The 141411-nt window shown below is 52.4% G+C and overlaps 6 protein-coding genes across 7 annotated transcripts; 4 read left to right on the top strand and 2 right to left on the bottom strand.

Annotated features, from left to right (window-relative positions):
- Positions 1 to 5371: 5371 nt before the first annotated feature.
- DHX32 (DEAH-box helicase 32 (putative)) lies at positions 5372 to 24874 on the top strand (the record flags this gene model as incomplete). Its single annotated transcript, XM_084245861.1, has 11 exons — positions 5372 to 5653; positions 8696 to 8889; positions 12096 to 12468; positions 14651 to 14896; positions 16021 to 16120; positions 16209 to 16367; positions 19859 to 20050; positions 20632 to 20781; positions 22536 to 22723; positions 23366 to 23547; positions 24449 to 24874. 11 exons carry the CDS (start codon positions 5372 to 5374, stop codon positions 24618 to 24620), a joined length of 2238 nt encoding a protein of 745 aa, XP_084101987.1. The 3' UTR covers positions 24621 to 24874.
- A 130-nt stretch (positions 24875 to 25004) lies between these two features.
- BCCIP (BRCA2 and CDKN1A interacting protein) lies at positions 25005 to 34553 on the bottom strand (the record flags this gene model as incomplete). Its single annotated transcript, XM_084244530.1, has 7 exons — positions 34365 to 34553; positions 30215 to 30289; positions 29500 to 29580; positions 28327 to 28416; positions 27430 to 27617; positions 26074 to 26245; positions 25005 to 25175 (listed from the first exon to the last, which is right to left on the bottom strand). Exons 1-7 carry the CDS (start codon positions 34533 to 34535, stop codon positions 25005 to 25007), a joined length of 948 nt encoding a protein of 315 aa, XP_084100656.1. The 5' UTR covers positions 34536 to 34553.
- A 6232-nt stretch (positions 34554 to 40785) lies between these two features.
- Positions 40786 to 50912, top strand: UROS (uroporphyrinogen III synthase; the record flags this gene model as incomplete). 2 transcript variants are annotated; one of them, XM_084244970.1, is made up of 9 exons in its annotated part: positions 40786 to 40848; positions 40942 to 41025; positions 42444 to 42540; positions 43548 to 43622; positions 45669 to 45743; positions 46548 to 46628; positions 48144 to 48229; positions 48993 to 49091; positions 50458 to 50912. In XM_084244970.1, 9 exons carry the CDS (start codon positions 40786 to 40788, stop codon positions 50593 to 50595), a joined length of 798 nt encoding a protein of 265 aa, XP_084101096.1. In that variant the 3' UTR covers positions 50596 to 50912. The 2 variants fall into 2 exon arrangements, with proteins under 2 accessions (XP_084101096.1, XP_084101097.1); XM_084244971.1 differs by lacking the exon at positions 46548 to 46628.
- A 4353-nt stretch (positions 50913 to 55265) lies between these two features.
- MMP21 (matrix metallopeptidase 21) lies at positions 55266 to 63098 on the top strand (the record flags this gene model as incomplete). The annotated part of the gene is made up of 7 exons (XM_084244531.1): positions 55266 to 55427; positions 57296 to 57857; positions 58533 to 58672; positions 58850 to 58991; positions 59697 to 59951; positions 62369 to 62541; positions 62799 to 63098. The coding sequence occupies 7 exons, from the start codon at positions 55266 to 55268 to the stop codon at positions 63096 to 63098; spliced, it is 1734 nt and encodes a 577-aa protein (XP_084100657.1).
- A 2501-nt stretch (positions 63099 to 65599) lies between these two features.
- On the bottom strand, positions 65600 to 98765 carry EDRF1 (erythroid differentiation regulatory factor 1; the record flags this gene model as incomplete). The annotated part of the gene is made up of 25 exons (XM_084245088.1): positions 65600 to 65756; positions 67794 to 67945; positions 68691 to 68806; positions 71650 to 71803; positions 73335 to 73484; positions 73640 to 73798; positions 75368 to 75591; positions 77279 to 77497; positions 79032 to 79232; positions 79572 to 79760; positions 81669 to 81819; positions 82130 to 82201; positions 84236 to 84496; positions 85780 to 85891; positions 86181 to 86289; positions 86365 to 86512; positions 88890 to 89001; positions 90026 to 90147; positions 90410 to 90511; positions 93579 to 93735; positions 93953 to 94077; positions 95350 to 95475; positions 96070 to 96136; positions 97761 to 97969; positions 98658 to 98765. 25 exons carry the CDS (start codon positions 98763 to 98765, stop codon positions 65600 to 65602), a joined length of 3702 nt encoding a protein of 1233 aa, XP_084101214.1.
- Positions 98766 to 124155: 25390 nt separating this feature from the next.
- Positions 124156 to 131739, top strand: TEX36 (testis expressed 36; the record flags this gene model as incomplete). Its single annotated transcript, XM_084244376.1, has 3 exons — positions 124156 to 124206; positions 130576 to 130707; positions 131422 to 131739. 3 exons carry the CDS (start codon positions 124156 to 124158, stop codon positions 131521 to 131523), a joined length of 285 nt encoding a protein of 94 aa, XP_084100502.1. The 3' UTR covers positions 131524 to 131739.
- Between the last annotated feature and the right edge of the window lie 9672 nt (positions 131740 to 141411).

Consider the following 141411-nt stretch of genomic DNA (forward strand, 5'->3'; position numbering starts at 1 on the left):
GCCCCGCGCGCTCACGCCGATGTCCGCACTGGCATGTGCCGGCACAGACCACGGAACGGCTTTGAAGGGCTCTGAGCAGGCCAGTCGGGGGGCGGGGGTGTTGAAATTTAACAACCCCTGACTTAGAAACTCCTTGTGGCCAGGGCTGTGTCATTACCCAAAAGCAGTGGGTGAGTGGGGAGTCTCTCCTCTGTCAACTCATTTTTTTGTAGTCATCCCTAGAAGGTAGGATTCTTTTAAAAACAAACAAACAAACAAACAAACAAAAACCAGAAAAAAACCCTGCAGGATTGGTTACTTAAGCTGTATTTGGAACCAGCCAATACTGAATTAAAAATGAATCATTCTGAGTGTTTTTTGAAAGCCAATTAGCTTGATTGGCTACTTAAAATCAAAGCAAAGTCAACTTCTTAGGGATCTAAAATCAGGAAATTCTGAAGTTTTGTCTTCTCTTGTACCACATTTAAAGTAGATGCTGGAAACCAAATAGGATGTGTTTGGGGAGCACCGATGAAAACAAAGGCAAACAAAGACGGACCCTCCGAGCGGCGCCGGGGAGGACCAGTTGGAGCAAAACGTGCCAGCGGGTAGAGTCTGCGTGCTAAACGTGGCTGTAATCCATACGAGCAGTTAGCACCATCCATACGAGCAGTTAGCACCACGTCTTTCGAAAATTTTCAATGTCTTGCTTCCATTAAGTAAGACATGCTCAGTCTCCTGGTATTCAGACCCCCGCCTGGCATCTCAAAGTGGCGGGAGCCTCTTGGGCCCGCAGGGCAGCGCCTGAGGCCTGTTCTGGGATGCAGGGAGGTTGAGGTGCCCGCCTGCCCGCGCGACCTCCAGGTGAGGCTGGAGGCGGCCTGCCTCACGCAGGTACCGGCTCTGCCCCAGCTGGGCCGCTGCAGGCTGCAGCAATGAGCAGAAACCCCGAAGGCTTAATTTCCTCATTTGAAAAATTGAAATAATAAAGTAAACTCTCAAGGGGTTCTTAAGAGTTTAAATGAAATAATCCGTGTATGAAGTACTTAAGTACTTACCACAGCATCTGGCACATAATAAGCACTCTATAAAGGCTAATTGGTGGAATTAGCATCCTTATCATTATTGCCATCATTATTATTATTAGGCCAATTCGAGCAGTGTGGAGAGCCCCAGCGCCGAGCGAGACTGCAGACCCGGCCAGGCCTTGCCACCCCTGTCTGGCAGCGGCGAGGAGCCCATGCTGGAGCCTCAGCAGGCCGCGGCACTGGCCACACCACTTAGTGCGGCTGGTCTTTCCTAGCAAGATAGAGGGGGCAGCGGTGGGGAGCGGAGAGTGAGCTTCTTGCCCTGCTGTGACACACACTTGGGTTAGAGCTGGCGTGGGATGTTGGACCCGTGCGTCTGGTCTCCAAAATTCAGTATCATTTTATCTACTCATCATTCCTCGCTAACCTCTTCTAAGTGTTGTCATCGCGGGTCTGGGTATAGTGATAGCTCAGTCTGTGCAAAGCCCTTCATCTTATTTGTGGCAGTTGTGGAGACGGCCTGGACGTGGGGCCTGGTGCTGGGGCATTACTGTGCCCCATCACGAGAGCAGCAATGAAATCAGAGCCAGGCCTTGAGGGTGAGCGGGCAGCATTCGCAGCCGCGGCCAGCTCGCTGGGAAGGAGGGCAGCGTATCGAATCTAGGAGGCTCACAGGGGCAAGCAAGAGGATTGAAAAGTGAGGCCTCTGGTCCAGTGCCAGGGCACCTCAGGCACACGACTCAGGCGCAGCCTCTGCCGCAGCACGGGCAGCGGGACCACTCTGTCCCAGAGTCCTTTGCTCTCTCCTGTTCCGAACCAGCTTTTGTTCTTTTAGTTACTAGACTGCAAGACAGAGAACCTCGCGTCACACCCCCTTGGCCTCAACTGGCCTGTAAACGCTGTGAGGGCAGGAGCTGACCCACGTCACACTGTCACTGGGGCGCTCACAGTGCACCCAGGAGGTGCTCAGGTGTCGAATGAACGATGATCTCCCAGAGTGCTCCCCGGTGCCTGTGAGCGTCTGGTGGGTGTGAGGGCACAGTGAGATGGAGCCGCCGGACACCCTCGCGGGAGAGACACAGACAACAGGAGCAGCAGTGGAGCCCGAGGCAGGCTTGGCGGTGGTGTTTCACTTAGTCCCTTGCAGACGTCGCCCTCCTGTTTCTACGAACTGTGTTTCTAGAATTACTGGGCCAGAGCTACATGCGCATCACTGACAGGAGGCGGGTCTGGGCTACGGGTCTGTCGGTCTGTCGCGAGGTGGTCTCGTGCTGCGGGCCTGTGTCCCATGAATGCCGTCTGTGCCACGGAGTAGCTTCGCCTGAAGGGCAGTCCTGGCGCTTACGCAATCCGCGGGAGGCCTGGAGGTAACTCAGGGAGCAAAGGGCCATCTTTCAGGCTTGAAATTCTCGTAGTGGAATGTTGTTTATACTGATACGGAACAGTTCTTGTTCAGTTTTATTTAATGACAGGTAACCTGCCATGTCATTTGTTTTCCCTTATTCAAATCAGTGCTGTTGCCTGATTTGCGGGAAGTGGGTCCCTTGCACGTTCCGCTCCACGTTGGCGCAAACAGGGATCGGCTGAGCGTGGTGGCAGGTGGACGAGCAGAGGCATGTGGCCCCCCAGTCCCCCAGCCCCGGGTCCTGCGGTCAGATGGGGCATGTGGCTCTGCATCCCCCCAGACTTGGGTTCTTACAGAACCGAGGTGGGCTGGGTCCTGGCGGGTTCTCGTTGGACGTGCCTGACTGGTTTCTGCAGGCCAGAGCAGGTGACCAGCGAGTCCCGGCAGCATCCAGCCTCTGACCCTGGTTACTTGGGGGAAACCTGAGGACCTGTTCCGGGATGGGAACTGATGTCGCAGTGACTGTGAGTGGACTGTCCTACTAGACATAGGTTTGGTCATCACCCATCGCTGCCACATGAGTCACCTTGGGATTTGGAGGCTCAGCACCCAGGTCCACACACTCCACACACTGTGGGCTCCTGGCCTCTGCCCTGGCTGTGCTGACCAGACTGCAGTCGTCAGGAGGGACGCCTCCTCCATGGCCCGTCCTCAGGGCTGACAGCCCATGTCGATGGCCCAGCCTTGGCCTCTCCCCGGCGGCCTGTCTGTACAGCCAAGCCCAGGAGGTGCTTGGGCATCGGTCACCAGTGTTTTGCTCAGAGCAGGTTGCAGGGTCAGCTCAGACTCCAGTGGGGAGAGACGCCCCTCTCAGGGAGCAGCGGGGGAGTCTGGGCATGTCTAATCTTGTGACGGGCGTGGCAAGGGAACTGCTCACAGGGTGCAGAGGCGGCAAGGGGAGGCTGGGGCCTCCTTGATCGCTGCTTCATGCGCTGGACTGCCCTCTGGGGGCTCAAGGTGGCCAGTCCTCCGTCGGTAAAACTTGACTCAAAAGGTTATTGTGCCTTTAGGGAGGATTATAGAATTAAGAGAAACATTTCAAGGGCATCTGTTTGGTAGGAACAATAGCTGTGTTTTTCTCCTTAAGGTAAAACTGTCCAGAAATAGAACGTCAGGCAGTCATTGCCTGTAGTGACAGCTGACCCCTCGGAAGGGATTCTGACCAGCCCAGAACAAAGACTGCATTCCTCCTAAGCACTCGAGCTTCCTAGCTCTCGGAGGCTCCTCCAGGCCAGCAGCCGCCCGCGGGCTCCGGCCGCCTGTTTCCCTGCCGCACAGCTCCCGTCAGGCTGCGGGAGGAACGTGGCGCGTCTGTGTCACACCACGGCCACGCCTCTAGCTCGCAGACCCGCGCTCAGAATGATGGAGAACTGCCCCTGCAAGGGTCTCTCTCCCCTGCTTGTCAGTCTCCCCCTCCGTCCTCCCGGCCTGGTGTCTGGGGGGGCTGGTTCCTGTGGCCCGAGAGGCCCTCGCTCAGCACGTGGTCTCGGGGCTGTTCCTGAGGGATGGGCTAGACCCCGTGGCAGCTAGTGAGGAGCCCACCAGTCCTGACGCCCTGAGACACTAGTGTGGTGAATGGGGTGCGGTGAGAAGTAATTTATGGGACAAGAGATCGCGAACTGCATTTAGGGTTTCTTCTTTTTTGCTTGAGTTTTCCTGCCTTTTTCATTTTCACCTGCTCAGCGGAAGGGCTTACTTCCAGCCCTAGTGGTTGGATTCCTTCTAAATCACCAGGGGTTGGGAGAGGAGGGGCCTCTTACCTGACATGTGGGGAATCAGTTGCTGGTGTAAGTCTGGCCTTTTCTTGGGTGATTTCTCGTGATCCTTGAAACTGGATGTCCTTGATTGCCTCTTAAATCTGCCATGCTGGGCTCAGGACCCGGAGCTTCAAGACAGTGTGGGAGCTCAGGTTTAATTCAACAAACAAACAAAAGACCTTATTAATAAAGTTAGCAATGGCCTCAGATGGGAGGAACAGTAGTTTGCGCCTCTCACTTGACTCTGAAATGTTCTCCTTCAAATACTGGGTTCCTCAGTAGTGAGGTGGACTCCTTGTAGCCAGGGGGGGGCGCGCGCTGCAGCCTGCTGGATTTCCCCTTTTGTGGGGGCCCACATGTCTTTTTTTTTTTTTTTTAAAGATTTATTTATTCATTTACACAAGCACTGGGTATAGTCAGAAGCACGGGAGGGTGAGAGGATTCACCAGAGCCAGAGCGGGGAGCAGAGCAGGCAGAAGGACCGAAGTACACTGCTGAGGGGAGCAGCGGGGGTGGCAGGAGAGGTCTGCGCGCCATGTGGGACCCTCGCCGGCGGTCGGGGATCGAACTGGCGCTGCAGAGGCTGTGGGCAGCTTTGCAGCCCAGCACTCAACCGCTGCGCCATCAGGGGAGGCCCCCACATGTCTTTTATAATGGAATTAGTGGTCGGGTGATTGACCTCTCAGCCACAGCGGCCCATCCCCTGTTGCTTTCTGTCCATTGTCAGTCACAACTGCAGGGTCCCGTGACTGAGGTCAGCCAGAGAGCACCGGGTCCGGTGCAGAGTCATTTCCCAGGTCAGCCAGGGAAACACTGCAGCAGCCCGGCTCGGCGACCCGCGGGTCTTTTAAACGGGCCGCAGAAAGGGAGGACACCAGCCAGTGAGAAAAAATACTGCTTTTGTTTTGGTCATCTGGGCTTTGTGTTTTTAACATCTTCTAGTCTGGGGACCTGATTTTCCTGTTGTTTGTCTTTCAGTGTGGTTGAGTCACTGAACGTCGGGAGGTGCCAGGTGAGCCCGCAGGGCAGAGAAGCACAGATGCAGGTTTGAGGAGTGGCACCGCCTGAGACCGCGCACTTCGCACTTCCGAAGCCTGCGCCTCCACGCTGGTGCAGGGGCTGCGTGACGCTGCGTGCAGGGGTTACCAGGACGACACACCCGGTAGGCCCACGTCAGATGCATCCATTCGCTGCCGGACAAGATGGAAGAGGCAGCACTGGGGTGTTCTAACGCTTCCCCTGAGAAACGCTATTTTCCTGAGTCCCTGGACTCCAGTGATGGGGAAGAGGAGGGGGTCCTGGCCTGCGAGGACCTGGAGCTCAACCCCTTTGACGGTTTGCCGTATTCATCACGCTACTATAAACTTCTGAAAGAGAGGGAGGAGCTTCCAATATGGAAAGAAAAGTACTCCTTTATGGAGAACCTGCTGCAAAACCAAGTTGTCATCATTTCTGGAGATGCTAAATGCGGCAAGAGCTCTCAGGTGAGTGGCCTCCATGGCAAGACTTGCTGCCACCTTGGCTTTGTTGATCCTTAATCATTATGTGTCACCAGCAGCTTTCTGTTTGAATAATGATGTTATCTGAACCAAACCAAACCAAACCAAAGAGCGTTAGCAATTCAGATCTGACAATTTAGTTACCTAATTTATTCAAATCAGTGGAGTCACAGTTAATAACACTCATGTGGATAGTAATTGTATTTCCTGTAGCACTAAATTCTCTCTGGGATAGCAGAATAAAATCACTCACATTATCTCGATGCACATATTCTATTTTAAGAGGCGTGCTAGCAGATCCGGGTCTGAGGGCCGTGTCCACCGAGAGGCGCTTGCTGGCTGGTGCAGCTGGGGAAACTGCAGGAATTCAAAAGCACAAGGAAATTTTGACCAAACAGGATTGAGGCGCAGGGCCAAACATTCTGAGATCTTCTATGAGGGAAAGACTTAAGGCGGCCCACAAATACTTATTGTCCAGATACCACATAGTTCTTGTATATGCACTATGAATTTTGCTTTTAGTGAGCGCTGCATTTTGGTCTTAAATTACAAAGTTAACAATAAGTGTTTTTATTATGAAATTCATTTATGGATTCTTATGATTTAAGAGTTAGAATAGACCACGTGGGTGATGTAACAAACCTGTTCCTTTTTCAGATGACGAAAACGGTGACGATTTGTCGTTAGGTCACTGATTTGTCAGTGTCAGGTCACTGAGCTGGGGTGATAGAACACTCTTCATTCTGTGTTGCTCTTTCCAAGTTGTCTATGCCTCATGCACTCACTTGTTTTAAATGTAGCTTGAGGGAAGTGGGGCTGAACAGGAGGTATTTTTCATATTTTTCACTCTGCAGATAGCGAGGGCTTATTATGACTTGATGACAAAAGATTTCAGTTTGTCACAAGAAGCAAATGATGAAAGCCGAATGAGTATAATTTCCTGATTTCTGTGGACAAATGGCAAATTTAAAAAGTAATATTTTTATTTTGCAGTAATTCCAGGTTTACAAGCAAGTTGCAAAAAAAAAGTACAAGGATTTTCATTATGTTGTTCGTCCACATTCCCTAAACACTAAGAAAGTATCACATCTGTTTTACCATTCTCTGTCCACGCACACACTCACCCACTCACACACATGCAAGTTTGTTCTAAACCTCTCGAGAATGAGCTGAGGGCGTGATGCCAGTTGCTTCCAAATACCACCGTGAGCATTCACTGGAAACAAGGCACAGCCAGCGTGGTGGTCAACACCAGGCGTGTGTTGGTGGCGTCTCGTCTGCTAAGCTGCAGACGTCCAGATTTCATTAACTGTCCACTAATGGCCTTCACCATAAAAAAAAAAAAAAAAAAAGTTAATTTTTTTCTAGTCCAGATCCAACCCAAAATGATTACATTTCATTGTCATTTCTCGTTGGTCACCTTTAACCCATGATGGCCTCTCGGCCTTTCCTCGTCCTCCGTGAAGAGCACTTGTCAGGCATCTGGTGCCCCGCGGTCGGCGCAGGAGGTGGTGGTTTCTCCCGGGACTGGTGACGGGACAGGGGCGTCGGTCCTGTGCTTTGCTGCAGCCACTGCCCCGGTCACTGCATGTCGTGAGGAGACCCAGGCCACGCCAGACCTGGCTCTCGTCAGGATGCCCCTCCCGGTCAGGATCCTTTGATGGCTCTTCCCTTGATGTCACTACACCGGTGGTGACGAAATCCTGACACTCCCGCCGTCAGCATGTGCAGTTCTTCTGTACGGCTGAGCTTTCTTGTCTCTATTATCTAAACGAGGACTCGTGGATTCTGTTTCTGCATCCCTTGCTCCTCGTGGCCCACGGGGTCCCTTCAGAGGGGCCCATGTCCCTCCGACAGGCCTCACCACCCTGAGCACTTCTCCACTCTCAGGTGTTACCTGCCCCCTCCCCCAGCACATTTTCTCTCCTAGTCTCGGAAATGCCATTTTTCTCAAGGCGCCCTGGCCCCTTTTAGTGGAAAATGATCTCTGAGTTGAGATCTGGCAGCGAGCGTGCCTGTGGACATGGATTGGTCACTGCCCCGGGCCCCCTCCGCGGACAGAGCAAGGAACGCACACCTGAGTGTGTATGCACGTCTGCTGTGTGCCCAGCAGTGTCTGGGGTGTACAATCCCCCGTCCATGGTGTCTGGGCATCCCCACCCCACAGAGAAACTGCCGCTAGCGCCCTCCTGTGTGCACTCCATGGGGGGCATGTCGGGACACACACAGGCTGCCCGCTGGCCTCAGCAGGCGGCTCTCCTGACGTGTCACGCCATGCACACCAGGCAGCCCTGGACACAGGTGCTGTGCTGGGGAGGGAGCTGACACGGGATGGGTGAATGGACGGTCCTTAGGGTTCTGTTCAGGTTCTAGACTCCATGACTCTGGGCTGAAGTCAAAGTGCCAGGACCCGGGACGTGAAGCGGGCCGCCCTGTGCACAGGAGGGCAAGAACCTTTCAAACATTCTAGATGTATTTAAAAACACTCCTGGGGTGATTTGTTTTAAAGACACATATAACAAAGTGGGCTCACCTGGCGGGTCACTGCCAGCACACTGCAGTGTTTACAGCCAGGGAAATGGTAGCAGACTTACCTGGGTATGTTCTTATGATCACTGACACGTCGCTGTAAAAATTTTAATTGTGAGTCGCTATCTTCCGTCTAAATGGAAAATCCATTGCCTAACACACGGGGCTGATGACAGAAGCTATGTTTTGATGGCACTTTCTTGTAGCCAGGATGACAATAAGAGTCTCTAAAGACATTAGTCTTTGGAGAAACACAGTAAAAGGTTTCCATTTTTTTTTTAAGTTTTTATCAGCCTTTTTTTCATCTGGGAGTTCAACGGGGATGGTCCCTGCTAACTGCTGTTTATTCTCCTCTTGAGTTTCGGGCAACAGCCCTGCTCCCAGGCACAGCTTACCCAGTGTCGCTGAGCGGAGTAGCCGGGTGTGCACTGGCGTGAGAAGAGCCTTCCTTTAGCTGCCGGCTTCCTCGCCCGCTGACCGCCTCGTCTCTCCCGCCAGGTGCCTCAGTGGTGCGCCGAGTACTGCCTCTCCGTCCACTACCAGCACGGGGGCGTGGTGTGCACGCAGGTCCACAAGCAGACTGCGGTCCAGCTCGCCCTGCGGGTCGCAGATGAGATGGACGTTAACATTGGCCACGAGGTTGGCTACGTGATCCCCTTTGAGAACTGCTGTACCAGCGAGACCATCCTGAGGTTGGTTCTGGGGTTTCAGCCGCTCCCCAATGCCTGCTGCTCTTCTCTGACCCTCGAAGAGCCTTACTCTTGCCTTCCACGTTTTAAGCATCTTTGGTGAAATAATGGCCTCTCACCAGCCTGACCCACGCAGTGGTGCCCCCTCACCAGCCCCCCGGCACTGGGATTCCTTGTCCGAACTTCCTCAGGATGCCCCAGAGTCTCCAGAAGTTGGGACCTGTTAGGTCGGCCCCCAGAGACCCACTGACTGGTGCTTCTCCAGCTCCCCACCATGGGGGTCCATCGGTGCCCGGCTGCCTCGTCAGCCTGGTGCCCCTCACTGTTTTCAGACTGTCCTTCCCGAGCCCCGCAGGTGCCAGGGCCTCCTCAGGAGGTACCGCAAGTTGTGGGGAAGCAATGTCCTTTTGAATTTAGCTTCTTTGTAAGATTTGCTTTCCACAAAGGATCCCAAACATTTAACACTAGGAAAGGACAGAAAGCGGAAGAAGTGCAGCCGGGCAGAGCACGGTGTGAGCCTGGGCTCCTTGAGCAGGTTTACCTCGTAGGCCCACGCTGTGCACAGGACTCAGGAGGTGGGGGCACTGTCAGAGCTGCCTGCAGCCAGAGGGACCAGCCCCATGGCCTCAGCCACCCTGGGCACTGGCGGTCACAGGACGGCCCAGCAGGGGACCTTGAAAGCGGCGCGTCTGCACACCCATCACTCTGCGTGGCACATGTGAGCCTGCTCTGGGCGGGGACGTGGGCACTTCCCCCCAATTCTGGGTCCTCATGGGCTGGTGCTCAGGCCTGCTCGGGGTGCCGGGGGCCCTCGGGCTCCTGGGCTCCTGGCCCTGCGTGCTGGGCACACGGTGGCTGCCTGCATGATTCTGACGTGTCGGGAGACAGGTGCTCCTCCCCGGGATGTAGGCGTTCCTGCCTTTCCTAATGAGCTCAAACTGAGACTGAAATGAAAGGATTTAAGGTCGACTTGACTGTGAAAGACAATGTTGTATGTTTGCGTTGTCTTTCCTGTTCTTTGTAGGATCTTCATGCCTAGTTGATTAGGTGTGTAATTGGCACTTACTAACCTGATGCAAAGCCGCTGACCGTTCTCAGGGCTGTATTTAGCAGCTTAGTTCATTGGGCTTCCCTGTGGCTGCTCCTCACCAGTGGACAGCTGACAGCACAGCTCACAGTCTTGCTAAACCGGCTGCTGTGATGACGTGTGGCCCTGACTCAAGAGTTTCAGGCCTGACCCCCTGGGATACAGATTTTAAAAGAATTACTCAGATTTGATGTATATAACTTCAGGGGGAAAATTTCTGCATTCTGTTTTTCACACATTTAGTTGTAGGAATTTAAAGCATAAACTGCTTCTTCCACCTCGGGACGTGCGCGCACACAGGAACGGCACCTTTGTCAACACTGCACGTGCTGGGTTATCGACATGAGGGTAACAGCTAGATCTGTCTTAGGTAGAAAATGAAAGGTTTGCACAGCCCGTTCCCTTTTGTTACATAATCAGTGGGAAGGCCTAAGGCCTGGCCTTGCTTGCCTGGCCGGGTGAGGTCCTGAGTCACTGTCTCCTCCCTTTTTAATGGAGCCCAGGTCTATTTACAAACACCTGCCTCCACCTGGCAGGGTGCGTTTCTTCCTGCAGGATCACGTGTAGATGAGTCTTGCTGAGAAGGGAATGAAGATTTAATTTAACATGAAGGAAGTAGCGTAGACTGGCTTGTTTTTAGACAAGAGGCAAACCGTGACTACGTCATTGTAGCAAACTAACAGCATCAGCGAGAGGGGGCCGAGAGCAAGGGTTCAGAGGTATCTGTTTGCCTTTTATACAAAGTGTAAGTGTAGTCAGTACATTTTCTTCTCCAAGTTTGAGAAAAGGAGGAAAAAGCGGCAAAGCTGCAGGGAGTGGGAACAGCGATGTGGACGTGGCCGCTGGCCACACAAGGGCCGAGCACGGCCACCTGTATCACTTGATATTGGCGTCAGTGTCACAGACACTCAGGTTTAAGCCTCCCTCGGTTGCAAATATGTAGCTCAGAGGCTTGTTCTGAAGGTTAAATGAGAAACGTAATCCCAACGCAGCGTCTGGCACATGCCAGGGGCTTCCTTGCTGGTTTGAAGGACTTAACGTGAAGACTGTGTCGGGGTCCCCAAGGCCACCTCCAGGTTAGACGACTTGCCGGGAGGACTTGCATGTAGCTGCTCACAACTCAGATTTCCGCAGTGACGGCAGGCACAGTCCTTGGCAGGGAGGAGTGGCGCTGGGGGAAGGCCAGAGGAAGCCCGGGAGGGCCAGGCGTCCGGGAGCCTAACCCCCACCCGGGACACGCGGTCCTGCGTGGCTGCTGGGGTGTGCGTGGCAGGCCGGTCATGTTGTGTCCTCCGCTGCTGTGTTCCGATGTTTCAGAAGGAGGCGGGCGGCCTGCTGTGTGCGTGAGCCCCGGGAGCCACTCCTCCTTCTGGAAAGGCAGCACCCGCCCAGGCCAAGTTCCGAGTGTCCGGCCCAGGCCTCTAAAAATAGCAGCTCAGGCCCGTCACTCGTGAGGGCAGACACAGACTAGGTAGAAGCCTCACACTTGGTGTCTTCAAGGAATAACAGAGAAGTGACTATGGCAGGTGTTTGCACGCGCTGGATGACAAAAAAAAAAAATTCTAAGAATCGGTGGAAAATTCCAATAAATCAGCCCCTTCCTCCTCCAGGTGCCGCCAGTCTGCATGCCGCCCTCACGCAGGCTCACCTCTCAGACGCTCTGCTTAGTGGTTATTTCAGGGGCATTTCAGACGTGCTGACACTGACGTCTCAGGGACGGTCACCCGCAGATCCTTCCGGGGCACCCGCTGGGCCATGGTCTGCGCCTCAATGGCCATCCCGCACCTGCCTCTCGCACCACGTGTGCCAGCACCCAGAATCCCCCCATGAGGGGCTCGCTGACCTGACCGGGAGCTGGATGGGATGCCCCCCTTGTGGTCCTGTTCACTTCTGAGGGACACGTGGCACAGAGGCTGGTCCTGAGAGCCAGCCGGGCCTGGCACGCAGCATTTAGACCTGGTGGTGGGCGTCTTCAGCTCGCAAGGTCTCTGCATTTCATGGGCATAGAGGAATCTCGGCCCTGGAGAAGATGGCGGCTTCTGAGCTCGGAGGCCGCAGGGACAGCTTCCCGGTGTGGGCGGGAGCCTTGCACGCGCGCTGACTGGAGTGCCGCTCCCCACAGGTACTGCACCGACGACATGCTGCAGCGGGAGATGATGTCCAACCCCTTCCTGGGCAGCTACGGGGTGGTCATCCTGGACGACGTGCAGGAGCGGAGCATGGCCACCGACGTCCTGCTGGGGCTCCTCAAGGACGTGCTGCTCGCCAGGCCAGAGCTGAAGCTCATCATCAGCTCCTCCCCTCACCTGGTCGGCAAGCTCAGCTCTTACTATGGAAATGTGCCTCTCATTGAGGTGCGGCACGGGCACCCCGTGGAGGTGGTACACCTCAGCGGGGCCCAGAAGGAGCCCCTGGAGTCCGTTCCGCGCCTCATCCTTGAAATCCACCGCTCGGGGGAGCCAGGCGACATAGTCATCTTTCTGGCCTGCGAACAAGTAAGTAAGTAATGTCCTGCGGTGGCCCCGGTGAGGCTGCTCACAGGGGCCTCTCTAGCCCGTCGGGAAGCTCTTGCTAACCAACACAGGGGTTTCTGTTTGCTGACGAGCTGTTTAAACATTTAGTTCCATCACAGCTCGGGTTTTTGTTTTTTTTTTTTATGCCTTAGAAGAAACACAGGTTGGGTAAATAAAGCCTGTGCTAAAAGGAGAACAAGGAAGTGTTTCTGAAATCATACACTGCTCTAGAAACCAAGGCGGGGGGGTGGGGGGGGGGCGGGGCAGCAGCATGAGGGCGCAGCGGCCATCTCTGGGCTGGCTTCTCTCCAGGGCACAGACCACACCTGCTGGGACGGGCTGGGAGTCCATGCTCCCCCCGGCCAGGAGCCTCTGGGAGAGGAGCAACTTCACCGTGGCCTTGGGGGGAACATTGTGACACTGGGACGGTCCCCCGGTGTCCCTTGTGCATCGGCCAAGGACGAGGGCTAGAAGGGCTGCTGGTCACTGCCCAGCGGGCTCTCCGTCCTGGGCTGCTCCTGCGGGGAGCAGGAGTGGGGAGTCTTCACATGGATTCTGGAGAATGCTCCTTCTAAAGAGCCAGCAGCCCCTGGCTCGTGCCGCCCTGTGTGCCCTGGGCTGCAGGCGCCTTCCTTGGCGCCACCCAGCCCCGCTTCCCTCCTGCTCCGGCTGAGCCTGAGCGCCCCCAGGATCTGAAGAATCCGACGATCCTTCTCAGTGCCGTCACCTCCTAGGGCTTCCGCACACGCCATCCCAGCCAGGGTGTAAACTGCTAGTGTTCAGACCTTGATCCAAATATGCTGTGATTCTTGTGATTAAACAGAAAACAAAAAAGAAAGTGTGGGATGTTGACTGAGCTGCCGGCCGCGCAGACGAGCACGCCCGCCTGTCCCAGCTTTCCCTTGGCTCCAGAGCCTCAGATACTCCCTGAAGATCTGCTCTGCTCTGCATTCCGAGCACAGAGGACGAAAGCCTCCGGCTCCGGGAGCTTGAGATGATTTTCTCACAACTTAGATTTTATCCATTTCCATGAAGAAAGTAATTTAGAACCTCAAATATGATAACTACGGTGCATTTATCAATTTTTTGTGTATAGCTTATACACATTTCCTTGAATAGTAAATCTTCTACCTATTATAGTGATTTATTCTATTACATTCCTTAATCCTGCATGATTCAAGATATTCAATTTAGGCCTGAGGAAAGTAATAAAACCGTGAAGGAGACAGGCAGAAAGATGTATGGGAACAATTAGAGATTCTCAGGGTGACTAGGTCAAGCCGTAGGGCAAGAGTGGTGGAATTAGACATCCCGACCATCTGAGGAATCGCCAGCTGAAAGAGAAGACATCCGTTTCTGGAAGAAAAAATGCTGTAATTATGAGACAGGTAGCGCGAGTGGTCGTCCTTCAGATGGAGTCAGCAAAAAGTTCCAAAAGGGTTTTTGAAGAACAAAGCCTGTAACAGAACTGGGGGGACTGCATGGTCTTTTTATCCATTCTCACTCGCTCAGCCTCAGCTGCAGCTCATGGCACTGTGGCCCCAGTTATCTGAGTTTGGAAGAGGCAACTTGCCGAGGCTGGTAACGGAACTGGGCTTGCCAGCGCCCGCCCTCCCGGAAGGCAGACGGCAAAGGCCTTTCCTGCGAAGCCAGCTGCGCACATCTTGACACTGACGGTCCCCGTCCCCGAGGCTGCAGGTAGACCCTGCGGTTCCCAGGACGCGTGCTGGGGTTTACTGCCATGGCCCAGGTGCCCTCTGGCCCTGGGGACACCCCTCCGTCCAGAGGGCACAGCGCATGATGGCAGCGCCCGAGTGCAGGCTCCGTCGCACCTTCTCCGGGAGAGACGCGTGACAGCAAAGACATGGTACGTTCCGCAAGAGACCGTGGACTGAAAGCGGTGAAATTGTGTAAAACTACATTTAACGTCCCTGGAGAAATGTCTCCGCCCGGCCGCCCCTCCTCTTGATTGAGGGCACACAGGCCTCCCCGCGGGCGTCCCGTCCCTGCGACACCGCTGACGCAAACGCTCCTGCCTGTGCCTGTGTTCTCATCAGACTGTTACTGGGCCAAACTTTTACTGGCTAACGTTTCAAGTAGTGAAGTAATCTGGGACATGCTTATTCTCTGATCTGTTTCTTCTTCTTTCATTTCTTTGCTGTAGGACATTGAGAAGGCCTATGAAGTTGTCTGCCAGGAGGGCGCTCACATAAACCCAGATGCTGGGGAGCTGGTGGTGATCCCCCTGTACCCCAGAGAGAAGTGCACCCTGTTCAGGACCCAGGATGACACGGAGAAGCAGTGGCAGGCTGCCCCGCGGAGGGTGGTGCTGACGGCCAGCTCCGGGGAGGCGCTGATCTGGAGCAAGACGGTCAGATTCGTCATCGACGTGGGCGTGGAGAGAAGAAAGGTGACCTGACCGCTGCCAGGGCCCACGCAGGCTGCTGAGCTCCTCCACCGCCGGGTTCTTGAGTTCTTGAGTTCCAACCATTTTATTGGCAGGAAGGGAGGGTGAGCAGTACGATCTGGGGCTTCTCTCTGTGCCCCGGGCGCAAAGGAGACTCTGGTAGCCAGGAATGCGAGGCCCGAGCACACGCCCCGGTCTGGGGAGTGAGGGAGTGCCGGAGGAAAACACGTTGAGGAAAGACACACCTGCTGCAGAATAAGGCAGTCATGTCTGCCTCAGCTTCCTCCGTTGCTGAGACACTGGGGTTACAGGGCATCCTCATCTATGTGCTCCCCTCCTCGTGGGCACTTCTTGGCGCCCCATCTTCAAGGCACTTAGCATCTCCTCCAGCTTCAACTACACTGACTTAAATATATGATAAAAATTCTACCCTGAATTTTAAAGATAAATGTAGAGAGATAGCTATATGGATATATATTTTATCACAGGCAAAAAAAACCCCAGGGAACGTCCAGCTTTAAAGCAATCCTGGCCTTGAAGGCCCAAGAGAATGCACTTACCACTGTCAGGTGCGGCGTGGCTTTTATCCCCCTGGAGATCTGGTCCTTGTCTTCCGGTGACACAGCCGCCCTGGTGGTTATGGAGGGTCCCTCGGAAGCGGGGAGGGTTGGTCTTGGTGCATTAGCGTGCCCCTCGGAGGCCTGGGATGCCCGCAGGGAAAGCCCTGGGAGCCGCACATGCAGCTTCTGTGTTCGCAGAGGTGGCTGGGAAAGCTGACTGTGACAGGCGGGGGCCTCTGCGGGCACAGCTGGGACAGACCCCGAGGAGCCGCAGTGCTGCCTTCTCCACGGGGCTGTGCGTAGCCACCGTCATTCTCGGGAGCTCACAGAGGAGACCTGGGGTTTCAGCAGGTGACTCCGACGCCCCATTTATTGAAAGCCGACCCCCATGAGCCCACTTAGCACAGCACGACCGTTCCGATATTAGGGCAGGAGAAACAATAATATTATGCCAAGAAAACGAGTCCTCAGCAGAGCGTCTCACGAGGCGCAGACAGTCTCTCCGGGCCAGGGAGGTGCTTTATGGGGAGTGGCTGGTCTGGTGCTGAACAGCTTCTCTCCCTCCAGGTGTACAACCCGCGGATCAGAGCCAACTCCTTGGTCCTGCAGCCCATCAGCCAGAGCCAAGCGGAGACCCGCAAGCAGATTCTCGGGTCCTCGGCTTCAGGTAGCAGCTCGGACACGAGACTCGCTGATTCTCGTCTGGGGTGAAGGCCACACAGGGGCACAAAAACCTGTCCCTTGGTTCTTTTCAGGAAAACTCTTCTGCCTGTATTCTGAGGAATTTGCCTCCAAAGACATGCAGCCCCTTAAGCCGGCGGAAGTGCAGGAAGCCAACCTCACCAGCATGGTGCTGTTCATGAAGAGGATTGACATCGCAGGCCTCGGCCACTGTGACTTCATGAACAGGCCAGGTAGCGGGGCTGGGGGGGTGGGCGGGGCTGCCTGGTCTGCACGCCCTGGGCCTCAGCGCTGGTGTCCCCAGCAGCACCCACAAGTATGGGCTCTGCTTTGCCCCGAGCCTCCTCCCTCAGAGGGAGACACACCCTGGGGGCGCTGATAAAATACCCTGGGGTCGTGGGCTCTCACCTGCAGGACTGTCTGCTGCTGGCCCCTGGACACAGGTGATGGGCCCTGTGAGTAGAAATAAGGGGTGTGGAGGTGAGCTGCAGCCACAGGAGAGCAGAGGACTGTGGGTCGTCGGTGTCTCTGGGTGGGGCACAGCCCAGCCACCTCATTAATCAGACTGCCCCTGGGAAAGCCAGTCCAAGATCACGCCTTTGTCATTTAGGTCAAACTTAAAATGGCCAGTAGAACTTGGAGTGGAGTAGGCCCTTTTCTAAGTGACAGGGAGGTCCCCTGAGGATGCCAGCCCCTGAAATAAAAGAGAAAAGGGAAGTAGACCTTGGGGACAGCTCATCACTGTCGGGGGAGCCAAGCAGAGTAGACACCCCCTCCCCACCAGGACGGACGCCTGCCACGCCTTCCTCCTCCCGGGCCCAGCAGGAGGGCCATGCTCCTCACAAAGCTCAGTCCTTCCTGGAAAGTTTGGGTATTTTACCTGAAATGACCCCCAAAACACTGACAAATCAGTTACTTCTGGGAACCCTGTGGAATCTTGGTTTCCTGCAGGAGCAGTGGAATGGCTGAGAGGGAGGGGCCAGGTGAGCTCCTGTCTCCCCACCCTTCCTCAGGGGCAGCTCCCTCCTCCACAGCAGCTTCCTCCCCTGGTGCAGGCTGCCAGGGTCCAGACGCACTTCTGGCACTTCCGCAGGAAGGACCCTGCCCCGCCCCTTTTGCTGCCTGCTGTGCTAAATCTGCTGGGCCCTGAAGCCACAGGAAACTAGAGCTTGGAGCCCTGGGGGCAGCTGTTCCTGGGCTGACCACCAGCTTCCAGAGGGTTTCGGAGACCATGGTCTCAGCACAGTGTGAACTGGGAAGTTCTCCAGGGTGAGGGGAGGAGGAGAGCGGGCAAGGCAGGGCGGCAGGGCAGCAGTGCTCAGAGAGCGCAGGAAAGTCTATGCAGAGTACGGAGCCTGGACACTGAGGTTCCTGGGAGAAGGAGGCCTCTCCTGGACAGCTGGCAAGGGGCCCCATCCCTGTGCCTGCCACCGAGGGCATCAGCCCGCTTTGCCTGCTCATCCTCTCGTCCAGCTGAAAAGCGGGGTCACTAGGCCTGGCCCCCAACTACCTTAAGCCATGGGTAGGGTTTTGTGGTAAATGCCTAAGAGGAGTCGTCCTGAGGAGGGACAGTCACACAAGATGTTGTCGAGTTGTGAAGTGTGCGTGGCAGGGTCAGAGCCAGCACACTTTGCACATGGAGACCTCCAGGGCGACGACTATGGCCAGTTACCATGGCGCCAGTGGGGCCCAGGGCGCTGCGTGGCCCAGACAGGCCAGGACATGCTGGGACAGTGTTTCTGAAGCCATGACCCTGTAACTTTGGAATATCGAGGCCCTCCTTGTCTTGGCACTTTCTCCTGGTCCCCAAGGAAGAAGGAATCTGAGCCATGAGGGTCTCTGCCACCTGCTTCTCACCTTCCTCACTGGGGACCCCAGCACGGGCAGCGGCTGGCTTTTATGGTCAGCATGCCAGCCACAGCCACATCCCGCGCCCACCCTGTGGAGACTGCTCTTGGTGCCCGGGCCGCACCACGGTTGACTCACCAGGTGGCTGCTCACTCAGCCAGCAGGCGTGTGGCCGGCTGGTCGTGGGGGAGAAGGAAGCCCACGCATGCCAGGGCAGGCGGTCCACGCAGGGGACGGGGCAGCAGGCCAGGGTGGAGGTCTGGCTTTGTCTCCTCGTGACACGCGTGTAACTGTCTGCTGTGCTTGGAGAAAACGTAACTGGATTAACTGACTCATCGTTTCAGAAGCCAAATTAAAAAAAAAAAAGCTCAGCTCTTGCAGCTGTTGTATAACTGAAATTCTCAAATGCAGCAAAGCTGTCACCCCTTCTGGATTCGTGAACCATGTAAGATGAACTTGAAATACCCGGGCCACACAGTACTAACTGAATTCCCTTGATACGGGTCTTTTGTTATCGGTTCTTGTCGCTGGCACCACATTGACCTGGGTCGGGAACCTCACCCAGTACCAGTGGACTCGATGGTGGTTCTGGCTGGCCTTCCATCCTGGGAGGTGGTGGTGCCCACAGAGAAGTGGAGACAAGTGCCCAGGATGGCCCAGCCCTGACGGCATCTTTGTGTTCAGTGCCCAGGCCACTGGCCTTAGAATGATCTTTGATCCCTTGGGTGATGCAAAGTAACATGAGCTGAGCAGACTTGCCAGACAGGGGTGCAGGACAAGATGGGCCAAGTGAGTGGGAGGGAATGCCAGGCCAGCAAGGCATGAGGGCACATGGTGGGGTCAGCCAGATGGTCTTGCATCGGCAGATCGGGGTCTTCTGGGATTGTCCGCCATGCTGGAGGCCTCACTGGTGCACGTGCTAGAAACATGGGACTTTGAAGTTCACTGAAAGGGCTGAACGTGTCACGGTCTATGCTAAGAGGAGGCTGGAGCCCGCTGGGGAGTGGGCTGTGAGGATAGCAGTCACTCTGCAGCCCCCTGGCAGCCAGCAGTAGGTGCAGGCCAGCAGCAGGGTCTGTGTGGCCCAGAGGACCCCAGAGGTTAGCAAAGCAGCTAGCCCTGCCCTGTGTGTGTGTGTGTGGGGGGGGGGGGGGCTTTTTAATGAACAAAGCTGTCATGGAAGGCAGTGGGTTCTGGAAATGACACAGCAGGGCCTTGGACCCTCCAGGCTCCAGCTCTTGCTCTGAAACAGCTCTGGGTCTGCTTTCTTGGGCTGGTGGACTGACCCCCCCGTTTCATATCAACCACCCTCTTGTTCTGGAAGCTGATGCCCTGGAAGGAAAACGCAGACATGTGCTGGAGCTCGGCCAGTCGGGTTCTGTGGGGAAGGACACCTGGGTGGGGAGTGCTGTTCCCTGGCGGTTCCCTAGCCAGTGCCTGTGAAGCATGAGGTTTCCAGTTTGGTGGGACAGGGCAGTGTCCTGTATCCTGTGCCAGCGCCTGGCACTGTTCCTTCCCAGCCTCTGTTGCACTGCCAAGGAATCGAGGGCCTCTCTCCCCCAGCTCTCTCCCTGGGCACTCCCACCAGCTCTGGCCCCTCACTCCCCTGGGCCCTAGCACGGTCTTCCTGACTCCGAGGTCTTCCTGACTCCGGTCTGAAGGCCCCACTAGGCTCCCCTCCAGCACCATAGCTGGAAACTCCCTCGAGGCATGGAGCTCAGCCCTCCTGTTCCCCCCACCCCCAGGAATCACTGTCCCTCAGATTCTGGCCCGGTGTGTGGTGGTTTTGTGTAGGAGGGAAACTCGAGTACCTGTTTCTCCACCTTGGTTTAGATTTTCTGATTATCTCACTTCTTTTTATCTCGGCCCTGCTCAGCCCCAGAAAGCTTGATGCAGGCTTTGGAAGACCTGGATTACCTGGCAGCACTGGACAACGATGGGAATCTCTCTGAGTTTGGAATCATCATGTCAGAGTTTCCTCTTGATCCACAACTCTCAAAGTCCATCTTAGCATCCTGTGAATTTGACTGTGTGGACGAAATGCTGACGATCGCCGCCATGGTGACAGGTACGCCGCCCTCGCTGTGGGCCAAGTGCAAGCAGGCGAGACACACGCTGCTGGGAATATCCAGGAGTGACGTGACTGTGAGCGATTCATTAACCTTTTGAAATGATAATGAAGAATTTTAATAGATTAAAAGGAGAAAATTATTTAAAAAGAAATAGTATAAGAATTACTTTAATCTAAATCAAACTCGAGCGCCCTTCTCAGGAGTGTGGCGGCGCCACGTCCATGGCCGCGCCCCTGTGGACCCAGGTCCTGTGAGAGGTGGGCTTACATCCTAGCACCTGCACACCTCTTGTGTCCGTCTGTTTTCAGGGGCAGAGCAGACCAGAGCTGCGCTGTTAGGACCCAGAGTCCCAGTCCTGGTCCTACATCCGGGCCCCTCACCCCTCACTGCTCATGAGGCAGCTGGTGCTCAGGCCCAGCGGGGAAAGCGGACGCAGCTAAGGAGAACATGTGACCGCTCGGCCTGCAAGGTCCATTGGACCCAGGATGAGCCAGGGCTCGTCTGGGATACACAGCCCCCGCGTGCGGTGCTCCCGGCTGCCCCGGCGCTGCTGACCTGTTGCTTTTACATCTTAAAGCGCCAAGCTGCTTTCTGCGCCTGCCGCCGGGCGCCGAGGAGGCTGCCTTGACTTGCTGGAAGACGTTCTTACATCCTGAAGGAGACCACTTCACCCTTATCAACATTTACAAGGCCTACCAAGACACAACGCTGAACTCCACCAGTGAGCGTAAGTGCAGGCGTTGATGGACAGCAGCCTCCCCTACAACGCTGTTGCTCGTGAAGCTCCCTTCTCTAGCCCCGCTGTCTCCTGTGTGGGATGCACGTGGGCCCTGGCCACGCATGAGCTTTCAGCTGAGCGGCGGTAGCCTGCTCCTTCCCTCCTAGGTCTCAGGCACCACAGGGGCGTGCCCTGCGCCATGTTCACAGTACTCCAGCCCCCGGTGTGCTGACTTGGGCGCAGTGATTCAGGGTGACAGAGACTGCCCGGCCCGGCTCTCACCCTCTCGGCCCTGGGGAGGAGGCAGCTGGGGTGTGCTGCCCCTGGCCAGAGCTGTGCTCTGCTCTCACAGGGCTGCTTGCCCGCCACTAGCTGGAGGGGCAGCAGCGATAAGACAGAACAAGCCCAGCTCCAGACACAGGAAAGAACAGGTGGGTGTGCCAGGGGAGCACCGGCTGGGAGAAACAGTGGAGGGTGTCCATATCAGAATGGTAAACTGAGGCAGAGATCCTGGATGTGCCCATGCAGTAGTGGGCATACTGACTTTCACAGGAGGGTCCCTACCCAGTGACAGGAACATGAAGCTTCTCTGTGTGGCACCCGTGCTAGGAGTAGGAGACCTTGGGGGCCCAGCCAGGAGCACCTTTTCCACAGGGAGGCTTAGTCTCAGCTGTTCTCACAAAGCATCTTTTACGTCCTCTGCTCCAGTAGGTAGAGTGGAATATATTTGAAGGGAAGCAAAAAACTGTCACAGGGCCTCCCTGGTGGCACAGCGGTTGAGCGCTGGGTTGCGAAGCTGCCCGCAGCCTCTGCAGCGCTGGTTCGATCCCCAGCTGCTCCCCGGCCACCGGAGGAGGGTCCCACATGGCGCGCAGACCTCTCCTGCCGCCCGCTGCTCCCCTCAGCAGTGTACTTCGGTCCTTCTGCCTGCTCTGCTCCCCGCTCTGGCTCTGGTGAATTCTCTCACCCTCCCGTGCTTCTGACTATACCCAGTGCTTGTATAAATAAATCAATAAATCTTAAAAAAAAAAAAAAAAGAATTAAAAAAAATAAAAATGTTTGGAAAAAAAAAAACTATGACAGCAATTTGAATGGCAGTAGAAAGATATAAAGTGTAAGACATTTTCAAAGCTAAGAGATAAAGTTGTCAGCAGGGTCGGAAAGGAGGTGATGGCACCTTCTAGAACAAGCAGGATGGGCTCATGGCTCCGAGCAAGGCTGAGCGGGCAGGACAGGGCCTGCTCTCTGCCAGGTGCACCAGCACATGAGCCTCCCGGGTGGAGCACAGCGCCAGGCCCGGCCTGCACGGGTGGCGGTCACACTGGGCCAGGTGGCTGAGTCGGAATAAAATCTGCAGCCAGGGTCGGAAGATGAGCAGACTCCCAACACCCCAGGTAGCCTGGAAGTAACCCTTTCCGTGCAGTTAAATGTGAGGCCTTTCCGGTCTGAGCAGCCAATACCGTAGGCCCCCTTGTGTGAAGTGCTGTGGCCATGCCTGTCCTCGAAGCTGCCTCCACTGCCCCCCAGGAGCCGAGAGTAAGGGTCCTAGCAGTACTGGGAACACGCTGTCTCTGCAGTTAGGGGACCGGGGCCCCCCACAGGCGCGGCAGGTCCAGGAGCAGCACTGACTCGCTGGCAGTGCCACCCAGCCAGAGCCCAGTCCTTTGCATGATGTCCTTTTCAGGAGAGAGAGGCAGTGCCTGCCCAGCCTGGGCCCTGTCAGCTATGCCCTTTCTAAACAGCCTTTGTTCTCTCCTTCCCAGACTGTGTGGAAAAGTGGTGCCACGACTGCTTCCTCAGCTGCTCTGCCCTCAGGATGGCAGACACTATCCGAGCAGAACTCCTAGAAATCATCAGGCGGATCGAGCTTCCCTATGCAGAACCCGCTTTCGGCTCGGAGGAGAACACCCTGAACGTCAAGAAGGCGCTGCTGTCGGGCCACTTCCTACAGGTGAGACGGGAGGCCTCGGTGAGCCCAGGACCTGCTGAGAGGTAGGCTAGGGTGATCTGACCGATGGTGACTTCGAAATAAAACAAAAAACCTGTGCTATCAGAGAGTTAGCATTTAAATACACTCCCTTCCACCGAACATCTGTCTCAACACCGGGGGAAAGTCCCTCACTCTCTGGCCGAGTGTCACCCTCATCCCGCCTGCCTACAGGTGAGCTCAAGACTAACCCCAGATTGGCTCCTCAAGAAGGCTCATGGAGAAAGATAACATTATAGCATGAATTTCCTCAGCTGTAGTGAAAACCTAAGGCAGCTTCTCACAGGAGTAGGGTAAGGGTTAAGCTACATCAAAGGCAAAGCGCTTGACATCTGACGTGGGCTTGACATCTGACATGGGCCAGACCCCCTGCCGGCAGCTGTGCTGCTGCCTCAGCCCACACCAGCCCTGAAGGGCCTCCAGTGTTCAACAGCATCGCTGTCACAGGGTTCAGGAAAAACATTCCTGGCTCATTTTCTCGGTCTGAAAATGGAAATGTGTGACAAATTTGTAGTTTCAGCTATTCTGTATGAAATGCTCTATTAATATTTTTGTGTCCTTATCGCCACATAAGCATGCTTTTTCTGCATCACAACTCCCCTTCAGATCGCTCGGGATGTTGACGGCTCGGGGAACTACCTGATGCTGACACACAAGCAGGTGGCCCAGCTGCACCCTCTATCCGGCTACTCCCTCGCCAAGAAGATGCCCGAGTGGGTGCTCTTCCACAGATTCAGCATATCTGAGAACAACTACATCAGGGTCACCTCAGAAATCTCTCCTGAACTGTAAGTGAAGAGAAAGCAGTTTCCTTTGAATTCATGCTTGAGAAATGGCGAATGTGATTTCTGTTGTACTTCCAGTTGTCAGTTTGCACTGGCACCAGCCTATGTGCGGGGTGCACGGGCAGGTCTCTGTGGATGACTGTCTAAGAAACGCAGTGGCAGAGAACACAGGGCGGAAGCAGACGCCGCGGAGCAGGCAGCAGTGGTGGGCGCAGGTGTGGAGTGAGCACAGCCGTCTCAGAACAGACCCGCCCAAGGCTGGACCTCTTGGGGAGAGGCGCCCACAGAGGACAGGCAGGGCCAGGGGGCTGGGGCTGCTGGGTCACAGAGCTGTTTATTCCAAGTGCAGTCTGAAAGTGTTAAGCAAGGGTAACGTCTTGTCCATAGTCTGTGAAGTGGCTCTGCCAGCTAAATGAGGAGACTGCAGTGTGGAAGTGGCCTTGGTCAGGCCCTGGGAGGGTTCTGCGGTGGCTCGACCCTCCCAAGGGCTCACCGCCACTTGGGCTGTGAGGTTCTGGACAGGAACCAAGAGTCACTCGTGGGTGTCTGACCGCAGCAGCTGGTGTAAGCGGGATTTGTTAACAAGAGGGAAAGGCCCTTCCTCCTCTCTTACCCACCAGCATGTGCGCTGACACCCCGCTTTCTGTGAGAGGCCTCAGGGAAGTAACGGTTTCCCCCAGGAGTCAAAGGGGTGGCATCATTTCCAGGTGTGGCATAACACCAGAGGAGCCACGTGTTCTAGAAACATAACTGGACGGGCTCCATGAAAGCCACAGAGAGCGTTTATTCGACAGAGGCAGGCCGGGACACCGAGGGCTTCGCACTCAACACCAAGTTCTACGGGCAGGTTCGTGCCCAAACATTGACTCTCGCCAAAATCTATCCCTTTTTTTCTTTTAAACAGATTCATACAGCTGGCACCACAGTACTATTTCAGCAACCTGCCTCCCAGTGAAAGTAAGGACATCCTCCAGCAGGCCATGGATCACCTCTCAGCCCTCTCAGCCATGAGCACAGAGCAGAAGGCAGGCGAGCAGGGCCCCGAAGCCGCCGAGCAGAGATGCGTCCTCCAGTGACCGCGCCCTCCGCGGGTCCATGTGCAATAAGCACCCGGGCCGCCTCGCGAGGGGTCCTGGAGTGACGCGCAGGCACCGTGGAGGGGGGCGGCAACCCTTAGGGGTCTCTGAAAAATAACGCTTGTATAGTATTTAAAGATAAGAAATAGAAGTTTTTATTGAGTTCTTTAAATTACTATTCATGTTTTTCTTTTTATTGGAAAAGTTTTTAAACATTCATAATTCGAACAAAATGAAAATATTTTGTACTGTGTCACAGACACGGATGACAGATCCTACATTTTGTAGAGGACCTTAATCTGAATAAAGTCATGAGTTTTTCAGTAAGATCTTCAGTCTTCCGGTTACTTCACAAATGCAAGCTCCCCACCCAGCAGGAAACGGTCAGACAGACAGGTAGTCCCTCAGCTTCTCCATGACCGCACCCATCCTGTCGCTGGGGACCAGCATCACTGTCCGCAAGGGCTTCATCGGCACGTCGTCAAAGGACCACCGGCCTCCCAGGCGCGTGTCGCTCTCCTCTTGCACCGAGTAGCTGAACTTCAGGGCTGCCTTCTAAACCCAACCGAGAGCCATGAATTAAAGACCAAACTCATTTCTTCTGTAACAAAGAACACTAAGTTGCTTAAAGAATGACGGCTAAAGGAAGCAAAACGCAGTATGTGCTCAAATGGGACATTTAGGCAGAAATTCTAAAACCCACCAAGTAGAAATTACAATTTTGAGCTACAGGAATGGCGAGAAGTGGCCTGTTCCTAAAAGGGGCTCGAGAGCCAAGTGCCGCTCCCCAGCTCACGTGCTGACGCACTAAGGCTGCACAGCCACTCCTAGCCTGCTCTCACCCGATTCCCCACGTAATCTTGTGACAGACAAGTTAAGGCTTGGCGCATCTGACAATAAAAAGCATGGTCTGTGTCCACTGTCCCGGCTGCTTCCTTGGCATAAAGCTCCTTGGTGAGACAGGAAAGCCTGCAGAGCCAGGCCGTCTTAACTCCCTCGTACACGCTCCTGAAATGGTCCCTGACAAGCTGAGGCGTAAGCTGTAAAAATTTGATTTTCACTCTTTGCTTCCTGAAAGACTCCAGCAGAGGTCTTGAAAGTAGTAGGTGATATCATCCAATCCAAGAAAATAGCTTCCCTCCTCAGATGTAAGATCGCGAGAGAAAGGCAGTATGAGAAAGAATATCCTGGTGTTTGGCCATCACAGCACAAGCACCTTTCTAGGAGGAGTCACCACAGGCAACACCCAGAACTAAAGGCATGAAGTGGTGCTGGCAGCAGCATGGGGACCACACGTGGGACACCCGGGGGTGGGGGGGAGTGACGAACCCACCAAGAACCTACTATGTGAAGGCGCTGTGGGAGGATTTTGACACTAATGGAAGAGCAATAATTCCTGATTATTGCCCAAAAAATTCCTTGTTATAGCTGACAGAGGAAGCGGAGGGCTCACCTCGTAGAAGAATTCTTCCTCCGCGTTTGCAAACATCAGTCCTTCTTTGTCCTGGCTGTTCCCCTTCTGTTTGGAGTTTTTTCCCGCTTCCACAAAGGTCTTGCTAATCAGCAGGTAGAAGTGGCACTTCCCACAGGGCTTGTTGGTCTTCTGTGCCTCTGCTATTTCTTTTCTACAAAGCAAGCGTAGGGGGTTTACCCAGTGGCCAGGCGAATCCATCCAAACCAGAGCCCGGAGCAAACCAGACCCGCGAGGCCACAGGGGTCACAACACAGCTTAAGGCACAGACTTCAGGGCGGACACGCGGAACGAGGAGTCTGGTTTATGCGGTCTCAGCACCTTCCGCTGCGTTTTAATAGTAAACACTATGATGAACCAGACACGTGCCGAGTGTGGACTCCTGCAACTAAGAGATGCGTCTCAGTCTCACTCAGGACCCTGGCCCAGAAGTTAACAACTGGTGCAAGAACCTGCATTCTGAAAGCAAGGAACACTGAAGTGAAACACACAAAGGCACGTGGCCACAGCCAAATGGCATTAGGGCGCAGGCCTGCTACAGGTCACAGCCACTGGAGTCGGGGCCACTGGTGACTACTGAGAAACAGCAGGGCAAGACAGGGACACCTCAAATTCCCCAACAGTCCTGGGGACGGCAACGAAGCCTTAGTTTTCTTACTAGAAATCATACATGACTTGTGCAGCTGAACAAAGACATAAGGAGCCCAGAACACCCCAATTCAGCAGATCTCTTTCCTGGGAATCCAAATAAGCTCCAGCTGGCCAGGAACAAGACAAGGCAAGACCAAAAACACCGACGGCACTGCCAGCACAGTACGCGGAGCAGCCGGGGGCTGCGGGAGAATGACAGTAAAACTAAAAGGCAGTGAATCCATAAAAGAAACGTGGAAAACCTAGCAGAGCGCAGGGACGGGCCCACACACCATCTCAGGGGCACCCACACTAAACACATGTTGCAATCCTCAAGGAACGACGTTCTGTAAGCCCAGGGGACCCGTCTTTATTTTCTTCCTCTACTTCAAAGCACAGGCAGTGCCAGTCCTCAACGCTTCTTGCACCTCACATTTAAGGCTATACCTGCGGCAGCAACTTCTCAAAGGGTGAAAACCTTTGTCCTAATGAGGGATTAAGAAATGTCTATGAAGCGTCTCTTTTTATACCAGTTAATCTTTAAGACTGCAGCTGTGGGCACAACGCCCCTAACAAGCTGATCATTAAGGATGGGCGCACCCAGGATGCCGCTGAGGCCACGGGAACGCTGTCCACACTAGCATTTCATTTAAACCACACTCTACATCCACTTGGGGACGGTGCTGAAAGGCGACCCCGGCCCCTTACTGCAGCTGCTGGTGCATGGGCAGGGCGACCTGCGGGGGCACGTTGATGAACCGCTCGCTCAGCAGGAAGCCCACAGGCTTGGTGGTGTCCTTTAAAAGCTTCTCCAGCTGCTCAACCATGCTCTTCCCACAGTTCTTCTCACAGCAGCTCAGAATCAACTCTTTAATCTGCTCCGCACACTGGGTACCCTAGCAAGCAGAGAGGAGGCTTTTTATCACAGGCCATCACTTCGGGGAGAGCACCTGAACGCGAGGGCAGGCACTTTCATCTTACAGGTAAGGGCAGTTTCCTGCCAGAGCCTTTAAAATCTCAGCTGTCTTCAGCGGCGTGGGCTTCAGCAGCTCTCGAAAGCAGCTCAGCGGTCATTGGCTGCCCATGCCCATGCCCAGCACGCGAGGGTTATAGCAAACACTCAGACACACCAATATAAGTGGTCAAGTCCATCATAAAGATGGAGGGAAGTAAATGGAAAGTTCTCTGAGGTCAAAGGGCAGCCCACCTTGTGTTTTGAGGAGGATTCACAGCTGCTTTTTATTTTTTATTAGAACTCGTCAGTGAGACAACAAAGACGAAAACACTATTCAAAGTCAGGAAGCGCCCTCAGCTTCAGGAGACAACAAAGCCTCAGAGCCCCCACGTGGTCAGAGGCAGGGGCCTGCACACTGGGCCTGGCGCCCACCCAGCTGCAGCCCCTGGAAGCCGGCACCGGCTGTCAGTGCCGTGGGCTGCACAGCCCACTCACCGCCTCTGACACCTTCATCTGGCTGGGACGCCCACACAACTTCACAGGGCACACGTCCCCACGACGAACATCACCGCGAGAAGCAGTCTCATCCGATGAGACACACGGGTGTGGGCTAAGGAACAAGCACCCAGAGGCCGCCCAGCGAGACCCACCTTTCTCTCCGTTAAATTGAAGAGACTGATAAAGCCAAAAATCTCGTCTTCGTCCATCTCGTCATCACTGTCTTCTGAAACACTCGTTTGCTATTTTTAAAAATAAAAGAAGTTCAACTTTATATTTGGTTGGGAAGAAGCGTAACACCAAGTCTGGTCATCTAAGCCTCATTTTTCGTCTTACTTTTCAAAACCCAGCTTTCTGTCTCATCACCTCAGGGAACATCCCACAGGACACCGCGCGGCCTTGCTCTCACCCGGCCTCCCTCTGACCTGCTCCCGTGCACAGGCTGGACAGCTCGTGTTGTCCTACATTTCTTAACGCAAGACCCGTGGACGCTTTTCCTACGCAGAGCGGCCCACGTGGGGAGGAGCCGGGCAGCACTGACGTACTCACTGGCCAGTCACAGGAGCGAGCTGGCTTGAAGCGGCACCCCAGCCCGCCCACCTCCCCGACTCCTGGGACACGGGGAGAGCGAGCCGCCCTCCCTGCACGCCGTGCACACGCACGACCGCCGACCGGAGACGGCCGCTGCTCTCCTAAGAATCTATGACGCGGGGCGGCGAGGGGCGCAGCGACAACAGCCAAGAGCTCCAGCTGACGGCCTAGGATCCCCTCTTCCCCTGTCTGCAGGGCGCCACCCACTGCACGGCCTCGGCCCTCTCTACTTGCTCCGCCGAGTCTCCTTTGCAAGCTCCACCATTCACCTTCCCCGTCCAGGTCATGCGGTTACCACAGTGTCGGGCCCTGCCCTGCCCGGGCGCCTTCAGTCCTGCCTATGAGTCCTGCCTATGCCTAATCCGGGAACACACCCACTCCCTGCGGGGTCTCGCTGGCCGCGTCACAGGCAAGGCTGCCATCCTGGTTGCCCACGTCAGGTAGCGGGAGTCACCTGACCTCTTTTCCCTCTCCCGCAGACCCAACCCCTCGCCAGGCACTACCCCATTTCAGCCTCCAGATGACTCTGATTTTGCCACTTCTCTCCTCGCCCACCGCCACTCCTGGGGCCACGACCCCCAGCACCTGGAGAACTGCAGTGGTTTTCGAGCCAGTCTCCCGTTCCCAGCAATACTTCCTTCCAATTTTAGCTCCTGACCTGCTTGCTAAAAACCAGGAGCAACTCAGTAGGACAAAGAACTAATTTAATCCGGATAAACACCCGTCGCCCTCACCTTAATCACACTCCCAATGTGGTTCTGCTGAATTAAGAGATCTGTTAGCTCTGCAGTGTTCACAGGAGCCTTTAGGAAAAGCTAAGAGAAGGAAGAAAATATTTCAAATTCAAATCAAAGCATGATAAAAAAAAAAAAAATTTCCACATTCAAATAAAAACAAGGCGATAGCAATGACCTGACCGGGAAAATGCCCGACTAGTACAACCCCCAGGCGAAAGGAAAGGCCCAGGAGAGCCAGAGAAGCTGAAGGCACCGAGGCCGAGAGGCGGCGCTCAGTGGGGAGACAGGAGGGCAGGGAGGGGAAGCAGACGGACTCGAGGCCAGAGGATCTGGGGACGAGAGCACTGGAGGCTGGTGAGGGTGGGGCACCAGGAGCCCTACTTGGTTCTATAAAGGAATAAGCAGAAGCAAAGCATGGATTTTATAGCACCAAATGCGACTTACACGTAAGAATAATTCAACCCTAAAAAGTGTAGCTGAGAGTTAGAGAAAGCCAGACACACAGCTCAAGTTGTCAGCAGATGAAAAGGGTGGGGTTCAGCACCCCAGCAAAGGTCTGGGAGTGGAGGCACAGAGCAGGGCTAGCCCTGGAGGGGAGCAGCAATGCCTGGAGGGAGCGGGTGGGAGGGGTGCTTCTGAATCGCAAGGACGATCTTCCACAGCTTGTGGGGAAGGCCCCGGGCAGTCTCGGGGCTCAGAGTTAAGGCTGTACCTGCTGCAGCAACTTCTTAATTCCGTCATAATCGCTGGCCGAGATGGCGTACGCTTCAAAATCAACATTCACTTCCTGTCAATAAACACAAGACCGGCCATCACGTACAAATGTCTCCGTAACGCAGCGTCATCTCCCACTTGGAAGACTCCCCTGACCGCCACGCTTGACCCTCCCTACGAGCTCAGCACAGAACACGCCGGGGAAAGGCCTAGAAGAAAACAGGGCCCAAGAACTGTCACGGTCCTGCTGCCCAGAGACCCCTGCCCACAGGCGCGGGGCCTCCACCTGCCCTCGCAGACGCGGGGGCCGCGGCAGCCACAAGCAGAGCAGACGCACTTCCAAAGTGGCCGGCACGGCCCTTGATGAGACGACACTGCGCTCACCTGGCAAAGCTCCGGGGGGTGCCGCCATGTACCTGGCACAGCACCGGGCGCTCGAGCTGGAGAAGCAGCTAAAGCAACATGAACAGCCTGGCTCGTGGCGTCACCGTTCAGGCCGGACACCAAGAAACAAGTGTCACCAAGAGACACCAAAAAACAAGTGTCAAGAAACAAGTGACACCAAGAAACAAGTGTGTGCACGCTGCGAGCCCACCTTGAAACACAGGAGGTCAGAGGTCAGGCAAGCCTTCCCTCAGGGAACTGACACTTGAAGTGGGAACTGAGGGACGAATAGCACAGACGGAGTCCAGGGCCTCCTGACCCGTTTCCTCGAGCCATGAAGACAGGCCCTCAGAGACGACGCCCCTGAACGAGCCCACAGTAAGCAAAGGGTTACTTCACACCCAAGACAAGTGTTAGATGCTTTTCAATGATGAGAATCAGTCCTTGGGGTCCAAAATCATGGCCCAGGAAGTGACACTGGACTCGGGGCGCTGATGAAACAGTCTGTTCACAGACGTGAAGCTCCGCAGGTTCTGGAATGTGGGTCTCAGCTGAAGGCGGTCACAGAGGGCGGTCAGTCCAACCTCAGCCTTTGACCCCTGACCTGCATGTGGGGCACGAGGGCCTGCGGGGTTGGGGTGAGTCTCTGAATTGGTGAGCGTGGGGGAGGGTGCTCCAGACAGGCGTTAACTACAGCAAGTTACAACTTCCCGTTGTCTGGGCCTTCGAGGTAGGCCCTGAAAGTAAGTGGTTAATAAATAATGCTGTTCTAGCATTTTTTCTTGTCCAGCTAGAAATTACAAACCTCTTTCCTGGCTATTATGGCACCACCACTGCAAGAGACACCAGACTATCTGGCCCGCAGTCACTCCCGGGGCTCGGCTCCCCATCCACAAGGTTTCAGGTGCAACAGTCATCTCTGTGACACTGAGCCCCACCACCCACACTCAGGTGGTACAGAATTTAGAATAAAGACTAAATGCGGTGTGTGATCTGCCTGTTCACAGGAGTGGAACATCTCAAAGGCACTGGCATTTTCTATTTTCTGCTATATGAAGCAGAAATGGAGAGAAAACAAAATATTTGAAGAGAGAGAAACACAAAGCAGAGATGAAAAATTCCAGCTCAGTGACTGAGGCCATCCCTGAGGCCCAGCTGCTTTCTTGCCCCCGCAGGCCTCTAGGAGACCCTCGTATCTTTACCACCAATTCCCCTTTCGGTGACGCTAACCTCTGAGGGACTCAACTGAACACAGAGTCCAAAGAACAGGACTCGAGAAGCTCACCTGGCCCGTTCCCCACCCAGGCACTGTTCCCAGAGTCCTCACGAGCACTGTCCACTGCAGCTCAGCACACTGCCTCCAACCAGGGGCTTAAGGCTTTAAATGGCCGGGCACGTTTCCTGCCCACCTTCTACACCATCTTGTTTCTTTTAAAGATTGATTTATGAGTCAAAAAACCGGGGTACAGATCAGAGATGTTGGGGGGGGGAGAGTGGGGGGTGGAGAGGATTCCACAGAGACAGAGTGGGAAGCAAACAGGCAGATCCACTGATATACACTGCTGAGGGGAGACAGGAGAGGTCTGCTGCACCGTGTGTGTGGGTCAGCTCCATGTCTAGGGATCACACTTAGGCCACAGCAGTGTTAGCACGGAGACTTGACCCCTAGGCCACCAGCGAGGCCCTATTACCACCTTGTTTCAAAACAGATCTGAATTTCCACAGTAATTCTCATTGATTTCTACATCAAAGAAATGAGTTGGGAATAAACGAAACTCTCAGGAAAGCCTTCCTCAAATAAAGCAATCAACATCTACTAAGTGTCCTAGTCTAAGGACTGCCCCAATAACCTCAGAACTGCTTTCTTCGAAAAAGGAATGGAGCCAGCGGAAGATAATATAGAGAGAGCAGAGGTTATTAGCCCCCCACTCCCGCCCCTCCAGGCCGCATGGTCATAACAGTAAACTGTCAACAGTAAATTAACCTTTCAAAAAATATGCACAAAATCGGCCTCCCTGGTGGCGCAAGGGGTTAAGCACAGCACTATGAAGCAATCCATGGCCTCTGCAGCCCGAGTTCGATCCCCGGCTGGCCAGGGAGCAACCCACATGGCACAGCAGACCTCTCCAGTCTTGCCCTCAGCAGTGTCTGCTGCTCCCCTCAGTCGGTCTGCCTGTTTTGTTCCCCACTCTGTCTTTGGTGAATCCTCTCACCCCCCCAACCCCCACACCTCTGGCCTGTACCCCAGTTCTGGTATGCATAAATAAATCTTAAAAAAAAAAAAAACACACAAAATTAAATTTATTTTCTTTTCCCTCTTCCCCCCAAGACTGCACGACATGTGCCGCCTTCCTGGCTGTGTCCTGGCTGTAAGTAGCAGTGACCCCAGGCAGAGGCGCTGACAAGGCCACACAGAGCAGAGCCTGGATGAGCAGCTGTCCCTGGCGCTGGAGAACAGACCCCTGGAGCCGCACTGCCGAGTCTGGGCATGTGCGCATCTAAACAGCAGTTTAGCCAAGTGTCCTCCAAGGGACCGCGCAGTTTACCCACCAAGCACTAACACAAGCGCCACCCCCTCAGCTACCACAGACCCTATTACAAAGTCTTCTCTTTGGCAGCCTGATGGATGCCACGTTCAGCCGGCACCGGTTCTGTGACCAACGTTGGCAAATGAGCAGGTTAAAGGCTCTTCTAAGAGGAAAATGGTGAGGCTGCCTTCAAGTCAAGGGGCCAAAGCTGAAGTGTCCCCACAAGCGCTTCTCACTGGAGATGTACCCTCGCCAGTCTGCCCTCTCCCCAACCATGTTGGGGCGCCCCTCCCAGCTCATTCTGCCTCATGTCTGCCTCCACGACCTACTTCCCATCACTCCCTCCAGTTCATAGTGATCCAGTAGTACTGGCTGCCCTTCTGTCCCTCAGACGTGAGAACTGTGGATTTTCTCATAACTCAAATGGAAACCACTGGGCCTTCGGAGCCGCGGAGACCAGGGCCACGTGTGACAGGGCCAGCTGACAGGTGGAGGGCAGCGTCTCTGGCACAGGCATGGAAGGCGGCAGCCAGCGGGCGGCCCTGGAGCTGCGGCTGCAGAATCAAAGCTCTGCGGCCTGACAGGCTGGGTGTGAGCTGACAAAAAAGGGGGAAATTAAATTTAACGTCCACATCTGCGATTTGAGCAACTGGTGAACTGGGGACCCGGTCACACGAGTGGCAGAGCCGAGAGGCGGCCGCAGGAGGCACAGGCCTACCCTGGCTGGCTTTGGTGTGTGGGGCCAGTTAGACCCTCAGGGGTCCCAGAGGGTCACGCGGCCCATCTACTCCTCAGCCAAGGCCCGGACGCTGCGGCGGGCGCCGGGGCAGGACAGCGCCCACCTCGGAGGCCATCCCCGAGGAGCCTGGGCAGGGTCGGCGGCCCAGGAGACCGAAAGGGCGGCTCAGCTGGCAGCCCAGCAGACGAGAGGAGTCGGCGCGGGGGGCACACGGGCGTCTGGAAGGGCCGTGGCCGAGGGGGCAGGGCCTTGCAGGCACCGAGGGGCCGCCGGGGCGGGCAGGCCCGGGGCCCCGGCCCAAGGCCATCAGGGCCGGTGAAGGCAGCTGTGGCGGGTCCGGTCCGGGGCTGGAGGCGGCCCGCGCGGCTCCACAGGAGACCGAAGCCAGAGGGGAGGAGGCGCCCGCACCCCCCGCCCCCCGCGGCCGCTCGGACCCGCCCCCCGGAAGCGGCCGCCGCGTCCCCGGCTGGACGCCCGAGGGTCGCGCGCGCTCCCACCTCGTCCACCACCTCGTCGTCCTCCTCCTCGTCGCTGTCTTCATCCTCGTCGTCCTCGGTCGCGTCCTCAATTTCGTCTTCGTCCACCTCGTGCTCATCGCGCCGCTCCGGGGCGCCCGGAGGTCGGGGGGCCCCACCGCCCAGCGCGCGGCGCTTGGGCCTGGACGCCATGCTGCCGCCCCCGCGCCTGCGCCTAGCTGTGCGCCTGCGCCGGGCCCGCTCTGCGCCTGCGCGCCCGAGGCCTCGTCCGCCTTCCGGGCCAACCACGCCGGGGGGCGTCGAGTCCCAAGGGCCTCGGCCTCGGCGCTGAGTCGGCGTCCACGCCAGCGTCCCTGCGGGCCCACAGCCTTAATACCTCAGAGCCATGTTCAGCCTGTTTTCCCATCTTGGTCCTTTTCACCTTCCCGCCATCCTCCCTCACGCCCCAAGGCGCGACCTCCCCCGGGCGCTGTGGTTCGACCCTCCGCCGCGCGTGCGCCTCGACGCCGGCTGGCGGTGCGCATGCGCGAGCTCCGGCGGTGCGCATGCGCGAGCCCCCGCCGTGCGCGCCGGCTGAGCGCCCCTCCGCGGAGCCCCGCGTGGGCCGTCGCCATGGCAGCGCAGGCCACGTGGTGAGGGGGCGGCCCGCCCGGGCCCCGGCCCCGCGAGGTAGGTGCCGCCGCGCTCCGGCGAGGGTGGGCGCGGCCGGCCGCCGCTGGGGGTGCGGGCGGCGCTCGCCACACGCGGCAGGTCGCGGGGTCCGCGCGGGGCCCCCCGCTGCGGGGTCCGCTCCCGCCCTGGAAGCGCCTCTCCTGACCGGCGTCCGCCAAAGCGGGGGCGCCCCGGGGTGCAGGGCGCGCGCGAAGGTGGAAATGACGCCCCGGAGCGCCCCGGAGAGAACAGGGGACGCAGGTGGCGGGGTGCCGGCCTCGGACCCCCGCATTCCAAGACGGCCCGGACTTCTGGGTCTTTCCAAGAAATATCTGGATGTGAAAACCGGCGCCAGGTGACAATCACCTGCCGCCCAGGTGCGGCCCCCGATGCCAGCTCGCGGCCGGGGGAAGGTCGCTCGCTCGGGACGGCGCTTTCCCGGGGGAGGCCTGAGCGGCCCGCGCGCTCCCCTGTCCGGCGGGACGCGTGGGCCGCAGCCGTGACTCTGCGGTCGGCGCGAGCTGCCCCCGCCGCGAGGCGGCCGCCGCTGGAGAGGTTGACCCCTCCAGCCGCAGGGAGCCACCGGGACACCCCGGATCCCCGGGCCCCGCTGTGTTCTGTGAGGTCGCCCCTGCCTGCCTGGCCACAGCGTGGATGTCTCCAGGCTCCACACCTGATGGGGCAGTTTGAAAATGGTCTCTTTGGGCCCGGCGACTGCAAAGTCATCTTCCTGTCGTTACAAGAAGGAGAGCGAGAAAAAAAACATCAGAAGGTTAAGATGGGGGGAGAGATCAGGAAGACAGTGCCGGCTTATCTTTAGAGTTGCACTGACACTTAGACCATTTTTTTTCCTGTCTGTTGTCTTTTTTTCCCCCGTTGGGGGGTTTTTCTTCTTTGTTTTCTCCCCATTTCTTTATATATATTGTTTACAGTCAAATACGCACAGCATGAAAGTCACCATTTTCATCCTTTGAAGCGTACAGCCCACTGGCACCAAGTGCACTGAGAGTGTTGTGCAGACATCACCACTGTCCGTGCCCAGAGCTCTTTGCGTCTTGTAAAAGTGAAACTGTGCCCTTGAAACCCTAGGTCCCCATTCCTACCCCCTCCCCAGCCCCCTGGAAACCACTCTACTTTATGTCTCTATGAGTTTGGCATTCTAGGTACAGAGGTCCCCTCTTTCCAGAGAGGATGCATTTCAAGACCTCCCAGCAGATGCCCGAGACTGGATGGCAACAGCTGGTTTTTCCTGTACCTGCAAACCTACACTAAAGCTTCATGTGTAAATTAGGCACCGTAAGAGATTAACATTAATGAATAATAATAAAATGGAGCAATTGTAACAACATACTCTAGTAAAAGTTATTCTGATGTGGTCTCTCTTTCAGTATCTTACCGCACGTATTTTCAAACTGGTTGACCACAGGTAACTAAAGAACATGAAAAGTGGACAAAGAGGCATAGCTGCACCTCATTTAGGAGAATCATATGTGTGTCCTTTCATGGCGGAATTATTTCGCTCAGCATAATATCTTCCATCCGATTCCATGTTGTAGCATATGTCAGGATTTACTTTCTTTTTAAGGCTGAGTGATATTCCACTGTTTGTAGAGACCACATTTTCCTTATCCATTCATCCACCAGACCCTTAGGTGACCGCCACCTCTTGGCACCTGGGAGTAATGGTGCTGCGGACCTGGTGTACAAATAATCCTCTCTTCCTGCTTTTAATTCTTTGGGGTTAAATACTCAGAAGTGGAATGGTTGCATCCACTTTCACACTTTATTGTTGTTTGCAAAGTTTCCAAAATGAGCATATTTTGCTTTGATCACAGAAGGGGGGAAGCCTTACTTTGTGTCCTCAGATTAGTTTTGGGTGTTGGGCACTTAGCAGATGCACTGGAGTAGCAGAAGTGACTACATGGACTCCCTGGGGTTTTGTCACCCGGGAAAACAGCGCTACCTCCGGCAACGAGTGTCCTCACTGGGCCTGCTGACCCGCTGGCTCAGAATTTACCTTTAGCTCAGATTTCATCCTCCAGCAGCAGAGAGGGTTGCAGGTAGGAGAAGAGCATGGCTGCAGACCTGGAGTGAATTCCCGCCCCGCCTCTGCCTGGGCTGTGTGGCCCTGATGCTGCTCAGACCTAGAGCTTTGGTTCCCTCTTTTATGCTGAGATCCCCCCAGACCTGGCTGAGGGCCAGTGCTGCCTGGACGCCGTGTGAGCTCAGGCAGGGCCTCTTAACCCCCCACCCGAAGTTGGACTTCCTCAGCTAAAAAAGAAAAGGCTTGTCTGTGCTGGGAGCACACCCAGTGCTCTCCTAGGGGACAGCGCCCCAAGGCGTCCACCTTCTGTGTCATCTCCTAGGGCTGCTGAAACCAACACCACAGGCCTCATGCTCAGAACAGGGGACGTTCATTCTCTCAATTCTACCGGGGTCCGGAAGCAAGGCATGAGCAGGGGCGCTCCCTCCGGAGGCCCTAGGGAGGGTCCTTCCTTGCCTCTTCCGGTGGGCGCATCCTTGATACGGATTCCAGGCGTGCTGGGTCGGCTGTGGGTCTGTAGGACTGGCCCACCTTAACCTAATGGCATCTGCAGAAGCCCTATTTCCAGGTCGCATCCCTGGTATCTGCGGATAGGACTTCTTTTTGGAGACCACGGTTCAGTCCATTGTATCTCCTCATACCTTGTGTGAGACTTGGGGTGAGACTGTGCTGGCATCTTCTCCTTGGGGCTGTTTTCTCTGTGGTCCTGTGGCTCAGAGACCTGCTGAGGAAAAAGTAGCAAAGAGGAGGCTGTTTATCTGGCCAGCGACAAGAGCACTGGGCATGTGGGGGTCCTCGAGGTAGGAGCGGCCACCTGCGCTGACGCTGGAATCGCTCTGTCCTCCCCCGGGCCTGCGGGGCAGCTCCCATCTCAGCAACCCGCAGGAATGTGAGAAGAAGGCGTCTGGACAGTCAGGTGCTGGCCGGCAGGACAGCCAGCACCCTTAGCTGAGGGGGTGCCCCTCGGCTGCCCCATGGCCAGTGCCCCTGGGAGTATGTCCCCTGCTAAGGGCAGTTTCTGTCACCAAGTCCCTGTGCGATTGCTGTGACCCTTTGACTCTGCAGGGCCTTTTGAAAACACCCCCCACCCCAATTTGAGGAGCCTAAAGGTACCCAGAAGTTCAATTATGGGGCATCAACTCTCAAAACACCTTCAACTTAAATGACCGTGTGGCTGTGGCTGTCGCGTGCCCGCGTTCTCAGCAAACTGCACCCCGAGCAGTCTGAACACAGGTGGGGACAGGTTCTGTTTGTCAGCCCCGTGGCAGGACTCCCAGCGGCCCTGGCCTGCCGCGAGGCATCAGGTTGCTCGCAGGAGGGAGCGGGTGGGAGAGGGCTGCTCTGTTTGCCTGGGTCGGTTGGTTCTGCTTTCACGGGTCTGCGTCACCCGCTGAAGCCCTGTGTCCCAGACGGACCCTTGGCTCTTTGATCTCCGCTGCCCGCGCTGGGTGGGCTCGCGGAAGGGATGAGAGGCAGCGCCCCGCTGGGCGGCCCCCGCCTTTGGCACCACCCTGTCAGGCATGAGCATCAGCTCTGCCACTTGCTGCGACCCCGGAGAGTTTTGTCCTCTGTGCGCCTCAGTTTCCTTATGCACAAAACGGGATAAACCCCACAGATGTCATGCCTGGAAGCTATGGCAGAGTCTCGGCCTTGGCACGGCCCGGCGAGCTGCCCCTGCCCCGCAACGCCTGTGGGGCCCTCGCAGCCCTGGGGCTTGGCAACACCGGCAGCTGTTACTCCTGTTTACAGGTGACAACGCCGCGGCCAGCACCCAGCTCCTGGGCCCTAGGCCTGGCCGGTTCTGATCCCCCCACGGGGAGGGAAGAGAAAAGGGCAAGCAGAAATGAGAGAGGGGGGGAGTAGCCCCCACTCGCTCCCCTGCGCACCCCGCACGCCCTCGGCCCTGCCCCCTCCAGTGCCGCCGAGCTGTGTCCCTCAGGCTCCCCCCTCCGTGGGCGCGGCTGCCACACGGTTTTATTTTGGGCCACCGTGTGCCCCGTCAGTAACGAGGGGCTCCACCTCTGAGAGGGGGGAGGCTCGACGTGGGGACAGCAATGACACGCCACATCCCCGCCCATAAGTTACGACTCCACGGCCGCCCGGGATGTCCTCCCGCCTGCTGCGTGCGCTGACGGCCGCGGCTTTTCTTACTTGTAAGTCGCCACGCGTCCTCCCGCACACGCGGGCGGGCCGTGCCAGGGCCTGGGCTGCGGGCATACGCGCCCCACGCGAGGCTGACGCCGGGCGCCCTGGAGTTTCAGAGAAGAGAGACCCTTACCCTGGCCCCGACCCTTTGAAACACGGTGTGGGCAGGTGGTTTCGCCCAGACCCCCTCGCGCGGCCTCGCTGGGGGTCCCGACCGGCCCTGAGCCTCTTCCTCCGACCTGCACTCCTGCGGCGGGGCGCGTCGCCACCGCGGCCCGTTTGTTCCCCCACATTTGGCTGCTTCGACACAAGCAGTTCGTTCTTACAATGCTCCGGAAGAGACTCAGCAGCAACGGGTAAGCAGGGCCTGGGGGCTGTCGTCAGCCGCTTCGTGGCCAGTGAGTCCTGACTAGGCCGAATGACACTCGCCGGCGGGCCGAGGCTGCATGTCCGCCAGCTTCTCCTGCAGCTCCTCGGGCCATTTGTTTTTAGGCCTTTGGGGTGGGTGTAAGGCGTAGTCCCTCCCCCGTGATACCAAAGGAATTTAATGTTTATCATAAAAAAATTGGGGGTAATGCAGAAAGAGGTAAAAAAGAAGATGACCCCCGTCATCTACCATCCGAAAAAGTGTTTTGCTAGTGTTTGGGGCCATGTTCTTGCACACGTGTGCTCTGCCCGGTTCTCAGTCCTGCTTTTGGAATTTTGCATTCTTTTGCAATTAAATTACCTTTGTAGTAAAGTTATCTGGGGTGATGTTACGACGTCATGGGCCTGCCCTGTTAGCCGTCTCGCTCACGTCAGGCGTCACGGCGTCTCCTGCTGTAATCAGGGAGGTCAGTACACAAACGTGGAGTCCTGGGCCAGCAAAGCCAGGAAGCGAGAGACCGGCGCGGCCACCTGGGCAGCAGCGAGCGCCTCCCAGTTGCTGCCGGAGGAGAGCTTCGCTGTCTCCGCGAGCAAAGGATTAATAGGCGCCTCGGCTGTATCGTCGTGGGTGCTCGCGCCGGGCGAGCTCGGCCTCCCCTCTCACAGCGCGCCCAGTCCGGGACCTCTCGGTAAATGCAGAGAATAACCTGGACGTTTCCTGCACGTTCGAGCGCTGCCTTCGTGTTTATCCCTAGACGTGACACTTCAGGAAGAAAGGTTAGGAGAGAAGTAAAGCTCTTGAGACATTTGATACAAATCGTTTTCCAGGCTGTTGGAAATTTTTTCAAAGATTACCTGGTGACGCTTGACAACATTTATGAAACAGCCTCCAGGAGAGGGATATAGCTATTTCCTAAAAAGCTTAGAAGCTACTTAGTGTATTTCTTGAAACAGAAGTAATTCTGTCCTTCCAACGCCAGGAGCCCGGCTGTCCTCGGTGGACACCACCCAGATTCGCGCTGCCCCGAGGCCTTCCACCGCCCCCGGCGCTATCAGGTGCGCCCAAGCGGGCCTGGCCTTATCAGCGACGGGGCCTCCGCGGATTTCTGCCAAGTCATGCTCGGCAGGGCACAGTCCCGCAGCCAGCACCCCATTACCTTCTCCCCTCGCTTAGGGGAGCCTCGTCTCCTGGGAGCCGTGCCTGCTCTGCGCAGCTGGAGCGCCGGCCAGGCCGCCATGAAGGTCCTGCTACTGAAAGACCCTAAGGAGGACAGCGGCGGCCAGGACCCCTACATCCGGGTGGGTGCCGCGTCAGGGCGGGCTGCCGAGGCTGTGGGGTGGGGGCTCCCCACACGGCCCTGGCTGACCCGGGACTGCTCTCTCTCTCGGCAGGACCTGGGGCTGCTCGGGATGGAAGCCACTCTGATCCCTGTGTTATCATTTGAGTTCTTGTCTCTGCCTGGGCTCTCCGAGAAGGTACGTCCTGCGGGGGAGGGCTCCCCTCCAGCTCCTGGAGCCCCCGTGTCACCAGCCACCTCAAAGCCAGGGCCGCACAAGCTGCCCCCCTCCAGCCCATAGTTAGGGACGTCTCAGCTCCTCCAGGGAGCTGCTGGGGAGCAGGCCGGGTGGGACCCACACCCCACTGTTCCCAGCAATTGACCCCTTCCCCAACTCTGTAGCTGTGCCCAGCAGCACACCCAAGGTGGGGGGCCAGGGGAGTCCCACATGAGAGATGGAGGCCTCGAGTCAGCTGGGAGACTGGGGACCAGGATTGGTCCCTGCAGGCTCATTTCTGCGGCTAGGTGTGGGAGTGATAGATACTTGCCAGAGACAGATCCAGAAGGGCCTTCCAGAAGTTTCTGAGGAAGGATTCAGGGGAACGTGAGGGTGGCTGGTGAGACTGGGGCTCAGCCCCCATCGCCTGGCCCCACGCCCGGGTGGGCGCCAGGTCACCGCACCCCCACCGCTGACATTAAATGCAACCTCACACCCCTCGGGGTAGCCTTCTGGGTTCTGTTGTCGGTCTGAGGGGAACACGCCCTGGGCTACTGCACTGGGTTTGCGTGCTGAGGGAACCTATGAGAGTGGACAAATGGGCAGACTTTTCCAGAAGCGGCTTTAAAAAGCGAGGAAAGAGCTCACCACTGGAGATCATTTCCAAGCCTAATGGTCATAAAGGTCCCAGCCTCTCCCATCGCCCCCATCCAGTGTGCTCCAGGAGGGGCTCTGAACACTCCAGAAAGCTCTGGGTGTGCAGCGAATACGTGGCGGCCTTGGGACTCAGAGACACAGGCCAGAGTCCTGCCTCCGCTTCACCTGACTAGCTCCTGGACCTCTCCACGCCTGTGTTAACCTGTGAGGTGGGAAGAACGTCCCACTCCACAGGGTCCGCACAGCCAGACGGAGCACGTGTAAATAGCCCGGGGCCTGGCTGGGGAAAAACGCTCAGTACATTGTATCACTGTTCTTGCCTTTGAAAATCAGGCCTGCATTCAGCCAGGCTGTCACCCCTTGAGTACTCCTGCGTCACCGATGCAGGTGACGCGTCTCCTTCCTGCTGCGCCCACCCCCAGCCCAGCACGAGTCACAGTGCTCTGCTCTGTTGCTCCTGCCAGCCAGCGTTGTGCTCGCCCTTCCCCTCCCTTCCTGCTCGAGGGTCGTGCCATGAGTCATGAATTCACCTGTATGTGCCAAAAGGCCTAGAATAGTTTCAGGCGCAGAGTCAGTGTCCAGTAAGGGTTGAGTGAGTGCGTGGAGGAGCGCACGGGTGCATGGGCGGGAGCGTGCGTGGGTAGGTGGATGGATGATGGGTGGACGGGTGGATTTATGAAGCATTCGGGATTGTGGGACACATTCTCTCAGCCTTCACAGAAAGTACCTTTGTTTGGGTGCAGCTGTCTCGCCCGGAAGATTACGGGGGGCTCATTTTCACCAGCCCCCGAGCGGTGGAAGCAGTGGAACTGTGCTTGGAGAAAGACAGTAAAATTGAAGGTAAGGTTGGCGCTGCTGTGACTTCCACTGGATTCTTCTTGACTCTGATTCCTCCCATTGGGAATACAGGATTCCAGAAATTACTGTGCTTCAGGTTTGAAGGATTGTGACGATTTTTAGTTGAAAAACTGTGTCGGTACCAAGTCTCTTCGTGTTTTTGTCCTCTTGGGAGGGCACAGAAAATGACCCTTTGCAAGCTGTTTCTTCGTGTCCAACACAGAACCGCTGTTAGCCTGCCAGCCCTGCTGGGGGCTGGAGGCGTGGCAGACAGGGCCGGGGTCTTTGCTGTCCCCTCAGTTCGGGGGCTCCTGTCCCTCCTCAAAAGGATGATGATAGGACCCAACAAAGGCGACAGCCCCTGCCGGGCCAGGCTTGCGGGCGCCCTTCCTCCCGGCTCCTTCCCTCCCCGTCAGAGCGGATGCGCAGAGCCCAGGTTCAGACTGGACACCGCCTTCTAGTCTGTCTGGTGGAGCCGCCGCATAGCTGGCATGTGTGGAGCGCCTGCTGTGTGCCAAGCCCTGTTGCATACCTTGTGCTCGTTGTGTCCTGGAATCCGAGGCGACCAGCTCATGGGCTTGATGAGGAGACCGAGACTCGGGGACAGTGGGCACCTGCCAGACTGTAGGCCCAGCTCAGAGGCTTCAGACCCAGGCCTGCCCAGCTGAGGGGGGCGGAGAGCTTGAGGGAGGGTGAGCAGCAGGTCGAGCCCAGAGGCCTTTGCTTCAGGTTAGGCCCGCGAGCATATTTCTCTCTGACCATGGACCTCACTGACCCTCCATCGCCTTGTCTGCCGCGGCACACCTGCAGGGGACGCGCCAGGGGCACTCTCGAGGTAGGGCCAGAGCCCTGAAGCCTCGCTTTCTGGTTCCTGCAGCTGTTTGCTGCGAGAGCGGCCGCGCCTAAGAATTTGCCGCACCCACGAGTCTCCCGGGATCAGCCCGCGGCCCGGGCAGCGGCCAGACGGCCACTTTGGTCTTGCGACTCACACGTCATTTCATGCTTTGCAGCCTGGACGGCGTCTCTGAAAGAAAAATGGAATGCCAAGCCGGCGTACGTGGTGGGAAAGGCGACCGCGTCTCTGGGTAAGCGGCCAAGTGCCACTGCAGCTCTGGTGCGTGCCCGTGACGTGCGCTTCACACACGAGATTCCCGGTCTCGTCCCCGCTCCTGGCATTCCGCTCCTCAGACCTGGGCGTTTCCTCAGGGCCGGGGAAAAGTGTCTGTGTAATGACATTCTTCTCACTCCACCTGGGCGTGTGCTAGTGAGGTGACTTTTGGAGAGCCCCTCGGGTTGAGGGCCGGTTGTCGGGGGAACGCGCCCTGGGATTAGAGGTTCAGGACTTCAGGAAGCAGAGATGGGCTCGAGGGTCCCCGGTGACCGGTGGCCTGTGATCTCATTAATGGCGCCTCTGTCGCAAAGCCCCCATAAAAAGCCCAAAGGGTGGGGCCGCCGGGAGGTGCTGGGAGGGTGTCTGCCTGCCTGGAGAGGCCGTGGGAGCGCCACGACAGCCCCCCACCCCCCCGCCTCACGTCCGCCGAGTCCTGTCCTCAACCTCTCCATCTGGCTGATCATTTGTGTCCTTGGCGCCACCCTGGGGTTCCGCCGCACGCCGAGCAGCCCCTCTGTGGCGGGGCCGGTCGCCATTCCAGCAGGTGACCGGGAGGAGGCTTGTGAGGACCGTGGGTCTGTAGCTGCACTGAAGCACGCGGGCGACCCGGCCTCTGACTGGCATCTGAAAGGGGGCCCACCCCACGGGACCAAACCCTTTGCCGTAGGGGCCAGTGCCGTCTGCCGGCGGCCGGGGTCAGAACGGAGTTAAATTGCTGAGACTGGAGGCTGCTGGGTGTGGGGAAACGCCTGTGTGGGGCCTGCGGAGAGCAGCCCCGGTGGCTGGTCCCCCTGCACGCTCTTGCCTTGGTTTTTCGATACTTTCATTCCATTTGAAGATGTGATGATTTTTTTGCTTATGAAGTAGATAAAAATAGCCAGTGTGTTCCGTAAGGCTGCCGATAAGGTGCCAGGAAACACACTGAAATATTGCTGAGTGGCATTAAAAATGGGTTCGCATCTGTTGAGAAATACTTGGTCAGTTTGTGTTTAAAAGCTCTATGGAAATCCGCGCCTGGGCCCGCTGGTTCCCTGCCTGATGATCTGTACATGTTGCTTGGCCTCGTCAACAGACCGGCTGCCCCACAGAGGGTAACTTAGGAATTAACTCAGACCCGAGACAGACCCTAGGCGGTTGCTTCATTACGAGCTGTCTGTTTGCTCTGTTGGAACAAATTGCCAGCTGCCCTCCGGCTCCCGACAGCTGCTGCTTTGGCGCCCCTGTGGCAGAGCAGCCTCTTGCTGCGTGCTTGCTGTAAGCACCACCTCGTCTTCCCCGGCAAGGCCTGAGCGAGCCCATTTTCCTTTGGGAGCAGCAGCAGCCGGGGACGGAGGCCATGGGGTGCCAGGGCCCGACCTGGGCCGCGTTCCTTTGCCCCGTCCCCTGCACACAGGTATTTGGCCACTTTATAAACGATGTTTCTGGTTTTCGTCACCACGTCGTAAACTCTGGGAAACCTTGGCCCAGCGCCTCTTCTGCCAGACCTCGCCGGCGCCCCACTGTCTGCTCCTTGATTCTTCCCGATTTGCTCGGGGCTGGGATGTCCTTTGCTTCCACATCACCAGTGTCCGCTGCATTCAGGGGTGAGGCCTTTCCTCCCCTTCCGAGCAGCCTGACGGTGCCAACCCACGACACTTTTCTGGCGGGGCTGGTCTTGTCTCCCTGAGAAAATGAGGGTCTCTCGGGCCCCGTGACGGTGCGTCAGGCCCCACTCCTGAGACAGGAGCCAGTCTGTGCTGAGCTTCCCCCCGACGGCAGGCAGTTCGCGCTCGTCACCTCGGGACATCCTGAAACAGGCCGTGGTGCTTGTCTTCCCTCTCGTGGACCAGCTTGGGGGCTCTGAGACACGGTGTGTCACTGCCCCCCCCCCCCGCCAGTTTGGCCTGGGTCCATGGCCTTCCTGCCCCGGCTTCCAGAGGAGACTTTCCCTGTTGATTCTTGAAGCCCGAGCCTTTGGGTTCGCACATTAAAAAGGACTTTAATAAACCGTGTGAAGAAATGTCTCTCTGTTGCGTTCCAGTGAGTAAAGTTGGCCTGGACGCGGAAGGGGAGGGCTGCGGCAATGCAGAGAGGCTTGCAGAATATATTTGCTCCAGTAAGTAGAAAAAGGTGACCCCCATTTCTTGTGTCTGGTCTCACCCCCACCACCCCTTGGGGGGCAGGAATATTCCCTGGGCCCTCCCAGGAGGAGGCCCCCGCTCCTGTCTCTGTGTCTGTCTGTGCGGGCGGAGATTCAGCCCAGCTCCCTCCTCCCCCTGTACCAAAGGGCTTGCGGCCACTTGACCCCTCCACACAGACCATTTGGGGAGCAGCCCAGAAGCCAGAGCGCCTGCACTGGTTCTCAGTGGGGATGCGCGGAGGCCCAGGACCATCCTGTGACTGTGGCCTTCTCTTGCCCTCCAAAGCTGCCTCCTCTGGCCCCTCTCCCCGCGGACCGTGGCTCGGCAGGGCCGGGCGTGGGTGTGGGGAGGAGGGCTTGTGAGGACCCAGGGTTTAGAGCTGCGCTGAAGCACCCGGCTTTTGTTTGCTGCTGAGGCTGCTGCCACTTCCCGGCTTCCTCAGCAGCTGGCGCCCCACATCTCCATCAACCCGGGGCTCCCCCAGAGCTAGGAAATGCTTGCTCAGTGCCAGCGGCCAGCGCCAGGCCTGACCTCTAATTTCTGACTCTGATTTGGATGCAAAACCCCCTTCCAAACAGTGACTACTGCCCCGGAGCCCCTCCAGTGACAGCACCCCCGCTTGTGTGGGCGCACAGATTTCTCGGCACCTTCGCCCACAAGAGCAGCCAGGGAGCAGCTGTTCTTCCCACCCGGGCGCTGGACCCGGACCTTCCCAGGCCCCCGTGTGTCTCCCCAGAGTCGCTACCAAGCTGCTGCAGCGTCTGTTTGTCTGCCCTCAGGGGAGCCACCGGCACTGCCGCTGCTGTTTCCCTGTGGGGCCCTCAAAAGAGAAGTCCTGCCGAGAATGCTCAAGGACCAAGGTAACTGGGGTGCCCGCCCGGAGCCCCGCCTTCCCCCTGGGTGGGGCGCCAGGAGCCCCGGCATGGCGGAGCGGTCAGTCTGCCAGACTACCGGGACAGCCGGCTGGCCCAGCAGGCGGGGGATGACCAGCAGGCCTTAAGGCGGCAGCAGGGTGGGCGCCTGCTTTCCTGACCTCAGATCTGCCCCCACAGCCCGCTGGGCCCTGACTGGAAGCCCACGGGGGTCACTGCGCCTCCCCAGGGAGGCTGAATGCAGAGAGGCTTGTGTCTGCATGGGGGAGACTGGGCAGCTCCCACATGCTGAGAAGGTGCCTAACTGCCGGCAGTGCCCTCCGGCCCAGCCGCTCCGGCGCCAGCCCCCAGAGCCCCGGATTGCCCCTCCCAGAAACTGGCCTGACCTTGGAGCAAGTACGTGGCCCCACAGCGAGGTGCGCCGGCTCCCATCTCCTGGCACGCAGCTCGCGGGGCCTTGGCGTCCGAACCCCAGCAGCTGCGCCTTCTCCCGCTGCTGCCCATTGGCTGTGTGAGCCAAGGCCCGCCCATCCCCCCCGCGCCTCAGGGGCCCAGCTGCGAGGGGCTGCCGTGCCTTTGGGCCTCGCAAAGCCGTGGTGAGGTGATGCCACTGGATGCCAGGCCCCCAAGGGCAGGCAGCTGGGGGACTGCAGCCGCGGCAGCCTCCCCTGTTGTAAAGCTCCGGGCACCCGGGGAGCGCCCAGGGCATCCGAGACCCTCAGCTTTCTCCCGTGTTAATAGCGTAGAGCTCAGCTGTCCGTCTGCCCCGGCCTCGCTGCCCTCCAGCCCCCAGGAGCACGGCAGAGGCTGGTGACAGGACGCCGGGCGATGCGGGAAGCAGCTGGCCTTGCACCGGGAGCACCGGGGCAAGTGGGGTGGGCCGGGTGTCCTCGGGCTCGGCCTCCGTCAGAGGCCTGGCGCTGGTTGCTGTTCTACGCGAGCGCCATCTCCATTTCTTCGCGGGGTTTTCTTTCCTACTCCGTTTTATTGCACAAGCCCGGGGGTCACCCGGGTCATGACCGTGTCTGTGGGACGGACATTTGTGCCGGGCGCGCTGCCTCTCCCTCGCTGCCAGCCCTCAAGGCCGGGAATGTTTGGAGCCGCTGCCCAGTCAGGGAGCCCTCCCGTGAGGCCAGGGCTAGTCCCCGGGAGGCGCGGCCGAGCCGGCGCCCCGGCTGCTCGCCTGGGCTGCCCTGGCCCCGCTTCCTGGCTTCAGCTTGCTGAGACCCAAGCATCCAGGCCCTAGAAGGCCCTCGGCTGCCTGCTTCACCCCAGAATTTGAAGGCCCCTCAGGCTCTGTGCAACCCCCGCCCCCCAGAGTGGGATTCCTCACAGCATCCATGGCGGCGTGACCAGGGACAGCCTGTGGGCCGCCCTTTGATGGAGGGTCAAAGGGCAGGCCCCGTCTGCTGTAGCTTGGGAGCGCGTTCCTGCAGGGTGCAGGGTGAGGCCCAGGCATGGCCGGCGCAGTAAAGGCTGTTTCCTGCTTTTGGTTACGCCCAGGGATCCCCCTGGAAAGCCTGACCGTGTACCAGACGATTCCACACCCGGGGATACAGGGGAACCTGAGCAGCTACTACTGCAAGCAGGTGCGTGCTGATTCCAGGGGCGCTCAGGCCGGAGGGCGGGCAGCCGCGCGCGTCCACTGCCCCCAGCGCGTGACACTGGACGTGACCTGCAGGTCTGGTCTCCGTATCTGAGGCAACCTAGGAGTGAGATTTTCATGTCTAACCGCACGCAAAGCCCTTGGTGCTCTTTGCAGACCTCTGAGCCCGTGGCCAGCGGGGACCTGGAGGTCGTCGCTGTTCCTTGCTGTGGGGGCATTGAGGGAGCCGCGGGGCAGAGCCTGGGGAGGGAGGCAGGCCGCACTGGGAAGCTGCAGGCCCAGCGAGGAGTGTGACTGGGAGGCTTCAGGCAGCAGCGGGCACAGCCTGCTCTGAGCTGATCAAAGCCTGCCCCACCTCACTCAGCAGGACGCCTTCCCTTCGGGCATCTCCCGAGACCGCTTCTCTGCCTCCCCCGGTGCTGGCGGTTCTGGGAGGACAGCCCCGGGTAACCAGGCCACTCGGGCCCACCCATCTGCACTGTGCCCGGAAGGAGGCGGGTTTGCCAGAGAACAGGCTCGGCTACCGCCTCCTCCACTGGTGCCCCTGTGGTCGTGGCGGGAGGCCTGTCCGGCCAGTCTTCCTGACCTGCCTCTGCCCGGGAGGACTGCAGGAGGCTGCCGGGGCCAGGGCCCCTCCCGTTGGCATCCGGGCTGGGGCCCTTCCTGTGGCTCTGGCACCAGGGTGTGGGGCCTCAAGCCTCATCCTGCCCCTGGGCCGGGTGAGGACCACTTGCTGTCCCCTGCAGGGCATCCCAGCCAGCATCGCGTTTTTCAGCCCCTCTGGCCTCACACACAGCCTCAAGTACATTCAAGAGCTTTCAGGCGACAGCATCGACCAGATTAAGGTGAGCTGTTCAGTGGGCTTGGATCCTTTCTAGATTCTTCTTTTTCACCTTCACCTCTGACCTGATGGTCTCCACAGAAACTCAAAGCACGCCTGACCAGCACACGCCCGACTGGTGGCCGTCCCGGGACGTGCCACGGCAGGGGCTCCAGAGCCCCCAGCCCTGTGCTCAGAGCTCTTAGACTCAGGGAAGTGGTGTGCTGCCCGGTCACACAGGAGCAAGGGCGGGATGCGAGCTCGGGATGGCCACGGTGGCCACTCAGTGAGCCACGGGCCGAGGTCGGTCATGGTCAGTGGACAGCTTGTTTCTGAGGTGACTCCCATGCCAAGCCAGGCAGAGGAAGCCAGCACAACCGGGACAGCTTCCTCGTGGCAAGGAAGGAGGAAACTGAAGCCCAGCGTGTGGGCAGCTTGGCAAAGTCACAGGGTCACCGGGGAAGGGAGCTGTTACCCGACTCCCCCGCGTTGAAGGGGAGCGGCGGGGGTGAAGCCAGCTCGGTCGTGGGTGGCTGGTGGGCGCTGGTGGAGGGGATGTTGGGAACCAGGCTGGCCCCCCCTCCTGTCTCTCCGTGCCCACACCTCTCCTGGCCCTGTGGCCTCAGCCCACCCGGGCCCATGATGGGCCTGGGCCACCCGGTCACCCGAGCTCCTCCGTGCGCGTCCGCCTAGAGGGAGAGAAAACGGCCACTGGGTTCTGCTCCAGCATCTCTCAGGAAGCAGCGCTCCTGCTGCGCGCCCGGGGGACTTTGGGAGTCTGCGTGCGCTTGAAAACCACCAGGCTGCGCCACAGGGGCCTCGGATCTGGGGTGACCGTGATCCTCCCAGCGGTGGCCACAGCGGCCCCTGAGCCTTTGTCAGGCGTTTCACCCACTGCCTCCGCGAGTCCCCAAGCTGCCCGGTGAGGAACCCCGCGGCTCTGTGGATGGGGGACAGGCCAGAGCGGCGCTCCCTTGCAGAGGCCACATCCCGGGCAGCTGGGAGTTGCACCCCAGCCTCTGGCTCCAGGCCCAGGTCTTGACCGCTCTGCTTTCCCAAGGGGTCCAGCCACCACTCTCCTCACCCAGGCCCCTTTCAGATGGTCGTGTGCTCCCCCCGACCCTGCCCTCTTCCCCCACCCCAGGCCCCGAGATACCAAACAGAAGTGTCACAGCCAGCGGGTCCCCCTGTCCAGGCCCCGGAGCCAGACCCAGGGACAGGCCCACCGGGGCTGGGTAAGAGTGTGAAGGTGAAGGCTTCACGGCTCTTAGGCCAGGGCACGCCGGGAGGTGTGACTGCACCTAGGTTCCTGTGAGGCGCAACGGGCCCGACCCGTCAGCACCCTTCTTCCCGGCCCTGCTGCCGTGCTGACTCCGCTCTCCTCTCTACAGTTCGCCGCCATCGGCCCCACCACCGCCCGAGCCCTGGCCGCCCAGGGCCTGCCCGTGAGCTGCACCGCAGAGAGCCCCACGCCGGGCGCCCTGGCCGCCTGCATCCGGGGGGTGCTTCAGTCCCAAGGCCACTGCTGAGAAGGCCGCCCCAGGCCCTCGCTGGGAGCTGCCCCCCGTGGGCCCGGCCTGAGCATGAACAAGGGGGCCTGCCGCAGCCTCGAGGGGAGCCAGGCCCTCTGTGTAGCCCGGGATCCAGGGGCCTGCACACGCCGCCTTGTACCGCGTGGAATCATCTGGACGCTGGGGATCAGACCCGAGGCCGGCAGCCGACCCACGAGCATTCGCCCTCCCTCCATGGAGACTATCTGGGACCCCTGAGTGGAGGCCGCCTGGACCCTTGCCTGGAGCATGTCAGCTCCCAGGTCGTGAGGCTTCCGGCAGTGGAAGGAAACCAAATAAACCACCCTGGCATGTGTGCGGTCACGTGCTTCGTGCAGCATGGCCGCGCCGGCGCCCGCCTGCCAAGGGCGAGCCAGCCCCCCTGGCCGGGGGTGGGGGGGGCTCCTGCAAAGCCAGCCTGCGGTCACTGCCAGGACGGTGTAGACCAGATGCAGCTGGTGCCACGAGAGGCTTTCGTGGGGGTGACCCTGCGCCGCCACCGGGCGCTTGGAGGTCAGTGTCAAATTGCTGTGCAAAGTCCTCGGCTTTCGCCTCCCCCCGCTGTGTTGGCTGAGGCGGGACCCCAGGTCTGGCCCACAGTTCAGGCTGGGCAGAGCGCGAGCCGGCCAGCAGGCCACTGGGCCGCGAGTCCGCTTCCCGCGCTGGGGCGGCCTCCTCCCTGCGCGCTTTCTCCTCCCGGCGCTGTGCTGTGAGCCTTGGCGGCTCCTGCGAGGGGCGGCGGGGGGGGGGGGGGGGGGGTGTCCGTGCGGGGCTGCTGGCTGGGCCCGCACAGGCTCCCCCGCAGCAGACGGGGTGGAACCGGACGAAACCGCTACGACCAGCCGACCCGGCCTGGAGCCTGACCCGTGGGGCACGAATCGTTTCTCCCTAGAAACCTCCCCAGGGCCCTGGGCTTTGCTCCCCGGTGCTGCTGGTGAGGCAGGGCGGTGCAGCCCCGGGGCCATTTCAGGGGGAGGAAGCGATGGGGGCCTGCGGGTCTGAGGGCGCCCGGCTGGGGCGAGCGGCCCACCAGCGGCAGCGTGACGGGGCTGGCGCGCGCGCCTGGACGAGGCGGGAGAGCGGCCCCAGCAGGTCTCCGTGCCCGGGTCCTGTCCTTGCCGTCCTGTGGCCTGGGGAAGGCGAGCGTCTCTGAAACGAGGTGGTGTGTAAAGGGGGCAGAGCAGACCCCGAGGCCCTGCCAAGCCGCAGACGGTGTAGACGGCACCACCTGCCACTTACTGGGGCTCCCGGGCGCGGGCGGTCCGCGACCACCCGGGACCTGCATGTCCAGAGGCCGGCGGGGGGCAGGGCTGTCTGCCCGCAGAGTCCCTGCTGGGCATCTGGCCAGGTGCTCCCCAGCTCGGCTGCCCCCTCTGCTGCCAGAGATGCAGTTTTTGTAAATGTGGGGTGTTTGGACAGGGAGGTGGGAGTGAACGCCCTTCTGCCCCACAGTCTCCAAGGCAGCCCCAGGACAGACACTCGGATAACTGAACCTGGTGCCCGGCCCGGGTGCGTGAGGCCAGGCAGGACCCCCAGCTCGGGCGGGAAGGTTCACGAAGCTGGGGGAGGGGAGGGGGCATCAGACTCCCCGGCACCCTTGCTGGTTGACCCCGAGAAGGCTCTGCCCTCCCAGCGGCCTTGGCCTACCTGTCAGGGGAGGTCGGGGCTGTCGCCTCTGGAGATTTCTGTTGTGGCTCCAAAGCGCTTCTACCCACACAGGTGGGCTCCCTGCCCGCTGCTGCCAACCAGAGCCCCGTGCCCGATGCCAGGGAGCCGCAGGGCGAGCGCAGGCGAACCGCGAGTCTGGGTTCCAAGATGGAGCTGCCCCGAGCTCCCTCCTGGCAAAGGCGGCACCAGCAGCCACTTGACGCCCCCAGATGCCCGGCCTCCGTGGGGTTCCCTGGGGGTGAGGGGCAGCCCAGCTTCTGACCTTGAGGCCTGCAAACACCCCAAAAGAATGAAGTCAGGAGGCCCACACTCAACATAGCCAGTCTATATTTCACACCACAACCGTGGCCAGGAGACAGGGGCGCCCCCCTCTCTGGGGGGGCAGGCGCCACGGGGCCGCTCTCCGAGGTCTGGTGCTTGGGCACCTGGCGGTGGAGCACGAGGGCACGGCCCAGCGTGGGGACGGCCTTCCAGGCCGCGCTGCCCGCCCTGTGTGCCGACGCCATGGGCGGTCATAGGTTCCTGCGGAGATTTAGGGCAAGTGTTAGATTCTTGCTTTAAAGGCCATTCTCGGGGTTGTCTGGAGGTTCTCGGCGGGCAGGTGACGCCCAGACCCAGCCCGTGACTGCCCGCAGAGCAGAGGCGCCCCGCCCCCAGCCGCAGCCCCGCCGCTCCTCCCCACACCGCCCGGGAAGTGTCAACAAGGACAAGCTGAAGCAAGGGGTGCGAGATGCAGAGTCAGCAGGCGTGGCCCCCGACCTGGTGGGTGACCCCCACACCGGGACTCGGGGTTCCCCATGCTGCTCGCCGCTTTGACTTCCCCAAACCTTGACCATTCCCATCCCCTCACGAAAACGCCCCTCTGCTCCAGATAAAGGGCGACGCATTTCACAAAGAGCTTCCTGGTAATGCACCCCTCGCCGGGGGACCCCGGGCCTTCACTCAGCTTCCCCAGAGACCTCGAGGCCACCTCGCTGTGCCCAAGGCCCCGGGCGTGGAGGTGGGACACCCCGAGAGCTCCCCACCCAGGCAGGAGGAGGCGGGCTCAGCCTGACCTTTGGGTGAATGTGAGGCTGGGACCTGTTCATGGAGCCCCCAAGTGTCCAGCCTGCAGGGCCTGGGACAGCAGGGCCCAGCCCGGGCCCCTGGGGGAGGTGAAGTGATGGCAGAGCCGCCAGCTGCGAACTCCTACCTGAGAGCTCACAGCCCCAGGCCCGGAGGGGAGAAGCCGGGAGTCCACACTCACCTGCCTTTGCTTTTCCAGCCAGCCCGCCCGCCATTCTGGCCCACCCGGGGGCGGCCACCCTGCAGCAGCAGAGCACCCGGGGTCCCGTTCAAGGGGGGCGAGTCCCTCTACCCCACGCTACTCACTTTAGCGCGTTGCTCACTCTGCAGTAGAGGCAGATGACGGCACACAGCAGCACGAAGGCGGCTACCAGCAGGCCGCCCCCGATGGCCACCATGATCTCAAAGTCCAGCATCTTCAGCATCGTGACACCCCTGGGCAGAGAGGTGTCTGCTGGTGGGACCCCCCGGCCCCCACCTGGCAACCGCGTGCTGCCCACCGCGGGGCAGAGTCCAGGGAGGAGGTCAGTTCGGGGGGTGGGAAGTGCCAGCCCCGCTCAGAAGTGTGCTCGAGCACACAGCTGCCCCCCCCCCAACACCAGGCCCCCCAAAAGATGCCCGCTTTCCGAGTCAGCATTGACCCCCCCACTGGACATCACTCTAAAGGACACCCGGGGGAGTAGCTAAGAGGGCGTCTTACGCCAGGCTGAGAAGGGGGAAACCCATTTTGTACGTGTTTTAGGAAAAACAGTGTTTTAATTCTCCTGTGGACGACTGGATCGTGCCGTCTTGGCATCTGAGGAGCGTCTAGAAGCTTCTGGCCAAGCCCCTCCAGGTTCAGAGACGGGGCATGTCCTGCACAGACCAGCTTCTCTCTCGTTCTCACTTATGATCACACCCTCCCCGCCTCCTGCACCCTGTCGACTTCCTCCAATCCAGCTCACCTGAAGAAACGATGCAAACACCCCGAGGAAGCCAACGGCCCAAAAGGCGTCCTGTGGCCCCGCACGGCACGGCCCGGCCGCACAGGCAAAAAACAGTTAAATAAAAATCTCAGGAACAAGCCCCTTGGGCAGCCACCCCACGCCCAGCGCCCGGGGACCTGTGGCCCCGCAGGGTTGGGAGACCTGACGCAGCAGCACAGCGCCAGCCCCCCGCGGAGGCCGCCTAGGAGCGGGCTGTGTGACATCAGCCCCGACGCCGCCCTCCGAGTTCTCAATTCTGTTCCGGGCCTGCTGCAGCCTCCCGGGAAAAACAATGTCCGGGGGTGCCTGGACGTGCTTGCTCGGTCACCCCTCCGCAGGGTCCTGTTCCTCCCAGGAGGAAGCATTTGGGGCTCTGCATAGGGGTGTCTCCTGAGCAAACCCCACCTGGACTTCAATTTAAAAAGGGGAAGCAAAGCCCACGGGTGGAGAGGCCAGCAGGTCCTCCGCCCAGGCCCCGGCAGCCGCTTGCCCTGGTCCTCGTGTCCACCACCATGGCCTGCCGGGCCGCCCGCTGACGCCTGCCGTGTACACAGCTGCCGTGTACCCAGCCGTGCCGCCGCACACGTCGCTGTCTCTGGGTCGGACAGGCCGCTGCTGTGCTGTGCGTGGACTGACGTCCACGGGAAGGTGCAGGGAGAGGGCACGGGAGCCCACAGGCCTATCTCCATGGAGATGGCGCCCCAGGGTGCCTGCAAGTTCCCTGGCGCGGTGGCAAACCCAGGAGGTGAGAGGGCCGGCCCTCCGCCCGCAGCCGGGGCGTGCTCCTGGGGTCTTCAAAGAGGAGGCTTGCTGTGGGCACACTTCAGGCCTGGGTGAGAAAGGCTTGCCGCGGGGCAGCTCCCTCATGGCTGCTGATAAAAGCGGCCCACCCAGCCGCTCCCTGAGGACAGAGACAGACAGCAGAGGAGGGGACGCGGGGCTCGAGGGGCCATGCGCGCTGCCGCCATCTTCCGCCCGGCCCTGCTGCTTTGCTGGCTCCTGGCCCCACGGCCTGCCCGGCCCGAGACCCTCTTCCACAGCCGGGACCGCTCGGACCTGGCACCGTCCCCCCTGCGCAGGGCCAGGCCCATCACCGACCTCCACGCCGCGCAGGTAGGAGAAGCCCAGAGGCCAGCACCCCCACGCTAGTGCACGCACACACACATGCACGCAGACACACATGTATGCACGGAGACTCACGTGTGCAAACTCACACTGGCAAAGACATGCACATAGACACACACATGCACACAGACACGCGTGCAGAGCAGGCGCAGGCAGGCGCAGGCACACCCCTGCAGACTGGCACCCTGGTGAGAAACATCTCTCACGTAACCCTGAGCAGAGCTGCTGTGGCAAACGGCCCTCTTGTCCCTTCACCAAGTGCTGCCTGCGCCCGTGGGTGGGGGCTGCGCTTCTGCACGCGCTGACAGGGGCCCCGCTCGCAGCCGCCAATGCGGGCGGCAAGGACGGTGGAGAAGAGCCCGCCACGGGCAGGAGGGCGCTCTGCTCGGGGCTCGTGGGGCTGGAGGCTCCGTGGGGCTCTCAGGAAGCGGGAGTCTCTGACGCTCAGCCCCCCGCTAACCAGCCGCCCTCTAGTCAGCCCCACGCCCCGACCCCTCGACGCGGCTGTCCGCCCGCCGTGCTGCCCACGCCCTGCCACGGCAGAGGAGGGGCCCTGGGGGCAGTTCCTTCCCCGGGGAAGTCAGCAGGGCCGGGCGGCGCGTGGCCCGGGGGAGGCTGGCCCCGGCCTGGCCGCTCTAGGTCCCGGCGGCCACCACACACCACAGCAGCTCTCTGGCCTGCCTTTCCAAGGTGCAGCCCAAGCCTGGCCAGGGTGGAGGCCAGTGAGGAAGGAGTGGCCCCGGGTGGCTCGGCTGCCGTGGCCGCGGGGTCGTACCAGGCTGTGAGCAGCCTGGGCCCTGCCACCCCCCAACCCCTGCATGACTGCAGAGACCCAGCCCCCGGGCCCTGGTCCCGGCCCCCAGGGCCCGGCCAGGCCTCACTGAGCCTCCGCCAAGGTTTGAGACACAGCCTGGCCTTCCTTGCACTCAGCATGTCCACCTCCAACCTGACCTCTGACCTCAAGCCTTGGCCCTCCGCCCCCCAGTCCTACCATGCCTGGGATGCCTGCTGGCCCAGCCAGACCCTGTGCTAATGCCCCCGCTGGGTGAGCACCCCACTGTGCAGGCAAGCACCTCACTCATGATGCTGGGGCTCCACAGGGTCCCCCAGCAAGTGCCCAGATCCTCTGCTGCTCGCAAGCCCTGCTCACCCCAGCCTCCGCCCTCTCGGCTCCTGGAGAACCCAGTAATGTCACTGTCAGCCCCGTCCTGCTCTCATCTCCTCCCTCTGAGGGCTGCACTAGGGCTCCCCAGACAAGCCCAGCTCCTGCTGCTGCCCATGGTGACCTGTGCCCCATCCACCTGCCTCCTCCTGGAACTTTCTCCCCCGCTGGGCTGGAGGCCCCTCTGAGTGCCCCTTCCCCCCACTTTCTGGGGTGGAGCGTGTGTTCAGGCTGTCGGGCTCTTCTGGCCTTGGCCTGCTGTTCTCCCTCCTCTCAGAGGCGTCCCCACTCCATAGGCCCTGCTCATGCTCCGGTGCTTAGGGCATGTCCACTGCGGCATGGGCGGGACTCCCCACACAGTGGCCTCCTGCGTGACCACAGGCACTCAGCGAAGGAACAGGCGGTGCTGGCCAAGGCCCCTTAAGCCGTCCCCGGCACTCGCCCCTGTGGCCACTCGCTGCACACGCAGGCTCGTGTGTTGCAGGCCGGCAGGAGCTGAGGCCCCTCCCAGCGTGCTCGGACCCGGCTGCTCCTGGTCCCGCAACTCTGAGCTGGGATCTCAGGGTGGACTCACCCTGGGGCGGGGGCCTCACACACACACACACACACACGAGTGCAGCAGCCCACAGCCGCAAAAAACACACCCCCAGAGACACACAGCGGCGGGGTGTGACCGGTGCTTTCTCTGCTGCAGCGGTTCCTGTCCAAATACGGCTGGGCGCAGGGGCCCCTGAGGACAGAGGTGGCGTCACAGGGTCCCAGCCCTGAGGGGCCGCCCCAGAGCCCCCGGGGTGCGGCCCTGGCTGAAGCCATGCGAAGGTTCCAGAAGGTCAACGCACTGCCAGCGAGCGGGAAGCTGGACTCGGCCACACTGGCCGCCATGAACAGGCCTCGCTGCGGCGTCCCGGACACACGGCCCCTGCCACAGGCTGCGGCCACCTCGCCAGGGACCCCGCCGAGCGCGCCTGGCCCGCTCCCCCGGGCCCGCCCAAAGCGCTCCCTGCACATGCTGCGGCCCAGGCCCCCCCAGCAGCCCGAGGATGCCCCGCGTGGTGGGGGCAGCCGAGCCTTCTCCAAGAAGACACTGACCTGGAGGCTGGTGGGGGAGGCCTACAGCAGCCAGCTGTCAGTGGACGAGCAGAGGTTCATCTTCAGGCTGGCCTTCAGGATGTGGAGCGAGGTGACGCCCCTGAACTTCCGGGAGGACCTCCGTGCCCCCGGGACCGCAGTGGACATAAAGCTGGGCTTTGGTCGAGGTGAGGAGCGCAGATTTTGGGCCCACCCTTGCTCTATGTGGGCTCCCCCGGGCCTGAGGTCAGCCCGGCCAGCATCGCAGCCACATCCAGGGAGCTTCAGGGATCAGCCCAACGGGCCCACCCTCTGCTGGCCCTGCCCTGCCCGCGGGATGCTTTGCGGTGGCCGCACTGGGGGGCGGGGTGGGGGGCTGAGGCCTCTGTGCCTGGGACCTTGTTAGGCCTCGCTGGGAGAGATGAGCCAGGGCCGTCCCCAGGGACGCGGCTGTGGCTCCTGCTTGGCCAAGGGCAGGTCAGTCTGCTCACCCGGCCCCCCCCAGGCTCGGCCCCCACTCCTGGGAAGGTGCCGGGGGACCTAGGGGCCCACCACAGACAAGTTTCCAGGCAGGTCCACATGCCTCTCAGAGCATGCGGGCTTACATGGCCTGTCCGCAGCCCGACGCGGGAGCCAGGGCCACAGCGGCCGCCCTGCTGGTTTCAGGGGACAACTCCCCAGCATGAGACGTGTGGGCACGGCGGGCAGGACCCAGCTCTCCTGTTCCTCTCGCAGCCCCCGGTGCTCCCTGCCTGGCGCAGCACACTGGTCACGCACAGCACCCTGAGGTCCCGGGGGCTGGGCCCCTGGTGTCTGTGCCCCCGGCGTGGCTGAGGCACCTGCGGCCTCCCTCTCCCCACCAGGTCGGCACTTGGGCTGCCCACGGGTCTTCGACGGCAGCGGGCAGGAGTTTGCCCACGCCTGGCGCCTGGGCGACATCCACTTTGACGACGACGAGCACTTCACAGCCCCCACCAGCGACGCGGGCATCAGCCTCCTCAAGGTGAGCGCCAGGGGCGGCTGCCGGGGCTGGGCGGCACGCGGCCGGGGTCCAGAACAGAGCCGCCTCGCTGGGAAGCACCCTGGCTGCCAAGAGGCCCCCTCTCCTGCCCTCCACACCGGCAGGGTCCTGGGGTGCTCGGACGCCAGGGGCACCCACCCAAGCCTGCTTCCCTTCTAGGTGGCCGTCCATGAAATTGGCCATGTCCTCGGCTTGCCCCACACCTACAGGACAGGGTCCATCATGCAGCCCAATTACACCCCCCGGGAGCCTGCCTTTGAGCTGGACTGGGCGGACAGGAAGGCGATCCAGAAGCTCTATGGTGAGGCGGTGCTGGGAGGCCCTTCCTGGAGCCCAGGGTCCCCGCTTACCCCTCCTGGGGAGCACGGTCCCCGAGCACCCGAGGGCCTGCCTCCTAGCAGGGGATGCAGTTCTTGGAGGAAGGTGCTGTGCCCCGACGGTGTCCCCGCCGTGCGGGCTCCTGGAGGGAGGGGCACACGTGGTTCTCTAAAGCAGGCGGTGTCTGGGCAGGCCTGGGCGCAGGTGAAGTTCGCCACCCTGGGCACAGCGCGGTGCCCCGGGCCCGGCCGGGCTTCTGCGTCCATGTGCGGGCCTGGCCCGAGCAGGCGGGATTCGCTCACGAAGTGGGAGGCGAGCAGAGCACCTGCAGACCTGCAGCGTGGGTGGGTGGCTTGGACAGCTCAACAGATTTAGGGGGAAAAGTCGAGATGATCACTCTAGCACAGAGGCGGGGGCGGGCTCCCCGCTTTCCCGTTGGAAACAGCCGTTTCTGTTCTCACATGAAGACAGTCAGAGACGCTGCCCGATGGAGGCTGGCCCCTAGCTCGGCGCCCAGTGGACGCCTGTCGAGAGCGACCCGGAGGCCCACAGCAGCGAGGGCGGGCGGGGGCCTCGGCCAGGGCAGGCCGCCCGGTCTCCCGGGTCCCGCTTCACGAAGGTCTCCTGAAGGGGCGCAGGGCCGCGGGTGGGCTGTGCCGGTGGCGAGCGGCTGGGCTTCCTCCTCAAGGTGCGTGCGAGGGCTCCTTCGACGCCGCCTTCGACTGGGTCCGCAAGGCCAGAAGCCGCCGCGGGGAGGTGACGGTCAGCTTCAGCACCTACTTCTTCCGCGACAGCTGGTACTGGCTGTACGAGAACCGCAACAACAGGACACGCTACGGGGACCCGATCCACATCCTCACGGGCTGGCGCGGGGTCCCCGCACACGTCGACGCGTTCGTCCACATCTGGACGTGGCGGAGAGACGAGCGCTACTTTTTCAAAGGTAGGGGTGACGGGCTCGATGACCGGGAAGCAAAGGCGCTTCCAGTGCCTTTGAGCCCGTCGGGCCTCGGGCGGGTGCTGGTGCCGCTGCCGTCTGCCCCTCCGACCTCGCTCCGTGCGCCCTGCACGCCGGGGTCTGCGCCTTCTCGCCGGGACCGCGGCCGGTGGCCACAGGGCGGGAAGCAGGGCCTTCCCCAGGGGCCCTCTGCTCTGCGGCGCGCAGCCTCGGACGCCACCCGGAGAAGTCCAGCCCGTCCTCTCCTCGCCCGGGCGACACGACCCCTGTAGGTTCCAGGCGCAGTTTCTCCCTCGGCAGTTGTAGGGGTCACCCCGCGCCCATCACCAAATCGCCCCCACCAAATTGCCCCTTTCTTTTCCCCTTTAAATTCCACACACGAGTGAAATTACCTGGTATTTCTCCTGCTCACTCCCCCCCTCCCTGTCTCCCCACGTTGTCGCCCACGGCACCGTCCCATCTTTCTACGGGGATCTTGACCACACCTTCCCCCATCGTCCATCGCTGGGCGCGGGCTTTGCTTCCGTGCCTTGGCTGCTGTGAGAGGCCGTGCTGAGCGCGGGCGTGCATGTGTCTCTCTGAACGCGTTTTCAAGCCCGGAAGTCTGCTGTGGGGGGGAGAGTGAGCAGACAGGAGACGAGGGCCGCCTGGAATCCCACGCTGGGGCCACGCAGGAGGGGGAGGCCCCGGGGCGTCTAGAAAGGGACACAGGGATGACGTGTGAGGCGTGGGTGGGAGGAGGGGACTTGGGAAGCAGCAGCAGAGCCTTAGAGCCGAGTGGAAGGGGTGTGCAGGAGACAGCTGCCCCGGCGGGGGCTGGTCCCTCAGCTGGTGAGACAGGCTCCCCGGCCTGAGCGCCTTGAACGCCAAGCCAGGCTCCCTCCAGGAGGGGGCTGGGATGGGGGCGCTGCTGGCAGGGAGGGTCAGTGCTGGGCCAGGAAGCAGAAGCCTGGTGGTAGCGGCGAACCACCCCCCAGCAGGAGACTGGGGGGCTTCTAGCTGCTGTGTCCCCAGCATACCCACAGCCTTGCTCGGAGCCTCTGTGCCAGGGCCCGGCCAGCCTTGCCAACCACACTCCCGCAGCTTAACCGCAAAGGGGATTTGCTGGCGCTCTCTTCCCCTTGCCTCTTCCGGGGAAGCAGAATCCCAGAGACAGAACCACGTTGCTCTGAGTTGCAGTTAATGAGGCAAGAGCCGCACTGGAGGAATTTCATGCGCGAACTTCACCCTGTGAGTCCTGCTGTAAGTTTGGTCCTCATTGTCCTTCGCATGGTGAGAGGAAGGATGATGATCATTCAGTAACCTGCACGGTGCACTCAACAGTTCTGATTACGCTGGGCCGGCAGCACACCCTTCAGAGCGCCCAGCCAGACGTTTCGTTGGAGACAGACTCCGCTGCTGAGTTAGGGCACCACGGGGGCGCGGCGCCGCACCTGTCTTATTCTTAGAGCTTTAAAAACACCTTGAATCGAACGTGCCTTAATACTTCACACTCAGAAGCCATCCCAGTGAGTCAACAGCACCCCCGGTGGACGGGTCACTGTTGTCCATGGTGTTGTCCATGGTGGGCCTCTGTAGAGGAGAGGCCTCCTGCCTCTTCACAGAAATATCTGGCTTCTCAGGAATGCAACTGCATGTGAGGGCTTGTGCGTTACAACACGCAAGCACGAGTGGGTTCATGTCCTCTGATGACAATACCCGGTACGCAGGAAGGGGACTAGCCAGGGAGCCTAGAATGAAGGCATGACGACAGCACGCAGCCCTTGACGCCCCACAGCAGCATGACAAGGTACTATTTCCTGGAACCGTGAGTCACTGCGCACATTTTGGGGCACAGGTGCCTGGTTAGACCGGGTCATCTGAGCTTCGCGTCAACTCTCCTTGTGTCCCCTTTTGTAAAATGGTGGCGCTGATGGAACGAGATGCTTTTGGAGGCCTGGGGAAAGGTAGAATTCGAAAATAAAACTCATGGTTTTTTTCTGTAAAAGCAGAGTATATGTTAAGACCAAAAAAATGATCCAGGATAAACTTCGGACCCTAACAAATAGGCGGAGGATCTTTGGACTGTCTGGCAGAAAAACAAGATGCCGGGGAGAGCAGACCCGACCTCCTGTTGTGTCTGCTTCGATGCCCGCCAGTGGGCAGGGCACCTAGCGGCAGCAGTGGCCCTCCAGGATAATGGATTTCAGGGACCAAACCTAGAAGTAATTCAAGACCTGGAGAAAGCAACCACTCGTTGGAGGGGAGGCTTCACTCAGGCGCTCCCCGTCCGGCTCGCCCCTGGGCCCCTGGGTTCGGGGCAGAGCGGCAGGCAGCTGGCCCCTCTTGAAAAGCCGTCCTTTGTCACACTTCTGTGGTCGAGTATTAATAAATCGCACTAACATTTTTGGCTTGGCCCTCAGGAAATCAATACTGGAGGTACGACAGTGACAAGGACCAAGCCCACACGGAAGACGAACAAGGAAAACGCTATCCCAGGCTGATTTCAGAAGGATTTCCAGGCATCCCAAGTCCCCTAGACACCGCCTTTTATGACCGAAGGAAGCAGCTCATCTACTTCTTCAAGGAGGCCTTTGTAAGTAGGCGGCGCGCCAGCCTGGGGTTGCTTCTGCCCCTCCCCGAGCGGTAGCAGATCTTCCTTGAAGGCTGTGCTCAATTACGCAGACCCACGTGGCAGTGGCGGCTCACCCCCTCAGATGGAGAACCCCCAAGGTCAAGGCCAGAGAACGCGGTGTGCGTGGCGCCCCAGTTTCCTGACCTCCTCGCTGTGCGTGAACCTGACAACCAGAGGCCTTCCGAGGAGCCCGTCTCACGCTCCTGTTTGGTTTGCAGGTGTTCGCATTTGATGTCAACAGGAACCGAGTGCTGGATTCTTACCCGAAGAAGATGACCGAGGTCTTTCCAGGAGTAGAGCCGCAGAACCACCCTTTCCGAAGCCTCGACTCGGCTTACTACTCCTACGCGCACAAGTCCCTTTTCTTCTTCAAAGGCAACGCCTACTGGAGAGTGGTTAGCGACAAGGACAAGCAGCACCGCTCCTGGCTGCCTCCCAACGGCTTACTTCCCAAGCAGCCTATCTCAGAGAAGTGGTTTGACGTCTGTGACGTCCACACCTCCACCTTGAGCGTGTGACGAGAAAAACGGGCAAGCGGAGACAGAGGATTCCTTCTACAAAGAGCACCGACTAGATTTCACCAGTCGTAGGCCATACTGTTCCCTCGGCTGAAGCCCAGTGGAAAGCGCATCACAGGAGCTTTTACAATACTTGCTCTAAAGATACTTCTCAGCCAAAAAAACCCAAAAATCCAAAAAAACAAAGAATTATCACATGAACCTAAGAAGCCTTTCAGGAAGGGCCACCAGAGTACCCCGTGCAACCTGTTTGCTCTGCACGTCCTCCTGCCTCTTCCCAGCACGGACCGCCCCCTGCTCCGCTTCTGACTTCCTGGGTAGAGGGAAGATAGCCAGGGACGCCCACATGACCAGGCGAGGCCACCGCCTAGGGACAGACACTCCAGGAATTCTACCTTCCAGCACCTGACCACGTGTAACTCTCCACAGGCACCTCCCTCTGCTGTCGCTGCAGCCAGCCAGCAGACACGCTGCTGTGCACCTTTCTAGTTGAGGGTCCAAAGCCCACTAGCTGTCCTGCCCCTCCCTGCAGCCCAGGGCCTGGCTTTCCTCTTGGCTTGGGTTTCAACATCCAGGACTGCATCCCAAGTGGCCCTCAACAGAACAGCTCCCTGGCTCACTTCAGTCATGGCAGCAGACACGTGGAGTTACATTTTAGGACCAGTAAGACTCCTGAAGCTAGTTTTTATTTTCCTCCATCAATCACCCCTGGATGTATGTCCTTTAGCTTTCACAGAATACGGGTCAAGCCTCTGCTGAACACAAAGCCCTGATGTCACGTGTGAAGACATGGACAAAATTGGGGCAGTAAAATCACCTGACAAAGATTCAGTTGTCTGGATGACCAGGCCACACACCAGTTCCTCTAAAGGAACAACTAAACAAAGCAACTTTAAAATCAGCAAATTACGCATTTGAAAAGGACCTATTTTCCCCTGGTAGGAACTCTGTATTACTGTTTTCACAAGGGAAGACAGCTGGAATTTCTATCTTCCTGCTTCAAAACAAATGTTCCTCTTGCCTGAAAGGCTGCCAGCAGCGAGGCTAGATCAAGACCGTAACTCTGAACACCCCTGACTCCAGCCTGTTTCTACGTGAACAGAACATCCTTTCTGATTTAGCAATGCAGACTCGGGGCTAGTCAGCGCGCGTGTCCAGGCTTAACCAGGAGGGCAGAGCCAGTTTCGTCCCCCGTGTGTCTGCCGCGTGGGCAGCAGCGGGCGCCACTCCGACGGGAGAGACCGGCGACTGTGTACAACAACCGTACATCTTAGGTACAATTTTAAAAGCTTTAATGATTAATTTCTGAAAATTGAGGCAAGTCTGTCCCAAGGATAATGCAAACTATGAGTTAGACAACCGGTAAGAGGTATTTCGCCAAGCTGTGACAGATGTGACGACACGTCAGAAAACCTTGGTACATGAGAAAGCAGTGTGTAAAAATTCAGTGTAAAACAAGCTTATTGCAGACAATTCCTAGTGCAGTTCAGACTCCTTCAGAGGCGTGGCTGTGAGAGGAGCGCTGCAGCCACGCCTGGGGAGGGAGGGAGGGACAGGAGGAGCCGGTTCTCTTCAAACGCCCCAGTCACCCCGCAGAAACCCGAGACTCAATTCACTTCACGTCAGCCTTTCTGGAACTGAGCGCATTGGCCAGGTCAGGCCAAGGGCAGCCTCCGAACACCACAGGTGGTGGAAGCCACATCTGTGAGCAACCAGACAAGAACAGGTGCGGAGTGGGCTGTCCAGTGGGGATTCAGGGAATGGCAAAGTTGTACTTTTTCTGCTTTAATTTTTATTGTGTAAAATTTATTAAGCCAGTTCAAATCAAAACTGAATATGACGAATGTAAAATAGAAAAATACAAAGACATCTTAAATAAATAATTTATTTATTCAAAATAGTTTTCTTACCTTATTCACAGTTTCAAGTTTAAAATGAAAAAGGGGGGGGGGAAGTACCTATTCCTGATCAATTGCCATACAAGGTCAGAGGGTGGCCCTTGTGCACACGCGGAGAACACACAGGCTGCCCCAGGGGCTCACGCCCCGAAGCTTAAAGGACAGAGACCTCTTTGTGCGATTCAGAAGGAACAATGTTGATGTACGGGACGTTTCTTGAACCCATGTGAACCAATAAATCATGTGGATAGAAGTTCCCTTGACCAAAGTAACATTTATACAAAATAGTCATATCTTAAGCCCAAGGAGCTTACCGTACTTAAAAAATACGTGAGTGTAACTGCGTCCCCGCAGGTCTAGAACACTGGGCACCGTATGCTTCGAGAGACACCAACGCTGGGAGCTTAGGTTGGCTCTGATTTTAGCACTTCAAGTAAGAGGCCAAAGATCGCCTCCCTGGCGGCACAGGAAATGGGACTCTGCTTCCACTGCTGCGCCCGCGTAGTGGACACGCCTCTCATGTTTAATGACACGAAGCACCGATGGACAAAGCAGCCCCGAGTGCAGAAGGCACTGACAGCATCCCTGCGTGCGGCATGGCCATCACTGCCCAGCGGCGCCGGGAGCCAGCAGGTCCAGCAAACGCACCAGGACGTCGATCCTCTCCGGCAGAGTTGTGTTTCTGTTAGCCGTCGCTCGCAAAAGCTGGGAGTAAATTTGCTTGTTGGTTTTGAGGACTACATCCTCTTCGATGTTGCTACTGGGTTGAAAAAAAAAAAAAAAAGGACAGGTGACGCGAACAACAATGTCACCGACAGTTGGAAGAGATGCAGAGGATGACCCCGCATCACATCCTGATTCGTCACACCTGCTGCAGCCTATGGGCCTGTGTTCGGATATTTATTAAAATGCATCAATTAAAACCAATCTTACAGTAATCAAGGCAACAGCAGTTAACAACTAACACGGTGTTTGAAATATGAACTGTTCTCCAGGGACGGGTGGCCACAGTGTCATCTTGGCTGCCCGCCTCAAGACAATCAGTGGCTGCTGGGATCGCAAAGTTAAAGAACCTTCCTGTAAAAATTTTACTTAGGTCAGACACAAGACACGCCTTAGCTATGTTCCAGACATGATTCTGAATCTTCAATCTTCATCTCAACTCTTGCAAATCATTCCAACAATGACCTTGAACACTATTCAGTACGGTCCCATCGTTTCACAGGGTTATCTTTTTTCCCAAAGGAAGGAGCTTATATTCTTTCACTTTCCTTTTTATAACCTTCACCAAATATGAAATGCACATGGCTGGCAGGGAGCCCAGAGCGCTGAAGGCCCTGCTCCTGCACTAAGGCCACGCCCGCAGATTCCCTCAACTTTTTACTGGTTTTCACAATATTAAACCCCAAGGTCATCAAAAGGTCAAGAGGCTCCAATCTACTAAAGCATGAATAGTGAAACACAGCACAAGAGCACATACACTTGTAGCCCAGAAGAAAAGCAAGACCTGACCGGCAGTGCTGTGCTGCCGTGGCTGCGGCCACTGGGTGAGGACGCACCTGCTCATTGAGAATGGGAAAGACTTGCTTTAAAATAAACACATCTTCCCTTTCCTGGATTCCATTGTAATTATTCAGCTTTCTTAGAAAACAAAGACTTTGATTATTATGGTTTTGGGTGGTGATGAAGGAAAGAAGATAGTCAAAATAAAACAATATTCTTTTTAAAGTCTAGTCTTCATCTCCCTTTTCTCCAAGAAGGAATGCTCTTTAATTCCTGGTAGACTCGCTGGCCTGGCAGCCCCGAGCATCCTGGCCACAGGAAAGCAAGAGGCTGTTCTCTCGGCAGGTCAGCGGACAGGAGACTAGCACCACTGACTCAGTGATGGAAAATTCCTCTAGGTTTTGAAGTCTACCAACATGTTAATTGTACTGACACAAGGATCACTTTAAGCTGTATCTCCAGAATAGCACTTTAGTCTTTCTAGAACAAATCTTAAAAAAAAAACCACACAAATTATTTTAAAATAAATCATGTGTGAGAACTTTCATAAAGTGTATTATAGCATATTAACCTGAATAAACAAGTTAAAGAACCTTCCTGTAAAATATTTACTTAGGTCAGACACAAGACTCACATGACTGTTAAAGATATTAAGACTGAACTATTACCTCTTAGTCGACAACTCAACTGTGAACCTCAATGAACTCCCACTCTCACGCATCCTATGCTTATATCGCCCCCTTGTGGAAACCAGTAAAATTAAAAAGTGGCCATGAAAAGGCAGAGTCAAAAGCTGGGTTCCTTTCGCTGTGCCCACCCGCACCGCCTCCTCTGCCTTTCAGCTAAACTGTGGCCCGGTCACCAACATGGCCTGCTGGGGGCGGGACGCGGAGCAGACACGAGCAGAGGGTGCAACGCCGAGAGCCCCTCCCCAGACACAAGCTCTCGGTGCCCCGCCGCCCCCCAGGCTGGTTTCAAAGCAGTGATGGCGGGGCGCTCTTGGGATGTGGACAGCTGGAAAGTCCCCCACACTCACGGCAACGACAAAAGCAGGACACATTACAAGTTCATGACTGGCTGACTTCATCAGAGAACTGGGGTCACGGGGCAAGGAACCACCCTGAGAACTAAGGAGGTGATTCTCACCTTTTAACCAGCCAAGAGCAACCAGTTAAAACCCAGTTCACCCACAGGAGACAGGACAGGCGACACTCCAGCCGCGCAGTAGGAAAGGCTGCGCTGCTTCTGCAGGAAAGGCGCGAGTAAAGAAACGCACACAAATAACTGAATTTACCTGGTTTTCTTTTTAGCTGCAGACAGCAGTTTGATGGACTGAAGGAGAAGGAATGACAACCGAGATTCAAATATACTGAGGAGTTTTATTACTTCTTCTCGATTAAGACTCGGAGAAGACTCAGCAGCTGGAGAGGTCTCCTCACTTTCACGCTGAAAACAACACAAGGTTATCTCACCTCAGAAAGCAAATCTGAAATCTTTTTTCCCCCAGGGACAGCCCTGGTGGAGGCTGCAGTGAGGCCTTGGCCTTTTCATCCTCTTCGTCCCCTGAAGTCATTTTGATGAACTAAAACACAGTAACAGAAAGCCTCACACCTAATAGGTGCTGTTGTAGATGAAATTAATCCTGAACAAAAACCTCCTGGCATTCCAACATCAGGTGCAGAAGAGGGACACCACACAGGTTTGATGCACCAAGGTCAAGGGTGAAAGGCACCAGGCTGCTGTCCCTTGGTGACACAGAGAAGCTTCCGGCAGCAGCAGAAGCACGAACACAGGAATGCCTGGCAACCCAGAAAGACCTTCAAAGAGCCGGCCCAAGCCCACCTGCCCTTGAACTGCTCCCAGACAGTTTAGGGGAAGCTGGTAGGCCTTTTTTCTCTTAAAAACAAAAGCTAAACTTAGCAGACTTTCTATGTCCAGGGCCTTACTGGCCAGTCCATGGGCCTCATCAGAGCAGATGTAAAAAATTAAATATGAGAGATACTTGTAAACAGAAGAGTTTAATAATTCCACCAAGGAAATAGGAGTCCTAGTGAAGTGTTTTTATGCAGCCATAGGTATGTGTTATACACACACAACGTACACATACACACTTACAAACACCCCACTACACACTTTCACCATTTAGCTTAAGACACATAAGAAAATAAAGACAGGTATCTTTTCCATTTACCTGGTCAAATTCTTCTACAAGCTCCTTCCGGAGGAGCTGGAATGCATGCTTGGTTCTCACCATTATGTCAAGAGCCCCAGACAGTGTCTTTAATTTTCCAACATTGCTATTCTGACCTAGGATAGTAAACACAAAATGATCCTTCCTTTAAATATAAATCTAGAGCCCGCTCATTATCAGTGTATTAATGAAAATTCTGATTTTCAAATGCTATACAGGCAGTTCATGAGAATCCTAACACACCTTCTATTTTTTTTTTAAAGATTTATTCATTTATGCATACAAGAGCTGGGGCACAGGCCAGAGATGCGGGAGGTGAGAGCATTCACCAGAGACAGAGTGGGGAACGGAACAGGCAGACTGACTGAAATACACTGCTGAGGGGAGCGGCAGGTGAAACAGGAGAGGTCTGCTTCGCCATGTGGGTTTCTCTCTGGCCGGCCGGGGATAGAACTCATGTTGCGGAGGCTGTGGATTGCTTATAGTGTGGTGCTTAACCTCTTGCGCCACCAGGGAGGCCCCCTAACACACCTTCTAAATCCAACTCATGCTTAGCAATTTTCACCAAAGAAAGATATTAAGTCTAGGGCCTCCCCGGTGGTGCAGTGGTTGAGCGCTTGGTTGTGAAGCTGCCCGCGGCCTCTGCGGCGCTGGTTCGATTCGATCCCCGGCTGCTCCCCGGCCACCGGAGGAGGGTCCCACATGGCGCACAGACCTCTCCTGCTGCCCGCTGCTCCCCTCAGCAGTGTACTTCGGTCCTTCTGCCTGCGGTGAATTCTCTCACCCTCTCATGCTTCTGACTGCACCCGGTGCGTGTATAAACAAACAAACAAATAAATAAATAAAACATGCCCCTATATTAAAAAAAAAGAAAGAAAGAAAGAAAGAAAAATATTAAGTCTACACAAATTAGTAAGAGTTGTTTCCCTGCCTCACTATTTCATTCTGCTGGGGAGAGAGCTAGGCCAATGTGGAATAAGAGCTAATATTCTATTGGTGCATCAAAGGGAACAGCCCAGACTAGGCCACCCCACTGGAGCAGCTATGCATCGCTGGCCATGTCACTGCTGAGCATTGGTCCTACCTGCAAAATAAGCATATTCTGTTACTGCTCAAACCCAGGAAGCCATTATTCTAGAGCCTCTGAATACACCTTCCATCGCCATTAGAGACTACACAGCACCTCTGTGCCTGCCCTGGGAGCAGCTGCATGTGGTGGGGACTGCAGGAGATGAACATTCTCTAGACAAATCTGGCCTTGGCTTTACCTCTTTGCCCCTGGAATGTCCTTTCTGCTAAGAGCATCTCCGCTGACCTAGGAGGCCCTGGGTCACAGCCTAATGATGTGCTATTTGATTGGTGTTGGGTCTCAGGACCTCAACAAGTCAGTCATGAGGCAGTTAACTGTGTCTATTGGTGTCCCGATAGTAAAAACTCTGGACACACAGGTATGAGTGAGCTTCCCTGTAGGTGATGCTTTGTGACCAGTGGAGAGGACGGCTGGAAGCTTCTCTGAGCATGCTGCCAGGTGCTCTCCCGGCCTCTGCCCTGTGTGCTGCCTTCTGTGGACGATTTTCACCCATGGCCTTTCTCTGTCGTGAATAGAGGCCATGACAGGAGATCTGAGTCCAAGTGAACTGTCAAATTGGAGAGTGACTTCGGAACCCCACTCCCAACCTGCTGACACAGAGGTGGAGTGGTTGGGGGACCTGCCGCCTGAGGATGCAGAAGGAATGACCGCTGCCTTCCTCCTTTACAGCATAATCTATATATTAAATGAAAAAGTCAACAGATGAATGTGGTACTGGTGTAGACTTGGCATTTGGAAGGCAAGTGTTAGGTGTAGGGGGCAGATAATCAAGACCAGGAAGGTAAATCTGAGTCCTGTGTACTAGAGAAAAAAATACTGGGTATAATGAAATATAACAGAAGGTGCTGTAAACTAGAGCATTTATTAACCTGGTCAACAGAAGCCTCAAACCAATTACATTATTATTCTAAGGTACTCAAAATATTTTTTAAAGGAATGAAATGCAATGTCATCTTAGCAAATCTATATCTGTCCTTTTTTTATGAAAATGATGCTTGCTCATTCTCAGGAATTCAAACATGGTGGAAAATCCAAAGACGCAAATGAAAACAGACCACCCCAAATCCACCCCGAGAAAGAGCTATCAATTCTGGTCACTGCTCCACTCACTCAGCGAGGCTGTACACTGTAAAAAGTCATCAAAAACACTTTCACAAAAAACCACTTCTAGAAACTATTTTGAATAGATAATACACACTGAACTAAGAATGTATTATCCCCCAGTCCCCCCCACAAGTGATAATGGCACCACGTCCTTCGCATCCTTCCAAGGACACTGGACAGAGTCACATACATGTTAAATATTAAATTTACTTTAAGTTTATAGATGAAAGCAACTGAAATGAAACCAAACAAATGACGATTCAAATTATTGTCTCTGTTTTCTTTACCACAGAAGAGATATTTCTCAACTACCCCTCTGTAGAAGGGGAACCTGGCGACTAGCACTTAGAAAAACACACTCCCACCTTGTCTTTGCCTTGTTTGGGATTTACACATGGCCTTTTCTAGAAACAGAACCCAAAGCTGCCAGCTTCAGGTCTATGCAAAAGGGATTCAGTGAGGCCCAGTCCCTAAATGTTCTTAAGGATTGAATCTTCGTCTCATCTGACTTGCCACAATTATAAAAAGGCTCCTGAGTTAATTTCAGTATACCTAGCTACTGAAAATAATCTATTTCTCTAAATTTCAAAAAGCACTTTGAAATCAGAGACTTCTCCTGGCCCCTAGCCAAAGACATTTAATGGGCAGATTCCAAAGCAAACAACATGACATACCCAGGAGAGGCCCCCGGGTCTGCCTCACTCTAAGACAATCCAGCACGAAGCCAATGCATGCAAATCTGAGAAGTGAAAGGGTAAGACTTACTGGTCATCTGGAACTCGGCAAATGCTACTCTCTCTAACTGTACTCTAAGCAGTTCGCACGGAGCATCTTTCAGAAGCTGAAAAAGCTTCACAGCTTTGCTGTAATGAAGATCTGCCAGCACGCGGTGCTGCTTCCTAAGATGTTCATCACCAACCTAGAGCCAAAAACACAGTAAGAAACACAAATCCTAAAGCTTGGGTTTCACAATAACTTTAGTCAAGTCTCTGAGCATATCAGTAAATGCTTTTCAAGTTTCTGCTCTTTCTGTAAGTCTTATAGTTTCAGCTCTCTCACATTTCTGCATTTAATCCATTTTCAACTTTTGTCTGTATCTGACGTGAGGGAGGAGTGTGACTCCATTCTTTGAATCTGGATATCCAGCTGGCTCAGCATTATTTCCTGAAAACACCATCCTTCCCTGACAAACCGTCTTCAAACGCCTCAGTTTGTACTTCCCTTGAGAATATTATACCATCTGGTCAAAGCTGAATTTTGGTTGAAAATTGTCTCCTGTGGCAGACAAGGGAAAGTGCCTAGGGCCGGCTAAAAGTAGGGGGAAAATCCTCTTGAGATTAAGCTGGACCTCAAAGGGCAATATTCTCAGGTTAAGGACAACCCAGAAGTAAGCCCACAGCCAAGGGACTGCGATGTTTGCCATTCTGCAAGTGGCTAACAAGGAAGGGAAGCTGTAAAACAAGACAGCCCTCAGAAGCTGTAAAGACCAGACTGATGGCAGAAGCAGGGCAGCCCCGCAGAAGGCAGGCAACAGCCATGGAAGAATACATTACACCCCCACGCCCCACCATGTATTCCTGATATTCCTGATACTGTCTTTATAAAGTTCATAACCTGGTAAAATACAAACACATTAAGTGCCAGAACACAAAAGATGGACATAACAGAATATCCGGGCCAGCAGTTGATCTAGGTGGGTTCTGAGGGAGACTACAGGGGGCTCAGGAGAGTTCCAAGTGCTCTTCGATTCTTTAACCTCGAAGCGATGGGCAAAGGGGCTTCTTTTTGTCATTCTTGAAAACTACACGCAGGCTTTCCAAACATTCTCTATATGCTTTTAGGGGCCTGCTCTAGTCCACAAAAAAAATGTGAAAGATGGAAGATGGGTACTACAAAATTTGCAGAGAACCATTACTATAAAACTTAACTACATTTTAAAAAACCTAAAAAACACAACCAGGCAAATGTATAATTTTGCAAAGTAAGACCCAATCAGTCACGGTAGAGAAAAACATATGGCATACGTGAGTAGAGCACACCCCTACACCGCCTGTTTCCTGAAACAGCCAGGAGACTAAGGGCGCTCCCCCTGTAGGGCACACCATGCTGTGCTATGCTTTGCAGACACGGTGCTTTTCATGGTGCTCCTCTCCCCGCCAGAAAAAAGACGACTCCCTGAAGGTTCAGATGATGGTCAGCCATCTCCTAGCAATCAAGTATTTTTCATTAAGTCACACACATTTTTTAAGACATAGTGCTATGGAACATTTAACAGCCTATAGGTAAAGACTACTTCCTAAAGTTATGGAAACCAAACAATTCCCGTGACCAGCTTTACTGAGGTGTTCTGGAAGCCAACCCACAGCCTCTCCTGGACACTAAAGTGTAAGAAAAGCTCCAAAACACAGTTAAATGGACTTGGCACCCCACTTCAACTGGAACAGAGCTACCTGGTTCCTCAGGCAGCTGTGGTACATGGAGGCCAGCCGGTGGTGGATGGTGGCAGCTCGGTACTGGCAAAGGGGCTGCCGTGCAGACACCGCGTCCACATCACAGTGCTTCAGGGACTTCATCATGGCCTCGCTGACTTCCTTCTCAATCTGTTTTTTTAAAGGGAGAGGAGATAAAAGACAAGCCCACGATCTTATATAAGCATTTTAAGAACATTTAAATTGTGTCAAGAAAAAACAATACAGGTATTCCAGATTTAACAAAGGAATAAACAACCCATTCTCTCATCCAGCAAACATTTTACCTGTTCCTGAGCTTTTCTAGATAATGGAGCATAATCCTGCTGCAGCGTAGCCATAGTGAAGTAGGTGGTGGACAATTCCCAATTCACCGAGTCCCAAACCACTGGGTGTATGTCACGTGTCCCCAATGACCTCAGCGCTTTCAAATAGTAATCAACAGCCTGCAAGGAAGAAAGAACAAGGGTGCACTTCGGACTCGGCTTAAATCTACATCCAACACCACATTTAAACCATCCAAATCCCCTACCCAGAGCCTCCCCGGTGGCGCAGCGGTTGAGCGCTGGGTTGCGAAGCTGCCCGCGGCCTCTGCAGCGCCGGTTCGATCCCCGGCTGCTCCCCGGCCACCGGAGGAGGGTCCCACATGGCGCGCAGACCTCTCCTGCCGCCCACTGCTCCCCTCAGCAGTGTACTTCGCTTCTGCGTGCTCTGCTCCCCGCTCTGGCTCTGGTGAATTCTCTCACCCTCCCGCGCTTCTGACTGTACCCAGTGCTTGTATAAACAAGCAAACAAACAAAAATAAATAAAACATGCCTCTATAAAAAAAAAAATTTTTTAAAAAAAAAAGAAGATTGTTACAGTAGCGATACATAATCTTCCAAAAAAAAAAAAAAAAAACCAATCCCCTACCCAGATGTAAATCTTGGGAGATGTATAACAGGACATTATGAAGAAAAGAAAAACTTAAGTCAATGAAAATATTTCAAAGAAAGTCACGCAGAGATGCTGCGAGCTGCCCACGTCCCCACCTCCCATCACGTCAGGCTCTCCTGGGGACCGCGGACTCAGGCTGATGCGTGAGGATGCGTTCTCCCTTTTTCTTTTTAAATGAAAATTACAGTTCATGTAACTAGTGAACCAGAAGAAAAATAATCTGATGAAGTCTATAGATAAAAGTTTGCTGGGTTGTACTGCACTCTTCAATCCAGTCATTATATTTAAGCAAACAAGTCACGCTAACACACAACAGGAACTTGTACATCTCTGATGACGTGGCCACTGTTCCTGCACAGATGTGAACTCAAGAAGGAAAAACTCAAGCTCACATCTATCTCCAAGCTTACATGCAAGGCTCAGTCTTGACAGAATTTCCATAGCATCCAGGTGCCCTTAAAGGATGCTGCTCTTCCCTGCGCCCGCTCTAACCTGCATGTACCATTTGCCAAAAAATATTTGGTAACTTGGTAAATAAAAGAAACTCAACTGTTATATTTCATACAAACGTAACATCTGAAATTCTCCTTACTAGAGGCTCACTGACCTGCTGACCCGTCACGTGTGCTAGATTTTCCCTTTTCCACTTTGCCTTTTGCTGTGGATTAACACAACTTTATTTTTACACATTGAAATCTATCTTTACTTTGTGATTTCTGCTTATTGTGTTATGCTGGGAAAGCCTTTTTCTATGCAAATGAATGTATACCTATATCTTCTTCTAAATACCTTTACAGATATTACCTCCCCACGTAAATCTTTAATTTACTTAACCTTTACTTGATTACAACAAAACAATTTACTGAATAACGAGAAAATTAATAATTTTCCTTACCAGTTCAAGATGTCATCTTTAATACCACATTGTTGAGTCAGTTTCTAAGTAAATAACCTGTCTATCCTGGCTGTCCCCAGTCATGACTACCTTTTCTTTATAATATTTTAGGGACACAATGGCAAAGTATAAATGGCAATTAGGTGCGAGTGGATGAGGCCCCAGGGGCAAGCAAACATGTTACCTTGTTGTAATACAAGCCTTCTTCCGGGGAAAACTCCCGCTTGAACTCGGCCCCCGCTCCGCAGTGGGCCTGGGCACAGATTCGCATGAGTCTTCCCGTGTTGCATAACAAAAGGGCAGCATTTGTAGCATCATCAATTGACTCAAAGTTGTGAATTCCCTTTTCAAAGCAAGAAAAGCTTTTTTTCCACAACTGTTGCTCTGCAGCAGACACACTTTTGCTCACTTCACAAAAAAAGAAAACAACTGTGTAAGCCTCTATCAGTGGAAAGTCCACCAGTGTCTTTTGCTGCGATATTATGTGGTGGAGAGATCAACTGGTCCATGCCCAAATGCATGCTCAAGCCCTAGCCCCCCAGGAGGGGTGAATTTTGAGAGAGGGCCTTTAGGGAGGAAATTAAGGTTCAGTGAGGTCACAGAGGGGGCCCTAGCCCAACGTGGCTGGTGTCCTTACAGGAGGAAGAGACACCAAGGCATGCACAAAGACCGTGAGTGGGAACGGCGAGGTCCTGTGTCTGCCAGCCAAGGAGAGGCCTCAGAGAGATGACTGGCTGACACCTCGATCTGGGAATAGGCGCTTCTAGATCATGAGAAACAGATTTCTGCTGTCACCCAGCCTGTGGTATCTTGTTACAGCAGATCGGGCTGATGAACACAACACTCAACCCTCCTCCATATTAACCCACTGATCTTAAAGCAAGCAAACAGAGACATCTGGGCAAAGCACTATTTTACCAAGATTGCAAAGGCATGGCCCCCTGGAGTTTGAAGTTGCACAATCTGCTTTATCTAATTCTAGGTCTCTGACTCCTGCTTGTCTTACTCCTTTCACTGACTGCCTCCTCCAGAGTCTCCTAAAAAGCACAGGTTGTCCTGGGAGCAACCCACTCTGTGTAGCCCTAGCAGCCTCAGTTCTAGTCCAGCCCTTTCCATTTCTCATGCTGCCTGCCAAAAATTCACACTGCCACCCATTCTCAAGGCTCCTGTTCGACCCCTGTGGATGGTTCCCAGTCATGTCCTGCTAGTCCCAATGCTCTAAGCACACATTCATCCTTTTCACACCCATGTCCATGGATACCTCTGAGTATGGGACCAGCTGAACCAATGGCCCCTGCCTGCACCACACAAGACCCCCAACTGCTCCCTGAACACCCACTGGTCCCAACACCTCTGGCTCATTCCTAATGGTGCCCACACAGTCTGGGTGACCTCCCGCCCATTCCATATCTGCCCAGTGTTCTCCTGTACATCCTGCCGGTCCAAGTCAACCTGGTCAAAATCCACTTTCTGGGCCTCCCTGGTGGCTCAGGGGTTAAAGACACAACGCTATCAAGCTATCACCAACCACTGCCAACATCAGTTCGATCCCTGGCCAGGGAGATGACCCACATGGCGCAGGTCTCACCCATTGCTCCCCTCAGCAGTATATTTCAGTAGATCTGCCTGGGCTGCTCCCCACTCTGTCTCTGGTGAATCTTTTTACTCCCATACCTCTGGCCTAGACCCCAGTTCGTGCATGGATAATAAATCCACTTTCTTCCCAAAAATATCCCAAGAAACCTACAACTTCCCTAAGCCTCTCCTCTCCCCACTCCTGTTATACTGCGCCAAAGATCTGTGTTCACCTCTGGCTTCCCACCTCGAGGGCCACGTTCCATCACCAGAGCCCAGCACATGGCTGGTTGTTCAATTAGCTCTGAACTGATCAGGAGGACAGAGGACACAAGTAATGAACCCCAAGGGAAAGAAGCATTTCTTCCCAATTCTACTACAGGAGAGTTTAACAGTGTCTTTAACACAGCACTTCTTTATGACAAAATCAAGCGCCATAGTTTTTTGCTTGAACCACATAAAATCGGGAGTGATTTTCTAACAGAACAGGCAATGAAGAGCGGATTCCAGAGATACTCACCGACTCTCTCGCTCTGCAATGCAGCAGCCTGGTTCATATAAAACACACCGATTTCATTTCTAATGTTACCCATCCTCTTTAACACTTGTATGTAGTGCTCCGGATTCTGACTTTTTAAGTCACTAAATTGCAAGATTTCATTAGCAGCCTCATAACATTTGCAGCTAACTGAAAGCTGGCTTTCTAGATCAGTAGACAAATCAGTAGCCCAGGCAAAACCTTAAAGGAAAAAAGGAAACATCACCATGAATTTCATGACCCCTTCTTCCTTAGTTTCTAAGTAATTTGGCATTTTAAAGATAAAATAAATGCAATATAGTATAAACTAAGAGTCTATTAAATATACTAGCATAAACCCACTAAGAGTATAAACCCACTAAGAGTCTATACCAAATAAAAATATAAATGCAAAGAAAATATTTCTAAAATTTATAAAACAACATTCTCTTGGATCACTACTGCTTGAGTAAAAGCAGTATTTTCCTGCCTCTGAACACCAAATGATTCCCATGATTCAGATTTACCAGTTCACGTGCTTACTGGTACAGACCTACAGTTTTCCACTGACACTTGTAAACCAATATAGCTTTTCTCTTCCTATTAACAGAAATAGTTCTTGAAATAAAGTTCTGATTGCTTCCAGAGGCTGGTGGTGTATGTTGCAGTTTGGTGATCTTAGCATCTTAGTTCACGGAAAAGCCACCGTTTGTCACTCCTCTGAGACTAGTGGGGACTGGAGGGGACTCAGTACAGAGCCCCAGCCTGGGCTGGGGGGTGGTGGTGGAGCCGGGGCGGGAAGAGCTCACCTACCACTGATAACGAGAACATCAATCTCACAACACACGTTTCCAGTTAACATGAGTGTTGTGAAACACTGAAGCTTCTCACTGCTGTATCTATGATTTGAAAAGAGAAGCAAGAGTAGAAAAAGGACAAAAACCGAGAAAATACATTCCCCAGTGTACTTCTCTAGATGTCGGCTTCCAAAACTTTCTGGGAGGTGGGTAGCAGGTGATGTAAACAAATTTAAGAGCACAGAAGTGTTAGAGAGACGGTCTTCATCTCCCTCTCTACGCTCGTCACGCTGTGCTTGTCACGGTGCTGAGCTGAGAGGGAGGGTCCTGCACCCTGGACTCGATTCTCCTATTTCCCAGTTTTAAGATCTGACAACACCAAAACCAGTGATCCATTAAGACAATCAGCTGTGAACCACGTTTAAAAAACGACGATCTTGGACCTCCCCTGGTGGCGCAGCAGTTGAGCGAATGGCTGCAAGGCTGCCCGCAGCCTCTGCAGCACCAGTTCGCTCCCCAGCCGCCGCCGAGGGTCCCACAAAAAAAAAATTAAAAAATAAAAAATAAAAATAAAAAATGACGATCTTGGTTATATCTTAGCCTTCAGGAATCATTCAGAAAGAAATCCATCCGCTTATACTAACCTTTACTCCTTTTCAAGACAAAGTTACAGCCTGGGAAGGCAGGCTAAAATGGTTACTGAGAAATACCTCATGAAAAGACAAATGCATAAAGTCAACAGTTTGTCTTGCGGTCTTACTTCAGTTTAGTTGTGTAATTAGTAATTTTAAAACCACTTTATACACAAATACCCAAGATCACACTCACTTTCAATTTAAGAAATGAATGAAACAAGACAGCAACATCAAAACACACTTCTGGCACTTTTCTCAACATGTCAAGTAAGCACAAGCTGGACTGGCAACCTCGGTGGGATCCCACGGGCCTCGCTGGCTCACCTTGACAGCTGGACTCTCTGTGGAGGCTGTGCAGGATCTCTTGGTCTTCCTTCGTCTGATAATTAAACTCTTCCAGGTGTGCCGCACGGTTACTGGCATTCTGGGCCAGCATCAGCTGGATGTCACCGCACAGTGTCAGGTACTGAGACAGGAACAGCAGCACTTCGGACAGCATATTAGTGCAGAGGCAGCAGTACGTGTCTACGCGGATGGGGTGGGAGAGAGAAGCAGCTCAGGCACACTGACCGTTAATGGACACAAAGTACTAAAAGAAATCTGCTAGCAGGTGGAAGCTTTGTACCACTGTGTCTATTCTGACTTTATTTTATGTCAGATACCACATATGGCTTCATGTAGTTCAAAACGAAAAGATTAAATTAAAACCTTCAGAGCAGAAAATAAGATACCAGACAGGATATGTAAGACTAGAAAAGTCACTTTAAAATTAAGCTGCACAACAGAAACAGGGGTAAACTTTCCCTGCGACTTGAAGCCTCTGCTCCCTCCCCTGCCCACGGACATGCCCTCCCGGGGGCTCACCGTGGCTCTGCAAAGCCAACTTGATGTACCGCAGCGCCCGCCCATACTTCTGCAGACTCATGGCGGCATCCGACAGAACGTAATAAGCCTTTGACGACTTGAGAATCAGCTGGAGCTTCATTTTATGTTGCCAAGAACCAGGGATCATTCCCGACTGACTGGAATAATTACCCTTCTGAAGTGAGCCCACTGTGACACGGGGGGAAAGGCAGCACATTTTATTTGAATGTAAGTCTCACTACAAAAAAATAATTCGATTATTGATTCAAACACCCAAGGCTGCTCTTCCCTGCAGCCTCACCCGTCACTCTCTCCCGGGGTCACTGCTGTAACTGAACCGGGGGCTGACCCCAGCCTCCTGCTGCTGGGTGAGCATCGGCTTACTTCCAACTTCTGCATGCCGGCACGGCATACAGGGTGGCATCTGGCCATTGACCTGGTGTGCATGGTGGGCACGTTACTGCATCCAAGGCCATGTGCCTTCAGCCTCCTTCCCGCTGCTCCACCCTCCCAGCAGGGCGAGTCACTGCTGTTGCCCACATTGACTCCCTCCCTCTGCCTCCTGTCTTGACTTCGCTAGCAGGAATACTCTATTCGAATATTCAAATCGAATATTCTAACATTCTATTCTACACTCCAAGTCCAGACCATTACTATCTACTTTATCCAACAAATGAGCACTGAGCCAGGCACCAGAAACAGGGACAAGGAGTCACCTGGCGGCCTCCTTGGAGCCCGCACAGACCAGAGGAGACGACTGGTAACTCCGGCCCCTGCAGAAGACACTAAGCAAGTAGCTCAGTAAGAACAAAATCTGTGGGAACAATGTGACCCTCCTTCCTTCACAACTTCTCTAGTTTTATCAGAAAACAGGGCAAGTCACGCAATGCAATGGAAAGCACTTGGTTTCTATCAGTCTCATTTGCGCACGTTTCTTTCTCCTCTGCTTCATGAATGTTTTTTGGGAGACACTGTGAGACCAGAGATGAGTGAGCTGAAGTTTCTGCTCACAACTGAGTGTGCACATAACCCCTTGAACACTAGGACACACACAGCAGCTTGGGAAGTGCTGAGAACAAGCAGTGAGGCTTCAGGGGTCCTGAGTGAAGATACTGAGCATGTAGCGTGGGGACCTGGGCAGAATTTCCAGCAGCTGAGGGAGGAGGAAGGAAGACACAGAAAAGGCACTTCAGAAAATGCCACAACTAAGGCAGAGATGCCCAGAGTCCTGGTGCAGTCCCCTTCACTGCCCCAGGGCTCCAGCCTGGCACACAGGAGGTGCCACATAAAGGCTTCCTGAGAAAACTCTATCCCCACTTATGTTCATGAAGAAAAGAAAGGTCTAGAAAGCACCTGGTATTATTACAAACCACAGACTTTCAAAACACTTTTAAAACAACTAAATAAAAAAGAAGTGGGGAGCTCAAGTTAAAAAAAAAATACAACTGAGAATAAAGCCAACGAGAAACTCAAAACACTTTCACTTTAAAGCCCACATGTTCCCAAGAAGGGCTGTTCCTGAGAACAAGATACTGTGTAAGCGGTGAATCTAGCCTATTCGCGCGCCAGCAAGACCACACTCCCAGGCGGCGGCGCTCAGGGTGTGCCCATCCTACGCCCTCTACCTGGCCCACTGACGTGCCTAGCCCAGTAACAACCTCTTGGGCAGGCACCGCCGACATCTCCAGGTGGAGAGAAAGCGAGGCTCAGCGAGAAGTGGAACAACTTGCCCCAGCAAAGCCAAGATCTGAAGCTGGGCGTTTGGCTCCTAAGTCTGTGCTCTTCAACATTCAATTGCTTTTACTGAAGCAGAAATTTTAGGCGAACCCTGCCAGGCTGGGGACATTAGTTCCTCACAGTAGGAAGGAGAAGAAGCAGGTTCTTTATGTTCTAGTAGAAGTATCTAAGAAGGACTGAAATTGTCCTCTTTGTTTTATACTTCAAATGAAAGGGTATTTCCCCCTACTTTCCATTCACATGATATCCTTTCCTGAGTTCCTTTCAATGAATGCTTGAAATGACGTAAGTCTGCTATTGATAAGGGACCAGTATATTGTGCTACTGAAAAGGCCTTATTTGCACATCAATTCAACTTACTTTTGTCCAAAAACAAGGCCATCTGCTTCTCCAAACCCTCAGGACCCCCCCTTGCGGATTCATCTTCGTATTTTAAGGGGATTGGAGTGCTGGGGTCAGCTGCAGGAAGGTCGCTTTCTTTTTTAATGCTGCTATCCACAGATTTTAAACCCTTTATTTAAAAAAAAAAGAGAGAGAGAGAAACATTTTTTGATATGTGTAGCTGAAGATCAGATGAAAACATTTAAATATAAGGCAACATCTGGACTACTAAATACATTTAGGAGAATTTATATTTTGAAAACAGATTAAAAGCCACACTTAACCTGGAAGAGTTGGGGAAAATGAATTCGATTTTCAATTCATGCTTAAAGGGAAAAAAGCACAGCAAAATGTCACTCAGAGCACGCAGGCTTCCATCAACAGCACTGCCAACACAGCAAGTATGGCTCTCCGGACATGAGGGCCAGACCCGCACTCACCTCCAGCACATAGCTCAGCACAAGCCTGCAGCGCTCTTCGGTGTCATGGCACGCAGGAAAGGCGCAGCTCGGCTGCGGAGACAGATTCAAAGTCATCACCACGCCAGCAACATGACACACCCCACAGCTCTCATCTCCTGGAATTACTAAAAGTCTACAAATCAACATTTTTGAAATTTGCTTGCATATTCAGCCTATTGAGGTTATCTGGTATTAGTTAACTTACTGTTTTAATTGCAGTTTAAACTGATATAAGCATCTTTAACAAAAACTTGACTTAAAAAGATTATCCTGCCTTCAAGTTGTTATAAGTACTTAAAAATGCAAAAATAATTCTATTACAAAGTCAGAACGCATGTGGTAATGTTCTAGATAAATGAGTACTTAATCTAGTAGGTCAGCTCAATTTCTAATCAGCACTGATACTTAATAACACAGTTAGCAGGATCATCAATTGAGCGGTGAGTTAACAAGTGTTACCAATGGTCTCACTGTGTAATTTACAAGCTTAATTGGGAGCAAACCCAGTTAGCCATCTCCCTCCACTCAGTGGCGTCAAGTGTAAGGGCCTCTGCAGGGCCTTGCGTTTTGGTGAGAGCTGCGAGGCTAAAATTACTGTCCTCATCTCGTGGAAGAGAAGCAAACACAGAGACGGAATACTGTGCCCAAGGAGCACAGCAAGTGGTGACTCTGAAGCTCTGGAGACAGGATGACTATTCTTTGAAAACAGCATCGACAAGGCGGTGCTGGCCAGATGTGCTTCTAAAAACACTACCGCTGCATTTGCTTCAGTGCTTCAAGGATGATACAAAGTGCTGAATTCTGTAGCTTACCATCAAGTCCCGGACCTTGCATCATAATAACACAACTTTTGCAATTAAGAACTCTACGTCTAATCAGAAAAACTTTTGCTCCACCGTGAGGAGTTTAAGGTGGAAGTATATACCAAAATTTACATGGACAGTTAATAACTTTTCCTGCCGTGCTATAGTCAAATATTTACTGAACACCCACTGTGTGTTCTAGACACGGGAATTACAAGAGTGTCCACACCTTCATGGGCTGATGCGTCCAGGGAAAGGAGGCAGACAGACAAGAACTAAAGGCACAGATAAGCGCCTCCATGAAGGAGCTAACAGCAGACACTGGCTAGTGTGGTTGGTCTCCTGGAGAAGGTGGAGTTTCAGCCAAGACTTACGGCCTAGAAGAGGCTGCCAGGAGAAGACCGAGAGGCCCTCAGCGGAATTGAGTCTGAGACAGAGAAAAGGGCAGTGTCAGGGCGGGCGGGGTGGGGGGATACCGGAGGGAAGGGAAGAGACCAGAGAGGTACAGGACAGCGGAGGGGTCTCAAAACCCTAGTTAGATTGTAAAGTTCCCATCTGACAGTTAACTCAGAGCTTAAATTAAAACCATCATATAAAATATGACTGCGTTTCAGTTCCAAGAACAGCCAGAACTCCTTTCAGGATGACCTGGATCTAATCACAGGGAGACGGGACTAGAAATTGTAATTTAGAAAACTGAAACGTAATTATACTGTCTGAAAAGTACGATGGATCCTGATCTGGATGGATCTGGATGGATCAGGATCCATCCTTGATCCTGGATGGATCAAGGCCATCCAGGCAATGGAGACGTGAAGGGCAGGGAGGTGTTGGGGTCTCTGGCCTGGCCAGGGCAGGGCCCTGTCCATTCCAGTCCAGTCACTGAGAACACAGAGATAAGGGGCCACATCCCTCCATCGCCTCCTCTCCCGGGCCTGCTCCCAGGCCAGCTCCGCACTATTCTCCTGCACCCAGGGATGAGGAAGCGGCACTGGGCAGGAGACTTGACTGCACTGTTACTGGAAATGAAACCCTGTGCAAACGACTTCATGACATGTTTTACACACCTCCCCAAATCAGGCGGGCATGTGTGGCAGCTACTACCTGCAACAACTATCAGAGCAACAACTACCTGCAACAACTACCTAGATGTCACAAGGCCAATCATCATTAGACCCTGGACCGCGAAGGACTTACTGCAGTGAAGTCATTTTCTGAGTAGTTAACTGAATTCAACTAACAACTATTTGCTTTTGCACAGATAAAATGTCAGTATGCTCACTCTGATTTGATGAATGGATTTGTATTTTTCTGGAACTGACAATTCTCCAACAGACTTAATTATAGCTACTGCTTTGTTATCATCTGATGGATCAGAACTGGGGCTGTAGGACCCATTTTCATCGCTGTCAGGCATCTCTTCTTCCTCTTCACTGTAACTTTCATCAGAATTCTCATTTAAAGGAGATTCTGAACTTTCTTCTTTTTTAGGTTCATCCAACTGAAAAAGTTCTGAAAGCATGTAATTGGCTGAAGCAATAATCTTATAAAAAGAAAAGAGGAAACATGTATAAATGACTGTTACCACAATTGAACACTCTTAATAGGTGCGAATTTTACTAATGAGTTTTCGTACTTCTGCACACAGGGCATTTCCCTTGCCAGCAACAACCCAGAGAATGTTCTATTCCAAGTTGCCAACACTCTGTGAACACACTCTGTAAAACCCTCAAGAGTTATGTTTCTGAAATTATCCCATCCCCAGCTCTCATCCTTTAAATGTGGCAACTGTATTTCACCAGAGACAAAAAAGTGCATGTGTAAAGTGTCGTAACTAAGCTGAGGAACCAGAATTTCTCTGCACAAGCTATGAATTCCTAAGAATTTATCTTTAATGGTCAACAAACACTACATTTCCTACAGTTCTAAGGAGGAATCCCCCCACAAAAGCTGAACAAGGGAAAAGCCCATCGCAGTAGCTCTTTAAACTAGCACTTGCATATTACCATTCCTTCTGCTCTATCGTTGTAAAGAACTCTTAAACACAGATACTTTCACAGAAGTCATTCCATTCCCATGAAACACCACATCTCACCGTAACCCTAACTCAGCAACTAGGTATTCCACTCAAAATTTGCTTTGCCATTTTCTTCAAAGAGAATTCTCTTGGCTTGGTCTCTAGGAGAATCTTTATCATCAAACTGGATGTGGCCACACTTAAAATTAACTTAGATCCTTAAAAAAAAAATTGACATACCTTTTCTGACTTAAATAGGCTACAATTAGCATTAGACTGAAAAAACAACTGTCAAATTCAGAAAACTGAGGGTTGGGGATTGCAAAATCGTGGGGTGCATGGCACAGATTATTTTAAGAGCAGCTTAGAATGTGAACCTTACATATATTTAGCAAGGTCAGTCCTATAAATGGCTATTTTAAAAGGTACTACAAGACAGTTTTCCGCATTTTAACAGTGATAAAGGAAACAAAACAGCACTGCTCTGTTAAATTAAATGGGCTTGAAATTTGTAGTCCTAAATGTCCTATGAGCCACAAATGAAATTTTCTAGTAGTACATTAAGAAAGTAAAATCTGATTAATTTTACTATTTAAAATAGTTTAATATTTAAGTCCAGAAACAAAATGTTCAACACACTGTCTTCAAAGCACATTTCACTTCAGAGAAGGCACAAGTTTTGGTGTTCAACACACCCAGGACACTGGCTGGCACGTGCATGGCGTGGTCAGGAGGCAGGGGAGTTAATGTCTATACAGTTCTCTGTTAGCATACCAGACTGTTTCAGACCATATAAATGTTACCCTTACTTGAGGATGTCTGCTTTTGTCCAACAGTTTAACACAATTAAGCAGCAACGTTCTAATAGTCCCATAGTGTTTCTTATTTTGGTTCTTCTTCATCATCATGTTGCAAGCAACCCTAAAAAAACGTTTACATCGACTTTACTCTCCAGTCCTCCTCTGCAAGGCACAAATCTAGGCATGCTCTTCTTTCTACCACAGAGAGGGCTACAAGAAATAACTAAATACTGTGACCTGCCTCCCCCTTTTATTTTGTGCACTCGCATGCGTTCTATGTTCCCTCCCCCCTCAACCCCCCCACCTCACACATTCTTTAAAAATACAAAAAAAAAAGCAAGGCTTTTCAAAGCCTTGGTTTGACAGACTGCTGAACACTCAACCTCACGTGCACTCCTGCGAGCGCTCACTTATACAAGAGGATGGCCACTGGCATTGTGAACGGGTTCTGGTACTTGTCTTCAGTCTCCTCACAAAGAGTGGTGAGGTCATAGAGCTTCACTATATCGCTGCCACTTGCTGGAAAGAAAAACAAACAACCTCATTGTGCAGCAGTTATTCTATCCATTATGGTTCACTCAAGAATCAGCTTACCTTTAAAAAGCCAGTAGGTATGTCCTTCTTTGGTGCAATTGGATTTCAGAAATGATAAAATGTTCTGTGCAATGTCTTTTATGACTTTAGTAGAAAAATTAGAATTTTCCAAATTGGGAATCTCTTCTGTCTTTATCATCTCATACTTCTGTAAAACACCGACAGCAGGCAGTTTGAAAAAACCCAGGCTGCAACACTTCTTGTTAAAGAGCAATCTAATACATAAACCCTGTGCTTAGAGGCCAAAGCAACATGAGCTGAAACTCATGGGTTTGATCCCCTCACTGCTCCAACATCTCAAAGGTACTTGAATCCCCCCCCCCCCCCCCAGCAGCTTTGGTGTACCACCTTGGGCTGTTCTGCGGCATGACCTTATTTCTGCTCTAACAAGGTCCTCAACGTCAGGTACACTTTCCTCTACTCCACCTGATGGTTTTCAGCTGGGAGGATGGTAGGTGAAGAGAGACTGAACCCGATAAGCTTTTTCAAAGTATTTCTGGCTTGCTTTCTGTGGACACTAGACTCCCGTGCTGCACTTCTCTGGAGCTATGTACAGCAATGGAGAGGATGGCAGTAAAGGCTGCACAGACACCACCACCACCACCATTATCCAAGCACCTTCATATTTTTTTTCTGGCTTCTCTTCTGCTCACACTTGCCTAAATGCTTCTTAGCATGCTTTCTGAAGCACTCGAAAACTAGAAACGCCAAAGCAACTGGAAAATAAGACCAAACATAGTCTTCTAAGGTTAATTTTCATCTATTCTGATTCATGTAAAGTCCCCAAGTTGCCACTTCCTTTTTAGAACACTCCTTTCCCGACCGTCTGCTGCGGTGCCGGCTCCCCTTCCCTCTCCAGCCATGCAGGGAGAAAAGCCAATGCCTGACTCTGATGGATCCCCTCGGTGGTGAACTGGAATAGAATCTAGGCAGATGGCACCCCCACTTACTTCTCTGGCTCCTTTTTCTCTAATGACTACAACTTCAAAATGCTCACTGGGCATTTTTATGTTTCCTCACACTGAAAACATGATGAAGACATATATAGCGCTTTCCCTGCCTAAATCGAGGCACTGCTCCCATCTGGGGTAATGACAGGAGCAGCATTATTCTAGTCCCTGGGCCCCAGGCCTACCTTTTGAGTCTTCCTTCCTCCCCCATTGCTCATGTTCTCTCCTCAAACGTGCCATTTAGAATAAAAATATTAACCGTGGGTCTCAATCACAGGTACAGCTCAGAATCATCTACAAAGCTTTCTTTTTATTTTTTCACAGATACCCAGAGGCCCTGTAGTGAAATACTGGGGGCCCAAGAAACTGTCTTTTTTAAGAGGCCACCAGTGATTCTGATACATCTGGCAGGTCAGGAATCACTGGGTTGGAACATGCTGGCTGAAAGCAGGCGGCAGTCACATGCTAGCTCAAATACTGGCACCACCACTCACTAGCATTGGGCCCGGTGACTCCCGTGAGCACCCTGATCCTCACCCCCTATCAGAGTAGCAGCATATGAGGAGCTGAGACCAGACATGGTAATGCATGCAAGCCACTCAGCAAAGTGTCTGGAACAAAATAAGACCTCAGTAAATGACGCTACTCACTGTTCTCGTCAATTCTTACCATTTCCATGTAGTTGAGAACATGACACTACTCACAAAGGCAGGACAGTGCCCAACCAACCTTCTTGTCTCCAAGCTCTCCCTATATGTCCGATGTGACAGTCCAAATAAATACTCCAACATAACAAATCTCACCTCCCAGGTACAAAGTCTTCACTGACTGCAGATTAACAAACTAAACCAAGTACAGTATCCAACACTCTCCATTACTTAACTATGACCATTCTGCTCTGCTGCTACATGAACCTTGTGTGGCCTAACTGGATGTTATCAACCTCTTCATTTACTTAGAATAGCCTGTTAAAATCCATGTCTTGTTTTTTTAGGTGTGTGCTACCATTCAAGATCCACTTAGAATGTGGCATTTCTGGGCCTCCCTAGTGGCGTAGGGGTTAAGTCTCGGGGCTATCATGCTATGGCCCGAGTTCAATCCCAGGCCAGGGAGCTGACCCACACATGGCACAGCAGATCTCTCCTGTCTTCCTGCTGCTCCCCTCAGCAGTGGATTTCAGTAGATCCACCTGTTCTGTTCTCCACTCTGTCTCTGGTGAATCCTCTCACCACCCCCCTCCCCCATCTCTGGCCTACATCCCAGTTCTTGTATGCATAAATAAAAAATCTTAAACGAGAACAAATGTCCAATAATAACTTGCTATGGAGGCTATCCATGCTGCAATCACTGCTATTGTCTTTCCCTAAAGCTTTGCGTGTGCCGAGTAGATATCTGTACATAAATAATCACCTCCTTTGTATAAGCACATTGAAGTAATTACTATGGGCACACACAAGGCATTAAAATTAAAATTACATGCATAGATTGTAGGTTGTAGTACATTCGTGAAAGCCCCACATAAGGTACTCTGCACCAGCCCGAGTTCGAGAATTACCAGAAGTCACACTGTCTTACCTGTACAATTCCATTTACATGAAAGCACATCACCAGCTCAGGCACATTGCAGATCAAGTTGTCCAACCAATAGTCAATTCCAGTTAACACATTAATTGGTTTGTTGTTGTCCCTAAAAATATACATTTTTAGTGTATTTTGGTTTCATTAAGATATTCCATAATAAATCACTCTTTTCTCCCATTTAAATATTCTGATCTAGTTCTCCCAGTGGGAGCCACACAGCTTTCCCTTCTGATGAGATGCATGTGCCACGTGATGGTATTTCACGTCTCTCCATGCGGGGTTCCTAGCTGGATTCCCTAAGTTTTCAGAGACTACAAGGGAGTACAGCAGATGACTCAAAGCCTACTGCATGCACCTGTTCCCTATGATCAGATTTTCACCTGACCATCATTCAGGTAACACCCAAGTTAGAAGTCATATCGCTAATACAAATAAATATGCCTGGAGGGCCTCCCCGGTGGCGCAGCGGTTGAGCGCTGGGTTGGGAAGCTCCCCGCGGCCTCTGCGGCGCCGGATGAATCCCCGGCTGCTCCCCAGCCACCGGAGGAGGGTCCCATATGGTGCGCAGACCTCTCCTGCCGCCCGCTGCTCCCCTCAGCAGTGTACTTCGGTCCTTCTGCCTGCTCTGTTCCCCGCTCTGGCTCTGGTGGATTCTCTCACCCTCCCGCGCTTCTGACTGTACCCAGTGCATGTATAAACAAAACAAACAAACAAACAAATAAATAAAAATACATGCCTCTTTGAAAACAACAACAACAAAAAACCCCCAAAAAACCAACAACAAAAACAAATAAATATGCCTGGAGCATGAAGAAAAATGCTCACAACTAGGTAACAAAGCTGGTAAAAACCACCCCCTTCACTAATTAAATTCTACCACATTCTCAACAATTTAGAGAGTCAGACCTAAGACTAAGCCAGTCCAGCTGATCAGACTCCATCCGACTAAGGGCCAGCATGAAGACCTAGGCAGAGGGCTGTCAGCCCCTGCCGGCAGCAGGCCCTTCCTAACTGTGGCCACTTTAATTGGCAGGCAAGAAGGGAAGTGAAAAATCCTCGGAAAAGGTGACACTGCCCAAAGGGAAACATGAAATGGGCTCTGATTCTACAGGAAGGGAGCTCCGTCTTACCTGAGACGCAAGCTGACAGCTGGGTATCTGCCTCCTCCAAATATAGGCATATTGGAGCCAACTAGCATATGTATGTCTTCAAATGTCCACAAAATGTTACGAACAAAGTCATTTTTAAGACCCTTTGATTTAAAATAAAACAGGAAACATTACTATAGAGTAGACAGGAAATCCGTAATTCCCCACCACGATCTACAGAAAGACTAGAAAAGAGAAGACAAAGGAGAGAAAGTAAAGTCACAGAGCTACACGAGCACAGGTGTTCAGAGGGCAATTTTCAGGATCCAGTGGATTTTTTCCCCTATGAATTCCAACTTAGACTCGTTTTTGAATAAAGTAGGCTGGGGGCTAGACGTCGCAACGCGGACGCCGTGGAAAGCATACCTGACTGTTCTCCCCGTCATTGAATAAAGTAGTCAGGTTTTGTTCTTTGGGTGCTGAGGCCACATGCCCCACTATGTATGAGGGCTCAAGAGGCTCACTTCCCTGTGAAAAGTGCAAGGATAAGGAGTGATTCTGCTGCTGTATTTCTTTAAAATGACCTATTTTTAAAGCGATCACCTAGACAGTCAAGCACACACCTCACATTTATTTTTGTGAATCAGGGCTAAGGCAATAATGAACTCATCACTACGTGGTGTATCTCAGCTTTAAAAGTTCTTCATTTTTTGGGTGAATTCAAACACCACTGCTCTCATCCTGCCTCTAATCTCCACTGAATTTTCAGCATTCCCAAGGCAGCTCAGCATACTGCCGGGAGCGGCCTTCAGAACAGACTGTGGTTCTGCCTTCTCTCAGGGTGCATCACACAGCACATCTTGCAATAGAATGTTTTCCAGAGCGAGGTATGTCAAACGCTGCTTCTGTAGGTCTGTTTTTGGAAAACAGCAATAATGATAACCATAAAAAAAAGGCCCCTAAGAGATTCTGCAGTAGGAAAACCTACTTCACCTGGGTATTATCCGCTGCTCTCAAACGGATGTCATCTCAGAATGTTTTCAATTCTCACTACATTCTATAGAATATATTTTGATAAACATTTTGGAAGGGGGACTTCCGACACTGGGTAAACTCAGCCTTCCACTGTTTTCCAAGCATTAGGACAGCTGTCGCTATTTCTATATTACATCAATGCTCCACGGACCCCAAGACGGGCATGCATTTATGTGTGTGTTGCTTATTCCAGGAAAATGCTGTCTTCTCATCATAGGTCCATGCTAACAGGCTCGCCACCCCCCCCACCCCGTGAAATGTCCATGACTGCAAGTGGGGGTGAGGTGAGGGGGGTTGAGGGAGAGACCCCAGCTGTGCTGCACCTTCATTGCTCCCTAAGGTGTTCTCAAACAATTTCAAACTCTTTTATTATTTGTTTATATAGACAAGTTATCAACCTATGAACCGATCCCCAAAACTGAATTTGTCAGGTAGCTAGTGGGAATTTGGGGTCTGGGTTATAATCTTCTCAGTAAAGGCTGGGTTCAAGGCCAAGGCACATACCTAGTTAAGCGCTATCACTGCTTCACACAGGACTCAAACTAGCAGTTTTGGTTTTGAAAATAAGAAGTCATGAGGTGGCAGCTTATAAGCCAAAATAAATATCTCATTGTTGAAATTGGGGCAGCATGGTATGTTTAAAAAATATTCTGCAGAAGACTATTTTTTCTCACCATTTGCAACAACATGGACAGACCTCGCGCGCATTAGGCTACGTGAAATAATCAAGTGGAGAAAGACAAATATCTGTGACTTCACTCATGGGGAAGCTACCAAAAGCCAAGGGTGACAGGGTAGGGGGGGCGGGTAAATAAGGTAAGAGGGGTTAGGTGACGGGGATGGCTGAAGCTCTGAGTGGCCAACACAGCACAGTCTATGCAGGTGCTGAAGGATAGTGCTGCCCACCTGAACACTCGATGAAGGGATAAACCTATGTCACTTCCATAAAACAATTTTTAAATTATTTTTATGGCAGGCTAGTTCTACTGAGGAATATGCATTGTTGAGACAGGACACCTGCTACATGTAGTACTGCTGTAAGAACAGACTTCTGATAGCAGAGATCTAGGTCTAAACCCTAGCTCGAACTTCACCATCTGTGCAACCATGGGAAAAAACACTGACATTTTATGAATTTTAACTGACCTATTTTTAAAGTGGCAACAGCATTTAATACATTAACAGCTCCAAATTTTACACACACACACACACACACACACACACAGTGTGATGGCGTGAAGTATAGGCGTAAGTGGCATTAAATAATGCCAGCTCACTTCCTCCACCACTAAGTCTACAGATTGTGAAAGCCGCCAAGATTTCTCACAGCATCCCCTAAGCAAGGACAGCACAGTGATAAGGCTGGCAAAGGTGGGTGGTACAAGAGTATTATTTCTACAATGTGGTCTTTCTGCAGCAAGGAATTTAAAATTAAGGAATGCTTAATGAATTTTTAAAAGTCCTTTAGTGAAACAGAACCACATACAGGATAGCACACGATACAGTCCAAGGAACGCTGACAAAGTAAATCACCCACGTAACCACGACCAGTCGTGACGGCCGGTGCCTTCTCAGTCACCCCCAAGCCCCGGGCTCACCACTCAGGGACCTGCGGGGTGATGACTTCCTCTTGTGTCCTGAGAGTTTCCCCAAGTTTGAAAAAAATTTCTTCACTTTGGAAAAAATTTAAATTCATTACATAGTTTAATGAGCTTTCTAGGCCTTAAAATCTGCTAGAACTGAAGTTAAATGTATCTGCCTCCTATAGGCCTGTAATTTGTGTAGACACAATCTGGCAGAATAATGTTCGATATGTGAGGCCACACAGAAAGACGAAAAGCACAATTTACCAAGTCAAAGCTCTTATTTTTATCTTCTTCAAGTTTATCAACATGTTTCCCTGAACACAGACATGCACAATTTACATTGATGGATTTTTTTATTCTTTTGTAGATATAATAAGGACGAAAATAAACAAGCAATAAGGAGAGATCAAGAATATAAGCGACAAAACAGACAACACATTCTACTCTCTCTTCCTTTCTAAAAGTTTTATAACATTAATGAAGATTAAGTCTTGGGAACTTCAGCAAATCTGAAGGGCTATTTTAGGTTTAACACCCACTAGCAGTTAAGGGAAAAAGCTCAATATTTAACTTACAAAGAGGCCTGTGAGTAGTGGTTTTTCAAAGGCATTACTATATACCAAAAGCTTCAAACATACTGTATCACCACATCACACAGCGCTCATGACCCAAGGAAGGAATCAGCATTGATAAGCTATTAGTAAGCTATTTTAAATACTGGGAAAAACCTTTAAATATTTTGAATTTTTTTTTTAAAAATCTGATCAAGTCATCCATAAATAGCTCTTGTGAATTCTACCTTGAAACACTAAAAAGTATATCTTCCAATTGCAAGTCATAAATTCAGAGAATTTTTTTACTCCTGTTCAGCTTTTTGTTAAAAATAAAACAAGGTAAGTGATGGCGCCAATCAACAGCAGTGGTGCTGCCTTCTCATACGGTTTTACTGAGTCAGAACCTAAGCACTGACTGACCTGGCTGGAAGTGCTGGGATCTTCTGACACCGAAGCTGGCATTTCAAAGGGGGCAGGCCACGAAGCACCGTCGGAGTCATTTGCCTGATCTGAACTGGACGGTTCCTGCTGTTCGGCAGCAGAGGGGACAGGCTGAGCGGCTCCATCACCATTGATACTGCCAAGCCGGAAACAAAATGATCACTGTTACCACAGCCTACTGCACTTATCAGTCTACCCGTTCCCAAAAACTAATTCTACAATCAAGCACAAATCTTATTTTTAAAACAGGAATTTAGGACAAAGGTTAACAGTATCACAGTGGCAAAACATGCCTCAAATCAAATTTTAGATCAGAATTTCATTTTCACTCCAGATAAGCAAGAAGCCGGTACCTGTAATATAAAAACTTGGAAAGAATAGCCTTCTGATACCAGTGCTCTTTGCTCTTTTTCTTCCTCTGCCACTTCTGATCAATAAGTCTTTGATAAAATTCTTTCAGCCACGTCCAATCACCAGTCTGAATAACAAAAAGTTAATACATGTCAAAAACAATTTGCTACCTATTATTCTTTTACAGAAAATACTCTTTTTTTGGTATACTCTTTCACGGAACACTTATTTTTATAGACTCCATTCCCACCACCTCTTTTAGGAAATCTCTGCCTTCTTCCTCTCCCTAAGCCAGGCTAGCAGAGATCAGCTGTGCCTGGAGTAAGGCCCACTGCGCCTACTGCACCAAAATGGTCTGCTCTTCTGTGTGTAACTGAAGGACTGTGATTTATTCATGGTCACCTACCAAGACCCCACCTGGTGACTAGCACAAAGATACAGACTGACTTGAACTGAGGTCTTTTTAATCAGAAAAACATTTATTTTAAATGTCAACTTACACCATGGCAAGTTACTTTCCTTCATCAAAGTATTGCAGGAATATTCCTTTAACAGTAGCCCATGGGGCTGGCAGGACTATGAATTATTTGCAACCTGCCCAAGACAAGGTAAGAGGAGAAAAGGGCAACAGGCCAGGAGACACTGCCAGGCTGTTACTGTATCTTGCAGTAGTCTCCATGCTCCACACATGGGGGAAACAGGCAAGGACCAATCAATAGTGTGAGAAGTTCTGCTTTAAGAAAACTAGTCATAATAACTACACATTCACTAGAATAACATTTAACATTTTTCACATCCTTGTTAGCCATATTTCATGAGAATCACTTTATTAGAGATATCAAAGGTTTAAAAAAAAGAACACACTCGTCCCTTAATTTCAGATTTTTCACAATTTCTTCACTGGCCCTATCCTTTTCTTTGCAAGAATTATGGCTTCTTTCCTGTACTCATTTCTTTTTTTTTAAAAAAAGATTTATTTATATAAGAACTGGGGTACAGGTGAGAGGCGCGGGAGGGTGAGAGGATTCACCAGAGACAGAGCAGGGAGCAGAACAGGCAGACTGACTGAAATACACTGCTGAGGGGAGCAGCGGGCGAGGCAGGAGAGGTCTGCCGCACCATGTGGGAATCTCCCTGGCCGGTCAGGAATCGAACCCGCACTAGAGGCTGTGGACAGCTTCACAGCGCGGTGCTCAACCAGCTGTGCCAACGTGGAGGCCCCTATTTTTTTCTTTATTAAAAGTTCTTTATCTTGCATGAAACTTTTCATTTCATGGCTGAAGAAGTACTCAATTACATTTCCCCTTTGGACCTTCTTTGAAACACAATCATTTTTAGTGATTGTTTAGTGATTGTTTAAAATAGTGCTTTTCTGGTAGTTTTTCATAAAAAGCATTACCTGAGACGACCTCATGAAGAGCTCTTGAATGTCTAGCTCATCCAGTAAGAGAGTCCTTCCAATACGGTGCACTGCCATGCTAACATGGGACTTGCTGTAAGGGATCTTCAGGAGTTTTTTTATGTTCTTAAAAAATTAAAGGGTAAAACAGTTTAGAAAGACTTTATAGTGTGATCTGGAATCTTTCCAATTTTAAAGAATGAACTTATTTTCCTAAAGTCATGCAAACTCTACAAGAAGAGCTACACACAGCCACAAGGAAGACAGCTTAAAAATCAGAATCATCCACACTTTAACAGTCATAGTGTGTTAATGAAAATGATGGTCAATAATTTTTTTATGACAGGATTTTCTTAAGGTTAAGTGTGTATAAGTCACACTGTTGCACTGGCCAAGGCTTTTGGATTGGTAGATAAAACTGACCAAATCCGCAAAAGAATTTACCAGACATATCATTTCTAATTCTCAACTGGTAACATAATACAAAATAATCCCACACATTATAATCAGTTGTACTTGCTATTACCAGAACATATCCACCCACATTAGTCAGTTACCACTGCCATGTCTGGGGGGTTGCTCCCTCCTCTTTGAGAGGAGGAGATGGGTTTCAATAATCAGTACCTTTTAATCACTATTTTTTTATGGCTACAGAACACAGCATGCTATAAATCCCCAGCACAAACACCCCAATTACCATTCCGAAATAAGGACACTTACTTCAGAGTCAGAGACAACATCCACATCATTTCCCACCGAATCAATAAAGTCATACGCCATACCAAAGCTAAGGGAGGGAACAAGGCAGGGTTAGGAAGCTGTGCTCAGAATGGTTCAGGCAGAGTTTATAATACTGCCTCTCACTGCTTCTAGGATACACGTTTTTCATGTTCTAGCATCTCTGAATCATTATGCCTATTACCATAATAGATGGTTCGTTTTTCCTTCTTAGTGGTAGATAAAACAGCGTGACTTAAAAATCAATAGCATCTTGGATTCAATTTCTATAGTAATAATCATTAGAAGCAATTAATAGAAAACATTTAGAATAAAAACAATTATTTGTATTTTTATGATTTAAAAAAATGACCCAAAAATCTCTCTTAGAAAAGTCAACTCAAGACAGTCTTTTAAGATCCGGAGATAAAAGTAGAAATAGAAACATTTATCGGGATTTTCGTCTCTGGGATTGTGTGCTAGTGAAAGAGATCGCTATTCTTACCTCCCCACCCTACCCCTCAATATAGAGAGAGAGAAATCATGTACCTGACACCAATTCATCCAGGAGAAAAGGAAAAAGTTAAGTGAGCAACCCAATTGTGCCAGATACCACACGTGAGGCAGGACTATAATCTACAAGCCAGAAAATAATGACAGCTGGTGTCATTATTTTTTAATTAGTAAGTGGTAGAGACTCAAGTGCTAGCTACCTAGCACTGCCTCACTGCAAAGCATGCTGATCACCTGCCACATAGTCTTACAAGTTTCCTAACCGTTCTAAGCTTCATTTTTTCAACCTGAAAAAAAATTAGCAATAGCTAAGTCAAAAAGGTGTTTGAGAATTAAACTCAACAAGGTAAAGTACTTAACACAGTGATGTGTCGTTACACATTGAATATAATTATTATCTGAACCACCTGATAACATTTCCATTGTGCTAATAATATGTCAGTTTATTAAGCCACTTGCCTAAAAGATTTTGGGCTATTTCCAACTTCTTGTTAATATAAACATATTACAAATATTTTACAAATATAGCTTTTAACTTCTGAAGCATTAGGATAATTCCCAAACGACTGTCTCACAAGGCATTGGTGTGCTTACGGCTCTTGCTATCCACTATGTGGAAATACTTTGGGGTCAATCACTGAGAAGAAGAAAAAGACACCCCCACACATTAAGCGGGCTGCAAGAGCGCAACACTTGTACATTTTTCTTTGAGTCCCCAGATGACTCTCTCAACTTGAAATACTGCCAGCAGAATTTCTAGCAAGTGTTAAGGACAAGGTCACTGAACATGCTGAGTCTCTACAGTAGGCGTGTTCAAACACAATGACCCGTCACTGTCCAATCCAGGCAGCATGAAGGATGCGCTGCCTCGTGGGCCACCTGATTCTTCTTTTCACGTGTTCAGAAGGTATGGGAACTGGGTCAAGATGAAACAGCTCAAAGAATTTTAGTGGTCAAAAATTAGCATTGGCAACATGAGGCAGACTTGAAAGAAGTGCATGCAACTGTTATCTTCATATCATAAATTATTCCTACTATTAGAGGCAAGAAGCACTCTGAAAGCCAAATAGGATCTTTTCGTAAAGAGAAACCTCAGCAAGTTGATCGGCATTACAGATTCAACCAGAAAGCAGGATTAGCGTTTTGGAGGTGCGCCTCATGGACAGGCAGAAAATATTTACCTTGAAAATGGCTTGCTTTTCTTACTGTTACCAAGAATGGTAGTTCCTGCGGGCCCGAGCTTGGCACTCTCTCGCAGCCAGTTGGCAGGTGGGAGTTTCAAGTCTGTTTTCTCTTCCAGGCGTGCAAATGCTGCTCGGGGAGGGGCAGAAGAGTATTTCACCACGGCTCGGCTCTTCACCTCATTGCCTCCAAGAAATAAAGCTGATCCCTAATTAACACATTGAATGAAATTTTAATGAACACCAGGAGGGATGAAAAAAAAAAAAACCTCACCTTTCTGAAAAGACACACACGTCAGGCTGCCCGGGGATGCAGGCTACGAGTTACTCAAGCATCCAACACACACAGGCATCAGGGGGGACATTTACTTCTTTTTGAGGTGATGTCAAAGGGAAAACAGAGTCCGGGCGTGAGGCGGCGGCGGTGGGGACCAGCCAGGGAACGAGTCACCGGTCGCTTTTCAAATTTATTCAGCGCAAGTGGAGGAGGAACCGAGGGGGTCCCCGCGCCCCGTGAACTAAACGCAAACTCCGGCCGAACCTCGCTCCGCGTCCAGGCGCGGCCTCTCCCCAGCCGCACGCGCCGGGCAGGTGGGCTGGGGTTGGCTTCAGGCGAGTGATCGGTGATTCCTGAGATCTTCACAGACCGCCCGGACCTGCGGCTTCCCGCGCGGCGAGCCCCGGGGCTCCCGGCAGCGACCCCCGCACCCCCCAAGCCGGCCGGGCGTCCGCGCCCACGCTCCGCCCTCACCTGCCCGCCCGCGGCCGGCCTGCCGGGCCCTGCCCGCGCCCCGCGACCCCCGCCCTGGCCCCCCGGGCCCGCGGCCGCGCGCGACTCGGCCCCAGGCCGGCGGCCCCGGGCCCGCGAGCCCCGCAGGTGCCCCGCGGCGGCCTCACCTGGGCAGCAGCCTCCTCGGCCTCCGCCTGGGGCACGAGGCTGAGCCCCCCTCGAGCGGCGGCCCCGGCCGGCGGGGCCTCGGCCCCGGGGTCCTTGGGGTCCCCCATCGCCTCCGTCGGGGGGCGAGGCGCCGCGGGACCGGGCGCCGCGACGGCCCAGCGGAGCGAGGGCTCAGCCGAGCAGGCGCCGGGGACGCCCCTCAGCCGCACTTCCGGCCCCTGACAGGAAGGAGGGGCGGGGCGCGCGCAAATCTCGCGAGCTCGGGCCGAGGCCTGGCCCCGCCTCCCCCCGCGGGGCCCCCCTCCGAGGCGGGGCGGGGGGAGGGGCCTGATTCGCGCCTGCGCCTGTCAGAGCCGCTCCCGGAAGCCACGTCTCGCGGTATCTGCGCGCGGGCCCCGCCCCCCGCGCGCGCGTCTTTGTTGGCAAACAGGCCGGGCCCGGCTCCGGCGGGGGCGACCCCGCTGCTGGCGCGCCCGTCACAGAGCCCGGCGGCCCCGGGGCGGCCCCGGCGGGGCCCGGGGAGCCCGGCCTGCCCCCGGGTCGGGGTTCTCCCGCGCGGGCGCTGCGAGCCCCGGGCCCGGACCCGCGGCCGAGTCTGGGCGCCGCGCCCGAGGCTGCCCCGCGCCAGCCCCGGGGAGGGGCCCGAGACCCGAGACCCGGCCCAGACCCGAGACCCGGCCCGAGACCTGAGCCCCGGCCCAGACCCGAGACCCGGAACAGACCCGAGACCCGGCCCAGACCCGAGACCCGGCCCAGACCCGAGACCCGGCCCAGACTCGAGACCCGGGCGGGCCCCCCGCGGCCCCCTGCCCCTCGCCCCCGGAGCTGCCGGCGGGGCGGAATCGCCCCTCCTGCCTCAAAACGTGTTTGGTTTTGCAGAAGTGGTTGGAAGTGCTTTTCTCATTAGTTTTGCTTTTGTAAAATGTCTGATTGCATTTGACTGGAGCTCACCCGTCGGTGCATGTCCAGAGAGCCTTGTGCCCGAGCAGCCTCCGCTTGCAAGTGCAGCCAGACAGTTTTACGAAATGTATGAAACGATGAGCTTGACGGCACATTGTGTAGCCATTTGCTGCAGTATGTATTGATTTGGGGGTTTATTTTGTCTTGCATTCAGTTTTTTATTTTTACAGGTAACCTAGTGTAAAAAACTGGACACAAATATCTGACATTAGGATGCTTAAGTCTTTTTTTGGTGCAGAATACCTTGATTGTGTTACTATTGTACATCTTTTAGCTTGCTTTTCAAGAAAATGCAAGAGCATTTAATGGTAGGTGACAAGCTGTTAAATGATAAAATTTTATGAAGATTCTGTGCTCGGTGGTCCTAATTTTAAAAACGTGTCTGTTTCTGTGTTCCTCAAACCATGTGTCTAAGTGGTGAAATGAAGTGATTTAGACTTTACTCAAGTTTTTTCCTATTTTTCCTGTTTATGCATTATTTTATAGTAAAATGTTATTTTAAGCTTTTAAGCACATATATGTAATTTAACATCTAACAATCTTTAAATTCTGTTTTATTGCATAATTCATTTTCTTTTTATAGGATGGAATTTCCTAAGGTAGCAGTAATTCTTTTTTCAGGATTCATGTATATTGTATACCTGGAGAAGACCTTTGTTGATGATGCTTAATGAGGAAATGTGCTGGAACAGCCTGTGAACAGGCAAAGAGGAGTAAAACAGCCAGGAACTCTGCACAGAAAAAGAGGTCAACAGCTGAGAAGACCTGTGATAGTGGGGGGGGGGGGGGGGAGCAGTCTGGAGGACCAGGTTTTCCCAGGGATTCCTGGTGGAGGGACTGGGGCCAGAGAGATTTAGGGAAGGAAGTGACCCAGAGGGAAGGAGAAATGGCACATCTGAGTTCCATAACTACACATTCTTCTAGCTCTAAGTGTTTACGATTTTTTTCTTTTTCCTAGTAAAAAACTTACACACTGGGGGCCTCCCCTGGGTTATTGTAACCAGTCTGCACCCTCACAAGTATGCCAGCGATAGTTATCCTGCATTTAGGGACCTGGGGTGTCAAAGACAGTGGGGAGATGTCACATGACGGGAGGGGGTGCTCAGCCTGACTCTGATTATAAAGATGAGTTGGCCTGCTACAGAGGACATGTTCACTGAGGAGCCTGCCACTGGATGAGACACCCCGCAGATTCCTTCTTCCAGGTCATAAAAGGGGGAGCAGTGATCACTTCTCCATTCAAAAAAGGGGAGCTTGGGGAGTGATAATTTCTTCTATCAGGGAAGGGTGAGGGACTCGGGCAAGTTCCTCACCCTGCAGGACCCCCATTGCTCTTAGAATGTACTGCCTTCCTTAAGTAAGGGGTAGACCTGGGGCAGGGTAGGGGTGGGGGGTTCACCCGGCCTCATTAGCGTGTAGTTCCCGCACTCAGGGAACAGGAGGCCTGGTCTGGGCACTCTGAAAAAAACCTTCCTGGCCCTTTTGGGGAGATGACCCCACACCTACCTCCCTAATAGCTCCCCCACCTCCACACAGGAGCTGTCAAATGACCTCCTGCACTTTTCTTCAAGTTGTTCCACTATGTTCGCTGGTGCCTCTCCCCAGAGAATGCTTATTCTTCAGGCCTCATCTCAAGTATCACTCCTAGTACATCTCCTTAGGGTTCCTTTGTTGTCGGCAGCTTTGGCCTGCACTCGTCATGTTACCAAAATATTAGCTACTTGTATCTGCCCCCCTGCCCACGGTGAGCGCCTGCAGAGCTAGGTCGCATCCCGATCTCACCCACATCAGGCACAGCAATGTAGGTACAATGACTATGGCCAACAGGCTTTTCAAATAATCAAAATCTTCAAGACACAAAACTTTGGCTCCAAAATAATTTTTTAATCTGCAAAATTGAAACTAAAAACGACCAATGAAGTATCTCCAAAGTATTGTGGTGCCCATGCCATTAATTATTAGTTAGTATCCACCGTTTATTGCATTATGAAACAGTTGGTAGATTAGACTGCTTGCAAAAACCCAGCATGCACGATATCAAAGAAATCCCTGTCAATCATAGATACTTTTGGTTACTCGTAGTGCACAGCATTTTACAAAGCAAAATTAGAAAGCCTTTCAGAAAATTTTGCAGTTTTATCAGGCAGATGAGACTAGGGACCTTGGAATCCTAAACAGCCTTGGCTGCTAAAAGGGGGGCATTTGGGGATCGTTTAGGTTGGGCCATGTGCTCTTCGGTTTGCACAAAACCCCTCCTTGACCTCACACCTACCCAACCTCCTCTAGCTGCTGGACCTTGGAAGGAGCTGAGTTTCTGACTCCTGGTCCTGGGCTCTGAGACCTGGAAGAAAGACTTGAGATTATCTGAGCAATCCTATTCCTCTAGGTGAAACCAAGGCAGTTCAGAAAGGAGAAGAGACTGAACAGCACACAAAGCTAGTTAAGGACAAAGACTGGACCAGCACCCAGGTGTAGCTCCCAGGTAGCCTTCTAAACAATTGCGAACACAGCCAGCAGAACTTTTATTTGCTTCAGAATCACCTGAGAAACTTTGGAAGGCAGCTATGCTCACCACTATACCACCAACGCCACAGATTCACCTGAGAAACTAAGTGAGCAGATCCTCTCGCCCAGGTTCCAAATCAGTATCTGTGGGGTAAGATACCCAGGAATCTACATCTCTAGTGAGAGTGCTGATGTCTGATCACTTTGATCTGTAGACCTTAATAGTGAGCTCCCAAAATAGTCCCCTTGGGTGCTGGAAGAACTGTAATTTCTATTTTGTTTAATCGGAAAAATCAGGGCAAAATTAAGCTTTACTAATAACATACAGATGGACACATATGCTCTGCGTGGTCCTGGTGGCTGATACAGCGATCAGGTAATACCGGGTTAGGCAGCTGAATCAAACAGTCCCCAAACACCAGTGAGTAACAATGAGGTTGCCAGGGGGAAAATACAAGACACTCAGTTTCAACTTGAATCTTATATAAACAATAGGAAAGTTTTTTAGAGTAAAACTATCCCAAATATTTAGTAGAATATTTTAGTTGCGGTATTTAATCTGTCCCTTGCACATTTGGGACACAATTTTAATTGCCCACGTCATGTTCACTCCAGGGCCCACGCAGACGAAGCAGCCTCCATCTGGAGCTCTGCCGTGGGAGTGACGGAGCAATAAGGAGATCAATGAGCCATAAACTAGTTCTCAAGCTTTGGTCTGAAGTGAAAACATCAGCGCCACACACTTTTGGGGGCCCAGAAGAGACACAAGCCAAGCTTGGCATCTGTGGCAGGGAAGACTGATGCACCCTGTCTGGGGCAACCAGGTGCAGGGGTGCAAGGCGGGGGTCATATGGAGCTGGGGATGGGGGCAGGAGGCTGTCAGCAACCAGACCTCCCAGCCCCAGCGAATCTTACATGCTTCTCCTCTGGGCTCTCTCTGGTATTCCCTCTTCACGCGTCTTGTGGTCTGGTCTGGGCACTCCTATTGTCACACCACGTGTCCTCCTCTGCTGTCACTGCTGCCACTTGCATCCCAAACTCTACACACCGGTGCACACACTCACGCATGCGCACACACCCATGGTCAGGCCTCCACCATCAGGCGCGCGTGCCCACTCCCAAGCACCTTCTGCAGCAGCATGATCAAGGCCACAGAGGATGGCCAGAGACTAGAGGCATAAAAAGCCTGATTAATTTATTTACCCCACACTCCCCAGCAGGGGTGCCAGGCATGGTGGACCTAGCCAGGACACATATTATACAGCTTATATAGTCTTCCAGGGCATGGGGAGGTGGGGGGTGGGGGGAGCCATCCACTGGGTTAAATTTGGTGACAAGTCAAGGCTTTTAGGATGATCTTATCAGAGTTTTGTAATAATGTGAGTGGTGACCTTGGAAATTCAGGTACCCCACAGATCACACATCAGCTGTGACAAAGTACCTTAAAAAAGCTGTCAAGCATCAGAAATGGGGTATTCCATTTTCTTTTCCAAGAAGCTCCCCACATTTCCTCACCTTTTCTGTATGATGAGCAGCTGACATTTGGAGGCTGTTTAAGACAGTTTCATGAAAATAAACAGATTTAACGTGCTCCTTCAAGATAACGGCGATGGTTTTACAGTGGATGAGAGAGTCATCGGTTTTCAAAAGAATCCTCCCGTGGAGAGAGCATTTTTGGAAGTAGATGTCTGGAGATCTTTCCAATGTTGAGTGATTCTGTTGCTAAAAATGACATATATTGCTTATTTAAAAAAACCGCATTTCTACACACTTTGCTTAGAAACGGAAATTTTGAGCCTCTTGGAAATCTTCCAAGTGAAGAATTTTTGTTTTGAATATACTGAAGAATTTCAGGAGGATGGAGGTGCAGAGCTGGCTTACCTGTGGGGAGCAGCAGTGCGAGCCCTGGAAAGGGGATGTGGGTGTCACACAGAGACCTGCTCCTCAGCCCTGTCAGAGTTTTTGAAAAATCCACTCATGCTATAACTGACGTTAAATGCTTAAATTACTTTCAGCCACCCCCTCCCCACCCCCCCTCAACTCGCCCCCTGCCCTCCCCCTCCAACATTCTCTGAGACTTGCTTTTCAAGGCACCCAGAGCCTGGAGGATTTTTTTTTTTTTTTTTTTTTTGGTGGGACCCTCGCTGGTGCCCGGGGATTGAACTCGCGCTGCAGAGGCTGCGGGCAGCCTCGCAACCCACTGCTCAACCACTGTGCCACCAGGGGAGGCCCAGAGCCTGGAGGTTTATTGACTAACCTTGAGCTAAGTCCCAGGCTGGCTGGAGCCTGGAGAGAAATGCAGATGAGGGACCACTTCGGGCTCACCAACAGATACCCCAAATTTTAGTTACCTGGGGGGAAAGCCTTTTCCCTGCATACCTGGACCCCCAGTAACTAGTCAATGAACTTCTTTGCCTTTAGCCTATTTCTTAGCCATTAACATGTAACTCCTTTGTTCTCAACCCTGGTTCCTTTCTAAACCTAAATAACCTCATTACCTCTTGTCTCCTTGCCAACTGATTTGCAATAAAGTTTCTTATCTCAAACTCTAGAGTCAGGCATGTAGGGGATGAGCACATCAGGTGGCAGAGCCCATTACTAGGTAAGGACACACTTGTTGGTTTCTTTAATGCCTCCACTTGATTTCCTCAGTTTGGTTGATTTCCTCAGTTTGTCAGTTGCCAGTGGATTGTTCTACCAGTCTGCCTGCAGGACTCTCTAATCCGGTCTGTCACCACACTCTCACGCTCTCCTCTCTTTTATGCATCCTGCTTTTAATTTTGTTCTGTGACACAAGCCTACTGACCTTCTTCCTATACAAGTAAAACTATTGCTCGTAAAACAGCTCGCTAAATAAAGCTGCATTAGTCCTTGAGATCATTGACTTGGTTGACCAGAAAGACCAATCCCCACAAAAGATGGAAAGGAAACTAGGTGATGTGGGGGGCACCTTGGATGACACATGGATGCAACTAAAATGAGCAGTTTGACTTGGGAAACCCTGAGGTCATGTAATTCTTCCAAGTTAGTTTACTTATCTGTTGAGATATTAAAGTGATGACAACCATTAAAATCAAGTTTTAAAGTAAACTGTGCTTTAAACCTTCAAATTATTAGATCAGAAAGTTTTCAAGCAAGATTCTCAAAAATAAAACTATTTGACCACTTAAAAAATATTGGTGTGTAGAAGAGAATCTGCAGCCTTGGGAAGAACAACAACAACAACAATAAAACAAACAAACAAACAAACAAACAAAACTAGCAGCAAAGACTTTTAATTCAACCACAAAGCACAGCAAAGTAATGTTGGCTAGTGAATACCCTGAGGTTTTGACCACGATTGTTCCAAGTCTCCCTGCTATTACTGTTGGGAGAAACAACAATGAAATAGTTTGACCACACATATTCAGTCACAAAAAACACATCCTCTAAAATAAAGATTTTGACATCTAGTCCTTGAGCTTCTCACTGGTAGATTGCATCTGACCAGAGACACCCCCCCCCAAACAGAAACAATGTACTCCTCTTAACACAGAGGTGTTAGGAGATTATCTAGTATCCTTCTGAAACACATACTTTGTTACACCAATTTTCCCCCCATTATCCTCAGCCCACATTTTACAACACTGATAAATTGTCACTTACACTGGGATGAGGGCTCAGAGGACCAGAGCCCTCTGCCTACCCTGCTTCCCCAGGCTGGACCTCACCCTGGGCTGAAAATAAAGCAGCTTTGTTCACCTTGTCTTATCACAGTGGTGACTGTTATCTTCCAGTGATGAAAGCAGAGCTAGTTTGTAGTCAACAAATCAAAACATTTCAAATATTGCTTTTGATTCAAAACTTTTCTACTTTTGGTTTTCATGTGAATGTATTACTATTAGTATATCATTTATAAATAAATAAATAGATAGATAGATAGATAGATAGATAAATAAATAAATAAATAAATAAATAAATAAATAAATAAATAAATGGGCCTATATGGGGCTTCATGTTCAGAAAATTTTTCAGCGAGTTGTGGTATGCGAGAGAAGAAAGTTTACAGATTGTTGCTTTTAGAAAGACTGTTGTGGACACACCATGGTACCAGAAACCACAAGGCAGCTACTCTTTAAATTGAGAGCTGTGATGCTTTCCTTTACGCTTTCATTTGGCAAAAGCAGAAAAATTTTAAAGTACTAAACCCTGCAGATGTTGATGGGCTATTTGCCAGTGCAATCGCAAGATAGTCTCGGTTTTAACCACGTGATTCCTTATTTAATTATTAGCTGATAATTCTTTAATTTCTGTCCTGAAGATTAACAACATTTAAGACAGTATTTGAAACTCTTTGGAAACCATTTGGATTGAATTTGAAGGAATGCCTTTTCTAGAGGCTCAATGAACTAGAATTCTTTTGCAAGCTGTTAGCGCTGACTTCCTGAATACAAGGCTGTCTCTGCTGGGTGTTATCCTGACAGCAGAAACCTCAGTGTTTTTGTGAGTTTTAGCCTCCAAAGTTGATGATTACCCTAGGTGAATCCTAGGCACACCATCACTATCTGCATTTCAGCACATTGCTGGAGCCCAAGCAGCCGTCCTTGCTGTGTGCACCCCATGACTATGGGTAGAAGGAAAGGATCCCCAAATGAAACGTCAGGTCAATCCCAGGTGCTGCTTGGGGGTCAGTCCCCTCTGCCTCTCCAGGTACGGGCTTCAGCCTAGGCAGACCCTAATGAATCATTTAGCTTACAAGCATTTGCTAGGAAGCTTCCAGAGCGAGAACAAAAGGAAAGCATCACTTCATGAAAAAGCATCGCGCGTCAAAGCCACTGACTGAACCTTACACTAAACATTTCTCTAAACATTTCATCTTCCTCATGGGCACCCAAGAGCCATGTCACACTTTCCCCACATCATGCAGTCACAGGCCCCCAGAGAGAGAACCTGGAGCAAGGGGAGGTCGGGCAGTCTGGTAACTACTGGGTGAATCGTGGTGTTATTCACATATGACAATTTTTTACATATTTATTTACATTTTTTCCTCTCTAGGAAATGGCGCCAGAATCCACAGATGCCATTACCCATCTGCACACTTTTGTTACTTCCCAGAAGGCAAGAATATTGTATTTTTAAAATGTCTGGACCTTGGTTCTTTCTTATCACAGACAGCTAGAGAAGCTCTGATGGTTCATGTTTACCCGAAGTGGAGTTCTAGGCACAGCCTCCTTTCTGGACAGCTTGGAGATTCTGGGACAAAAGGCATTTTATAAGCACAAAATGGGAAAAGATCATTTATATTCACTTGCTGCTGTGGCATTTCTCTCTGGAATCTTCCTCTTGTCCGTCAACCTTGCACAAAAGGACTGGCCTCATCTACATTACAAATATTCCTTTAATGGAATGGAAGTAGGAAAGAGACAGCACAAGGGTGGGAGGAGAAATTTAAGCTCCCCCATTGGAGGGTCTCAGCCTTGTTTATCCATAAAACTGGTTGGACATATTTGGTGTGGGTATTAGGGATTGTTCAGAAAGATCCTGGTATGAAGTAATACAGTGCTTTGTGTTTGGGATGCAACCAGGATTTATTATCTGATGGTAGTTACCTGTGGGAGAATCACAGTTATTGGGCAGACCCTCTGAGGGGACATTTAGAAGGAAGGCATTCTGGGCAGTGGGTAGCTTGTACTGGCCTCCACTGCCACGGGAAGCTTCCAGAGCGGGGTCATTTCCACCAAGATGTCTCCTGTGACCCCTGCAGATCCTTTCTCTTGGGAGCTCTGCATGGTATGAGTTAAGAAACATCAGAGACTTTCTGGCCCAGGTAGATACCCATGTGTCTCATCACATACATGGGTGAGGGTTACCACCCCATTAGTTGAAGTAGAGCCCAGCTCTGAGGATCTCCCATTTCCACGTGGAAATGTTCTAGAAGACAAGGCATGAGTATGGAGGGGGAGGGCATATGCCCGACTGGGGGTGTGTAGATGCAGAGGAGAGGTGCTTGGAGGGCTGGGGTGCTGCAGAGGGAAGGATGGTATCCAAGGAGCAATAGCACCTCTCAACCACACATGCCATTCGTCCAAGTCCCAACACTAACTTCCCTGGGACTCGTGCGAGTCTGCAAATCAGCTCGGCTTCTCCTTCGCTGCTCTCTTCAAATCTTTTCATCAAAAACATGCCTAAGTAGAGCAGCACCCGTCACCACCATGAACACTTACCCCCCACACACACACGTCCTGTCTACTTCTACCTACCCTCCCCTTTCTTAGATGATTATTAAAATTAGCTCATCCTTAATCTCATTTTTAGTTTAATCTTCCCTGCTGCATCTTTATGGCTATTTTCATCTGTCCTGTCAATCACTATCTGATGTCAGTCTGTTGGGCTGGCTAAAAAAAGATACATTTCTCAAAAGCCCTAAGTGGTTTAGACAAAAATGCTGGAGTTGGCCAATGTTGGCTTAGTTCAGTTTCATTCAACAGGAGCCTCCCTGGTGCTGGGCTCAGCGCAGGGTTATGGAGATCAGCAGGGTCTGTGGCCTCCGGGGCCCATGATCAAGACAGAGCAAGAGCAGCAGCAAGCACTCAGCAGTAAAAGGCAGATTGTGGTTGCAGAAAGTGCCATGTGTGTGTGGGATACCAGGATGTGCGAAGCACCCTGGGGTGGGCAGGATGAGGGTAGGAGGTAGTCCAAAAAGACTGTGGAGCCTGAGGCGGTTTGGAGCAGGAACTTGGAGGACTGAGGCAGCAGGGAAAACCACTTGCCGAAGTGTGGCGGGAGGAGTCATGGGGGGCACCGGAGAGTGACCTCGCCTTTGTTGGCTCAGATACATGGTACAAGGGGCTTGGCGGGAGGTGTGCGGGGGTGAGGTAGAGAAGGAGCCCACGCATTTGGGTTCTCAAGGTAACCTCTGAATTCTTTCTAGTTAGTAACTAGACAATTCTTATTTTTCTGTGAAGATTTCTAAAAGCACGGCTATTAGGGCCTCTCCGGTGGCGCAGCGGTCGAGCGCTGGGTTGCGAAGCTGCCCGCAGCCTCTGCAGCGCCTGTTCGATCCCTGGCTGCTCCCCGGCCCTGGAGGAGGGTCCCACATGGCGCGCAGACCTCTCCTGCCGCCCGCTGCTCCCCTCAGCAGTGTGCTTCGGTCCTTCTGCCTGCTCTGCTCCCCGCTCTGGCTCTGGTGAATTCTCTCACCCTCCCGCGCTTCTGACTGTACCCAGTGCTTGTATAAAAAAAAAAAAAAGCATGGCTATTAAAAAAAATCTCCAGACCAAAATGAGGTTCAATGATGAAATTGCTCTTAGACCCTAGAACACAAAATAAAACGTATCTAACTTTCTCTTTGATGCCTGTATTCACAGAAACAGTTTATCTGCAGATGACACAGCTTGAGCAAACAGGAGTGACTAACCTGGAGCTGGGCCCCAAGGCTGGCTGGAGCCAGGAGGCTGCAGACAGAAACGAGAGGTCTGTTCAGCGACAAGGGCCACCAACAGAAAATCAAGACTCCAGTGATCTGAAAAAACAAAGCAAACCACTTCATGCTTCTCCATGTATGAACTGCCCTACAACTAGACAGTGAGCTTCAACCAAGTCCATATTTCTTCCCCCTTAGCCTACTCCTTAGTCAATAACAAACCTATACAACTTCATTTCCTTTCTCAGTTGGAGAGGCAGATTTGAGTTTACCTCATGCCTCCTTGCCAGGTGAATCACAATAATCCTTCTCTCTTTTCTCAAAACCTGCTGTCATTGGTAGTGAGTTCTCTGCACATTGGGTATCAAGTCCACTATTCAGTAAAAAAACCACAATTAGGAAACCAAAGGAAATCAAGGTGGGTTTAATAAGGCAGCAGGGGTAATAAAAGAAAACTCAGGTAGCTGTCTAAAATAAAACAGGCCCTGGGTCCACTGGTCAAGTTAAACTTGAAAAAAAATCTATAATGAAACTTATTTGTGATTCTGTGTTTATAAAAAGCAAGTTAATCGATGGTCCTTTTCTACCGAGTTCTGAAGTAAGTGAATTTTGCCTCTGCCAGTGAAATAAATATACGGGCAGAAAATTCCTAGCATTGCTTCTTTGTGAGTGATAAGAGTGTTTAGTGAGCTTGGTATTTGTCAATGAAACAGAAAGTAACTTGATTTTTTAAACGAGTAAGGTTTTCATTACAAATGTAAGCATATTTATGTTAAAAAATTCAAACTCTAACAAAATGCAAAGCAAGCAAGAATATGCATTGTTCCACCATCCTGCAAGCATGATTTTTCATATCTGTGTCATATAATGATTTTGGAACATGTTTTCAACATTGAATGACTTCAATAGTTGAAGCCTGCTTAACTGTTCACTCATCATGCTTATCAATGGATATTGGCATTCATATTTATAATATTGCTGTTGACTGCAGAGTCAGTTCTGCTTTGAATTCACATTTCAGAAAGGATACAGAGGATCATCTCACTATTACATGAAGAGATAAAGTTTATTCTCGCATATGCAATAAACCAGCCATATGCCCGTATTTTTGTTTTGTTTTGTTTTGTTGCAGGACCTGGTGAGGCGCACAAACGGAGGCCGGCACAGCATATGTCCAAATATCTAACGCCATACATCAAGCTAGGCAGATATTAAACATGTTCTTCCTCCTTCCTTGTTTAATATACCTTCACTGTCATCATCCCCTGCCCCAAACCATTATATTTTATCCTCCATCCTTAACAGATGCCCTTGGGCATTGGGGTACATACATTAGGTGCTTTGGGGGACAGGATTTGGCCTGTTTGTGGGCCCCGGAAGCAGTCCTGGAGCTGTTATCTTGGAGCTCTTGGAGCTCCAGGTGGGCCTGTCACCTGTGGGAGAGTTGGGGACAGAGGAGGGCTCCATCAGGTATCCCTTTGGCTCTGGTCTAAGAGAGGCAATTCATGCTTCTATAAGCAGGGAGTTCCGGGTGCTGGGAATGCAAAAGTAAGTAAAAACAGCCTAGTGGGGACATGCAGGAACTTTCAAATAAGCACCCCCAACATGAAAACTCACAACTATGAGTTGACCCAGTCAGGAAAGTTAAGGAGGAAACTACCCCAAAAAAAAAAAAAAAAAAAGGAGAGAAGAGAATTCCAGGCTGAGGGCGAAGCAAATGTGGCAGCAAGAACAGGGCCTGGGAAGCAGGGAAAGAAGGCGGTGAGGTTGGGCAGAAGCCCAGGAGCTTGAAGTGTGATGTGGGGCTGGAGAGGCAGATGGGTACTGCGTGGGCATGACCTTCATGGTCTTGTTAAAACACTTCTCTGAATGTCCAGTGAAAGGCTCTGGGCACGGGGCCACATGATCAGGGTAACGCGGCTTGTGCAGTGGCCCAGCTAGATGTGCTGGCCCTCTGGACACTGGGTAATGGAGGAGCTGGACAGAGATCGATGGGAGGTTTAGAAAGGAAAATAGCCAGGACTTTGGGATGATGAGTTTGGGAAGCAGATATCAGGGACACCAGTAGAGGAACAGGATGGACAAGCTGAGAACACTAAAGGGGTGGTTGGAGGGTTGAGTAGGTCATGCACTGGCTTTGGGATTTAGGAACTTGGGGTGCTTTTGAGACCTCTAGGAGGGCACCCAGAAGGCAGGAGAATACAGGTTCTCCCCATTACCTGAAAGTAGAACATTCCTGTTTAGAATGATTTGGTCATTTGGGGGGGGTAGATGAGAACCTTAAGAATGAAATCTTACCAGCAATGAACTAAAATGGAAAAGAAACACCTCCCAGCACCCCTGCACATGACATTTGTCACTGTAGACAGCTTGTCATACACAAATCACCTGCAACCACGGAGAGGATTATGGATGACCTGGTCACCCTCACATGGGGTCTTTTTGTGCGTGTGAGTTTAAATTAGATTCTTGTTATTTGCACACCCTTTGGTGGTGTGTGTTTATAAATATATCTTGCCAGCATATTTTATGCTTCAGTTAATTTAGTTGACATCTAATTTAGTTGACATATAAAAATAAAATCAATTTTCAGACAAAATACCCATAAAATAAGTGAAATGCTATAATAGGTTTCAAGAAATTAAAATGTAATATATTTAGGTCTCTATTCTAAAGCAATTTCATCCAGAATAGTAGATATTGTAGATGTAATTTTTTCAGAATCTGTCAATTACACAATAATAAATGTTGCTACTATATATTCAGAAATGTCTTGCTTGGAGTAGTTTGTCATGAAAAACGGAAGTTTTTGTTGGGGTTTCCTTTAAAATGTTAAAGAATCTAAACATGAATACTTCGTGGATGTTCAATTGCAATTATATCACAGCAATGATTATTACTTTGGCTATAAACACTATCAAATTTTCATTGGCTGAGTTCTTTTTTAATTAATGTTGAGTTATGTCCTCTTTACTATCCTGTTTGCTTATGTTTCCTGTCATTTTCCAGTTGTCTGCTTGAATCCTGTTTTTCAATAGTGAGTTAGCAACTGATAATGTGTATTGATTTCAGTTTCGCTTCTAATTTACATTTTTATCTCTTTGGTTGATGTTTCTGGCCTTAATCATTTTATTTTTATAAGCAGTTGTACAATTTGTTCATTTAGTTAGATGATTAAATTTGGCTTCTAGAGAGAGTTTGTTTTAGAAAATGCTCCCTGAAGTAAATTAGCATTTGACATTTCCAACATGTCAAAGGGGCTGACCTCTTAAAGATAATTGGAAATGTAACTCTAAATTCCTTAAAGCAGTTTCATAATTTTGAAACCTCTGGCCATACAAAGCGGTATGTTCCAGTAGGTGGTGCAAATCAACTCCATTTCAAATGGAAATGTAATTGAAAATCATGATGTAACTATTTGCACCATAAAAACAATATTTCAACATGTTTTCTCAACTGCAAAATTATTTTCTTCTGTTTCTAAAGGGAGCTTGATATATGTGCTCATTTTCCTTATGTTTTACTCCACAGGTGCATCATGGAGATGATTGTTTGAAAAGTAAGAGGGAAAAGTGGGGGGGGGGATCTACAAAGAACTGGGGAGACCTGTTGAAATTATGAGTACCAAGGAAAGCCATTTGTTTCTGCACTCCAGTTCCACAATAAAATATGCGATTGCTGTCAGCATCCATGTTACTTGAATAGTTCTTGTGCCAATGAGATGAGCTGAATGCCATGCTTTGTCTTTTATAAAAGTTGGGGATATATCACAGGAAGGAACCAGATATTTGCGGACATAAATAGGAATACAGAGATATTAACTGCAGCATATGTTTAAAGTTAAATTTTAGGGCCTCCCCGGTGGTACAACAGGTTAAGTCTTGGCACTATGAAGCTATTGGCAGCCACTGCAGCACAAGTTCGATCCCCGGCCAGGGAGCTACCCACATGGCATAGCAGACCTCTCCTGTCTCCCCGCTGCTCCCCTCAGCAGTGTATTTCAGTAGATCTGTCTATTTTGTTCCCCACTCTGCCTCTGGTGAATCCTCTCACCCCCCGCACCTCTAGCCTATACCCTAGTTCTTGTATGCATAAATAAATAAATCTTTCAAAAAATTAAATTAAATTTTACTTTCATCACAGAAACACGTCCATCATGCAGCCTAGAACAGCATTTCCTTCCTTTTTATGGCTGAGTAATATTCCACGTTGTATATACGCCATGTTATTTATCTATTCACCTGCCTGCCAACGCTTGGGTTGCTTCCAGCACTGGCTGTTTTGAACATCGCTGCCCAGATGTAGATGCACTAATATCTGCCTGACCCTCATCCTTCACTTGTCTAGGCAGCTGCTTTTTAACTTATCAGGCTTTTTTTAACATTATATTTTGATTTCTATACATGGTATATCAGACAGGTGGACACTTAATTATAACCACTCCCTTCTTTTCTCCATACATACTCTTCCCCACTAGCCCTCCCCCCCCAATAGTTTTGGCTACATTAAAAAGCTATTTTCTTTACTGTAATGTGACAAATATTGCTAAGGGCTGAACCAGATGTGTGCTGTCTCTTTTCTGGAATATTCATCACTTTTTTTGGGGGGGGTAATGTGTGTCGGGTTTTGTCTGCTTCCACCCCTGTGGCTCAGATCTTCCAGGAAGACAGAGGACAAAGGAGCCCTGGCAGTGGTGCACTGGGCTCAGACTGGGCAGGGCTGAGAGGATGGAGACGAAATGGGTGGGGCATGGAGACCCTGCACACCCCTCCCTGAGGCCACTGTCATCACTCTCCACCAGTGACCACAGCCCATGCCCAGCTGGGAGCTGCCTTGCTCCCAGTGCAGCCTGATGTCAGCGTGTGTGTGCAACCCACTGTGCACCCCAGATTTGGCCAGGAGCTTCGCAAACACCCACACTCAGAATGAGCGTGGAAACTTCTCCCAAGGCCACATGGAAATGACTTTTGGATTACCCACCATTTGGCTAGATTATCTGCACCATTGCTTCTGTCCATTACTGAGCAGAGCCAGGAGGGGTCCAGACTGTCCTTGCCGCTCCCGGATGACCTTGTGGAGAGCTGATTACAATCTGAAAGAGGAAAAAGAAGATGTTTGACTGTCATTCCCTTCCTCACTCTGGCTCAGCAAAGCTTGATCCTTGGCCTGTGACTGGAGCCGGAGTGGAGAGGCTGTCATGGCTGAGGAGCTTTCCTAGAAGACCTGCATGCAGACAGAAGCAGGACTTGCCATTAGCAAAGCTGTAGAGAACCCACATTTGTCTTTACCTCTTCCATGCTTGTCCTTTGTTGTTGAGAATCCCCTCTGCATGGCACCGGTCCCCTACATCCCACCCACATGCCACCCACTGCACCCCTTCTTTTTGCTCCCCCAATAGTCATAAGAAAGGCAGATGCCATGACAGCTGCAGGGGACCTCAGTCTGAGCAGAGAAGAGACTGAGGAGCAGAATTCAAGGTCAGGGCTGTCAAAGTCCTGGAGAAACTACCCCTGGGAATGAGGTGTCCTCTTGGTGGGCTCCCCAGGTATGTCGGGTTTTGTCTGCTGAGAGAGCCTGCACCTCTGCCTCCTTCACACTCCCAGCCTGGCTGTGTGAGCAGAGCTCCAGGGCCTTGGAACCAGGCCCCAGCTGGGGTCCTGCCCATCTCTGATGCCCACCCCCCCACCAAATCTGAGTTCCCATGGGCATCCTGGTAAAATATGTGTCCTCTGGGATCATGTAATATGCAAAAAATGAGCCAACATAGACTCCAAATGATGAGTCAGGCACTTTTCTGTGCATTTTGTTTATGTCAATGGCTTCAGTCCTTACAGCCTCCCCCACAACCCCACTACCTGTAATCACACACTTAGTAAGTGGCAGTGCTGGGGGATATTGCTAGGATCGGGGAGGTGGGAACCCTAAATGAAAGCTGCAAATGCCTTCCATATCCCCAGTCATCCTGCTCCCAAGTCCCCCCCCCCCAAAATAGTCCTTCAAATTAAGATCTGGACTAGGACTGAGTCCTGGCCTTGATCACTTGGCTTTCGGGACTTGCCTTAACCCCTTTGAGGTTAAGGTTAAATCTCCTGGATTTCTTCCCAACGAGGCCCCCCCTGCCTGAGACCTTCTCTCTGGAGGCCAACTCCAGGGAGCGTTTTGTCACTTGGAACTATCCCAATCCCTAAACAACATACCGGTCCCCGGGAGTGGTCATGGGGATTTTCCTGGAAGCGAGTTGTGGTGGTCAGCAAGGCCGATTGTTTAGACCTCAGGTTGGCCATTCTTTGTGGTCTCGTCACATGCCAGCACCAACTGGCCAGAGGAGAGGCTCGCTGGACACCCCGGCCAGCCAGGCGCGGGTCACAGCTGCTCCGGCCAATGGGACATGGGAGCTAATTTGCATCAAGGGCCCTAATTGGCTGCTGGGGCGACGCCGGGACTATTTTAAGGCTGTGTTCCCAGGCCCAGCTTGGCAGGCTTGCTGGAGACATCTGGCGACAACCATCAGAATCCTCCTTTTTTCAAGAAGGCTCACGATCGATTCATCTACGGACTCAGAAGGAAAAGCTCATTTAGGAGAGCCAACATGTTTCAAAGAAAAGTATATTTTCATTAACTAGCCTCAAAGCAGTAATTACATGTTCCGAGAACACAGTAAAAATTTATTTCTAAATATTTGGCAGGGAAAGGTTGGAGGCGGCGGGTGTGTGCGCACGCGTGCAGACGTGTGTGTGTGTGTGTGTGTGTGTGAGTGTGTGTGTGTGTGCGGGCACGGATGTGCGTCCAACATGTTGCATGTGTTTTAAATAAACCCAGCAGCTTCCCCTCTAAAGGAAGCAGGAAATACAATTGTAGACTTTGAAATTTAATTTTTAGCAACAGGATGTGTTTCTAAATACTGCTAATCTATCAAAAGGAAAACGTGTCGTTCAAGGCTTTAAAACTGTTGTCAAAGTAATTGTGAAGCAATGAGATGCCTTTCAGTTTTTCCTTTCTGAAGGATGGTGGTGTCTGAACGCCGAAAACCAAATTTCAACCGAGGATCAAAAGCAACAGTGTTGTCTTTGCTGAGCTGCCGGCGAACGGCGATGCTCCCCGATCCGATTCACAGTTTATAATCACAGTTATCACAGAACCATTAAAAGCCTATTAACTTGAAATCCCACAATTCCTTGAGGGCAAGGGCAAAGAGAGAGCAAAATAACTTTGAATGTAAATGTAACACAACGTTTGAAAGGAGCGAATCTCTTTTAATTATGCCAGCGAGGGAAGATGTCTTATGGCTGCATCCTCCCGGCAGATGGCTGGAGAAGGAACACGGCGCGGCCTGAGGACGCGCGGGATGTTAGGAAAACGATTTCTCTGCAGAGAGACTGCTGAACTGGCTGCCTGCTCCCGACCCCCTTCCGCGAGGAGGAAGAGCAGATGACTTGTTCAAATGTGTCCACTCCAGTGAGGCTGGCTGGATCGAATCAGCCTGCAGAGAATCCTCAGCCTCATTCGGTGGAAGCAAAAGCCCAACAAACATTCAAACCATGGTCATGTGAGAAATTTGACTTCATGTTTTTCCACCCTTCAGTGCCTGCGCTGACATTTCCCCTAACAATGATATTATAGGCTGAGCAGAAAGGCGTGTGGTCAATAAGCCGTCCTGAGACTTCGAGTTCTTTCTTATCTCACACAGAACACTTCGTGGTGGCCTCGGCGGGGAGCTGTGTGCTTCCCCCTCTCCGAGGCCCCCTCCTCCGGGAGCTGTCCACCTCCCCCTTGGGGCTACGGCCATCAGCAGCCTCCCTGGCAGGCCCCACAGGCCCCCTCAGGCTGGACTCAGCCCTGGCCTCGCCTTGGAGAGGGGTATTGGAGTCTCCTAAGCAGGGAGAACTCTCTCTCTCTCTGCCATGCCCTTGCGCCGACTCGGGAATGACTAATTCCAATCAATCCAGCCTCACCTTCAATGAGTTCTTCCTGCATGAATGACCCACATTCACTGCCCAGCTTGATCTCACTCCTGCAATGGATAAAGCAAATGGCTCGGTCCAGAGGGCGCGGGTTATTGCCCGACTGCCTAGTTAGGCGTGCAGCCGAGGTGGTCACTCTCCCGCAGTCGGAGCAACTGGACCGTGGCCGGCCAGAACCGCGGGTTCGGTTTACTTGCGTCTGCCCGGGCCATAGTTGAATCAATGGGGCAGCAATCTAAATTACACACCAGGACTGCCACACTGCCGCGTGTTTATGTGACTGTGCAAAGAAACAGCGTGTTTCAGGGCCTCCAGGGAAAGCGTCACCCACCTCCTTACTTCTGTACTGGGCCCTGGGCACGCTGAGGGGCGGCTTGGTGCTGCGCTCAGGAGGGAAAACCTTCTAGGTAAACATGATGTACCCTTGGAGCCTCCTGCTTTGGCTTCTGAATATTTAAATCCAGCAGGGCCCGGTCATCTTTACCCGTATTTAGGCTGCAGTGTTCACGGTGCCCTGAGTCCACTGTCCTTTCATAGGAAGGCCCTGACATGGCCCAGTTGGTCTTGTGTGTCTCTTGATTCTCTGCAAGGTGCTTTGCAAAGTTTTATGTGCCACAGATACCATGATGATCTGTTTCTGGTTCTGCTTATTTTGAAAGACTAGCAGGGCGGGCTTGGAGAGTGGAACAATGGGGCAAATAAACCTTTATCCACTACTTTTCCAATAAATCTCTACTGACTTGTGATTTTAGCTATGTCTTCTTTCTTCCTCGGGCCCAAAAATTCCACCCAAAGAGACTGATTTGAGCTTTGCCTCCACTCTCTTGCCCTAAACTGGTTCTTTTCTCCAAGGCTGGTGGTGTGGGTTTTGGCTTTGGTGCCATGGGTAAGTCAAGGCCTGCATTTGGTGACATACTGATGAGTCCCCTGTGAATTTAGTCAAAAGACAGATTCTGAGTTAGTAGGTCTGGGCGGGGCCAGGGCGTCTGCATTTCTGCACTCCCCCAGTAACCCCCTAGGCAGCTGGTTGGAGGGCCATATCTGGAGCACTAAGTTCTGCTCCTCACCTGACAGCGGCTCAAACATCGAAGAAAGTAGGAAAAAAGACAGGTGATGCTTTGGTTGCAGCCAGGTTGGAAGCCAGAGTGCTTGAGTGTCTGTGTGTGTGTGTGGGGGGGGGGGGCATGGTCATGAGGAATAAGCCAGTGCTCTCCCCAGCAAAAGGACGCATCCAGTTCCCTGTGTGATCAGGACGGCAGGGTCTTGGCTACTGAGCTCATGAGCAGGGACATGCATAGAAGGCGCTATTGCAAGACTTAGTGTTCAGCGTGTTCCCTTCCTGCCATGTCGAGACACCCCCTCTGGGCAGAAATGTCCTGGAATGTAAAGACAGAGCAAGAGCTGGAAAGCACAAGTCGGTGGCCACCCCTGCTGTGAGCTGGGCTGATGACTCTTGGGCCCCGTGGAGGTAGAGAGCGAGGGCCCTAGGGCCAGGGCTCAGCTAAGTCTGTCTGGAATGACTTCGTCTTTTTATCATCTTTGTAACTAGGCACTTTTATTAACTCCCAACATCCTGCCAAGTTGATGAAATCTCCATTATGTTTAAGAGTTCAAAGCAGGAGACAGGCGTTGTGTTCAGGCCTAGGGACCCCCCTCCTGGCCTGCTCTCCCTATGTGGGGCAGGGGCGAACTCCCTGGCACCTGCCAAGATACCATTCATTTCTGGAAACTAGGTATTCGCTTTGCTGTCATGCTTATGATTCTGGAGACCAGCATTTCTCATTTTTCCACTCTCGTTTAGAACCACTCTTGTCGTCTCTGAGGCCTTGTGCTTTGTTTTTGGAGGACTGGCCCACCCTAACCACCAGAGGATGCAGCAGCTGTCTGTCCACTGTGTGAGAGCAGCAGTGGGTGCCCTGTGCATCTGGCAAGCAAGAAGCCCGCACTGGAGACAGCAGGGGGACCCAACATGTGGAGAAGTGAAATCCCACTGAACAGTTCTACTCTCTTATCCAGAATTTGGATCAGAATAAGCTGCACGGGCCTGCTGCATCTTGAGGGGGGAGGCAGGTCTTACTGCATCTCGGGGGGTGGTCTTACAAAAAGCCAAGCTCTCAACTGGCTCTTTAGTTGTTGACCAGCTGGCCAAGGTCACAGAGGGCAAGTGCCTGCCCACAACCCCGGGCTGCCTGGAGACTCTGAGAGGCCGCCTCTCTCTCCTCCCCCAACCAGTGCTGTCTCCAGGCCGAACACAGCCTGGTCTCCTTTCTCTTTCTTCAGTGACTCAAGCTCCGCCCATACCACAGACTCTGGCCGATAGGCTCTCCATCTCTCTGGCATGCACCCCCCCTTCCTGGCACTCCTTGTGGTTAGTTTTACTTCATTTATTTATCAACTCCTTTGGGGTTCACTCCGGTCTCGGTGCCATATGCCCTCAGAGCCACTGTCTCTCTTGTGATGATGACCAGTGGTTCCCGCAGTAATGCTGGTCTCCCCCAAGAGCGTGACACCACGGGGGCAGAGCAAGTGTCACCGTGTCCCTCCCTCTGTCCAGTATGGTCGGTTAACCAAACACTTGTGCCATTTGATTTGCAATGACCTGAAAAGTTGGTCTCAATTCATGTTGCAGCAAGGTTAGCGAAGACTCAGTCATTGTAACGACAGTGTCTCGAGTAGTTTGAACTTGGGGTTTCATGCACATTGGCAGAGTCAAGGGTTTTGTAAATGTTATGGTGAATTTCTACCTTTTCATTGAATAGCTTTCAAGTAGGTCAATTTCTTGTCTATCAGTCTTGTCTTGATCCAGGAATTGTTCTCTTGAGCAGAAGGGAGAGATGCAGTTAGTTTTCCAGTTAGTTTGCAACAGAGGGTAAAACAAAAAAAATCTGCCTCATGTTACAGATTTCCGAGTACTTTTCAAGATGATGAGCAAATGCATGACACACTCATTCCAATTTCCATCAGTGCCATAGGAATCATGGATCACAATAAAAAGTGCCCTTCAGTAGCCCCCATTCAGCTGCTATTTGCAGAAAGAATCCAGATAGTTTACCTTGCAGGACGAAAAGAAAATGTGTCTTCTGACGCAGATGCCTGTGAATTTCCCAGATGCTCAACATTTTACGTGCAGGTGGGTTGGCTTCCCCAGATACAAGTAAAATTGTCTAGGATTTGTGGATATGAACTTGAAGACGAAACTCTCACTTGGTGGAATGATGAATGAAAGCACACCCTCATGCGAGTGTCTGCGCTCTGGCGGGGCGTCTCGACTGGGTGTGTGCAGACCTCCCCACACTGTGCCCACCGCTCCACCTGTCTCTCCCATGGAAGACAGCAGGTTGTTAACTAAAACAAGGAATGGCAGACTGCACTGGCCCCATAGAAGAGGCAGCCCTCCCTGCTTTTCATAAAATCCTTCACACTTGGGCATGAAAGTTCTTAAAAGTCAAAGCACATGACAGCTGTCACGTCAAAAAATACATTGGGTGAATTAACTTCAAATGGTACGGACAGTTCTCGGTAAATAATTTTGGTTCATCAATGATTTGGGGTCCTGGTCACCAGATGTATTGAGGAATTGATGATTTACTATTAATGAAGAACTGATTTTGGTTGACAAGTCAGTGCAGTTTAAAACCGTAGATGGCCCGTAAATACTTGTTGAGTGCATGGATAAAGGTGGCCATGAGCTCCTGGGGCCCTCACAGACGCTCCCAGCTGTCTCTTTGCACACTGCATTCCCAGCAGGCCCAGTACTAGCAAAGGCCCGAGGCAGGATGAGCTGGGTCCCCCGGGGTTCCAGTCCCCATGACTTGAGACCCCCGAGAGCTACAGGACTTGTTTTCAGAAAGGTGGGTTGCAAAGTTCAGGCCAGTAATCGGAGCCTCTGAAAACACAAACACCAACAACACAGCCTTACCTCCATCTGCGACTGCGAAATCCTAGCCGAAGACAAACTGGATTCCATTTTTCCTGGCTGGGGTTTCTCTATTCAGGTTTGATTTTCTTGGACGAACCTGTTAGAATTGTAAACAGAAGTTGAAAAGGGGAAAATCGGAGCACCCCTTAACCAGTGGTCCTATCCCTTGTTTCACCCGGCATGAGACTTACGACAGAGGAGATGCAAAATGTATTTAAAAATGAGATTCTGTCCCGAAGGATTTTCTGCTCCATTGGTGGAGACAAGGTGAATGCCCGTGAAACGCTGCGCAGGAAGTGGCCCTCTTTCCAGGTTTTTAAATTCTCAGTATTTGCTTTCATCCTCTTAGTGCTCTATTTTGGGTCTCAGGTGTAGGGAGTGGGGCTCTGCATGGTGACCTAGCGCCCACCCCACCCCCATTTCACTTAGGCAGTGTCGTCCAGATTTGTGTCCACTGGTCGGGTGCGAGTAGCTCATCATGCTGGTCCCCTGACCCCTGGCCCAGCACAGCTCCCTGGAGAGAGGGCGTCTGCAGAACTAGGCATTTAATCAAGCCCTGTTTCATGCGGATTAAAGAAAGGGCTTTGGAAGCACCCTCCTGTCAGGCCACTCACGTGACAGGCCAGGAAGTGAGCAGAACGAGCCCTGCTTGAGGCTGGCGCTGGCAAAATAGAGGTAAGTCGAGGGAATAACGTGTGGCAAGGCGAGTGGGAATCACAAAGACAAGTCCTGGACACTTGCACAGCAGGTGATTTCATCAGGTAAAATACAAAAACTAGTGGACTTTATAAATGCTGTGCGGCTGCGCGGTTAAGCGGGAGGAGAGAAAGGGACAGGAGGCTGTGAGGAATGGTGGTGGGGAAAAATTAAAATAAGAAATAAAATGTCCGGAAAAAATTAACAACGCCTGCCTCCGCCCAGCCTGAGTCCCAGTGGGAACCTGGAGATTCACTTGAAGAAAGAAGAACATTTAGTGAAAGCGTCACGGAGCAACGGGCTTGCGCAGCGGGGCCGTTACCATGACACCAGGCTTTGCGAGAAGAAAGCAACTTTATTGCAAATCAATTAGCAATAAATCAATTCCCTCCCTGATTAACACAGGGAATGAGGTGATATAGGTTTTGAGGACCAGGGTTGAGAACAAAGGAGTTGAATTTATTGGCCAAGGAGCAGGTTGGGGCAAAGAGATATGAACCTGGCGGAAGCTCATCGGCCAGGAACGGGCAGTTCACACTCGGAGACGTCTCAGACTTTTTTCAGAGAACTGGAGTTAGGGTTTCCGTGGGTGGCCGCTCACCTCTGGGGGCCCCTCCTCTGCCTTTGTGCCTCCTGACCCCAGCCGGCCTAGGACTCCGCTCAAGGGCAGTGGCTTCCGCGGATGCTCAGGCTGTGTCTTGGCTGACAGGCCTCCGGGCTCTGCTGTGCTGGGAAAACCAAACTGAGAAAAAGCTCAGACAAGTTGTGTTTTTTAGTTTTGTGCTCTAGGGTCTGTCGGCAATTGAACCTTTGAGCGTGCTTATAAATTGACTCCTCTCAGAGGTGTGGGCAGGTTGTGGGAGCTGAGCAGGGGTCAGGAGAGCAGGACGCCTCCTTCACCCTTGGCCAAAGGGGCAGGGAGAGGAAGCCGTTCACAGTAGGAGCTGCAGCTGTGGGGCCGGGGCCCTGCCCCAGCGGGTGGGCGTGTTGCTAGGTAAGAACACGGCTCCTTCCTAAGTGAGGCCTGGGAGGGAGAGGCCTGGGAGACAACAACAAGGGCCGTGGGGTCCCGGGGCCCAGTGTGCGTCTCTCGTTAACTCCATGTTCAATGATGTTAGTAGCTTGAAACCCACCACGTGGAAGCATTTACACCATGGAAATTGGCGGACATCACTGTACGTCCCCCGGGAGGTGAACCACAGACCTGGGGTTGATGTTTCATAGGCTTCAGGGCTTGTGGCCAGGCAGCCCGGGGCCCACGGGCTCTGGAGGTTCCTCCAACGATGCAGTGTGTTAATGACAGAAACCTTTCCAAGGGTAGCTGACTAGCTAACTAGTTTTAGCTAGTTCTAACTAGTCAACAAACTAGTTGACTAGCTGACTCATCATCTAGCCTGCTCACTAGTTAACTGACTAACCACTTGACTAACTAGTCAACTAGTTATTTAGCTGATTAACTAGTTGAATAGCTAGCTAGTTAGTTGGCTAGCTAACTAGTTACCCAACTGCCTATTTGACTAGCTAACTAACCAGTTGACTAGCAGACTAACTAGTCAACTAACTAGTTAACTAATCAAATAACTCGCGTGGCAGTGTCTCCCATGGACAAGGCCTCCCCCAGCCCAGATTCAGGTTACTTCTCTGAAAACCAAGAGGTTGGGACAGATGGTTACCATGGGGACACTCCGCTCAGCTATCTGCAGCGCCAGGGCTTGGCGGAACACAAAGCTTGCCACGATCCAACACCGCCTCGTCCTCACCGGTCTGACCTGCTCATGGGCTTGCTCAGTGGGACCAGGTGCTCTCTGCCTCCCATCTTGGGGGTCAGACAGGCAGCAGCAGGGACCCTCAGAAGGCTTGGAAGGCCCGCGCTCCTCAGCCCATTGTGACGGCCGGGTTCTGGTTCCATGGCCACCACGGACTCCCCTCCTGGTGAGGCTGAGAACTCAAGATCCGAACCAAGGAGGAGGAGCGGCTCCCCAGATACGTGGGGCTGATGAGGTGGGGGAGAGGGAAGGGAGCCCCCTTCAGCCACCAGCAGTTTCCTGTAAAAAATGGCCAAAGGGAGACGCTTCAACCCACCTTCGGATAAGGACGGGCGATGGGTAAGCAAGGCGGAGGGCCCTCTTCCTGCCTCCTCAGCCAGGGGTGCTGCGGCTCAGCACTGAGTTAACCTCCCCTGCGGCTACTCCCTGGAGCCTGACAGGCCAGCCTTGGGGCCTCCTCTGTGCGATGGGCCCCAGCAGCTTGGGGAGGTGAAGGAAGTCAGCGTGGAAACCTCAGCACTAGGCACCACGGTTTCCCGGGGGCAAGGCTGCGGCCTCTGCCTTCCCCACAGCCGCTGTCTCTCACCCCGAGCAACTGACAACGCAGGCCGCCCTGTGGGTCTCCCCACCGCGCGCGGCCTCTGCGGCCTGCAGACCCTGTCTCTTACTGACCGTACCCCGAGCTCCTCCAGCAGCGTCCGGCACACAGGATGCGCTTGACGAATACCTGTGGGGGGAGAGGACACAGGGCTAGAAGCAGAATCAAATTCCCGCCGCCTCAAAATCGGGCCGTGGCCCCCGATGATGAGATGGGCAGGGGCTGGCAACGCAGCGCTGCCCTTCGCATCACCTGGACACTCACCTCTGCAGCCTCACGCTCTTCCTCAGGCCCTCTCGTGGGTGCCTCAGAGCGGGTCTCTATCCTGCCGCCCTCCAGGCACCGCTGCTCCACCCTAAGGGGAGCTCTCGTCTCCTCGCGGCCCAAGGGCTGTTGCGTCTCCGGCAGGATCTTGCCCATTCCTCGTTTCTCCATCCACCCGCAAAGGGTGGCCAAGATGCGCCCGCCGCCCCGACCTGGGGAGACGAGCAAAGTGTGAGCTAGCGTCCCCAGGCGGGGGGCTCAGAAAGGCTCAACACGCTGCTGTCTGGAAGGAAAAGGAAACGTGGAAAAAACATCTTGGAGAATTTAGGTCTGCAGGCACAAGAAAGTCAACCGCACCCCCCGGGGAAGGCTGGCTGCGGTGCTGCCTACATCTGAGCTTATTGCCTGATCCCGGGAGCCTGACGGGCGAGGTGACAGGGCCGCGTGGGTCAGGAGGGATTCATGCCCCGCGGCCCAGCGTGAGGGGCGGGCACGCAGCACTCACATGTATGTCAGTGGACACGTCACACATCGGTGCCACTGACGTGTCACATGTTCACACCGTCTATGAAATATAGGCTGGCAATCTATGTATTGTTTGTGCGTCCCGCTTCATTCCACAAAGTTCTAAATGCAGTCACGTGTCCCTTTGTGGTGTCTGGTGCCGGTGGGCCACACCATGCTCGTGACATGGGTCCTGTGGGTGGGTGCCCACGGCCCCGGTGGGTATAGGCTGTAGCTTCTGCGTTGGCGTAATCACACTCTGTGACTTTCCCATGTTGACGAAATCACCTAAGGATGATTTTCCAGAACACATCTCGGTCGTTAAGTGGTGCATAACTGTGATGTGTGGAAAACAGCCACAGTATAATGGTAAAATAGAAATAAAAACATTCTAAGCCAGCTTAAATATACTTTGAAATCAGAGACTGAGATGGGGAAGCTGTACCACATAGATACACAGGCCATCTGGCCTCCATGGTAGTTATTTGGGCTTTGCGTTTTGGCTCTGAGTTTCCTGGCAGCCAAAGTAAAATAGGAAATGGTGTGAACTACATAATGCTAGTTGGTCGTGAAGAGAAAAACGTAAATTTCTCAGACTAAGTAGCTCTGTTTCTTTCTGTCGCTTACAATATCAGCTAGGGTTGTGTTTGACTGAATATTCTAAGCTGACTACAGTGTCTTTACCAAATAGGGGCTTGTCTTCCTCGGGGAGCAATCCACCCAGAAGCAGGCTGCTGGGGCTGCTAGGGCTGCTGCCTGGGGAGCTGTCAGTCTGGTTCTCTCCTGCCACCTGTCTGTCATCTCAGCGCAGGGCTGTTCAACTCAGGGTGGGGCAGGGCAGGAAAGGTCAAAGCACAAAAAGAGAGAAAACACCCATCAGATAAGTCTGCTCCTTTTTGTGGGAAAACCACAGCTTTCCCAAGCAGGATCCCTGCCCTGAAAACTTCCGCTTCCGTCGTCCATCTCATTGGGTCACATGGCCCCAGAGGAGTTTGGGGTGGTATTTTTCACCCCCCCCCAATGCAACCCCAAATGCAGTCAGCATTCCCTCGGGAGGGAGGATGGACCTTTTTTCTGCGTGATCCAGGAAGGTGCCCATGGTGCTCATCTCTCACTAAGGGGTCAAAGCAGAGGAAAAATAGTGCTGATCATGAAGTTTTCCAAAGTAACTTGCAGATGAGTTGGGAAAATTAAAGAAATTGTTGGCTTTGAGTCAGCGGCCGTTTGGGAGGACAGTAATTGCCGCATTAGAGGTGACAGTCATTTTGCAGTTGACCTTGCAAGTTGTTATCTGGCTGTTGCTGGGCAGGAAAGGGTTTTTTATACACACTGTCACCTTCCTATTGAATATTTCAGTCATTGAGAGATTGAATGCAGCAAAAATTTCACCGCCAACTAGTTAAAAAGCTATATTTCACGGTTACAATATCTAGCAGAAGGGTTTATTCCACAGCTATCATGCTATAGCCATTAAATGTATATTTTAAAGAGTGAAATTAAAATGCTAGAGCCATTTTTATAGAGATTTAACCTACAGACGTGCAGAATACAGATTAACTCAAGTCAGTTGTCATCAGCTGGTGAGAGGCGTTACCATAACTTCCCTCCCCGGTCTCGTTTTCTGGAGTGTTCCTGTTAGGGGGAAATGATGTCCTGAGCTAATCCCATACAGGCTTTGTGGACCTCACTCCCACTCCAGACTAAAGCCATCAAGACATTGGGAAAGACAAATCCCGTCACCACCAAAGGGAGGGTGGCTGGGACCTGAGGGTGGAGTTGGGCAGCCAGGTTGGATATAAAAACCAGACATGTGGGCCTTGGGTGCTCGCTCTGTCGCTCGCCTCCTGGCTTCACCGCTCCTGGCTGGCGGCCAGCTCTGAGAGCGCCATTTTGGGATTCCTGATCGGCGGATCGGGGAGGACGCATTTAAAACTTTGTCTCCCACTTTTCTCCCTGAGCTGTACATTTCCTCCTTTCCCCTTCCCTTGTAAATAAACCTTTTATTAACCTTTCGCGTGTGCCTGCAGTAGAGCATTGATAAGTCCTTTGAAGCGCGCGGGTGAGGACCCACAGTCAGGCACCCCGTTTTGTATCGGGGTTGCTCTACAACATTCTGAGCACGAGTGTGGATAAGGTCAGGCTGGAGGAAGCGAGAGGGGAAGGGGCCCTTTTTATTATTGATATTTGCTTAAGGAGTAATAGTTTAAAAACAACGAAAAATATAATGCAGAGTAAATTGAAATATGTAATTTGGCTTTGAAACTCTCTAGAGTATCTTGTTCAGTGGGAAAAGCCAGGGGTGATGCAGTGTGGACCATAGGGGCTAATTTTTGTAAAGTGACCCACGTCCCTCTGTGGGTACAGATGTTTGTACGAGGCCACAGGGCGTCCAGGTCTTGGTGACTATTGCCTCGGACAACACCACACTGACAAACGGGAGTCGTGGAGCAGGCTACGTAATGCAGGATGCTGCTGAAGAGCAAGATCCTGGTCCTTTTATTTACACACGTAATTGGTTGTAAGGAGATTAAAGAAAAGGGAAGGGTGTAGAAGATTAGGGATTGCGAGTCTGCCCTCCAGGCACTTCTAATCTAATTGATGATACACCCTAATCCCCAGCCATGGTTCTAATCTTATCAACAAGGCACTCCACTGATCAGCTTCTGGGGTCCCTTGTCATACATCGGTCCTCGGCCCCCTGGGCATTCCCGGACATACCTCGTGATGAATAAATCGGGAGTATGTGTTATGCATCATTCCTCAGCCTCCTGGGCATTCTGGACATACCTCCTGATGCACATGTTATGCATTGGTCCTCAGCCCCCCGGGCATTCTGGACATGCCTTGTGATGCATAACCTTCCCAGTGTGATCCAGCTTTGTGCTCTTGTTTGATTTGAAGGGCTGAAGGATTGGGCTCCTGTTCCTAAGTGGCCGGACCACTTTGACCTTGTTTAGGTGACAAAATGGCGGCCGAATAGGCTGCCTAGGAGTAGCAGACCCACAGGCGACGTCATGTGCGTGGCAGCAGGGGCGGCAGGAGAGGGAAAAAGAAAGTCACTGAAAGTCACTGTGAAATCAGAGGGACCTTCAATGTGATCCTCTGTATGCAAAATCATGCACACGGGGGTGTATGTTTTAATGGGATGCACGACTATGGGGCCACAAAGAGTTAACAGAAAGGGCAAGTTAGAGGATTTTGGGGGGATGTTCTTTTTTTCCTTGTGTTTTTCATCTTTTGAACTGCTGAAAACCCTGAGTGTATAGTATAACGCTAATCAGGAACAGAGTTACATTTGTTTTGGAGAGAAAAGACAACGTTAAACACATCATTAGCTAAGAAACTTTTCAACGATCTTGCCAAGAGTGTCTTCCTCTTGCCCCGAACACCTTCTCCTGGGGGAGCCTGCGGTCATTTCCTGTCTGTCATGGGGAGTCTGTCTGTGCCTGAGGGCATGAGGTGTGAGCTGGTTTCCCTGCCTTGATCCCCGTTTCTACACCTCCCCACGCCACCCCAACCTCCCCAGACAGCCATTCAAATGTGTCTGATGGAAGTTCCTTTACTGGGACCTGTTCTTGTAAGTTATGTCATGCTGCATGTCCCGGATCATTTATTTGCATCATGTTGGCTGGGGATCTCATGCTGTTTCTTTCCTTGTTCTGCTCTGCACCGAGTTTAGAATCTCTGTTCACTGCTGTGCGGTCTAGACCTCTGTCTCATGGCTTGAGAATGCCCCAAGTCTATGACTTATTTAATGCAATCCCCGCCCTCCTTTGTAATAGGGTAACATACGAAGGGCACCTTCAGTGTCAGGTGACTTTGATTCTGGCCACCTGGACGTGCAGCTCGACGATGACCTGAGGACAGCGGTGTTGGCCAATATCATGAACCAAGAGAGGAGGCCGAAGCCTGGCCTTGGGCCAGAGCGGCGGGTCAACAAAATGCAAGCTGACACAGAATGGTTGACCCTGGGAGCAGGTCTTTTCCTTTGAATCCCATCTACCCCACAGAGTACATACAATTATCCCCATTGTATAGCTAAAGAACTTGGGGCTTCACGAGGTTCACCTAGCAGGAGAGGCTGCTGCTGTGACTCCCACAGAGCCCACCTCTGTGACTCCCCCCACACCCCAGTGCCATGCATCCCCTTTGCGGGGAGGAGCTGAGGTCTTGTCTTTTGGTCACATTGTAGTTTCTATTCATGTTCCTCTCCTAGAGAACCCTACTTCAAAGCTTGGGGTGGTTTTTATTTATTTTTTTCCAAAAGATTTACTTATGCATACAAGAACTGGGGTACAGGCCAGAGATGTGGGGGGTGAGAGGATTCACCAGAGACAGAGTGGGGAACAGAACAGGTGGGTCTGCTGAAATCCACTGCTGAGGGGAGCAGTGGGGAGTCAGGAGAGGTCTGCTGTGCCATGTGGGTAGCTCCCTGGCCGGTGATCAAACTCATGCTGCAGAGGCTACAGATAACTTCACAGTGCTGGGCTTAAACCCTTGCACCACCAGGGAGGCCCGTTGGGGTGGTTTTTAAAAGGTGCTTAAACAGTGACCATCAAGTCCATCCACACCCCCTTCCCGAGTGAAGGGCTCCTTCTCCCAGCGGCTGAGGGTGTGGCTCTTGGTGGTGCCATCCCCTTGGAGTTCACTGGCTAAAGACAACTGCCTCCCCAAGGTCACCCCCTCTTCCTGGGCACCTGCACCTTATGACTGCTCCTAAAGGGCACATGAAGGCCAGTCTCCTCACCCCATACCCAGTGCCCCTGAGAGGTGAGCTAAGGGCCGAGCTGGAGCCACTTCCCTCCACTCAGTCCTTCTCCTTCCTTCCCTTCCATGGGACCCCCACCCCAAATAACCTTCCCCTCTTCTACCCCCCCCCCCAAGTCCTCAGTGCAGAATCACCTGGGCCTGTCCCTCCTGGCCTTCCTGTGCTATTGGCCCCACTCACACCTGCGGGAGCTTGGCTCTCCCTTTAAACTCCAGTGAGATCCGTGAGCTGCAGGGAGCCCCCAGACCAGATCTCAAATGACACAGCTCTGCCTCTCAGAACACATCAGCTCTTTCTCAGGGGGCCACACCCGCCCCACCAGGCCACAGAGACAATGCCAGGCTCCAGCGCAGCAGGGTGGGCCTGTAACTGGAAACAACCAGCGAGGATGGCCTCGGGCCATTACAATATTTTTTGTCTTGGAAAGAATACTTGAAAATTACAAAAATCATGCCATTTCCATCGCATGCCAGGCGTGACCGCATTGCATTTTAATCACTTTGCAAAGAAGCCCTGCTACTTGGAGCAGAGTCAGATGAGTCTGGTTCGAATCAAGGCGTGTGCTTTCTTCCAGTTCTCGCACATCGGACTAACGCAGAAGACACCAGAATCCATCACCAGTGCAACACTGAAAGAGCCCCGCAGCCCACATTTGTCTCAGCAGGTGGAGGGGAAGCTTCCCCCCATCTACAAGATACGGGAGAAGGTGAGTCCGCGGAGCTGGCCAGGCCGTATCGTCCCTGCTCTCCAAGGGGCGGCACCTCAGACATGTCCTGCTTCTCAGCAACTGCTCCTTCACCATCCCTGTGCCCCTCAACACCAGGGGCACCCCTGTATCACACCCTGGCCACTGTGGTGCCCCAGAGGCTCTCTAGAACGCGCCACCTCCTGGCCCTAACAGTTGAGTTAGACTGTCTGCATATAAGCAGCAGAGCCTTGGCCAAGGCTCATAGCTCATTCGTGAGCGCTGTCCACCCGGAAGGGACGAGCAGCCACAGAGACACAGAGGGTGGGGAGGAGAAGCTGGCAGTGACCTGACACCTTCACAAACCCTGTGCCCCTGGGGCCAGGCCTCTGGTCTTCCAGGACCCTCATTGGAAGAATCCTAGAAGTTGGCCTCAAAAGACTTCCAGCTTTCGGTTCCATGAACCTATAAACTTTCCCTTCCTTGCCTCCAAAGGTGTTTTGAAAGAGACTTGCTTCCTTCTGGCTTCCAGTAAGTTGACAAAAACGTGTCAAAGCCTGAAGCTGATGCACACCCGACCTCCCCTCACCCAGCGCTCTCGGGCCATCGCTGGGGACAGGTCTACTTATTCCAGGCCGCCTTGCCTGGCTCATCCCCCTCCCACACCGACTGTGCTGGTTCTGAAACACGGGGTTCTCAGGTCACTCTTCTGCCCCCCCCCCCACTCTCTTCCAGCAAGCCGTGAATAACAACTTCCCCTTCTCCGTACACGACAACCGGCACAGCTTCCAGGACTCCGGACACTACCTGGACATGGTGAGCACGTCCCTCCAATGACTGAGGGCTGGGCTGGGCGTCAGGGCTCTGCCATTGCAGACACTAGTGGAAACTCAAGGACTGAGCTCAACATTGGGACAAGGTGGAAGGTAAAGTCTCGTCACGTGTCATTAAGAAATTGCACGACATTCGGCACTTCCGTGCAGTTTTCAAAGTCGACCCCAGCTCCTGCTGCCAAGGTCTCCACGCCTCGTGGTCCCCGACGTGCCTCCCGAGACCTGTCCTCAGCTGGGAGCTTTCTGGGGAAGATCTGTCCTGGGAGAAGGGGGTGCCGAGGAATGTCTCTGGACAACAGAGCCAAGGCTTCTAGAAACAGGGCTCAAAGCAACCCCTAGAAGCAGAGTTGTCTCTTCTCTAGAGGGGCACGGTCTTCCCTGGAGAAAGGAAAGTCTCACAGCACTTGGTGCTGCGGTGGGAACAGTGCAAACCGCGTGTGTGACCTGAGATTTTCTAGTCGCCACCTTGTATAAGAAGGAGCAAGTGAAATTAATTTTAATAATTTGTTTTGTGGAACCCAATAATTCCCCAACGTATCAACTCACCATGTAATCAATGTGAGAATTATGAGTGAGATCTCTTACATTTTAGCTTGCATGTATCTTACAGACCTCACAGACATCTTACTAGGTCTTCAGAGCTTTGTTCTTACAGTCCCTCTCAACTTGGAAGACCCACATTTCAAGGGCTCCACTGCACCTGTGGCTAGGGGTTCCCAAACAAGACAGGGCAGGGTTAACACATCTTAGGCAGATTTAATACATGGAAGTTCTCTGAGAGTCCTTACCAAACCTGAAAACCCATGATGATGATGATGATGATGACAGTAATGTTGATGACAATAATAATGTGGTGATGATGATGGTGATAGATGCTATGATGATGGTGATGATGGTGGTGGTGATGATGACAGAGACATTGTGATGATGGTGGTGAGGTGATGGTGGTGGTGTGATGGTGGTGTGATGATAATGCTAATAATGGTGATGATAATGCTAATAATGGTCACCAGTTAGTCAGTCCTTGCCATGTATTAGCATTTCATATTATCTCATTTAATCCTCACAACCCTACTGGTTAATTACTCTTATTCTCAATTTAGAAATGAAGAAACTGAGAGCCAGTGAAGACAGACAACTTGCCCAAAATTACTCATTCCCTGAAGGATACAATATCCAAGCTAAATTGGAGTGGTTTAACCTGAAAAATCTGGTTTGCCTCTGGCAGAATATTGAATACAGAACATTTTGCCACCTCTCTAAATGGAATTTTTAAAATGATTCTAAATTACCAAAGCAACACACGATCTTTACATTTTTCAAATAATACAAAATTATATTAAATTAAAAAAATTTGCACCTTTATTTTCCCTACTCACAATCTCATGTTGGTGATTCATTAATCATCTGGTATGTAAAATTTGAGAATTTTTGCAATTCATGTGCAAACATACACACATAAGTGTTTATCTTGCTAATGATACAAACAAAATTTTATAACACATATATTTTACCAGAGTTATGCGAGTCTTGTAGAAAAACTTGGAAACTTTCCAACTCTCTCTACATTCTGGAGTAGTTTACATAATGTGCAGATTTTCAACTTAATGAAGGTTAGGTAGAATTTGCTCATAAAATTATTTGGGTTCGATATCTTTTAAAATGAGCTGTTTTTTCCCCAATACCTTTTTAATTTCTCCCTCAGTTATTAATTTATTTTATGGATACATGGTGCCTAAAATTTATTTTGTAACTTTCAAATGTATTTGAATACACTTATTTCAAATGTATTGAATACTCTTATCTTACAAGTGTTTATTTGAATACTGTTCTTTTAACTTATTTCAGTTCGATATTTAGTACATATACTTGCAATTGTTTTGTTAATAAATTCATGGAAACTATGAATATTCCTTGCCTTACTGCTTTGGCTATATCCCAAAGATTTTTCTAGCAAGTTTTCATTATAATTTGCTTCCAAATAGTACATGACTTAATTTTTAGCTTCTTTAAAGTAAAAAAAAAAATTTAGAAGAATGTCTTGAATTGTCTTTAAGTTTGGGATTTTTAAAAGATCATCCCCTTCTTGCAAATACCTAGTTATAGGGCCTCTAATAAGCTTTATAGGAAATGATCCACAATTTCTACATTTTTAGTTATAAAGATTATCTTTGTTAGCTTATACATGATTAATTTTAACAAATGCTCCAAGGTGTTTAGAAAGAAAATATATTCCCTCTCTGTTGGTGATAAAGTTCTTTGTATTTATTAATTCTGGGCTGTAATTATATTATTCAAAACCTCTTTCTCCTTTTCTTAATTTTTGTCTTAATCCATCAATTTCTCTTTCTAAGATTATTTTTGAATTTCTCTCCTTTTTACATTAGATAGTTTCATACCATGTCCTTATGCATAAAAATTCATGATTATTTTATTCTGTTAGTGGCTTTTGTTATTTATTAAGTGAAGAAACCCTCTTTAATGTGTGTTAGTACGTCCAGTGGTGAATTCTCTGACGTCAGCATGACCCCTATTTCTTTTTGCCAGTGTCTGTTCTTTATACTATGGTCCTTTCCTTTGTCTTTATACTTTTCAGTCTTTCTCTTGGGTTTGCTTTTATCATAAATAGAACTAACATTTTTTTTAATCCAGTTTCTTTTTACGAGCGTCTAGCCCATTCACACAGTTAGAATTTATGTTTTTTGGCTTTATTTCTGACATTTCATTTTCTGTTTATCATATTTGCATGTTGTTTGATGCCTCCCTGACTTTGCTAGATTGGATTTGCTCATTCTTTTATGCTGTTCTACTAGTGGTTACCTTCAGTATAAACGTTCACGAATCACATGAGCACTATTAATCTGAGTATAAAAATTAAGAGCTTCTCCCCAAGAATAAGGCAAGTCCTCCTGGGTGTCTTATCTCTCTCACTCCCTTTCCAGGGGTTCTTCTGTGGGGGGCCAGGCTGTGCTCTCCTGACACATGGGGGGCCATTCTCTCAGGACACAGTTAAGTGCCACCTCCCAAAGGTCACACCAGGGGCACTGACTGCTCCAGTCAAGTTGAAAGTCTGGAATTTCTGCTCTAGACTGGCTTCCTTCCTCCTACCCGCTCTTCTCCCCTCCCACCCTCTCTTGCTCCTCCCTCCCTCCCTCCCCTACCTTCCTTCCTTTTTGTGAATTCATAAAATATCAATATATTTCATAGTCACATTATCAGCAAGTATTTAGGCTGAAATACAAACCCTACTTGTTGCTTTACTTGTTACTTCCCTCGTAGTTCTTTTTCCCTGTCCCTTGTCTCTTCCTTTTGTTTGCTTTTCATTGTTTCCCCAGGTTTCCTTGAGTCTTTTGGGGGAAGGAGCTTGGGCCAGGGACCCCTCTGAGTCATTCTGTCTCTTTCCTCCTGCTCCTGCTCCAGGGTAATCTGTGTGACGAGCTGGGACACCCGGAGCCCGGCCCTGTCCCCTTATTAAGCGCCCCTCGAAGGCCTGATCTGAGCGTGACTCCTGCTGCTGCTCTGAACGATGCCTATGAAAAGACAAGCTCACTTTATTAATGTGTGTGCAACGAGTGTCTATTCCCTTCCTGTCTTTTGCTTGAACGGATGGTTTTCTTTTTTCACTTCTTACCTAGTCAGGCCAGAATCGGAAGCATAAAACAGAACACACAGCAATCCCCAGGCTCACATGGAAGGGCTGAGAGTCAGGGAGGAAGCCTGGGGGCAGAGACCCAAGGGGCTGCCTCCTCCATGGGAACCCTCTGGGAAGGGATGAACTTCTTCACAGTAAGGAACATCCATCCCGTGCTGGGGACGCGGCCAGTGGGGCAGCCCAGGAGCCACTTGGATGCACAGAGCATCCTGGGGTGCCTGGGAGTCCAGGTTGATAATCGCCTGTGGTCTTTCTGGTTCTGGTCCAGTCCCCTCGGTGGAGAGGTGGCCTCGAGGACAAAGACCAGACCCCAGCAGGATGACACGTTGGATCCGAAGGGCTGTTGAAGGGAGTTTCTGGGCATGGCTGTCTCGTGTGTTTAAGAGCAAACAGTCAAGTAAATGGTTTTAATAAAGAGCTTGAGCTCTGTGACCCTGAATATTTTCCTTTTAATCTTCCTGCAATTCTTCCCCAGGGCTTGGGGCGTAAGAAGATCCCCCCAGAAAAAAGGCAACATGTCTCAAGAAATTTCAATCTTTGGGCGTGTGACTATGTTCCATCTCATCTGGACGGCTTATCAAATAACCAAATATCGTATGTCAGTCAGAAAGCTGCGGTGGTCCCACTCTTCAGACGCTTTCCAAGACACCATAATGAGATCTGGAGCACTTTTAAATGTATCCCTGAGAGAAGCCACAAAGAGATTTTGAAAAATGGTCCAAAAGTCAGGTTTGCTGTTGACAAAAATGTCGTTTTTCCAAGTGAGCCCTAGTCCTTCCAGAAGATTCTTCATGAGTTTTGTGATGTTGCTGTTTCATCGGACTTTCTAAAACTGTGTACTTTCTCATCCAGCATTATCCTTTGACATAAGATTTGTTCAGAACAAGAGACTTTACAAACCTTAACATGGGGTTAAGTTTTCTTGTAGTGATAATATAGATGCTAAAAAAAAGCCTGTATATTGAGAAATGAGAAATAGACTGCCTTACCATTCTCTACCTTTAAAACAGTTTCATGATTTTCAGTAAGTTTGAAAACATTCACATTCTTATCAAATAAAGATGCATTATCTCTAGGGTCCATTTTCATTTTGGAATGTCAAGCAATACTGAGCAAGCAGGCCTTGATTTTACCACCTCTCTGATCCTTGTCCTGAGCCTCAGAAAGGAGCTAACCAGGTGTTTTCGTTCTGTGGATTCGCAATTGTGTGGACGAGCATCAACACAAACACTTTGAACACAACCTGAGATGCTCAGTCTGAATCCCTGTCACACTTTGTGTTCTCTGTCACCTCCCAGCGACCGAACCTGTTTAAGTGATCACAGAATTGGATCTGATGCACCCAGGACACTCTCCATAGCTTTCTTTTGCCAAATTAACAAAAAACATTTATTGCTTACAGTTCTGGGGGCTCAGGAGGCCAAGGGCCTGACGGGAGGGCACAATCCACATCTTAAGCAATTGATTTGGAAGTTGAATTACATCTGGAAGCCACCTGGCATTGATAGTCATGGCAGTGGTGTTGCGTTATGTTCACAGATTCTGCCCATTTACAAGAGTGAACACCATGGGGTCGCCTTAGAATTCTGCCCACCACCAACATCCCAGTCAGGACACTGACATCGGTACAACTCACTGACTTTATCAGATGCTGCCTGTTTTACATGCCTGCGTGCGTGCGTGCGTGCATGTGTGTGTGTGTGTGTGTGTGTATCTATGTTTGGAGTCTCTTACTGGCTATAACATCATACATAGACCATCTCAGATTGGTTAGGCAAGCCTGATATTACAAGATATGCACACTTGGGAATGGGGTGGGTTATTTCACTTTGAAGATCTTTCTCTTTTGCTCTTCATTTTATGGTCTAGCAGGGATTTTCACTACAGAAAACTTTTTCTGCAATTATGTCGTTGATTATTTTATCTTCTCCATGTTCTCCTTTTCTTCTAGAATGCTTTGTAGGTGGATACTGAAATATTTGCAACTAACCCTTTATATTCTCTTCCTGCTTTCCTGTTTGCACTGGTAACTGGGAGAAACCTTAAGCTTCCAGTTCACAAACTGGCTTTTCTATGATCCATTCTGCTACTAAATCAATGTACCTGGCCTTCCTGTAACCAAACATTTAAATTTCCTACGTGTCTATTGGGCTCTCATTTATGCAATGTTTAATTCTGTCTGATAATAATTTTACTGATTTCAACATCCTGTTATTTTTCTCCATTCTCTGTGTTTTCTCAGGCACTGCTAAGTCTGTCTGTCTTCCCAGCATAGTGCAAACATTTGCTGATTCTCGGTTTCAGGCTCATGTTGGGCTTTAAGGATCCTTGTGACAAGGAATGAAAGCACATGGACGTCTGGGTGACCAACTTGGCGTCGGAGGCACTGAAATTCAGGCCAGGGCACGTCCAGACGTCCACCCACCGGACGCCTTCCCCTCTGGGAAGACACCCAGCTGCCTCGCCGGCCCAAGACTGAACGTGACCCCACCACCGCAACTCTCACTTTTCACCGACTTCGTACTGACTCTTACTTGGCTGGTGGGAATTGACTGGTGCGTGGGAGCAGGGGGACGACCCCCCTGTCTGGGCACACACCAGGCGCCTCCTGCGCTGTGTCCTGGGCTCAGCACTGAAGCCCTCAGGAAGCACCTATTTTTTTAAATCAGGTTTCCACTTCCAGCTCTCACTTGTTAGCTCACCCGTGAGCAGAGCGTGTGTCCTCACACTGTCGACATGAGGCCAGTGAGAGGCAGGTGCCCTGGATAGGGCCCCCGGCTGGCTTCTGGGAAGGGATCCCCATCGGGCCACGCTGCCGTCTGCCTGACCCGCCTGTTACAATGGTCCAGTTCCCCGCTTGGCACAGACAATGCGAGGAGGACCAATGCTGGCAGGGGGTTATATATAACCCCACTGAGCGCCAGGGCCTGCTTCTTCCCAAATCCATGGCCAAATCCGCTGGCACCCCGCAGCAGCCACCATGTTTGCAGCCTGGCGGCCAGCTCCTAGAAACTCAGGCCCACATGTCACAGAAAGTAACCCAGAAGCAAACAGATGGGGGAGCAACCCTATTAAATTCCAGCAGACACAGCTGCCTCCTAGAGACGGCTCTGGAGGCCTGCTCTGGGGTTGCAAAGACAGGGGAGGGTTAGAAGGGCAGTCGTAGCCCCAAGGCCACAGCTTCCTCCTCAAGGGACACAGAAGATAGAGTAGAAGAAGAAACAACTCAGCATGTAAGTCACCACTATTAGAGCCACCTCTGCCAGCCACCCCAAGTGTCTCCCACATTTCAGGAGATACAGACTCTCAAGCAGGGAAACCAGGTCTCTGCACCTGCCGATCACGTCTCCCCCAGATGGGTTCCCTGCTCCCACCTAGGGACCTGAGGGTCCTAACAGGGATTCAGTGGAGGGCAGGCTCAGCCCTTGTCCTCCCCAATTTGTGGGGTGTATTTTCAAACCCTTAAAAGTTGGCTTTGATTCTGTAGTATTTGCTTTCATGTCCGAGCAATGGTGTGAATAATGGTTTCCTACCTTGGGGACCACAGCATGGCCAGCACCCAAATAGCCCAGCCCCTTTGTGTTGGTTTTAAAGTCACAGCCTGTCCCAGTGTGGGGGTGCGGGCTCACCCTTCAGTTCCCTCAGAAGCCAGCGTTGAGAACCTTCAGTTCTTAGGAGAAAAATAAGAAAGGGCTGTGGAGTCATAGTAAACCTCCTCACAGCCTTTACAGGTTGCTTTCAAATTCACTTAAATAAATTGGAAACAATGACACACTAGAATGAAGACATTATCGTGACACCCCACACACCTTAAGTCGTCTACACGGCGGCTCCTGTTCTGCGTCCTTTGTGGAAGGAAACTGGGCGCTGCCTGCCGCCCCTTCTGCAGGCGGCTCTGCACACTCCAGCTGGTTTGCACAGCATGCTCCCCCGCAGCCCGCAGGACCCCGCGCTGCTGCTAAGGCTGTTCCATGGGTCGAGACACTCGACACTCGAAGGAATTAAACCCTTGAAAATCTTTGTGGAACCCCACTGTGCTTAAGTTTCCAGCCCCATCTCCTCAGGCCTCGTGGCTGGCTCTGCCTGCCCCTCAGAGCGCCCTGCAGGAAGGCTGGCCTGTCTCCCTCACCAGGCGCCTCCTGCCGCTTGCTCGCCCCTCCCAGGGTGCCCTGGCAACCCCCTTCTGCTGCCTTTCTCCCCCTAACACCAACAGTCTACAACAAAAGTGACCCCCAATTCAGTTCACTAGAGTTGAAATTTTAAAAATTACCAAAGAGGTTCATAGCGCTGAGGAGTTAGGTGAACGAGGGATGTGGGGCTGGGGGAGGATCAGCCTCTCCTCTTGGGGTTAAAGATTGGGGGGTATACTGACCATCCATAGAAACACACATCAGGTCACCGGCCGCAAAGCAGTCTTTCTTCACGTAATCACTTTCTACTTGAAAAGCAACACTGTCCAATGACCTCATAGAAGAAAATGGAGGCGCTGGCCCCGGAGGCCCCAGGGTGAAGCCCACATCCAACCCCCACTTTACCAAGACACTAGTCTTCCATAACGTGGCTCGGTGTCGATGACCTGGCATCACCAGTTCTTTGTTTTAGTGTGTTTGAAGCAAAGAATAAACATCCAGTTAAAGAAGCCCCAATGTACTAATCAATTCTTTGCAGGTGTTCATAGATTTCTCCTGTTTTAATGAATTAGATTTGGCCGGGTGCCATCCTAGAAATGACTGAGACACTAAAAGAACAGCTGATGGTAGTAATGATGTTTCCAGGGGTGCTGCCTTTCTAGAACAATCTCAGGGACCCACTGTGAGCGGCATAGGCATGCACACAACAAGTGTCTGATTTATACTCGGATCCCGAGGCCCTGCAAAGAGCAGAGGGAAGGTTTCCAGATAAAACCGGCTCCTCTGTGCTATTTCAGGCAGAGAAGAATGTTCTCGTCGGGTCTGCTTTGACGTTCATGACTAATTCAGAGATTGCCTCGTGCCTTCTTGTTTTGTGCATGTTGTGCCCTCTGGTCTCAGACGTGGTGGCCGCGTGTGTCCCCTGACCAGCCGTTGTGGGAACAGCCTCCACTTGGCGGGTGAGTGGTGAGTTGCACCTCCAGTCTGCGCCCAGAGCCTGCACCACTGCCCCCAGGTCAGGGGGAAGGGACATGTCCCCCAGTTTAACAATTTTTTAACCTGCAGAATTGGTTCGGTATTGAGGACTCCTGGGGTGGGGGGAATGGGTATGGGGCCGATGGACTTGAGCCTGTCAGCTAAGTACAGGTTTCCCATACGTTTTGCTGAGTCAGGGGAGAATCCTGCTGTTAGACTCACACCCCAAGAACCCCAAAACAAGCAGGAAGAGTCAATTTCCTCCCCCAGGCGCTTTGCTGCGCCCACAGTCTAGGGTCTTGGTGTGGTGTCCCAAGCCACGCCTGGGGGAGACCCTGGAAGCTGGGCTGGGCTAGGGCTTGGGGCGGGGCCGTCCCGCTTTTCTCGGGGCAGGGTGGCCAGCACCTCCCAGGCAGGCACTGCTGGATCCCCGCCCCGCACTGAGGGTGCGGAGAGCTGCGGAAGTGTGAGCGCGAGCGCTGCCTTGTGAGTATCTATCAAAACAAGCGAAAACGTCTCTTTAACACACAGTATTTAAGTAAATACGCCGTGGATATACCAAAATAATACCCCCAAGCATTAGACAACAAATCAACCCCTGTCAGAGCCTGACTCACCGAATAAATGGGGTGAATAAAACTAGCTCACGCACTCCACCGAGGCCCTGAAGCCGCCATGTGCTGTGGGCAGGGTGTGGCTTCCGTGCAGAAGAGCCAGGATAGGCCCAAGTGCTTTATCACCCCTCCCAGTTGGAATCAAACAGGTCTGCAAGCTCCCCAACAGGGTGATACCCCCACAAGAGCACAAGCCCCATCTTCCCCCGGCTTCCCCTCTGGCTGCCTAGTTAGGAGCGAGCATCTAAGGGCCATTAGCTCCATGCCACCCGGCGCCGTCTGGCTGCAGTTTATAGAGAACGATCCCAGCTCCAGCAGAAGAGCCACTCTGCTCAGCACCACGTCCCAAACAGCCACTCACAGGGTGAAGTGGCCGTCGTGGTCGGCAGCCTTCTCTGCAGAACATGGCCTCTCCTCAGCCCGCACGAGCGTCATAAGTGTCCTAAACATTCTACCAGCTCAGTCTAAGGTTCCAGGACAAATGTCGTGGAGCATCGAGTCAGATCCTTGAGTCAGATCCT

This window comes from Talpa europaea (genome assembly GCF_964194135.1).
Source record: "Talpa europaea genome assembly, chromosome: 10".
NCBI lineage: Eukaryota > Metazoa > Chordata > Mammalia > Eulipotyphla > Talpidae > Talpa > Talpa europaea.